The sequence below is a fragment of the Saimiri boliviensis genome, chromosome 2 (genome assembly GCF_048565385.1).
Source record: "Saimiri boliviensis isolate mSaiBol1 chromosome 2, mSaiBol1.pri, whole genome shotgun sequence".
Lineage (NCBI taxonomy): Eukaryota > Metazoa > Chordata > Mammalia > Primates > Cebidae > Saimiri > Saimiri boliviensis.
Genome location: NC_133450.1, coordinates 140,432,932 through 140,569,943, shown reverse-complemented (window position 1 = coordinate 140,569,943; position 137,012 = coordinate 140,432,932). Strand labels below are relative to the sequence as shown.

Sequence of the window (137,012 nt, the reverse complement as noted above, 5' to 3'; positions counted from 1 at the left end):
ACTGGGATGGGCGGTGCCTTCCCCGCCTGCCCCGGCCCCTAAGCCTGGCACTGTGCGCCTGGAGCCCGGTTGGACAAAGCCGGCAGGAGGAGGGTGCGCGGGGGCTAGAGGCAGGGCGGCCATTCCCTGCCCTGGAGTCTCCTTGAGGACCTGGTCTGTGGCGTCCTGGGGTGCTGGACCTTAATTCCAAACTGCCCCCTCTCCTGCCTGCCCCAGGAGGGCCCCCCAGCAGTCAACAGGCCACATATGGGCCTAGGGGTTCTGAGCAGCCTTAGTGTGGGCGTGGCAGAGGACACCCCCAAGCCCAGCGCTTTCCCTGGCTGAGAGGTGGACTGACACGCAGCACCCCCAAATGAGCCTTGGTTCTTTTTGGATGCAGCTGATCCCTTATTTAAGCTGTAATGTGCTCCTCGTCCCCTTCGGCTGCTCTTTCCCCATTGACCCAATTATTCACATCTTCTGTGTTGATGACACAGACATCATTATCCCTATTTTATAGATCAAGAAACTAAGGAGTGGGGATTGAACAGCCGGTGAAAGGCTGAGCCGGCATCCCAGCCCCCAGCTCCCCAGAGGGGCAGCATGGAGGATTCGCCACACTCTCGACGTCCAGAGCCTCCAGCCTCCCTGGCCCCAGTGCTTCTGCTGTGTAGTGCCAGGGGCAAGTAGGCCTCCCTGACCCTTGGCCTCTTGGAGTCTTTGGCAGTGGCATGTGACTCCAACCCTCATGGGGAGACTGAGGCTGGGAGGGACGGAGGACCTGCCCACCACACCTTTGTGTATCAGGACAACGGGGCTTGAAATGGCGGCTCACATGTCTGGGCCGACCCTGTCTCTTGCTCCAGGAAAGAAACTACTTCTGAAAATCCAAAGGGCTGTCCGCCAAGGGTTCAATTCACACATGAAATCACATCCAAATGGAAACGCAGGGATTGATGTTTCCCTTAACAAGAGTGTTCTTCCTCGTGTCTGTAGACGGTTTTCCCTTCCTGGAGTGTAGGGTAGCTCTGCTCACAGGAGCTGAAAGACGGGAGCAGCCCCAATGTCCACCACCGATGAACGGATCACGGATGGATGGCAGGTGGAATATTACTCAGCCATGAAAAGTCATCACATGGATGGACTCTGTAAACTTACGCTCCGTAAGAGAAACCAGATACAACAGCCTGCACGCTATATGACCCTATAATATGAAGTGTCCAGAACAGGCAAATCTCTGGAGACAGGAGACGATTTCTTCTGGGGATGGATGGTGAACACTTTCTGGAATTTGATAGTGGTGGTGGCTCTGTAACTCCCTGACTACACTCTAAAAGCCACCTGCTTGGTCACCTGAAAATGGTGGACTTTATGGCATGGAAATGATTATCTCGATGCTTTTAGGAAGCCATAAAGGGGATGTGATGGTTAATTTTATGCCAACTCAATGAGGCTAAAGGGTGCCTAGCTGGCAAAACATTATCTCTGGGCATGTCCGTGAGGGTGTTTTCGGAAGAGATTAGTGTTTGAATCAGCAAACAGCGTAAAGGAAATCCACCTTCACCAATGTGGCATCGTCTAATCCACTGAGGACCTGAACAGAACCAGAGGGCGGGGGAAAGGTGGGTTCTTTTCTCCTTGTCTTGAACTGGGACATCATCTCCTCCCACCCTGGGACGTCAGCTCTCCTGGTTCGTGGGCTTTTGGACTTAGACTGGGTCCTGTACCCCTGCTTCTCCTGGTTCTCTGACATTGGAACTGAGACCACACCACCAGCTTCTGGGACCTCCAGCTGACAGACGGCTGATCACACAACTTCTCAGCTTCCGTCACTATGTGAGCTGAGTCCCGTAATAACCCTCTTTCTACCTCTCTATACATCTATCCTGTTCATTTTGTTCTCCAGAGGGCCCTGATTAATGCAGGGGAGCTGTGTTGGTCAGGCTGGTCTCGAACCCCTGACCTCAGGTGATCCGCCAGGGCAACATTCTGTTCTCTGGTGCTTTTGAAATTGGGGTGCAGGTGGAGCCCTGCCTCAGCCCGTGGAGGGGAGCTGGTGTCAGGGGTGGGCAGGACTCTTGGTTGATGACCTTGGAATCTTAGAAGCTCACAGCTGGAACAGGCCTTCTAAGCTCAACTCCTTAATTTTACAGACGGAAGACTGAGGCCCTGAAAGAGATGGAGACTCCACGGAGGGTTTTGAATTCCCAACCGTCAGTCCTGAGCGCTTTTCCCAAAGATGGTGGTGGAAGCTGTATTGGCGTGTGTTCTAATGGGTTCGTCTGGATACCTAGATTTCAAATGTAACATAGGTTTGCATTTGAGCATATACAAGTTACCTATTGATGAATAAGACGTTATCCCCCAACACGTAGTAGATATAATAAAATCAACAATCACCATTTATTATCTTCCACAGTTTCTTTAGGTCAGGAATTGGGAAGCAGCTTGGCTGGGCAGTTCTGGCTTGGAGTTTCTCCAGAGGTTGCCACCAGCATATTGGCTGGGCTGACAGGACTTGATGGAACTGAAGATCCACTTCCAGGGGGCTCACCTGCCTCTCTAGCAGACTCGTGCTGGTGTTGGCAGGAGGCACCAGTCCGTCCCCATGTGGACCTCTCCACAGAGCTGCTTGAGTGTCCTCACAACCTGGCAGCCAGCTTCCCCCAGATCACATGACCCGAGAGAGGACCTAGCAGTCTTTTAGGACCTAGCTTCAGAAGTCACACACGGCATTTCCACAACACGCTATTGGTTACGCAGGTTGCAGAGGCCGTACAAGGACATGAACACCAGGAGGTGGTGGCCATTGGTGGCTATCTTGTCATCTGCCTGCTACAAGCATGAACGTACTAAGCTGACATTTAAAGCCAAACTCTTTTTTTTTTTTTTTTTTTTTTTTGAGACAGAGTTTCGCTCTTGTTACCCAGGCTGGAGTGCAATGGTGCGATCTCCGCTCACCGCAACCTCCGCCTCCTGGGTTCAGGCAATTCTCCTACCTCAGCCTCCTGAGTAGCTGGGATTACAGGCACGCGCCACCATGCCCAGCTAATTTTTTTTATTTTTAGTAGAGACGGGGTTTCACCATGTTGACTGGGATGGTCTTGATCTCTTGACCTCGTGATCCACCCGCCTTGGCCTCCCAAAGCGCTGGGATTACAGGCGTGAGCCACCGCGCCCGGCCTAAAGCCAAACTCTTTCTGGAGCTGGAGAGTGCAATCTCTCAAGCCTTTGCTGCTGCCGTTTTTAGTCCTTTCAAATAATTGACAATAATTCCCCGTGATTGCCCGCGCCGCACCGTGTCTCGTGTGCATTTTTCTGCCTGAGGCGGTATTTTGAAAGCTGCCTAATGCTCTCTCTTTAGCGGGTGGGAAAGCTGACAAACCTGGGTACCGAAGGCAACAATGTCCCCACGCACATCCTGTCCTGCCCACGACGGCTCACATAGGACAATAAAGATGGAAGCAGACTGTGGCTCTGGTGCTTGTAGGATGGTCAACGCCGTGATAATCCACAGTGCTCATAAATCAGTAAGAAAGGCCAGGTGCAGTGGCTCACACCTAGAATCCCAGCACTTTGGGAGGCTGAGGTGGGAGGATAGCTTGAGGCCAGGAGTTCAAGACCAGCCTGGGCAACAATGTGAGACCCTGTCTCTAAAAAATTAGCCAGACGTGGTGGTGTGTGCTTGTATTCTCAGCTACTTGGGAGGCTGATGTTGGAGAATCCCTTGAGCCCAGGAGGTCCCGTGGCAGTGAGCTGTGACTGCATCATGGCACTCCCACAAGGGCAACAGAGTGAGACCGAAAGAAAGAAAAGAAAAAGCCAGACACGGTGGCTCACCTCTGTAATCCCAGCACTTTGGGAGGCCAAGGCAGACGAATCACAAAGTCAGGAATTTGAGACCAGCCTGGCCAACATGATGAAACCCCGTCTCTACTAAAAATACAAAAAAATTGTTGGGCATGGTGTTGGGCGTCTGTAATCTCAGCTACTCAGGAGGCTGAGGCAGGAGGATTGCTTGAACCCGGGAGGTGGAGGTTGCAGTGAGCCGAGATTGTACCACTGCACTGTAGCCTGGGCGACAGAGTGAGACTCTGTCTCAAAAAAAATAAAAGAAAGAGAGAAAGGAAAAAAGGAAGAAAGGAAAGAGAGAAAGAAAGAGAGGAAGGGAGGGAGGTAGAAAGCGAAAAAAGAAGGAAAAAGGAAGGAAGGAAGAAGGGAGGGAGGGAGGGAGGAGAGGGGAGGAGAGAGGAAGAAGAAAGAGAAAAGGAAGGAAGGAAAAGCAGAGAGAGAAAGAGAGAAAAGAGAAAGAATGAAAGAGAAGCGGAGTGTGCGGCAGGTCACCCTTCGCCTCCTGGGACCCTCTTCCCTAACCTCCACGTGGCTCCGTGGCCTTGGGGGCTGACCCTCAGGGATTGAATGAAGGGCTCAGCCCTCCAGCTCGGAGAGGCGTGTCAGGTGTGGTCGGGGTATTGATTTCTCCAGCTCTCTCTCTGAGAGGTCACCTCGGGTGAGCTGCATCCCATCCCCTGCCGGGGCCTCCTCCCCCGCCCGCGTCTCTGCGCTCAGGTCGCTGCCTCCTCCCCCTCCCGGGGCAAGCCCATGGGGATAGTCCCTCCGTTGTATAGCAGCTTTGGGCGGGCTCAGGCCTTGCAGTTTCCACAAACCCTTCGCCTACGCTCCCTTTCACGAGCACTCCTCCAGTCCCTGTGTGTCAGGGTGCCGGAGGTTGGGGATCCCCGCTGATATACATCTCAGGGGGAACATGGGCACGGGACAGTGGACAAATGGACCCTGTGCAGATGAATTCTGTGTCTCTGCAGGGGATGCCTGGTTCCGATCGGTTTTGCGGAGGGTGAGAACATGAAAAAAGGTTCACATGCCTGAGTCATAAAAGATCTGAAAAACCGATCTGCAAGAAAACACCAAAATACAGCTCTCGAGAATACGGCAACAGTGGCGGCCAGGCCTTTCAGGAGCTCACCAGGCTGCAGGGAGGCAGTGAACACACCTCCCACCTGCAGTTCCCCAGCCAGGGAGTGATGCTAAGAAAACCACCCAGGACGCAGAGGGACGGACGGATGAGGGCGTTCTTCAGCCTGAGTCGTCCTGGGGAAGAGTCGGGTTAATTGCTATAAATCTGTCTGCCCGATCCCGTTGCAACTGTTACCAGTGAGCGCTTACGGGTATTTAATGAGACAATAAAATGTGCCTAATTGAAAGTTAATTGAAAAATAGTTATTACATTGATAATGTGATGGAAAATGTACGTTCATAATTAATAATTAAATAATCAAATTAAGTGAATAATTTAGTTGAAAAACGGTATAAAGTGGTAAATATAGTACGACCTGAATTATGTAAAAAATTATGAATTTATTCATGATAAAAAAGGCTAACAGGAAATGAAACAAAACACAAATAATGGTTATTTCTTCATGATGGGATTATTGGTATTTTTCTTTTGTCTCTTTTACTTATTTTGTGTGTTTCTTATCCTTTATTTTTTAAAAAAATTTCTAGGCTTTCTCAAATGAATTTCTTTTTTCGTTTAAAGAGGAAAGGACTTTAAAGTTCATACCTCCTGGGACCACACACACAGAAAGGCCCACCTCAGACGGACGACCTGATATGGACAGTACCTCGTGCACCTGTGCCTTGCACCCTAAGGTCTACCAATGCCTGGCCTTGCAGAGTGTAAGGGAACAGTCCAGACAGAGGCTCCGGAGAGGTGGTGACAGGTTGCCAAGAGCTGCATCAGAACCAAGAAAGCAGGACTGGACCACGAGGGATGGATGGGGCAGCTGAGGTTATCTCCAGGCAGATAAAGCCCCATGAGCATGGTGACGAGGGTGACCGCCTGGACCGTAAATGAAAGGCTTTAGGGGAGCTTTGGGGGACATGAGTGTGTGATGGATGGGGCTTTGCTGTGAAGGTGACGGAGCTGGACCCTCTCCACCCTCACTCTCAGGGCCTTCCTGCAAGGCTGTAGACCTGATTTTAGATTCCTAACCTGGTATTCTTTTTTCTTTTTTTAAGATGGAGTTTTGCTTTTGTCGCCTAGGCCGTAGTGCAATGGTGCAATCTCGGCTCACTGCGAAATTCACCTCTGGGTTCAAGTGATTCTCTTGTCTCAGCCTCCTGAGTAGCTGGGATTACAGGCGTCTGCCACCACACCTGGCTAATTTTTGTATTTTTAGTAGAGATGAGGTTTCACCATGTTAGCCAGGCTGGTCTTGAACTCCTGACCTCAGGCGATTCGCCCGCCTCAGCCTCACTCAGCCAGGATTCATTTTCTTGGAGGCCTGCAGACTGAACATGCTTTCTGCCTCTCCTAAATCTAGACCTGCCCTGACATAAGCACATCTGAGCTCCCGGTGCAGAATCCCTGGCTTAGGTGAGGCGGGTCCTGGGCACCATCCCTGCCAGCCCCCCTGCCCCCCATCTCCGTCCTCACCCCCCTCCCTGTGGCAGGACTTCCTGGTGCCTGGGCCATTCCTCTCCCCTCCAAACCCCCTTCTGGATCTGGCCTTCAACCATGTGGCTCCTTCAGCTGGAAACTCGCTTCCCTTCTTTTTGCCTGGTTGCTCTTACGCCACACCCCTTCCTCAGGAGGCCTCCTCCCTTCCCAGCCAGAAAGAGGCATCGCCTCTGCCAGCTCGCCTCTATCCCCAGCCCAAGTTCACGACCTATCCCTGTAATTGTCAAACCGTCAGCCCCAAGGCAGAGGCAGCTGCTGCCTGTTCACTACGGCGTCCGCTGCGTCTGGCACTAGTCCTGGCATATAAGGGGTGCTCAATGTTTTCCCTAAATAGACAGCAGGGCAAAGGAATGGGTAAAACCAGACCTCTCCCAATCCACGTAGCCCAAATGTGCAGGATGCCTGGAAAGCCGTGTGCCGCTTGCTACGGATGCCCCGGTCCTGATCTAGCCTGCACTCCATACCCCCACAGGGGTGAACTCTTTGAGAAGCCCATGTCTAGCTTCTTCTTCCTGTTCCTCTGGTCTCGCAGCTGGACCCCTCTCTGAGCATTTGGGGGCACTGAGTTGGGCTCACTCTGGCCGCCAGCCACCCTGGGCTTGGTTGGCAGAAGGGGCGTCTGGTGTCCTGAGTGTTGTCCTCTCCTCACTGTCCCCTACTACACCTGGCCCCTGGCCCCTGCGATCACGCCCCCCATCCCAGCTGAGCCCCACGGTCAGGTGGGTCCTGCTGTTTCACTTCCGACGCCTCATTGTCGATAATACCCTATTAAAAGTTGAAAATACATTTTCCTCCTGCCGATCTCTTTCCTTTTCATTTAGCGAACATTGATTTTTTCCCCCCTCCTGCAGATGGAATAGAAATGAAATCACACACGTCTCTTTGGGGTGATTTAGTTGTCAGAGCTGGAGGCAGTGGGCAGATGCGGGCTGCTCTTGTCACCTCATCCACGGGTCGCTTCGTGACCTCCGACAGTCATTGGCCTCACTCCTCTGCCGCATCTCCCCACCTCCAGCTAGAGAAAGAGACCCCGGTGCCCCTGGCTGGGCGGGCAGGAGGCCCCGTTCACCAGCCAGAGGAGCCTCCTGGAGAGGTTCCGATAAAATCCTCTATTAAAAAGCCAAGCTCAAGGTTGTGTCAACACCAAACACCACCAAGTGGCAATTATCCAATTACCTTGATTAGTGTAGACAGCACCGCCAGCGTCTGCTTTGCACAGCCCATCCTGTCTGTCCCCTGAGCTTAGACGGCTGTGCAGGACCCAAGTACTGGACGCAAGAGGCTTGGTCTCCAGACACACCCAGGCTCACCCTCTCTGGGCCCTGATGTCTTCACTTCTCATCTGAAATAATAAAGCCTCCCTCACAGTCCGTGGTCAGGATTCATGGACTGGCCTCAGTGCAGCCTCTGGGAGACAAGGGGAGCAGGTGCTTTAATGGTGACCATTTGGCCAGTGATGTGGTATAGACCAATTTATACCCGGGTCCCAGTGCTTCTCTCAGGGTCAGCGTGGGCAAGCCACGTTGTGTCCCGGTTTCTTCATGGGTTCCAGAGGGATTCGAACAGCACAGGCCTCAGAGGAGCATAGGCACAGGGTTAGTGCACCCCAGTGAGGGCAGTATGATGGCGATGACCATGGTGGTGATGATGGTGATGGTAAGGAAGATGGTGGCAATGTTGGTGATGGTGGTGTGGTGGTGATTGCTGGTAATGATGATGATAGAGAAGCTGATGATGATGGTGGTGATGGTGATGATGGTGATGATAATGGTGGCAATGTTCTTGATGGTGGTGATGATGGTGATTGTTGGTAGTGATCACGGTGGTAAAGAATCTGATGATGATGGTGATGATGTGAATGGTGGTGGTGGTGATGATGATGATGGTGATGATGATGGTGGTGATGATGATGGTGATGTTGATGGTGGTGATGATGATGATGGTGGTGATGATGATATTGACGGTGATGATGGTGGTGGTGATGTTGATGGTGGTGATGATGGTGGTGGTGATGTTGGTGGTGATGTTGATGGTGGTGATGGTGGTGGTGATGTTGATGGTGGTGATGATGGTGGTGGTGATGTTGGTGGTGATGTTGGTGGTGGTGATGTTGATGGTGGTGATGATGGTGGTGGTGATGTTGATGGTGGTGATGTTGGTGGTGGTGATGATGGTGGTGATGTTGATGGTGGTGATGTTGATGGTGGTGATGATGGTGGTGGTGATGTTGATGGTGGTGATGATGGTGGTGGTGATGTTGATGGTGGTGATGTTGGTGGTGGTGGTAATGGTGGTGATGTTGATGGTGGTGATGTTGATGGCGGTGATGATGATGGTGGTGATGATGATATTGATGGTGATGATGGTGGTGGTGATGTTGATGGTGGTGATGATGGTGGTGGTGATGTTGATGGTGGTGATGTTGATGGTGGCGATGATGGTGGTGGTGATATTGATGGTGGTGATGGTGGTGGTGATGTTGATGGTGATGATGTTGATGGTGGTGGTGATGGTGGTGATGTTGATGGTGGTGATGTTGATGGTGGTGATGATGATATTGATGGTGATGATGGTGGTGGTAATGATATTGATGGCGATGATATGATGATCATGGTGATGACGGTGGTGACATGATGATGATATTCATGGTGATGATGGTGGTGATAAGGATGTTGATGGGGGTGATGATGATAATGTTTATGTTGATGATAAAACCCCTTTCTCATGGGCTCACTGTACAGTCAGCCATGGAAACAGACTTGCCAGAGAAGCCTACCAGCGCAATCCCTTTCCTATTGAGAGGTGGGATCTAATTCCTCGGCCTGTGAATCTGGGCTGGCTCTGCAGCTTGCTTAACCAATAGCATACAATGGAAATGACGTCACATGATTTTTAAGCCTGGCCAGAAGAAGGCTTACAGCTCCCCCTCTGAGCCTCTGGAACATTCTGGGAGCCCTGAACTGTGACACAGAAGCCTGTCTACTCCAAGAACACCACGCGGGACAGGCATGTGCAGGAATTCCGGGTGACAGTCCCAGCTGAGCCCAGCCTTCCAGTCATGCTGCCAACGAGTCAGATTTGTGCAGAAAGCCCTGGTAGAGCCTCCAGACCAGCTGACTGCCGGCAAACACCACCCATGAGCCTCGTTCACACCCCACGGAGCAGAAGCAGCTGGCTGGACCCCATGGGATTCCTGACCTACGCAATTGTGAAATGTAATGAAATGGCTGCCGGGAGCTACTAAATCTGGGGGCAAAGTGTTCCATGACAATCAGCACTAGAACAGCGGGTCTTAGCCACCTCCTGGACATGTGCTGTGGCCACCTGGCTGAGTGTCATAGGCTTGAGCCCCCACCTGGCTTTTGTCCTGCTATGGGGTCCATTGGAAACTGTGGTTGTTCCTTTAGACAAAGAGCCATTCAGACCTTTGACTTCTCAGTGTGGGGAGGGTGGGCATGTTTTGAGGCTGGCACTTGTGGGGCTGTACCAAGCCATGGAAGAAAGGCCGTGAAGGCTGTGAAGGCCATGTGTGGCCCCAGCACAAAGTGAGCCAGAGCTGCCCTGAGGCCCTGGTGGGGCATGGTCATTCCCGAGCAGGGTGTGAGGCAGACTGGAAGGGGCCACCCAGCAGCCCTGGGGGTCCCCATGCTACCTACAGCTGGGCACTTTCTCCTGCCAGGCCTGCCAGTGGGGAGTCACCACAGGGCCCTGCCTGCCCGGGGGCTGCCCCAAGGGGAAGAGGGGCGTGGGCACTGGAGAGGGGTCTGTGTGGGAACAGGGAAGCCTGCCTGCCCCAGAACCGGCCTGGGGGAGGAGAACTTCCTCTCCCACCCATTTCATTTACAGGTGAGAATTGGGGGGTTTGGAGTTTTGGGGACTGGACTGGAGTCGCACTGCCGGGACTGGAAGTTGAACCTAGGTCTGCCTGATCTGCAAGCCCTTGCTCCCTGCCTCTTCCCAGGGTCACCCATGAGAAACTGCGGGGTTTCTCGTTACAAGAGAGGGTGCCTTCTGAAGCTCTTCTCTTCAGTTTGGTCATGGCATGGAGCGAAGCCCATTGATCTTGGAATCCCGCCCCCTTCAGTGATTAACTCCCCGCACCCACCAGGTGTGAAGTTCAAAGTCTTCTCTGATCAGACACACCCAGTACAAATAGCTCACTGTATTTTAGGTGGGCGTGGGGAGCAGTCTTGGAAAGAAAATTCAGCCAAATGTGGGATGGCTTAGATTCGGGGCCAGGGATCCTGGCTCAGCCCACTGCCTGCTGTTTCCCGGGGGACAGGAACATCTTTTAAAGACCTACAGGAGCTGCTTGTGCACCAGATGTTCTGGGCCCCCGATACAGAGCCAGACGTCAAGCAGGTGGGGACAGTGGAGGCACATTGATGCTGTGACCCAGGATCCTGGTGATTTTGAGACAATGCCCTCCCTTTGCCCAGTGACTTTCCCCAGCCTCCAAATCACATACTACTAGGTATGGGTGCTCCTGCCTCTCATTCCAGCTGTGCCTAGCACTGACAGCTCTAGGTTCTGCCAGAATTCCCTCCAGGGTTCTGGTTCTGAGCCCCGGAGCGCAGGACCAGTCCCTCCTACACCAGAGACTCTCTTCTTAGGCACGCTGAAGCTGTCCATGTCTGTATGGTTGCCCTGATTCTTGGCTCTGCTTATGCACTCTCTTCCTGCCTTCACCTAACACCTGCACCGTGGACACCTGCACCGTGGACACCTGCACCGTGGACACCTGCACCATCCATAGACACCTGCACTACAGGGACATATACCATGGGAGCAGACACCATGGGAGCAGACACCACGAGTGCAGACACCACGGGTGCAGATACCACGGGTGCAGATACCACAGAAGCACACACCACAGTCTCCCAAAGTGCTGGGATTATAGGCGTGAGCCACCACACCCAGTCATATAACATTCGAAAACCAGTCAATATCCTCCTCTGGGCTGGCACTTGGCAATCACTGGGGCAGCACAACCCGTGATGCTGCGGTCTCCTCCTCACTCTGGCCCTTGTGGAGACTTTTTATTATTTTATTTTACTTTTTGAGATGGAATCTTGCTCTGTTGCCAGGCCAGAGTGTGGTGGCACAATCCGGCTTGCAGCAACCTCCGCCTCCTGAGTTCAAGCGATTCTCCTGCCTCAGCTTCTCAAGTAGCTAGGACTACAGGTGCATGCCACCACGCCCAGCTAATTTTTGTAATTTTTAGTAGGGATGGGGTTTCACCACGTTGGCCAGGATGGTCTTGGTCTCTTGACTTTGTGATCCACCGGCCTCTGCCTCCCAAAGTGCTGCGATTACAGGCGTGAGTCACTGTGTCCGGCCCCTTGCAGCAACTTTATTGTTCCATTATACAGCTGTGGAAAGAAGGTGTGGAGGTGCTGAGAGCCTTGCCCAGGCTCATCGGCACATGACTCATCTACGGAAGAGTGGTAAGTGCAGGGCAGGTCTCACTGCTGCCAGGAGCTGTGGCTTCCCCGTGGCCGGGGCAGCTCTTGGGAAGCATCTAGCATGTTGGCTCACGGCTACCGTGGAAGTGGCGCTGGTGTCTGTTCTTGCTGGAGCTGCTGGCTGGGCACAGGGTTGGGCCCTCTGCTGTCAGGAGTGCCTTTTCCTCAAGAGGCCCTGGCAAAGGTGCAGACCGGGGAGGTGGGCTCAGGGGTCCGGGACACATGGCTTCACAAAGAAGAGTTGGTCCCCTTCCTTGGCGACATAGATGAACTCTGGGGAGAGTCTAGGGGTTCTCGTCCCCTCTTCCCACAGTCAAATTCTAATTTTCTTAAAGCAAAAATCCATGATTTGCTGTGGGTGTGCACTGTGCCCTGCTTTTTGGCCCTACGACTCCCCAGGGGATGTGATTACTGGTGTTCATTTTACAGGCGAGGAAGCTGAGACGAAGAGTGGCGACTTGTCCCAGGACACAGCCAGGAGGTGGTGGAGCCCAGATCTGGCCACTCCCACAGGCCAAACCCCAATTCCCTTATCACATGGGGCTCCGACCCACCTTAGCACACTCTGGAGAATGCTGGTACCTGAGGCATGCAGGCCTTGCCCTCTGGGGAGGGCAAAGTTACCCAGGGCCCATGGGGACCAGTCTCGGTCCCCTCAGAGGTAGCCACAGTGTGGACATTTTCCCAGGACATCCCGGCAGTCCCAGACGAAGGCCTGAAGGTTAGGGCTAGGGTTAGGGTTAGGGTTAGGGCTGGGGTTTCTGCTGTGGGCACCCCAGGATGTCGAGGAGAGGGTCCACCTGAAAGGGGTATCAGGCTTGTTCCAAGTCGGCAGCACCCTCTGAGGGCTTTGTTCAGCCAAGATAGGATGTTTGGCAGGGACAGGGGACACTTGACCTGCCTCCCGACGCCGACACAGCCTTCGCAGAACACCCTGCCGTCGGCTCCGGAGTGGAGGGAGGGAGGGTGCTGCCGCACTGCTCACTTTGGGCCTCGTGGATGTGGATTTCAGCTGACGTGCTTAGCAGACCCCACTTGTTCTGCACCCCAGCACGGCCCCCAGCAGGGCAGGGAGGGCTGCCTGGCCCTGAGAGCTGGCCGTCTGTGCAACACCTTTGCCTGCTGGACTGAAATCCAGCTTAGCTAGGAGCGAGGCTGACTTACAAGGAAAAGCCATTCAGAGCAGCTCGGGCTGGTGGTCCGGGCCCGGGGAGAGCACCTGTACCAATTCCTCTTCAGACGCTGAAGCGGGTCATCGCGAGCGCGGCAGGGCAGAGAAATCCTGTTAGCCCTTTGCTCCCCTGGGCTCCTGTCAAGTGGCTCCCGACAAAGCAGCTCCAGGGCTTCCTGAGGACAGCGGGCTTGGGCAGGCGGTGCGGACCCCCGACAGGCACTAATCCCTGCTCCAAAGTGGAGTCAAGGGCTGGGTGGCAGCCTCCCTGGCCTCTAGAGACTGCTGGAAGCTTCTGAGGCTTCTGGGGCTTGGAAGGGCTGCAGGGCCCAGCACATGGGATGGCAGCGGGAAGCCCCTCCCTTCTGAGGTCTCAGAGTTCCCATGTGCAAAATTGGGGGGGGGGTCAGCGGAAGAGAAGGCCTCCAAGGCAGTTAGGGTGGTCTTGGGCATCTGCGTCTTGCCCGGGGTGAGGGCTCTGTGTTGCTCTCAGGGCCTCTGGAAGGCAGTTGGCAGGGCGAGGCCCTTGGCTCTTCTTGGGGTACAGGGCACCGCGGCCCCTGCAGCTAAACTGGCCTGGGGGTGTTGGGGTGGGCATGCGCGGCAGCTCCCCAGCTCCTCCCAAGCCAGCCCCAGCTGCCTCCCAGGCAGGCCCCAGTGGGAAGCAAGTCACCTCCTCCTCAGCAAAATGGAGCCAATAATTGCACTTCTCTGGGGGAGAATGAAGCACCTCGCGATCACACTGGGACGTGTCCCCCAAGTGCAGGCCCCTCTGGGCCCAGAACCTCTATCGGCAGCCCCTCAGCCTGGGGATCAAGGCCCTTCCAGACCTGGGCCACCCCAACCGTGGAGTGGCTCTCCACTGAGCACTCGAAGCACCTGTGGCCCCACACCCTGCAGGTGCCCTCCCCCCGCCCACCTGGCCCCCTGCCTGCCCCACACCCTGCAGGTGCCCTCCCCCCACCCACCTGGCCCCCTGCCTGCCCCACACCCTGCAGGTGCCCTCCCCCCGCCCACCTGGCCCTCTGCCTGCCCTTCTCCCCGTGGACCTGCCGCCCTGCCGCCTGGACAGAAGGCAGCTCTGGTTCCTCATCCCCTTCTCTCCTTGGCCTTGTGCTTCAGGCCCCTGAGTCCTGTCCCCTCCTTGCTCTGAGTGTCTGGTCACTGTGGCAGCCACAGGCTGGCACCCAGAGTCTGTGTTGGACACCGGTATGTCACCTAGGGATAGAGACCGGGGAAGCACCAGGCCTGCGTTCCCCTCCTCTGCCCTCCATCCCTGGCCCACAGGAGGGGCTGCAGAGCCCGCATGGTGTCGGCGGGGTGCCGGGGTCTGGAGGAGCCCAGCCAGTCGGCTGTGTTGGCAGGAGGCGGCCTGAACAAGAGCCAAGCGGCTTCTGCGTCAGCCTTTAAAACCACCGAAATGAGCTCACTTGTCATGCTGTGGTCCAAATATTTTGGCCATTTGGATGCAACCTTCTGTGCCTGTGAAATTAGGTGTATTATTAATCTCATCCAGCCCAGTGACAGGGTGGGCAGCGCAGACAGGGACCTTGCAGCAGGCTGGGGAAGCGTGAGTGCAGAGCTGACGCCGGGTATTTCCAGAATGACACTGATGGAGTACAGCCTGCTGGGGCGGGGTGGCTGGGAGCCCGGCAGTGAGGAGGGCATGGGCACAGGGGCTGCTCAGGGAGGAGAGCAGGGGGCTCGCAGACGTGGCTGTGGGCTTCCAGGCTGTCACATGGGTTGACATGCGGTGGGGCCTGCTGAGATAGGGCGATGGGGCCAGCTGGGGTTGGCTGCAGGCTCCAGGAGTTAGGTTCCAGATGGATTTCAGACGGGACTTTCTTGTTAGCCCTACTTTTCTTTTGACTGTAAAAGTAATGAAGACTCCTTGTAGGGAAGGAGGTGAAGCCCCCACCGCTCCAGGAGGGCAGCCAGTGGGGGCAGTGGGAGGTGTTTCCTTCCAGATTTCTGTGTATACATTTATAATTGGCGTTCTTTGGCGTGCAATGTTAACTGCCTTTTGTGTTCACTAAGCATGTATTATCTTGAGCACCGTGTGTGTGAGGAGACTGAGTTTGCGGGGTGGACAGCCTGCACTGTGGTCAGTCCTCCGACAACGCGGGGATCCCGGCACCTCGCTGGCTCTGAAGCCCATGAAGTGACCCCTCCCAGGACGTCAGAGTTAATAGTGTGCCTGCTTGGCTAATGTTTCCCTGAACCCGGAGAGCGGAGAGGACCCATGGCTGGGCTGCTGTGTGTCGGAGGCTCTTGAGGCCAGCCCGATGACCAGCTCCTTGGCACTGCCAGTTGCAGGGGCCAACCACCTTGTGGGGGACATCCCGCTTCTCCCAGGATCTCTCCACTCCTCCTTTCTGCCGAATTGTGGCAAGGTGTGGGCTCGGCAAGGTGAGAGGTCTGCTCCCTGCCCATGTCCATGTGGACCCTCCGTGACAGCAGGAATCCATGCCCTCCCCAGCCATCTTGGAACGGGCCTGGGGCCCTGTTGGGAGGCGCCTCCGTTCCCCTCTTGCCTTTCCAAGTGTAGAACTTCTTAAGAGCTGAGATCCAGGGGTCAATGCAGCCAGGTCCAGCGCATGCGGGGGAGCCCTTCAGGCAGCTCTGTGCCCACGGGCTCAGGAGGTTCCGACCCACCATCCCATCCACGGATGGACTTGTTACAACAGCCCTGAACCCACCGAGAACATCAAGGACAAGTCTATCTACACTAGGTCAGTCGGAAGTTTTTGGCCACGCAGCTTCAATTAGTTAAGGCTGGGGCCTGGCCACAGGCAAGTCTGCCTTTTGCACAACTGCTGGGCTTCCTGCTGAGCACCACCACGGGCCGCCGGGCTGAGAGGTTCCCCGACAGAACGCACTGTGGAGAGCGGAGAGCCTCGCCCCGGCCGGCCTGATGATCCCATTCACGAGCTGGCCTGGGCTGGTGGCTGTATAGACAGCTCATTCGATTCACACGAGGGTGCTGCAGGGTCAGCCCTGTCAGAGGGAGAAACTGAGGCCTGGGGCCTCTTCCCTTGGCCCAGCGGGAAATCAGGATCAGATAGCTCTGACCCCTGGGCCTCTCAAAGTCCAGGATGCCCTCTGCCACTGCCCAGCCAGGATTTGCCATCTCCCACCTCCTGGCCGGGTCCACCATCTCCCACCTCCCGGCCGGGTCCACCATCTCCCACCTGCCGGCTGGGGTCTGCCATGGATACACAGGCACGATTAACCTGGAAAACACCACGTTTTTTCCCTCAAACTTATTTTTTCTAAATATCCCCAACCACGACAGCAAAACTTCAAACAGCAACCCTGCCATGAAAGCCAAATGAAGATAGCTGACCCCTGGGGTACGGAAATCAGATGGAGGCCAGTCCCTCCCTTCACTGCTGGCTGGGCAGAGGTGGCCTGGGGGACACTGGCTTCGTTTCACAGGCACGTGCAGCCCTCAGCTGTCCCCAAAGCCCTGAGCTTCAGCATTGCAGGGCAGAGACACGGGGTTGGGGCCCTGGGGTTCCTTCCAGGGTTAGGTGGTCTGTGACTCTGGGGAATCTAGTGGGTGCCTCAGGGCGGTGGCCTAGTGGGCAGGCTCTGGGACCCCCAAGTGGCTTCAACCAGGGCATGGCACCCCCGTCTGACACCCAATTTCCATGTTCAGGGCATTTGGGGAAAGGGCCTGATAATTGAACCCTTTTAAAGCCCACTGACCCTAGACAGTCATCCAGGTGTGGGTCCTCAGGCCTCCTGGCCCCATCTCCCTTTGCCTTTCCTGGGTCTCTGTCACCCCTGGGCAGGAGGGGACAGTGATGATGGGAAGGAGGTGAGGACAGGGTGGGGTCAGTCAGCCCACTCTGATACATCCATTGCATGCAGGGGTCCAGCAGGCTCTGTGGGGGAAGAGGGGAGCCTGCTGCCCAAGGGAGCCCCAGCAGGGGGACAGCAAGGCCTTCGAGTCTTGGGTGGGAGGTGAAGGGTCTGTGAGAGCCCACACGTGGCTGCTTCAGTGGCCCAGCCCTGTAAATGAAGCAGGAGGCGGGGAACATGGCGGGCAGGGGCCTGGGAGGAGGTGCCAGGCCTGCAGCTTAGAAAGCAGCGCGGTCGCCTCTTTCGGCTCCTCAGAGACGCTCTTCCGGTCCTGCCAACGGCCTGCCTGTGACCATTGTGCTCCTGCCCCAAGGAGCAGCGCGCTGAGGCCGGGCTGCAGACCCCTGTCACTGGAGGGCTGCGGGTGGCTGGCCCGGCCTCCTGCTGGCTGATCTCATTTCCAGGGCAGCCCCTCCCCTCTCTGCATCTCAGCTCAAGCAGCTCCTTCCTTGGGGACCCTCGTTAGTGGGAGAAACACCGGGAGCTGGCGATTCATCATCCTCCGGGCTGGGCTCCCCTTCAGGGAGTGAGGTGGCCGTGTGCTGGGGGCTTGGGGCTGGGGGCTGGCAGGGCAGGGTGTGGTGGGGCAGGGATACGGTTGGGGTTAAGAGTCTCCCCCCATTGTAATCTTTGGGGGAAAATATTTTAAAAGTACCCCCCGTCCCAGAGATTTTCTCTGTGTTGTCTTTGGTGCTTTCCACAGCAAACCCTAACAGGCTCCCTTGTGGGTAAATGTCCCTTAGTCTTCAGGGGACCTCCATCCCTGGCGCCGCAGACTCACTTAATGACAGGTAAACCGAGGCCTTGGGAGGGAAGATCATTTTTTCTAAGTATAGAAGGTCTGAGTTGTAAGCAGGGATCCTGGGAGCCCACTGGGGCTTAGAGAGAAACCACTGACACGTGGCAGAGCTGGTCCCCTTGAAAACGGTGTCACCCTCTCAGTCCGTCAGCATTTTCACCCCGCAGCTGTGTCCGGGGAGGGGGAAGGTGGAGACTGGGGTTCCCTGTTCCTGCTCTCAGCAACCTCTGACTGTGGGAAGACATGACCAGCCGAGGGATAGAGGAACATGCAGGTTGCTGTGGGGTGCAGAGAAGCTAGCCCAGCCAGTGCATGCATGCGCGTGTGTGTGTGTGTGTGTGTGTGTGTGTGTGTGTGTGCTGTGGGGTGCAGAGAACCCAAGCCAACCAGTGTGTGCATACGTGTGTGTGTGTGTGTGTGTGTGTGTTGTGGGGTGCAAAGAACCCAGGCCAACCAGTGTGTGCATGCATGCATGTGTGTGTGTGTGTGTGTGTGTGTGTCTGCGTGTGTGCTGTGGGGTGCAGAGAACCCAAGCCAACCAGTGTGTGCATACGTGTGTGTGTGTGTGTGTGTGTGTGTGTGTGTGTTGTGGGGTACAAAGAACCCAGGCCAACCAGTGTGTGCATGCATGCGTGTGTGTGTGTGTGTGTCTGTGTGTGTGCTGTGGGGTGCAGAGAACCCAAGCCAACCAGTGTGTGCGTGTGTGTGTGTGTGTGTGTGTGTGTTGTGGGGTACAGAGAACCCAGGCCAACCAGTGTGTGCATGCATGCGTGTGTGTGTGCTTGTGTGTCTGCGTGTGTGTTGTGGGGTGCAGAGAACCCAGGCCAACCAGTGTGTGCATGCATGCGTGTGTGTGTGCTTGTGTGTCTGCGTGTGTGTTGTGGGGTGCAGAGAACCCAGGCCAACCAGTGTGTGCATGCATGCGTGTGTGTGTGTGTCTGTGTGTGTCTGTGTGTGTGTGTTGTGGGGTGCAGAGAACCCAGGCCAACCAGTGTGTGCATGCATGCGTGTGTGTGTGTGCTTGTGTGTCTGTGTGTGTGTTGTGGGGTGCAGAGAACCCAGGTCAACCAGTGTGTGCACGCATGCTTGTGTGTGTCTGTGTGTGTTGTGGGGTACAGAGAAGACAGGCCAGCCAGTGCTTGCTTGTGTGTGTGTGTCTGTGTGTGTTGTGGGGTTCAGAGAAGGCAGCCCAGATAGTGCTTACATGCGTGTGTGTGTGTGTGTGTGTGTGTTGTGGGGTGCAGAGAAGTCAGCCAGCCAGTGCTTACATGCGTGTGTGTGTGTGTGTGTTGTGGGGTGCAGAGAAGCCAGCCTAGCCAGTGCGCGTGAGCGTGCTTGTGTGTGTGTGTGTGTTTTGGGGGCTGGGAGCGGAGATGGCCAAGCTGCTGAGGGCTACATTGGAGCTTAGCCAGCACGTGGAACGTGGAGCGGCCAGGTGTGGACGGCCTGGGACAGTGGTGCCTCTTGCGCTAGCCTGGGGGGCTCCTGTGGGAAGAGCTGGGTGCAGGCCGGAGGGAGATGACGCAGGGAAGGGAGGGAGGAAGGGCCTGCTGAGTTCTGCTCAGGAGTTTGGACTTTATCCCAAGGGCAGTGGGCAGCCTGAAAGAGTTTTTAAGCTGGGAGTGTCAGGGTTGGGGCAGGGGGTGCTGCCTGGTTAGGCTAGGCGAGGCTGGGAACGTGCTGACCGGGAGGGGGTGGGGCTGGGCCTTCAGGATCCTAGCCACACGTGGCTGTCCTGAGGCCTCCTCTTCGAGGATAGCAACCTCATCGGACCCTGAGTTGCAGCCTGGAGCCACGCCAGGCCCTCCACAAGCCAACGAGCGGAACAGTGTGTGCCGGGCTGCGTGTGCACCCCCACTTGCTGGCAGTGTGGGGGTGGAGGGAGCCGCATTTTTAAGTACAATTTCTCCTCATGCAAGCACCAAGGAGCATTAGGCGAACTTGCGGGCGCCGTTCCCCATCCTTCAGTGCAAAACCACTCTTCTTTACGGCCCCGTCAATAACCAGTACCATCTCCCCGCCGCAGAGGCCACATACATCATATTTAAACCACATTGGTGGATGACAGAGACGTACGGATATTTTTAATCCCAACAGACTATTACAGTTCATATCATGTCTGTCAAATAAATATTATGAATCATTTCCCGTTATCTTTATGGGGGCTGCCTGACTACATCAGGGGACGGGGCTCGGGGCCTCCCCTACACATCCATCTGCCTGGTATGTACACGTGTGTGCAGGGGGAGAGGTATGCAGAAAGCAGCGATAATAGATGCCCTCGATAAAACAAATTATCTCCTTGCCTGATGGGCGTCTGGGGGTGCATGGTGGAGTGGAGTGTGGGGGGGGGGCGTGCCACCTTCAGAGCCACGGAGGCTGGGAGTCTCGGCCTCAGCCCGTCTCCTTAGCTCCTGTGACACAAGCTGTCCTCTACTTCCCCGTAGTCATATTCTCATTTCTGTGGTTAGCTGGTTCTTTTCTCCTGTTTTATAGAAGAGACCGATATCCAGAGAGGATCCTTGTCCAAGGGCCACGTAAGTGTTGGTGGCAAAGCCAGGCTGTGGCCTCCTCCTCCTGGTACCTTCCCCAGTACCCCGTTTTCCAAGTCTGTTACCTGTGTCCCTTCTCTCTGGACTTTGGTCTGACCTGGCACCTGCTGCCCTGGCTGGCCTACCCACACCATGAGGATCGGAGAGGCGGAGTAGCTCATTGGAGGCTGGGGGTGCAAGGTTGGTGATTGTCTGTGGGCTTTCCTGGGGTTTCTGACCACTGACCTCAGCCCTGGGTCTGGGGACTGTGGTGCCGGAGTCACCGCATGGTCCGGAGTCAGCCACTGCTGCTCGTGGCCTCAGTGTTTCGGTCTGGGAAACGGGGAAACTGGTGTCTCGGTCAGCGAGGGTGGGGTTAGAGGAGTTGGTACCCCGCAGTGTGCAGCAGATGACGGGCACCTTGGAGGCAGCCTGGAAACCTCAGGTTCCTCCTCTCTGGACTCTTGGCACTGTCGCTGCCCTTCTTGGGTATCTGTGGCTCCCTGCAGCTGGCGCTGGGCTTCAGTGGGCTCTTTGGTGGCCCCTGGAGGGAACCCACTGGCTCTCACCTGGAGCTGTCCTGAAATCCTGGTTCTTCTTTGCAAACCAGTTCCTGCTCCCTTAAGCTTCACTTACCTGAAGTCTTGGGCTCAAGCTACCACTCAGCTCCCCAGAGTTCTGGAAGCGAAACCCTGGCTGATAATGGAGGTGGCAGCTGGCCTTCAGAGGACCTCACTTTTCTCTTCTCCTGTGCTGGTTTGGGTTTGGGGTGTGGAGGGCCAGCCAGCTCACTGCCACGAGGGCAGATGCTGTCAATGGTGGCTGCCCTGCTGGTCTGCAAACACGTTACCAGAGGGCCAGGCCTGGGACCAGGGGCATCCCCTTCTCTTTCTCCTCCTCCCCTCCTGTCCTCTCCTCACCCTTCCCTCCTAACGTTTCTCTTTCCCTCCACTCAGCAGAACAGACTGGAGCCCAGGTGTGGACAAGAGGCTTGCCTGTTTCCCTCTCGCTTGATGGAGAGACTGGCTCTGACTAAGAAAGGGGGTGGGCGCTGGGACCCTCGGTCCCGTCCCAGTTCCATCTGGCCTTGCCAGGTGTTTCGGGCCAGCCCCTTGCCTCTCTGAGCCTTCAGCCCTACTTCCCAGCTTGAGTCATCATCGGTCACCACGGACAAAAGGTGTTGTCCCCAAGGAGCCACAGGGGAGGTGAGAGAGGACCCCTTTAGGCCAAGGTGCTTGGGGACAGATCGGGCCACCTTGTCCAGGAGTGCCCAAGCCCGTGGCCTGCCTCGTTGGAGGCCGACATCCCCCTGCCCCTGTGAGGTCCCGCTAGTGACCAGCTCTGGGCTGGAAACAGCTCAGCATCCCGTTGGTGTCCTGGGAACTTTTGGGAGCAGATGCCAGCTTCCATAGGCTCAGCCAGCACAGACATCGCCTTTAAAAATATTATTCGACAAGCAATTCCCGGGACTGTTTACAAGACTGAGTCGAGACAGGCATAGGAAATAGGCCAGAGTACCTTAAAAAGCATCCTTCAGGGGGAAAAAAAAAAAAAAAAAAAAAAAAAGGCCAAACAAAAAAACAAAAAACAAAACCCTCTTAGATCACAGGTTGTAAATAAATGGATATTACTATAAAAATATTTTTGGCTGTAGCAGCACATGGTGGGAAGGCTGGGGCGTTTTTTTCCATGACTGGCTCGGGCCTGGCCATCTCATTCAGCCAGCCACCATCCCGGGAGGTTTCCTGTAGAATCATTTGCACCAAAAAGCTCCAAACTGAGGGGGGTGGGGGATAAAAAACAGTGGCCGCAGAAGTAACAAGGGTTGTCGTCATTTTCCATCAAGGACCTGGCGTGCTTTCGGTGGGGCCTCCCCGAGCACCCAGGCCCCTGCTCCACAGACGAGGAAGGTGAGGCTGACAGCCATTCACCGTCTGTGGGCACCAAGGCTGGACGGGAGCCCAGATCTGCAGGACTCCGGACTCTGTGAGCTTTCCACGTGGTCTGCAGAGCAGGGCATGATGCCTTCCAGCGTTTCTTAGGAACGGAGGCCCTTCTGGAACCTTCAGCCTTCCTGGGAGGAAGCCACATGGAAATCTGCCTGCCTATGCCTCCCTGACTCCAGGCACCAATGGCTCCTGAGTCCTGATTTTTCGGGGGCAAGGAGTGAGATGGGGCGTGCCACGACACCCACTGTCGGGAGGTGACCTCAGACACTTCAGGCCAGCCTTCCCACCATTGCTCGGCATGTCCTGACCTGCTGGCCGAGGCCTAATGCTCCTTCTCTCTGCAGGCCACTGCTCCGCTGGCCCTGCTGCCTGGGCGGTCACTGCCTGACTGAACCTCCCTCCTCCGAAACCTGACACAAGAACCAGTGATCCCAGAAGCTGCCCGAGCCCTCCGGCTGGACAGGGCCTTGCTCTCCCGGTACTGACCATGCACGAAGGGCCTGCCTAGCTCAGCGTCATTTCATCATCATCGTCATCACAGTGACCGTCACACCGAGCTCCTCCTCCTGGGGCCAGACTCTCCATATTATCTCATTTAGTCATCTCAGTGACTCAGTGAGGAGGGAGTGGTTGTTCCCAGTTATAGATGAGGAAACTGAGACACGAGGAGGGAAGTGACCCCACCAGGCCACTTGGTTGGTAGGAGGTGGACCTGAGATCTGGCCCAGGCCTTGTCCCTCTGGGACCCTGCCTCCACCTGAGTATGGTCAGCACGGGCCGAAGCAGTGACAGAGGCAGGCCGGGAACAGGGCAGGCATTGGCACTTCTGCAGTTTATGCGGTGCTCACGGGGCTCCTCCTCTGTCCTTGTCCTGTGTTTGCCGCCCCTCTCCCTGGCAGGACGAAATCAGTTTTAGAAGGGCAGTGCGTCGGGCCGGCTTGCCTTGAGCAGTGGGGAAGTGGGTTTGCTGTGGCCGTGACCACCAGTGGGTGATGACCAGGTGTCCACAGTGGCCCTCATCCCACAGGGAGGGGGCAGCTGCCTGTTGGACAGGGTGTGTGAATAGGGGGGCAGGGTGGCCTTTGGTAGGGGGCCCAGGGGCCAGCAAAGAGGGGGAGGGTGAGAGGGCTGCCTTGGCCTCTGGCTGTGCTGGGGGCGGGCTGCCCAACCAGGGCTCACCCTTGCAGCCCCCACCAACGCGCTCTTGTCCCAAGTGGAAGCAAGACCTCCCACCATGACAGGCCACAGGGATCCTCGTGGGACCCAGCTCCGGGTGGCTCAGCTTTAGGGCATGCAGGCCGCAGGACACCTCTCTGGTCTTGGGCTGTTATCTCTGGGCTATGTCATGGCTGTCCACACACGGTCATCACCTCCTCACCTCCCTCTCCATCAGCATCCCCTGACCCGGGCCACCACGTGCAGCCTGTGTGACTGGTCAGCCCCTGCGCCGCGCAGGGCCGGTCTCCAGCCCGGGCCCTTAGGTCCAGGCGGGCGGCGAGCTCGCGGTGGGGGCGCGGAGGGAAGGCGCGGCTGGGCGCCTGGGCGCCTGCTCAGGAAGGCTGGGCTTGGCGGTGCGCAGGTAGCTCACACCCAAACCCGAATTCCAGCTGCCCAAGACGGCGGGCCGGGCGGGCGGCGCGCGGCGCGGAGGAGGCCCGGGCTGTCCCGGGGCAGGAGTGCTTCCTTTCGTTTTCAAACAGATCGTGAATTTAAAAGTCAGGCGGAGAACTGCCCAGGGTGTAAAAATAGCCAGCGGCCACAAAGTCTGTCCAACTCCGGGCAGCTCCCGCCCAGCCCGGTGCTCCGAGGAGGCGTCCCAAGAGTGCGGGTCGGTGTGGAGCGAAGCCCCCTCCCCCGCCCGGTGGGCCCGGGAGCCCCTCCGCGGGGGTAGGGCGTGAAAGGGGTGGGGGTGGGCCGGCGGGAGCGTCCGGAAGATGAAACCTTCCCCGGACCGGGAGACCGTCCTCCGGCGTTGGAGGCTCATCGCCACTCCCGGGCCTCAGTTTCCCCATGTGTCTGCCGGGGGTGGGGGAACGGCGCGAGGGATGGGTGCCGCGGCCATCCCGCCCCGTTCTGCTCCCGCCGGGCCCGGGCCGGGGTCCCCGTGCGGCCACCGCCCGGCCGCTTTGTGTGGCCGCGCAGACAATGGCCTGGCCGCTGGGCTCCCGGCCCGGCTCTCCGCCTCCTCCGGGCCCCAAGCGTGCGAGTGTGTGTGTGTGTGCGCGAGTGTGCGGCGGGCCCGGGAGGGAGTTCTGCCCCGCCCCCGCCCCGCTCCCGCCGCGCTCCGCCCCCTCCCACGCCGCCGCCTCGTCGCTCCCGGGAACCCCTGGCGGAGGCGAACTCGCAAGTTTGCAGGGCGTTCGCAACTCGGCTGCCGGGCGGGCGGCGATCGCGGGGCGGCGGCGGCGGCCGAGGGGGGCGCGCTCCGGGCGGGGCCTGGCGGGAGGGGCGCGGGCCGAGCGGCGGCGGCGGCGGCGGCGGCGGCGCTGCGCCGAGTCCGCGCCCGTCGCGGGCCCCCCGCCACCCCCCCGCCGGCGCCGCAGCGCCGCGGTCGGAGCGGGGCGCGGGCGCGCGGCGGCGGCGGCGGGGGCGCGGGCCGGGCGCGCGCGGCGGCGGCGGCGCGCAGACACAAGTAGTTTACATTGTTGGGCGACTTTTGCAACAACTCGCCGCGCCGCGGCCTCCGCGCGCCGCCGCCGCCGCCGCCGCCGCCGCAGCCGCCGGCTCCCCGCCGCCCGGGCCCGGGCCGGCCGCGCCGGGGGCGCCGCGCCCGCCGCCCGCTGCCCGCGCCGCCGGCCGGGCATGAGTTAGTGGCAGACATGGACACCAAACATTTCCTGCCGCTCGGTGAGTGCTCGCGGGGCCGGGCGGGGACGGGGCCGGGGCCGGGCGGGGGCCCGGGCGCGTGGGCGGCGCGCGCGGGGTCGCCGGCCCGGGTCCCGCTCGGACCCCGCGCCGACCTTGGCGAGAGTTCGCGCGCCGGGCCAGGAGGGGTCGACCCGGGGCAACTTTTCCCGGGGCCCGCGCGGGGAGGGGCGAGGGCGGCGGCGGCCCCCGGCCCGCGCGGGGCGGCTCACTCGGCCGGGGAGCGGGGCTGGGCGGCGGGGCCGGGGAGCGGGCGGCAGGTTCGCCCGGGACGAGGAGGGGTCTCCCGGTCACCGGCGGCCGCCTGCGCCCCCGGCCCCGCGCAGCCCCGGCGCCCAGCTGCAGCCGGGCCGCGCAGGAACCCGGCCGGGGCGGGAGGAGCAACTTCTGCGCTCCGCGGCTCCGGCCTCCCCGGCCTGGGCACCCGGACGGCGCGCTGGGCCCGGAGCGGCCTCTGCGCCGCCCGCCCGCGGGTTTGCCGCTTCCATCAGGCCGCTGGCTCTTGGGCGTGCGTGCGCCGAGGAAACAGACTGGGACCCTTTTACCCCAAAGCAGCCCACGCGCGGGTGGGCAGGGTCCCCCGGGGGCTGCGTGAAAGGAACGTCAGACCTGGGAAGGCCCCATCCCAGAAAGGGGCCCGCTCACTCTGGCACCCCCTCGTGTTCTCCCAGGCTGGCTCTCCGTTTGTGAGCCGGACAGCCCAGAGGCTCGGAGGCTCAGTTTTCCCCCTCCTGCTGCCGTCCCCCCGCCCGGTGGCTTCCTATCCCAGACTGCCCGCCAACTCCAGGCCCAGACCTACCGAGGAGGAGGAGAGGGCACGGCTCGGGCCCCCACCCATTGCTCTCCCAAGGGTTTGGAAGCTAGTGAGAAAGGGGAGACTTTATAAATGAGCTCCGGGAAGGATATTAATTTGGTGGTGGGACGGCAGCCAGGCTGTCAGGCTGGGTGAAGGATTTGTGCTGAATGGAAATTAAAACAGCTGATTATGAATGAAGCCTCGCCATCCACGGCCCCTCCTGCTCACCGTCCCTGCAGCCCGGGGGGCAGCTTGGCCACCCCAGGAGGTACTCAGAAGCCAGAGTAGCTGCAGGGATGTTTAGTGGGATGGGGTATGAAGGGGAGCCAGCCTGGACCTGACCCGTCCTGGCTGTGGGGGGAGGGTCTGAGTACCCCTGGCACTAACAGGCAGGGGTGCTGACCCGGGACCCGGGGCGGGGGTGGGTTCCAGGTTTGTCAGACTCCTTGACTGTCATGGCGGAGTGGCAGGCTCGAGGCCTTGAATGAACTCCAGGGCTCAGCCTCCCGGGGTGGGCACTCATGCCCATTTTGCAGATGAGAAAACTGGCTGGGAGAGGCTGAGCCCCAGGATACAAAGTGGGGAGTTTGGAATTGGCACCCCCCGCTCGTAGAACTGCTGAGTGTGAGCGGCAGGGAGACTGACCGCCTGCGCCGTCGTGGGGCCTACGGTGGCCGTCTCCCCGTTAAAGCTTTGCACTCACACGTGTGCACACGCACAGAGCTCGGCTCTCCCAGACGATTCCTCGGGAACAAGGAATCCCTCAGCTCAGTCTCTGTCCCCTGGGCCTGGCAGGGGCCTGGCTGGCGGCACTTCAGCTGAGTACTGAGAACCTAACAAGTCCGTGTTTCCAATGCCCTGGGCGGGACAGTCCACGGAGTTGGTGAATGTTGGGTGAGGGAGCAAGGGTGCCCCGTCCCCAGGGTGGCTTGCTGGAGTCCCTGTGAGGAGGAGAGGCCGTGCCTCTGAGCCGCTGCCCCAGGGACCTCCCTGGGCACTTCCCTGCCACAAGAAAGCTGGGAGTCCTCTGTCCTCGGAGGCACACGGCCTCCCAGGCAGCCCACGCCCCAGGGCTGAGCAGAGAGTCCTGGGCTCTGATTACATTTTATTTTTTTCTAAGCTTGTGACCAGCTCTGAAGTCCAGAGCAGTCGAAGGTCCATTTAAGCTGCTACTCGTCTAAGCCCTTTTGTCAACACAGCCTAATCCCTCCTGGGGGTGAGTGGCGGACGGCTTGGCTTGTCCCGGCCCGGCTAGCCGCCCGGTCAGACCTGAGCTGCTGGGGAGGCTGGCCAGACACTTTTGGGCTCTGGGGTAGAGAGGGCTTCCTCCCCCCAGCATGCGCTGCCGCTGGGCTCCGGGGGCCAGAGGAGGGTCCCAGTTGGCACCCACTGGGCCACTCCGTGAGAGCAGGGATGAGTCCAGCGCCCAGCGCTGGAAGGAAAGCAAGGCTGAGGGACTTGCCGGAGGCAGTCCCGGTTTCCTGGCCCTGCCGCCCGGGGCTGGCCGTGCTCCCGTGGCTGCCAGGAGAAGGCTCTGGCTGGCCTCGTCTTGAATGGTGGGACACAGGCGGAGTCCACAGAGTCCAAAGGTCTCAGACCACGCCAGACCCCGTGCGCCCGTGGAGAGACCGGTGGCAGAGCCGTGGGCCCGCTGACTGCTCTTGGAGTCGGGGCGCTCAGGGACCTGGGTGAGCTTGCAGTCTGGGTGAGGGGCTTCTGGTAACATCAGAGCCCTTGGGACCCAAAATAGAGCGCATTCCGGGGCCTCCCGAAATAACAGGGTCACGTGACTCTCAGGAGGCTGGGCTTGGAGTCCCGCTGAGGCCTGGCGAGGGCGTCTCGGCGCGGGCACTGCTGACTGCGGGCGTTTGTTTTGGTAAACTCTGGAGGAGCCCTGTTTGTTGACTGAGGAGGTGTCAGGGTGAGAAAAATGGCTCAGTCCAATGGTGGCCCTGGCCTTGCCAGCCTCCATCCTTGCCTAGGGCTGGCTGCTGGGCCTGGACCCGAGCATGCAGCTGTGACCCTCTGCCCAGATGTGGGTGGGACAAGTTGGGCCCCTAGGAACGGCCTGTGGAGGGCGGGTGCTCTGAGTCCCTTGGGGTGTGGGGTGCAGGTTGAGCTGGCAGCCCTGGTCACACGGGCAGCTGCTCTGACTGGCTCCCATCTCTGCCAGCACCTGGTGGTTCTTCCAGCTGTGCCTGTCCTTCAGGGCCTGTGGGGGGCTCGCTTCCACCATGAGGCCCCTCTAACTGCTGTCTCGGCCCCTGCCCCACCCCCCTGTGGCTAGGTGGGAGGTCGCTGCTGGTGGGCTTTTGTTTCCTCCCCCGGGAAAGGGTATCTGGAGGGTTTGCTGTGGAATTACTGTGGGCACAGGGGGTACTTCGGGGTGTGCCCCTCTGCCCCTGGGGGCTGGCCTCATATGTACAGGGGATCTGGCCTCAGGAGAGGGACAGACCTCAGCTGCACGGAAGGTGGTGTGGGGGTGGGGCGAAAGTCTTAAATGCCCACCCAGCACCAGCGGAGGCTGCTTGAGTTTCATTTCTTGGGCTATGTTGGGTTTTGCCATGGGTCAAATGCTTCAGGGCTGAGGCCTTGAGTGGTGAGCAAGGGCCTGTCCTCTGGAGAAGAGGGCACAGCTGTCCCAGCAAACACAGGGCAGAGGCCCTCCCCAGCCTGCAGCTGGCGCAGGGCTGGGGCACTGCCATTGGGACCTCCTTCCCTTCTCTGCTGGGCTCGCATTTGTAGTTTTTAGCTGGCTTTGGTGGCCAGGGCCTCAGGGTGGCCCGTTAACTGGTGTTTTCTCATGGGAATTGGCTGTTAGCTGGGCTAGGGATGAGGCTGGGGTCTGGGGCTCAAAGGACTGGGGGGCTGGCGTGTAGCTGTTGGGGGCTAGAGTCCTTTTGGGGGTCACCTTCCAGACCTTTGTCCTGAGGCTCTGAAGTGGATTGGTTTCGGGATACTGTGGTGGACTAGGGGTCCCCCCGCAACCTTGCCCCCCTGCCCCAATGTTTCCATTTCCTAGGGTGCAGCTCGTCTTCCATCCTCTGGTCTGCCCCTCCCATTCAGGGCCTTTGTCACCTGGACGATGAAGGAGGTGGTTTTGCAGGGATTCCAGGAAGCGGCTCTGACAGGCGATGTCCCATTGCTGGGCGGGTGGCCGGCCACCTGGGGTTGGGCCTTCTGTCCTTGCTGCCTGCCTGGTCTGCTCTTTGGCCTCTTGGGGCCTCGGCTGTCCGTCAGGAAAATGGACACACTTGGCTCTTCCGGCTGCTGGAGAAGGCAGCCTAGTTTGTCGTGGGCTGGCTGGGAGTTCGGGGAGTCTTGTCTGTGGGATGTTTTCCCTCCTTCTGAAGGGGAGACCCATGGCTAGGTCCTCCCTGGGCCTCCTGCGTGGCTCAGGGTGGGGCCAGGTTTCCAGCATTGGACCGTAACAGGACATGGTGGTTGCAGGGCTGTGCGGTGTGGAGGAGCAGACTCAGGAACGGAGGGCGTGGGGACACTGAGGTCGCCCTTTCTGTGGACACAGACCAGCCACAGGAGAGCTCTCGCGGCGGCTCGGTCCCCAGGACCAGCTCCTACCCCGCCGCTGGGATCGTCCTCAGAGGCCTGAGGAGGCGGGTGGGGCCAGGGACCTCGGCTCGCACACCCACCCCAGCCTGGTGCGCGATGTTCTGAGCAGTTGTGCCCCAGCGCCTCACAGACAGGGAAATTGCACCCTAGAGTTACAAAGCAATTGTCTAGCTCAGCAGCTGAATGAGCGTGAAATGGAGCAGAAAGCAGCTAAGGAAAATTGGCCCGGCCGCCGTGGGGAGAGCGGGTGCGGACCGCGTGCAGGGCCTGGGTGTGTGCACGCTCACCGTCGCGCACACACGGAGTCACCGGAGTCACAGGCGCTTACCTGGCGCTGCTGGCTGCCGGCCTGGGTCCCGGTGTGCCCGAGAGTGAGCCAGGCCCCGTGGGGTCCCCGGAGGAGCACGGTGGTCCCTGCTGGGGTTGTTGGCCTCCTCTTTTCTGAATCTCCGCAGCCCGTCCAGGATCTCCCTGCCCCCGTGAAGGCTCAGATGGCTGTGCCAGGGACTTTGTTTTTGGGACCTTGTGGAGGTGTCGTGTCACAGAGTCAAGCCCACTTAGCAGATGGGGGCACTGAACCCTGCGTGAGGTCTGCGGGCCAGCCCTTGTGTCCTGCTGTGAGGCCTGCTTTATCTCTGGCACTTGCCTGGCAGAGGCCGCCTTGAGCTCCAGCTGGGAGGACCTGCCCCAGGGCAGGAGCTGTGCTGCCCCAGGTTCCCCTGCCCCTCAGCATCCTCGGAGGCTGCTCACCGGCCAGGCTGGGTCTGTGCCCCGTGTTGGGGCCCCATTGCTGGTCTTGGCCCAAGTGACGAGGTGTTTCTTCTGGGGAGTGCTGGAGGACGGAGGTCTCACTGGGCCAGCTCTGTGCTTGGGGACTGGGCATTTCAGCCCCTTATGTTGGTCGAAGGCCCTTTAAGGAGTGGCAGTCCCTTGATCCTCACTCCAGGGTTGTCCTTGGCTTGGGGTGGTGGCTGGGAGAGGTCCCCATGCCCACCTGGAAAGCTGTAGCTGGGCGAGCAGCAGAGGTCCAACCCGGGAGCTGCGGCCTGCCCACCTCCTCATGCTGCCAGGGCAGTGCTGTGTGCAGCCAATTCACTAGGGACCTAGGGGTGAGGTCGGCCACCCTGGGTCTCAGGGTAAGGCGGGGGCGTGGTTTTCTCTGAGGTCCTCACCTGGCACACATGGTCTACCCCATGCATGCAAGTGTCGGTCCCGGCCTCCCCAGGGTGACCTGGCAGAGCCTTGATAGCCGTGGCTGGGGAGGCCAGGCCTGCTGGTGGGCTTGTCCACACGTGCCTTAGGGAGCGCCTGCTGGGTGCTGGCCTGGTCCTGCTGCCTGTGGAGGAGGGGTGGGGGAGGGATGCCCAGAGGCAGGGACAGCAAGGTCTGGCCTGGAGGGGGTGACGGGGGTGAGGACGCAAGGGGAAGGTTGCAGGGCTGCAGCCAGGAGGGGTTCGCGTGTGAGGCTGTGTAGGGCCTGTGTGCCAGGTGCAGGTGCGTGGGTGCCCAGAGACCGGGGAATCCTGGCATGGTGCTCAGGGCTGGAATCAGGCCTCTAGCGCTGTGCAGAGGCTGGCTTGGAGGCAGCCAGGCGAGGCCTGGAAGGCAGAGGTGACTCTCTCCAGCTGGCTAGCTGGTTTCAGGTGGGCCTTGGGGCCCCTATGATGGCCAGGCACCCTTGCCGTGGCTGGGCCCCTCAGTGTGGCAGCCTGGGAACGGGGTGGAGGATTCCTGGCATCTCCCTGGGGCTTAGGCTAGGTCCCTGGACTGGCGTGGGGGTGGCCTTTCCTGAGTATGGGGATGGGGGAGGCGCCTTTTCCCTGGCCCTGGCTCTGGGCACCCCTGCCCCAACCCCTTTGGCTGGGCGGGAGGTCGCTGCACTCCCCGGGCACTGGATGAAGTCAGGGGCAGCTGTCCAGGAGGAACAGAGCAGCCAGGCCTCCTGGGGCCAGGTCAGGGATGCTGAGGCTGTGGAGGGGACCCGACTTTGGGGCTGGGAATAGGACACTGAGGGGGCTTGAGGGGATTAGAGCCTCTCAGGGTCTCCATGTGAGGAGTGGCCACGGGGTCCGCTTGGCCAGCCCACAGCTGTCTTTCATGATCAGTCTCAGCCCCAGTGCCTCCTCCAGGCGCTGCCTGCTGGGGCGAGGGTTGCTGGGAAGCCCTTGGTGACAGACCTGCTTCTCCCAGAGGCCGCCCCTGGCCTCCTTGCCCCTTTGTTGGCCGCCTGAGCCAAAGCAGTTTCCATCTGGGCCTTGGTTTCCCCGGCTGGACCCGGGGCCAGGGTTGGGGGTGATGGTTGTCAGCACAGACTGCTGCTGTATGTGCGGGATCTGGAGCCTCTGGCACCTAGGGGAGGGGAGGCTGAGCTGGGCCTGGGCCAGGCCGTGTGTAAATCCTCCAGCCGCCACGGATAAACCCTCGGAGTTCAAAGCCAGCCCCGGGTGCGGCCGCCGGCTGTAATGAGGTTACTGATTCAACAGGCTTCCTGGTGCTGCCGCCCAGAATGTAGCGAGGCTGGGAAGCCCCGGGGAGGGATCTAAGTATCCCGTAATTGACCAATTTAGCTTAAGTGTCCACACTGGCCCTGGGCAGAGGTCAGGCGGTGACAGCACAGGTGGCTGGAGTCGCTGGGGTGGGCTCCCAACAGCTGCTGTGTCCGAGCCCCTCTGCTGGGGGGGCCCCCAGCCTGGGCCGCCCTGTGCCTCTGCTGGGACGGCCTCCACATGCTCTGCCCTCTCCACCCGTGCGGGCTCAGGCTGCCTCTCCAGCCAGAGCCCACCTGCCGCCCTTGATGCTCAGCAGCCCCCTTGCTGTGCGCTGTGCCGGGCTTGAGGCGGGGCCGCAGCTTTGGACCTGGTGCCCAGCGCCTGCCTTCAGCTCCCGCTGGCAAGCATGCCGGGTCTGTGCCTGGCCACTGCTCAGTTTCCTCCCTCCTGAGGGCCTTGGGGTGATCCCAGGCCTGTGTTTGGCGTTGAGGCTGCTGCTGGTGCAGGTGCCTGGGGGGGCGGGAGCTCTCCACGTGCCAGCCTCCCATCCTGCCTCCTCTTGTTTCCCAGGCTCCCTGAGGGCAGGGCCCTTTCGAGGCATGGGCACCCCTGCGGCACCCAGCACAGGTGTGCAGGAAGTGCTTGATGGACTCACAGAGTGGGAGCAGAAGCACCTCTCCTGCCTGCCAGCGGTGGCTTCATTGCCTGTGCTTGGGGAGGATGCGCCTGGTGCCTTGGAGAGAGGCTGGCAGACCAGCCTCCAGCCCCTGGTTTCTGGTCAACCCAGGCCTGCTGTCCAGAGGACCACCTTGGTGGCCGTTTGCTCCTCAGAAATAGGACCGGGCGTTGGGCACAGTGTCAGTGACCGCCGCAGTGATAGCATGGACTGCGGCAGTGGCAGTGTGTGCTGAGCTGCTCCTCGAACTCAGCTCTCTGCATGGTGGGGGCTGCTCTCCGACCCCGCTGCTGTGTGGCCCCAGGCAGGTCCCGTCCCTCGCTTTGGTTCCAGTTTCCCCGGGGCCCTCTGCCGTGCCTTCCCAGCACCCTGGCTGTGTTCTGATGGGCCATCGGACGTTGGTCAGGGTGGCCAACTGGGGACGAGCTCCCTGGGAAATAGCTCGGTGCGCTCCCCTGCCGAGGGGAACAGGACCTGAGCTGGGGTGGGGGCTGGGTTGCTGGGGTCTGGAAAGCCCTGGGCTCTGAGCCAGCCAGGGTGGGCCTGGCTCTGGATGTGGACTGGGCGTGTTGCGGAAAAGCGCTTATGGCGTGTGCAGCATGTAATGGTGAGATGGTGGCCCGGGGGAGTGGCAGAGGAGAGACAGCAGGGGCCACAGCTGGGTGGGGCCAGTCCCCATGATGGTATCACTCAAGGCCAGGCTCTTCCCCTCTCCTTGGGCACTGACCTCCCCTGCCTGGAACCTTCTGTGGCTGCCCATTGTCCCCAGCATGGAGACCAGGACTCTACCTAGTGACATGGGGCTCTGTAGCCTCTCCCACCTCATTAAGCACCTCTCACTGATTTTCTCATGTCTAAAACTTGTTGATGAGGTAGGCCGCCCATGCGCTGAGTGAGCACCCCTCTGACTCACGGGCTTTGTGGCCCTGGGCTAGCAAATTTACTTCACTAGGCCTCAGTTGTCTCACCCGCAGACTGGCTGAGGGAGGTCAGGGAAGCTTCACAGAGGAGGCGATGTACTTGGGTTTTGAGGGATGAGTAGGAGTTAGTTGGGTGGGAAGTGGGGAACGAATCAGGCAGAGAGAACTGGTGGACTCTGTCCAGGGGAGTCTGGTTCCAGTCAAGGGTATGGGGAAGGGGTGCCTGTGCGGGCATAAGTGGGGGGCTTTCCTGGAGCGTTTCCGAAGGCTCTGACTCTGTGACCAGCCGCCTCTGGCCTGGCCCTTGCTGGCTGGCTTCCAGCTCTGTGCTGGTGGGGACCCTTTGAGCATGGGGCTATGGTCAGCTGGTCTGGGAATAATTCACCCTGTGGGGCTCAGGCTAGGGGGGGGCCTTGCTGTAGCCTGGTGGCCCCCAGCTGACCTGATGTCCCCTCTGCTTCCTGCCCAGGCCTGGAGTGTGGACCCCCATTGGTGCCCCCCTGGTGTGGTACCCCAGCTTGGGGCTCTGGCCTCCAGGGCATGTCTGCCGCTGGGAGGAGCAGCTGGGGCCCTTCCCCGCTGCCTGTCCCCATGCCCCTTGGTTCGTTCCTCTAGTGCCCTGTGGTCCTGCCTCGGTCCCTGCCTCTCCCTGTGGGCAGCCTAGGCGCCGTGTGCCCAAGAGCCCCCTGTGTGAGTGCCAAGCTATTGGATGGCTTCTTGGCCTCTCCCCACCCAGAGGGAGGAAAACAGCTCTTTCCGTGAGCAGAGTCCACGGGAGGTGGTAGAGCTGTCCCTACCCCACCCCTACGTGGACTTTCTGCCCAGGATCAAGGTCGAGGCATAGGACGGGGAGGCGGAGCCTTCATCGGGGTGCTGGGCCGCTGTGGGCACAGGCAGTGGTGAGGCGGGCCTGGCAGGCACTACTACCCACACCGTCCCGGGTCCCAGTGGAGGGGTGAGGACAGGACGGGCTGCGGGGCCTTCCTCTTCCCTCCCCTCAGTCTCCTGGGCATCACGTCAGAGCCACCCACCCCTCTGTGCTGTGTGGCCCACCTCCCGAGGCTGGGGCCACAGGGGGCGTCACCCCTCAGTGGCCACGTGGAGCTGGTCTCTTGCCCCTGCAGACAGCGGGCCGGGGCGGTGGCATGCTCATGGCCTGGGTCTTCTCTGCCACATGGACTTTGTGACTTGGAGCACGTTCCTTCCTCCCTCTTCGTCTTGGTTTCCTCGTTTGGAAAATGGAGGGAGGGGTGCCAGGCAGAGTCCGAGGCGGCAAGTGCGCACCGCTGTGCCGCTGTGGCTGCCAGAGCCTCGGCCGACGTCACCAAGTGGGCGCTGCTCCTCTTCCCATGGGGCCGTCGGACCTCAGAGTCTTTCTCAACACAGGGCTGGCTCCGGGCACCCCTCTTGTGGCTCGGAGTTGGCTCTAGATGTTTGCGGCTGCTGAGCCCACAGTACCAGGTGCTGTACAAGCCTCGTGAAGTTTGTAGCATGAATTCACGCGGTCAGCCGACTGACCCCTCAGCCCCTCAGGTTCAGAAGTATTGCGATGGATGAGCCCGTTCCTTGCGAAGTTACTTCATAGGACTTGAATCTCCCTCCTTCTGGGGGCCGGTCCAATTTCCAGGGAAGGGAAGTCCTGCTGTGTGTCTAGCTCAGTGTCGGTTTCTGGAGCGGGAGTGGATGGGAGGGTCTGGGACTGTATTTGAGGACTTCTTGGGCCAGCTGGAACCAACCCCTGGGGGCCCGGGTGGGAGCCAAGGCTGAGGCTCAGGCTGGGGGGTGCTCCACCAGTGCTCAGTGTGGTTGAGACATACCTGCCTGGGCATCCCTAGACTCAGATTCCCAGATTGGGGGGAGGTGCTCAGCCCCAGATGCCTACCCCTGTTGGGGACCTGGCTTCTTCCACTGCTGCCAGGCACGTCTTGTTGGAACTTGTGGCACGGTGAGGGGTCAAGGCCAGCCAGAGGGAAGGAGCATGCCTCCCACCTGCCTGCTGTCTGTCCGCTCAGCCGTCTGTCCGTCCGTCCACATCCATCAGGGAGGCACAGAGGAGCCAGGCTTAGCCCTCACCTGGGCAGTGGTGGTCCCTGGGGTCAGATGGCCTGGGATGGACCACAGTGCTGCCGCCTGACGGTGTGTGACCGTGGACCAGATGCTTTAGCCCTCTTTAGGCCTTAATTTTCTTACCTGTTAGGAATCCCTGGCCCCTGTCTGGGGTGGAGATGGGAGGAGGGTGGACTCGAGGCAGGAGGGACACGGAGGAGGCAGCCGCGGCTCACCCTGGCGTGCAGAGGGTTGGGGCTTTTGAATTAGGTCATGAAGGATGCGTAGGAGTTGGCCTGGGAGAAGCCAGTGTCTCGTCCTTATACCATGTGTCCGCCTTGTGCCATCAGAGGCCTCCTGGGCAGAGCTTGTTGACTCTGCCATCCCTTGCATCAGACACTGATGTGCCTCCCCCCGGGGGTCACCCAGAGACTCCTGGATGTCCTCGGAGCTGACGCAGAATGCAAAACTTGAATCTCTCCAAAGAGAAACGGGACAGGTGCGTTTCGTTTGGCTCAGGCGGCCGCATGCCAGCCCTGAGAGGTGCAGGCGAGAGGTGGGTCACTGCGCCCCCAGTGCTCACGGAGGGCTCCTCTGTCCAGAGTTGCTCCGAGGACATGACAGGCAGGACCCTGCCCTCGTGGGCTGCCAGGCCAGCGGGGGAGATGGTGGTCAGTGGCAGCCAAAGATGATGTAGGGCATGGAGGGAAATGCTGGGCAGTGGCCACAGAGAGTGGCGGCGGCGTCAGGGGCCCTGGCAGCAGACAGGTGCGTTGTCCTGCTGTGTTGTCCCGGGTCCTCCCTGGGCCTCCCTCTGGCCGGCAGGATGGGCAGGTGTGTGGGGTCCGGCCATCGCCAGGCACTCCAGCCTGCTGGCTCATTCCTGGATCCCTGTGGCTGGTGTGGGCCGTGGTTTACGGAGAACACATGTCAGCCGTGATGCTGAAAGGGCCTCCTCCTGTTAGGGTCCCCCTGGCTGCAGCCCACAGGCCATTTCTGGTCCCAGATTGAGGTGCCTCCAGGCCAAGTGGCACCTGGGTCTCTCTAACCTGGGCTGGCATCCCCTAGGACATGGGGTTGCAGGGGAGGTCACCGCCATCTTCGCCGGCTGGGAGAGGCGCGTTCTCACGTGTTTCTGGCTGCAGTCAGTGGCCAGGACCTGCCTGCGTGTGGACAGTTAGGCCTCCTGCCTGGGAAGCAGCGATGTTGGCCGGCGGCTGGCGGGATGGAGGAGGGGCTGGCTGTCGGAGCCCACGAGGCCTGGACGTGGCTGATAAGCTGCAAACTCGTTATCGGAGGGGGCAGCTGCTGCCCCCACCCCCAGCCGGCTCCTATGCCTTGCCCTAGGGCCAGACCCCTGCACTCTGCCCAGGCCTGAGAGTGAGGCTGTGGGAGTGAACAGGCCTCTGTGGGGACTTGGGAGTCTCCGGGGTCCACCAGGGCCCGGAGATCCTCCCTCCAGGGCTCCGGAGACAGCCACCGTGCCGCCCTCCCCGCTGACCCTTCCCCTCCCTCAGGTCTGCCTGGCCGCCTTTCTGAGAACAAGGAGCTGATTGTTGTCACCACTGCCGTCTGCCTCCTGCTGTGGATGCCTTGCCTGGCACTGGCAGTGCCCACACCAGCTGGGCCTGGGCCACCACCCGTGTGCCTGGCATTGGGGTGAGGCTGGTGGTCACCCACCCGGGGTTAGCCCCATGGGCTCAGGGCCCTGCCTGTCTGCGCCTGTCTGTGGGGACCCTCTCATGCTCTCTAGCCAGCTCAGAGGCCCTGCAGCCTGGAGGGCTCTTGGCAGAAAGGCCAGGACTGAGGTGGCTGGTGTATAGCCCTCTGCACTCTGCCCTCCTCTCTCCCTGGCCCTCAGGGCCCTGGTGTCCTCCCCAGACCCTTCTCTGGGCATCTGGAGCCAAAACAGCATGGAGCAAAGGGACAGGCAGGTTCATGTATGTGGTCAGGGTTCCCACCAGGGTGTGTGCGTGTGAGCCTCTGTGTGTGAGCCTGTGTGTATGAATATGTGTCTGTGTGTATGAGTGTGTCTGTGTGTGAGCCTGTGTGTGTCTGTGTGCCTATGTGTGTGTGTGTGTGAGCCTGTGTGTGTGTCTGTGTGTGAGCCTGTGTATGTCTTTGAGCCTGTGTGTGAGCCTGTATGACTGTGTGTGTGTGAGCCTGTGTGTATGTCTGTGCCTGTGCATGAGTGTGTGTGTAAGCCTGCGTGTGTGTGTGCCTGTGTATGAGTATGTGTGTGAGCCTGTGTGTGCGTCTGTGTGTATGAGTGTGAGAGCCTGTGTGTGTCTTTGTGAGCCTGTGTATGAGTGTGTCCGCGTGTGAGCGTGTGTCTGAGTGTGTCTGTGCGTGAGCCTGTGTATGCCTGTGTCTGTGTGAGCCTGTGTGTGTGTGTGAGCCTGTGTTATGTGTGCCTGTGTGAGCCTGTATCAGCGTGTCTGTGAGCCTGTGTGAGCCTGAGCCTGTGTATGTGTATGTGTGGGCCTGTGTGTATGAGTGTGTCTGTGTGTGAGCCTGCGTGTGTGTATGAGCGTGTGTCTATGAGCCTGTGTGTGAGCCTGTGTGTATGAGCGTGTGTCTGTGTGTGAGCCTGAGCCTCTGTACGTGTGCCTGTGTGTGAGCTTGTGTGTATGAATGTCTGTGAGTGAGCCTGTGTGAGCCTGAGCGTGTGTGTGAGCCTGTGTATGTGTGTGTGAGCCTGTGTGCATGAGTGTATATGAGTGTGCACAGCTGCGTCCATGTCTGAGCCAGTGTGTGTGCAGCCGCATCCGTGTCCCACTGTCCCCTGCCCCATGTGAGCATGTGTCTATGTACACCTGCGTTCTGGTGTGTGCGCCTGTGTGTGAGCGTGTGTCCATGTACCCCTGTGTCCTTGTGTGTGCCTGCGTGTGAGCGTGTGTCCGTGTACCCATGTCCTGGTGTGTGTGCCTGCGTGTGAGCACATGTCTGTGTACCCATGGCCTGGTGTGTGTGCCCGCGTGTGAGCGTGTGTCCATGTACCCATGTCCTGGTGTGTCAGCCTGTGTGTGAGCACATGTCCATGTACCCGTCCTGGTGTGTGTGCCTGCATGTGAGCGTGTGTGCGTGTACCTGTGTCCTGGTGTGTGAGCCTGCGTGTGAGCATGTGTGTGTGCCCGTGTCCTTGTGTGTGTGCCTGCGTGTGTGCATGTGTCTGTGTATCCTTGTGTCCCCGTATGTGTGCCTGCGTGTGAGCATGTGTGTGTGTACCCATGTTCTCGTGTGCGCACGTGCGTGCATGTGTCTGTGTACCCTTGTGTCCTCATGTGTGTGCCTGCATGTGAGCGTGTGTATACCCGTGTCCTTGTGTGTGTGCCTGCATGTGTGCGTGTCCGTGTACCATTGTGTCCTTGCGTGTGCGCCTGCGTGCGTGCATGTCTGTGTACCTGTGTCTTCGTGTGTGCGCCTGCATGCGTGCGTGTGCCTGTGTACCCTTGTGTCCTCATGTGTGTACCTGCGTGTGAGCATGTGTGCGTGTACCCATGTCCTCGTGTGTGCACCTGCGTGTGAGCGTGTGTCCGTGCACCCCCGTGTCCTCGTGTGTGTGCCTGTGCCGTGCTTTGTGGCATGTGTGCCTGCATGCGCTGCACTGTGCCCTGTGCCCACAGCTCCTGACGGCCCGCGCCTGCGGGTCCAGCTTTGAGATTGGCCACCGCCCTTGCTGCCTGGCTCCCTCCTTAGCTAAAGGGTCCTGAGGGCCGGGGATCCCAGACAGGAGAATGGCGGGCCGTGGGGGACTGTGGGCAGATAAATGTTCTAGAAAGACCTTGGCCATTGTGGGGATGGTGTTTTGGGGCAGACCAGTGATGTCACCCCCTGACCTTTCAGCCAGTTCAAGTGGCACAGGTGATAATTGTCAAGCCAGGGGGCTTTGGGAAGTGCCAGGGAGCACTCTGAAGCCGTCTGCTTTGGTCCAGTGGGGCTCACGTGGCACCGGCTCGCTGCCTGCCCTCCGGCCTGCGGCGTGGCAGGCATCACAGAGCATCTGAAGCGCTCCGATCCCTTTCTGCAGGCACCCTCGGCAGACGGTCTCGGTGCGGGAGCCTCGACCCACGCCTAGGCCCGCAGCTGTCTTACCGAGCGGTGCCGGCAGTGCAGAAGCCTCACGCTGTCCAGGTCGGACGGGCGGACTGGATGTGTGAGCTGCAGCCCAGGCAGGGCTCCCTGGCTCTCTAGCTGGGCTGTCTGAGCTCCAGAAGCCAGGAGCCTGTCTTCTGTGGAATTCCGTGCCCTGGGAGAAGGAGCTGAGCCCATCCCGAAGCCAGGGTCAGTCACGCACACTTTAGTGTGAATGAGCCTCATGTGAACCCTGGAAAGGCCTCACAGGAAAGGAGAGGAAGGAAGGCTTCCTCTAATTGTGTGGACGAGGAAATTGAGGTCTGAGAGCGGCACGGCCAGCTAGCGGGGCGAGCTGACGGCCAGGCTGTCTCCTGACCCTGGCCTCGTGCCCTCGCCTCCTGACGGCCCACCTTGGCACGGAGTGAGCACACAGATGGGAGGGCCCTGGTGGGGGGCGGGCGGGGAGAGGCGGGTGGCCGGAGCTGTGACCTCAGGTCCCGCCGTGGGGTGGTACCTGGAGCATGTGCCCAGCACAGCGCGGCCGGCCCCCTCCTTCTCTGTCCCCCAGGACAAATGGGGAGGCTGCACCACCACAGGGCTCAGCCCCCTGCCCTGTGTCAAGGCCGCTTAATGGGAGAGCCGGGATTCAAACCCAGCTTCTTGGGACTCCTCTTAGACCCACCTCCAGCCTGGGGTTCTGGCGCGTGCTTGGGAGTCCTGGGGGGCTGCGAGGGTGGGGGACATTCCTCCTCTGGGAGGGAGCTGGAGCTGAGCCCTCCCTGCTGGCTGGGGAGGGGCCTTGCTTCCTACACAAACAACCAGGCCTGGCTGGAGCCATTTTATTTTTATTTCCTATTTTTACTTCCCCGTTGGCCCTTTTTAGCAACTCTGGGTTAGATAGGCCCCCGCCCTCCAGTCTCCACCCGGCTTCCTGGCCCAGGCTGGGACCTCTTGGAGGAGGCGTGGGTGTGTGTGGCCTGGGGTTGGGCTGGCAGCTTGGCCCCACACACCTGGTGGCCGAGCTGCGCTCCTGCTGGGAGCGCTTGCTGGTGGCCGGCTTCCTGCCGCCCTCGGGAGCACCGTGGGGCGTGCGTGGTGGCAGGGGCACATCTCCGTGTGTGACTGTGTGTGGCCACCCCTGCTCTGGGTCTTGGCCGGAGGTTGGGGTTTGGGAGGTGGAGGCACTTGGCGGTGTGCCTGTGGAGCCGTGAGTGACAGGCAGCGTCGTTGACTGAGGCCTGGCCGGGCACAGCTGGGCTGGAGTTGCTTCAGGCCCCGCCTACTGCTGGCTCAGCCCCACCCGCTCTGGGGTCTGTGAAGCCCACCATGAGGGTAGGGGTGGTCAGAGCATCTGGCCAGTTGGAGCTGGCTTGTGGTGGGTGTCGCTGGCTTGGGGGACACGAAGACCCCGAATGGGGAGCCGTTTCCCTGAAGGCTCTCTGCTGGGCCGGAGGCAGGGGCCCTCGTGCTGGCATCTGGTGGGTAGCGGGTTCTGAACTGTGAGATCAGTCTAGAGAAAGCCCTAGGCCCACTGGGGTTCCCAGGCCAGAGTGAGGGCAGGGGTGGGGTCCGGGTCAAGGACTAGCAAGCCACGGTGCACCAAGTGCCCCAGTGCCAGCCTATGCCAGGCCTGCTGCCCTCCCAGAACCTTGGGGGAGGGAGTCGCCCCCATTTACAGAGGAGGCCTGGGCTTGGAGAGGCTGAGCCGATCTTCAAGCCCACGCAGCTGGTGGGCATGGAGGGCCGATCCTTGCCCTTTCCCAGCCTGGAAGCTGAGGCACGGAGGGCAGGGGTCCCCCAGGTGGTCAGGCCCCACAGGCGACGCTCGGGATGGCGTGCCATGCAGCCTCTTCCTGCCGTCAGTGGAGGCAGCGGGACGCTTCAGGCAGAGTGGCAGCAGCGAGGTGGAGGCAGGGGACTGCTTGGGAGCCGCTGTGAGGCCCGGCAGGTGGTGGGGCTGCAGGGCTGGGAGAAGAGGCCCCTGTGGGTCCCTCAGCGCCATACGTGGCCTCCAGAGCCGAGGCGGCTGGTGTGGGCGGCCCTGATCTGGTGGGTTTGGGGGATCCTGGCCCCATAAGAGAGTGGGGAGCGCTGGGGAGGAGGCGGCCTACCTGCCTTCCAGGCCCTGCCTGCTCTGGCCGGATCAGCGGCCGTGGCCCTGCCATTGGCACAGTGACCTCCCTTCGGGCGTGGGCGTGAGGGTGGCATGGCTGTGGAGGCGACTGGCAGTGTGGGCACGTGGGGGTGCCGGGGATTGTTGGGTAATCCTTTGATTAGAGGCCAGGAAACCCAATCCTGCGGCCCAGGTGTAGGGGGGCACCTCTTTCTAGAGAGGCCCCTGCAGATGATGGGATTTCCACCTGCCCCGCCCTGGGAGGTGTCTTGGGCGGAGAGCATTTGGCCTTGGGAGGTGGGGAGGGGCTTCCTGCCGCGCAGCCTGGGAAGCTGTCTGCGGCCCTCACCTGCTGTGTGACCCAGGCAGCGCGTCTCCTTCTCTGTCTCGACTTTCTCATCTGTGAAGTGGGGTGAGGGAGCTTGCTTTGGGGGGTGGTTGTGAGGGCAACTGACGTCAGGCCCCCTCCTTCAGTTCTTGCCTGGGAGCAGGGAAGCCACTGGCTGGGGTCCTCTCTGGACTTCAGTGTCTTTGTCTGAGGGCTGGGAAGAGGAGTTTCTTATGGGCTCTGGGGCTCACGCAGGACTGCTCGCAGCACCCCGTAAGCCCTGGAATAGGACGCTCAGTGTGGGGCTGAGGAACGTCAGGAGGGCATGAGTGTTCCGCCTCACGGGAAGAAGCATTTTCTTGGGAGGAGTGGTTTCAGGGGCAGCTAGTTCTGGAACCATCCTAGGACCTAGAGATTGCTTAGGGCCAGGAAGCAAGGCCAGTCACTGGGTGTAGCCTCGACCTGGACTTGAGGGGTCAAGACCCTGTCCTATCCCCATCTCGCTCAGTGGCCAGAGGAGAGATGTGTGCGCTGGGTGTGCTGTCACGGCCTGCGGGCCTTGGGACCAGCCCTCCGTCCGCGCGTCCCCAGCCGGCTGCAGTGCTGAGCTGAGGGAAGCGTGCATTCTTCTTTAAGCAAAGAGGATCTTCCTGCACTGTGGGAAGGAGTGTTTCCTCCTGGAAGGCGGGGCGGGCTGGCTGGGTCAGCAGATGGGCCCCTCTGGCGCCTTCTCACCCTCTGGCCAGCCGTTGCCCTCGTGGCCCTGCCACGATGGGGGGGGGGCGTGTCCCCTCGGCCCTGGCAGAGGACACAGCCCTTCCTCATGGGGCCTGGTCCTGCTCAGGTCCCTGGAGGCTGTGCCCCATGCGGCCCCACCTCCGTGCCGTCTCTCGTGCTGCTCCCTCTGCCTGGCGTGCCCGCCTGTTCTGCCCTTCTCCTTCCATCCTTGTCGTCCTGAGTCCAGCGTCCCATGCTCTTGAAGCTGGCCCCAGGGACCTGGGAGGCCGGGGCCCATGCAGCACAAATGCAGACAGGTCTTCCCCCGCCTGCCCCGGGCCTCCCTGTCCCAGGGCCTCTCTTTCCCAGCGCCCTCGGGCACTGACTTGTGCGGAGGCTGTGGTGTGGCTCCTCCCTGGGTAGGGGAGTGGGTAGGGGGCTGGCTCTGCAGCTTGGGGTCTGGCCTGGCATCTGGAGAGACTTGTGGGGTACAGCTTCCTGCCCTCACCACTGGAATGGGCTGAGATTGGGGTCCCACCCCTTTGCTCGTGACTCAGCAGCTGCAGGATGGGGGAACCGGAGGTTTCTTGACAAAAACCCCAACCCTGGGCACCCGCCCAAGGCTTAGATTCCCCTTACGAAGGTGGCAGGGGAGCCCTTGGTTCCTTCCTCTGGGGGCTCCCAATGGGACGGGGGGACGGGGCCTCTCCTCCCCACCTCCCGGGCCTCCGAGGTCTCTGCTTCTCTGCTGCTCGGCACCTGCTGCGGCTCCCCAGGGTGAAGCTCTCATTGTCCCCTGGCCACGGACGCCCCTCCATCCTGGGGAGTCAGCTCGTTCTGCCTCTAGTCCCACCAGCACACCCCTTAGCAGCTGCTTCCCGCTCCTCCTGCAGGAGGCTCTCTGGGCCTCGGTCCCCTCGACGCGCTGTGGGCACTGGGCTTCCCGTCTCACCCAGCACGTGGGTGGTAGTGATGGACGCAGCCTCCATGTGGGCCTCGCGCCTAGTGTGGAGCCAGCAGAGCTGTGCAGCGGATATGGAGTTGGGGAGGAGGGGAGCAGTGACAGCCACTCAGAGTGGGCTCTGGGGACAGCTGGCTGGAGTCACGAGGCCCGGAGCTTGAGCTGCAGTGTGGAGGGTGGGCCCCAGCCCGCTCCAGCTCAGCGAGCGTGGCAGCCCGCGTTCTGCTGGGACCACTGCCAGTGGCCGAGACAATGGAAGTGGACGTGCCCTGGAGGGTGTCACTGGTTGCCCTGACAATGTTTGGGCTTCAGTGTCCCCGGCGGGTGAGCGGGGATAACGTAGCCCCGTCTAGCTGCATTTGCCTGGCCCGAGGGTGTGCCGGCTCTGTGGAGTGCCGGGTGCCGGGTGTAAGCGCAGCTGCCGGGAAGGGGGTTTAGTTTGGGCCAAAGCCCTGCTGGGTGTTTGCAGGACCCTGGGTGGTCAGCAGTGGGGCTGCCTGGTGGCTTCACGGCGCTTTGGGCCTCACCCTGGGACTGGCATGGATCCTTGTGGAGGGATCTGGAGTTTGGGATGGGAGAAGCCTCAGCCCTGGCATCGTGCATCTGACCTGGCTGTGCCCGGCAGGTCTGAATCCGGGAGCTGATGGCAGCCCCAGCAGCCTGTCCCACCAGCTGCCTGCCTCGGTCCTCCTAAGGGACTTGTGAAACCTGGAACCAAGAAGGAGCCAAGGCAGGAGACAGCAATTGAAGTTGAAATTAACTTAGGTCTCCTCAGCCCCAGGCCTGCCAGTGTCAGTGCAAAATGCGTGACAAGGAAACTGAAAATCATCAGTCCTAACTCTCTGGCCTGGTTCATTCACGACTGAATATGTGTCAGTTCCCAGCACAGATGAACGTGGAACGGGTGCCACCAGGTGGGACTGTGGCTGCTGTTGTGTCCAGATGTCCCCTCCTCCAGGAAGCCCTCCATGATTTCCCATTCAGGAGGTCCTCTTCTGTGCCCTTGTTTCCTGATACGTGTGTGTCTTACAGTGTCCCTGTAGGGACAGTTGAGAGTCGGGGCAGCAGCCTGGGCCACTTCTTGGGGTGGGGTTCAGGTAGGGCGTGGTCAGCAGTCCAGAGGGATGCTGTGGTGGAGACCGTGCAGGGGCCCTCGGCTCTGCCAGTGCTGGCCCATTCTAAGCGCTGCATCGGGGTCATGCCGCCCTCTTCAGTTCCTCTCATTCTGCCGTGGTCCTAGGGGTAGAGTCCTGGCCTGGGGCCTGGCGTTCATCCTGGCCCGGCCCTCCCTGCCCTCCCGTGGCTTGCTGGGGACCAGCTGTGCTGACTGATGTGAGGTCTTCAGCCGTCACCGTTTCGTACGTGCCGTCCTGTCGCCCCAGTGCCCTTCTGCTGCTGCCCCTTCGGGTCTCCCTCAGCTGTCAGCTCATTGAGAGGCCTCCCTGAACCCCAGGCTGCCGTGGCCTCACCCCCACGGTCCCCATGGCCAGTCCCGCCCGCCCCTCCCGGGCCCCCGTGGCCGGTCCCGCCTGCCCCTCCCGGGCCCCCGTGGCCGGTTCCGCTCGTTCCTCCTGAGTGCCGTGCAGGTCCCGCCAGTGGCCGACGTTCCCGGGTGTGCTCGGGGCTCTCGTTCGTCTTCCTGATCAGGACCTGGGCTCTGGGGACTTGGTGTGCCCAGGCACTGCAGGACCTGCCCTGTGTCCTGGCGCTGCCCAGCTTCACATTATTGGCTGAAAGACACGTGTCTGGGTGCTGTGGGTGGACACCCCCCAGGGTGGAGCCCCCACTTTTGGGGTGTGCTGTGCCTTCACCCCACTGCTGATACTCCTGAGCAGCTGGCGTCTGAAGCCCAGGGTGGGAAAGGAGCTGCCTTTGAGGGAGGGTCCTCCTGGAGGCCCCAGGGGCTTGGGGAGCCCGAGGTGGGACAGTGTGGGTTGGAGAAGGTGACAGGTGGACTGGCTGGGGTCCCACCAGTGCCTCACTGCTTCCATCTTACGGAGGGGAAAGGCGAGGCTGGCGGGGGGCAGCTTGGGAGGCGCTGTCTCCAGGTACCACGTCCTGGGCCTGACCCTTGGGGAGAAGGCCCAGTTGTCACTGTGGAGGTGGCAGGCAGGTGGGAGTAGGGTGGTGACCTGTATGTCACTGTGGAGGTGACACATGGGTGGGAGTGGGATGGTGGCCTCTGTGTCACTATGGAGGTGGCAGGCAGGTGGGAGTTGGGTGGTGGCCTCTCCGTCACTGTGGAGGTGGCAGGCAGGCAGGAGTGGGTGGCCTCTCTGTCACCGTGGAGGTGATGGGTGGGCAGGGTGTAGGCGGGGGTGGGTGGTGGCCTCTCTGTCACGGTGGAGGTGAAGGGCAGGGGCAGTGGATGGTGGCCTCTCGATGACTGTGGAGGTGACGGGCCGGGGTGGGATGCAGGCCTTGCCATCACTGTGGGGGTGGCAGGCAGGTGGGGGTGGGGTGGGGGGACCTTTCGGTCATCTGTGGGCCGGCTGGGGCGGCTGCAAGGAGCGCAGGTAGAGAAAGGGTTAAAGGGCCGAGGGAAGTAATGATGTTTCTAATTTTCCTATGTAATTTAATAAAAATGTAAATTGCCGGGCGGCCGACGCGCCTGCCGCGGTGTTGACCGAGATTAATTGCGGGCGCTCGTGGTCAGCCTGCCTTTGTCTCTGCGCCCCGAGCACAGCCCGGCCCCTCCGCCCGCCCGGGAGGCAGACACCGTGCCGTCCGCCCTGATGGGGGCCGCCGCGCCTGGGCTTCTGCTGAGCAGGAGCGGGGCCTGGGCGGTCAGAGCCAGCCCCTGCCGTGACCCCACACCCCTCTCGTCTGGAGGAGCACGGGGCTGGGCGAGGATGGCCAGGGGCCTGTGCTGACAGGCAGTTCCCAGGTATGCGGAGGATCACCGGCCGGCGTGGCTGGGGGAGGCCCTCTGGGGGGATGCTGCAGCCGGGCTTGTGGATGGGAATGAGCAGCCGGCGGGGGGTGGAGGAGGACCTCTCAGGCCAGGGGAACAGCGTGTGCAAAGGCCCTGGGATGGGGCTCACTGGCTGGGGGTGGGGTGGTCAGTTCAGAGGTATGGGCCTGTCCTGACAGTGGGGAGCCCCATTCAGAGGTCGTGAGTGCTGAGCGAGGGTCCTGGCGGCTAGTGAGGATGGACCCCAGGGGTAGGAGGGGAGTCCTGAGTCCTGAGGAGGCGGAGGCGCTGTGGCCACGGGGACGGAGGAGCTCGGGGTAACCAGGGCGTGCACAGTGGTGCCGTTTCTGGGGACACGAGGCACCGAGGGGCGTCGAGGGTGCCAGGTGCACCAGTTGTGATTGAGGCCACACAGGGCCACGTGCAGATGAGAAGGGCAGTGTGCGCTGATGCCAGAGCTCTGGGGGAGACCTGGAAGCCTCCCAGGAGGCGGAACCTCCAGGTCTGTGGTTGGAGCTTGGAACATTTTGGCGGCAGAGCCAGGGGTTTGAGAGGGAGGGTGGAGCTGGGTTTGAGAGTGGAGGCAGGCATTGTGGCGCAGCGGGCTTCAGGGCAGCGAGGGCCAGGTGCAGTGCCCGTGAGCTCAGGCTGACCCGGGAGGGTCGCTGCAGCCCCGTTCTGTCCCAGGGTGCCCCAGGGCCCATGCTGCCTGCTTGTCCCCTGCTGCAGATGGAGGCCAGTCATGGGCAGTATGTTGATCTGGTCCCGGGGGACGCAGGTGGCTGACACGTGGGCTGAGTCTTGGCTGAGATCGACCTGGCTTACACGGCCGGGCCAGCCCCTGCCCACTGCTGCCTGCCCTGCACATGCCCTGTCCTCGGGGTCCCAGGCTGCATGGCGCCTGTGCATTATCCACTGTCAGAGGCATCACTGGGTGCTGCCTTGGGCCGGATGCAGGGATCAGTGGTCAGGAGACTCCACGTGCCTCCTCGGGACGCTGGATGCCAAGGTGGGGGAAACCGGGCCTGGGGTTGCGGTCTTGAGGGAGAGCACAATTTGTGTGCATGGCTTTGAAACACCCAGACCTCCCAGACCTTGGCGGTGCCTCCCTTCAGACACCAGCTCTGTGCCATGTGTGTGCCAACCATGAACTTGCACCAGGTGGGCCCCGAGGCTCGCAAGGGGCTGGTGTATCTGAGACCCAGTTCCGTCACTTGCAGTGAAAGGCTGGTTCCTGCTGAGAAGGCTGGTGATGTGTGGCGGGTACGCCGCTTCCCAGGAGGGACCGTGCTGCCCCTGAACTCACCGAGGGCGGGGAGGGGTCCCGAGCACCGCCCGCCTTGTGGGAGCCCGCACGGAGGCTCTTACAAGAGAGGGGCGTGGCTGGGCTGCAGACCCCAATCCCTGCCCCAGCCTGGCCCCAAGTTGCCGCCACCTCATGGTGGGCACGTGGCAGCCCTGCTGACCCCTGCTCTGCACCTGGATGGCCGGGTGTCGTTGCTGGGCCTGCTGAGGGTAGCTCTGGGCAGGAGCACCTCGGCCTGGTGGAGGGCATGGCTGAGCTTGGTGGCAGGGAGGAAGGCCTCTCCTCGGGGAGCAGGAAGGAGGACAGGGACGGGCTGGTGGGTGGGGGAAGAGGAGAGGCTGGCTCAGGTGGACTGAGTCCTTGGCTGCCACAGCTGGCAGCGGTGGTGAGGGGCGGCTCGGCCCTGAAGCTCGTGGTGGGCAGGAGTGTGCATGGACAGGGACCCAGCAACTTGAGGAGCATAGGCCAGACAGGCAGGGTTCACAGGTGGCCCCATGCACGTGTGACGTAGATCCCGCGTTGGGCTAGGATACCTGTGTGCCTGCTGACCTGTCTCATGAGGTTTGGGGGCTTTTGCTCCACCCAAATGCCTGTGTGCCCGGAAGTGCAGGCCGGTGCACAGAATTCCGCAGGGCTGGGCCTGCCGGGCGGTGTCCACCCGGGAAGGCTGCTTGGAGGAGGGGCAGAGCTGGGCTATCTGTGGTGACAGCGCGCATGATCTTGTCCTGCCTGTTACACCTTCCTCTCCTCCTGGTGGGGTCAGCTCCTGGCTGCAGCTGGTGTCTGGAGGTCCCCAGGCACTTCTGGGACCCCGTCCCCAAGCCCGGGACCCCTGATTCATGCCTCTTTCCGGAGCACTTGCCGGCCTGTGGGCAGGAAGAGCGGACCCACCAGATGGCTGTGTGTCGGGGGCGGGGGGTGCAGCTGCCCAGAGATACCAGGAGCTGTTATGCGGATCACATGCTTTGATTAAACGGCCTGTCTGGGGCCGAGTGGGCAGCTGGTCAGTGTCAGGCTCCCAGGGCAGGATGCATGCAAACCACCAGGGGAGGGAAGAACTGGCCCCAGAGAGCCCGTGGGGCTGGAGCCGAAGAGCGGCCTGAACACAGTGCCTGGTATCACCCCTGGCCCCCACCTCGCCAGCTGCAGTCTTGGAAGGCCCTTTGTCCCTTCATGCCTCAGTTTCCTTTTCTGTGAGGGGGTGGTGGCTCAGAGCTGGACACGCTGTGTGGCAGCCACATGGGTGCTGTGCTGGTGGCTGGGGTCCCCAGGGGCTTCCCGTGGGCAGTCACGTCCACTCGGAGGCCTGTGCTTTCTGGCTAGTGTCTGTCTTCCTCCAGGCATAGCAGGCCCCAGCCGATGCCACGTGAGGACTGTGCTGGCCCCTGTGCTGTGCCCTGGCTGTGCTCACCCACATGGGGAGCCCGAGGCAACGCCTGATGGGGTCTCTACACACACCCTTCCTGCGGAGAAGCCAGCCAGCTCCTGGGAGCAGCCCCAGCAGGGGTGTTCTCATGCCTTCTTCTGAGGCGGGTGGGGATCGGGGGGGGGGCAGTGGCTCTGTTTTCCTGGCTGCCTGTCCCCGCTGCACGAGGCGATGTATTTGAGGGGCTGAGCGGCTGAGCCTGGGCCCGGCCTGGCCTGGGTGGTGCCTCCCCTGCCGCTGCGTCCTCATCTGTCCCCAGGACCGACGTCAGCCCCTCGTCTGTGTGACGGCGTGGACGCTGCCTGTTTTGCACCCACAAGAAGCCCTGTGCCTCAGCAAGGGGGCGGGCGTCCCTTGCTGTAACATGGGGCACTAGCCTCAGACTTCACAGGAGGCGCATGGCTTCGAGGTGCAGACACCCCACTGTGGTAGAATGCTGGCCGCGGGGGCTGAGCCCTCTGAGTCTTTGCTTAGGAAATCGGAACGCTGGGCCCCCTTCTCCTGCACGGCCAGGCTTGGGGCTGCCAGAGTCTGAAGAGGCGGCAGGACTGGGTTAGGATGCCCGGTGGGAAGTCATGGGAGGCCTTGGCCACTGCCTGGCCCTCTGGGCCCCAGTGTTCCCCTCAGAGAAGGGGCAGTCGGGGGGCACTCTCGAGGGGCCCTGTGCCAGCAGCGGGCTGAGGGGAGGGCAAAGCAGTGGCCCTGGGCCCGTCAGGCTTGTCTCTAGCATGGCTCTGTTCCTCCCGACGGCCCTGACCCCAGCACCCCAAACTCTGCGTCTTCCCAGGTGGGGAGCCCCAACAGGGCAGGGATCCTTCACCTCAGGAAACGTAATCCCTTCCCTGGTCTGTGAATATTTCATCAGCAGATTAAAAATTGAAGCTGAACCGTCCTTGCTCCTCCAGGAGGCTGGAGGAGGGGTGCCAGCTCCGTTTCAGGCCGGTTTGAGTATTTTTCTTGATAACGGAGCTGCGTCAATGAGAAAATGACATTGTTGGTTAAAATGCCATCCTGCCGCCCTCTTTAATTAAGGCCTGAGATGTAATAGCCAATCCGCTGCTGTGAACGCATTTTTAACTATCAGAACTCCAGGTGAATGACAGCTGGGTTGGTCAGAGGGGGCGTGCAAGCCTCGGGGAGGTTGATGGAGGCCATGCAGCAGCTGAGTGCCAGTGGCCAGTGTGTGTTGGGTCGGGTGGGCACTCTCTTCTGTGTGCATGTGTGCCTTGGGACCAGGAGGGCCTGGGGGCTGAGGTTGAGAGTCCTGCCGAGTTTGCCTATGTGGGTCATGGTGCTGGAGCCAGAGGGACCTCCGGGTAGCCTGGGGAGGGAGCGAGGCTGCACAGGCCGTAGGAGTCGGGGCTGTCGAAGGCGGAGTCGGGCTGGGGTGCAGCAAGGTGAGGGTTCTGGGCATGGGATGAGGACAGCAGCGAGGCCCTGGAGCCGCCGTGGGTTTGGTGGTGCCTGGTGAGATGAGGGAAGCGGCAGATTGCCTCTGTGCCTCCTGGGGCCCTTGGAAAACCCTGGGGAGGTGCATAGGGGGGCGAGGGAGGGGAGCAGGGAGGTGGTATCTGGCCAGCCCCTGAGGGGTCTGAAGGGTGAGCACAGGGAGGGCTGCCTCGGGGGCCCTGGGTGAGTGCAGGGCATGAGGAAGGCTGAGGGGCTGTAATCCTTCCCTGCTGCTGAGCAGGGGCTCTGCTCTAGGCCCCCGGTGGGCAGCACAGGGCCTGGTGGTGCTGCCTTGCCCTCCATGCCCTCCTTGCCTCACCCCTGCACCCCTGCTCTCCCTGCTTCACCCCTGCCCCCTGCTCTCCCTGCCTCACCCCTGCCCCTCTGCCCCCCCCGCCTCACCCCTGTACCCCCTGCCCCCCTGCTCTCCCTGCCTCACCCCTGCCCAGTGGTGGGCACAGTGGCTGCCTAGCTGTGTGCAGACCATGCAGGAAGCAGCGTCTGTCCGGACCACTGGGCCTCCCGCTGGGGCCTGTTTTCCTTTGACAGGGCTGGAGGTTCGCCCGGGGTGAGTCCTGCAGCTCCCAGGTGCCGGCTTGATGCAGGGGGCCAGCTGCCCCAGGGAAACAAAGTCAGGGCTTGCCTGGGACTGTCTGGGAGGGGTTGTGGGGGCAGCATGGGGCGGGCTTCACGGCCGACGGCTCACATGCCCATCTGGGTCATGTCAGGTTTTGCTCGAGGTCGGCACAGCCTCCCTTTGGGGACATCGAGGGCTCCTGGGCCTCTCTCTGGCAGGGAGTCAGGAGCACCCCGGAGATGTGGGCGCTCTCTCCTGCCTTCCTTGGTGTGAGGAAGGACGTCCTCAGCCTGCTCCTCTCTCCTTGAGGACACTTGGCCCTGCCTCCTGGTGCCCACTTGGAAAGGTAGCTGGGGTCTGTGACATTCACCGACACCCTCCCACCGCCTGTCTGTCCTGGCTGGCCTTTGGGGGTGCGGGCCTGGGGGATGAGCAGCCCTAGGTATAGGCTCCCCTTCTGGAAGGTGGAAGAGGGGCTGGGGCTGCCGGCATGGCTGGGAGGGGCAGGCCCATAAATGGGGGGTTCTTGGGCTTGAGAAAAAAACAAACTTTTACTTTTGAAACAAGAGCACACAGCAAACTGAGCTCTCCCAGCTCGGGAGGAGGTGGGTTTGTTACCCTCAGTGGGTTTGCTGGAGTCCTGCTCAGGGGTACCTCTGCCGCCCAGAGGCGGAACCTCTGCTGACCCACAGTTGTAGGAGGCCCTGGACCAGCGTGCTGGGCCTGGACTGTGAGTACACATGTGTGCATGTGTGGGCGGGGCCCCACGCGTGTACACTGTAAACTGGGGTCCCTGCATGTGGCCCTGCCGCAGGCATCCTTCACTTTGAGCAAACCCTCACTTGCTTTCAAAGGCGTGTTCGCTGCCCAGTGGCACCCCAGCAGCTTCCACGGCCCCGCGGGTCCACACGCTCCTGTGCATCCAACAGCCTCCTCCCCGCAGCCAGGAGGGAGGGCGCTGGCGGCCTGTCTGCTTCCTCCCGCTTTCCCCAGGGTGGCAGGCAGAGATGCCCTCAGTGTGGGGGTACCAGTCCCTGGCAGGCAGGAGAGGGAACCGCTGCCTCCTCATGCTGCCTGTGGACCTGGTGGGCCTCCAGGCCTGGGATGCCCTGCTGGGGTCGAGCCTGTGGGCTGTGTTCCTGACCCCTGGCTGAGAATCTGGTGGAGCTCTGTCAGTCGCACTTGCCCACGAGCCCTGCTGGCGATGTGCTCGGACAGTCCGGTTGCATTTGGGGAACACGTTCCCAAGGCTGGTGGGGATGGGGCTGTGGGTGGTTGAGACCTCGGCCGAGGGTGCCTGGTGGCTGTTCACTGGGGACAGAAGGGGCCACAAGCTCCTGAGGAAGGGAGGCAGAGGCAAAGATGGAGCCGAGACTTCGCTGCTGCCACTGTAAAATAACACTTGAGTCCACGCCTGGGAAAGCCCAGAGGTGTGCTTCAGCCTGTGTGCCTCCTCTGACAGATCTGATGGGGTGCCTGGGACCCAGCAGGGAGGGTGGGTGGGTGGTGGATTGGTGATGTCTGCAGGGAGGGCTGTGGGTGCGTGGTGGATTGGTGATGTCTGCAGGGAGGGCTTTGGGGGCACCCCTGTGTGCCCAGTGTTCCCATCCTGGTCCTGCCGTTTCCGTGGCTGATGTCACTCTTCTGCAGGGAACTTTGGTACCATGCCTGCATGTGTTTTCACTGTGACTTCTGCAGAGTCTTCTTTCCATGCTTCCGGCTCCTCTGGGTCTCCCTCCTTGGACAGTGTTGGCGTGAGGAGGTGGTCGGTCTGTGTGGAGTGATGGACTGAGTGAACTCACCCAGGTTGGGGCCAGCCTCACGCTGCTATGGCTCAGCGGGTCTCACCTGCGCTGCCATCAGCATCATTTTAAGACGAGCTTTTAAGATTTCTGGTACCCAGGCCATACCCCATACCAATCAGATCAGCAGCTGTGGGGGTGGATGCCTGGGCACTGGGGCCCCCTGATTCTGATGTACCCCCAGGGTGAGTCTGGCCAGTAGAGATCGTCTGGGCCGGGCGTTCCTGGGGTTCCTCCCGCAGCTCTACTGGCATCTGTTGCTCGCTGGCCTTTGCCGTAAGACGGAAATCTTCAGAGGCCCTATTGTTGCTCAGAGTCTCAGATCTGGGCCAGACCTGCCTCAACTGTCTGGGGCTCTCCAGGTACCCCAGGCTGTGATTGTCCCAGTCTTGGATCTGCTGTTCCCCCTCCCATAGGCCCATGCACCCCCAGTCCTGAAGAGCAGGTAGAGCTGGCCTAGGGATGGAGGGACTGAGAGGCCACTGGGAAGCCGTGGTTGGGAGTCAGGGGGCCTGTCCTGGAATTCTGGGGTGTCTGGAGCAGACGGGCTCTGGGAGACTGCATGAGCAGGGCCTCTGCTCTGGAAGCAGTTGGGGTCGTGATTCTAGGAGGCTGTCCGTCCCTCCCGCAGGGATGGGGTGGCTCAGCGCCAGCTCTGCCCACGTCGGTCTTTGGGGTTCAAGGGGGGCCCTTTATTGTGCCCAGCTCCCTCTGCCTCACCCCTTGTGGGCACCATCCCTGGGTGTGCTGGGGAGGACCTTGGCTGGCTGTGCTTGCGTCTCTGCGTCCCTCTCTCTCCCCTGGCATCTCTCCTCACCTGTGGGAAACGCAGGCCCAGCTGTCCAGGAGCTGTGCTGTGGGTCCCAGGTGTATGAGCAGTGCCCAGTGTGCCCACTCCTGGCATGAGTATCTCTGCGTCTCTTTGAGTTCCCTGGCCAGGCCAGGCACTGTTAACTGAATAACGAACAGTAGAAACCAGCCTGACCCTTGGTCACTCATCTCGGGTCAGGGAGTAATGGACAGACTCCTTCCCAGCCTCGGATTCCTGATCTGCCAGTCTCTGAAGAGCTGGGAGGGTGAACAGAGATGAAGCCAGACCCCGCTCCCCTGCAGCTCAGCCAGCGCCAGGAACTGCTAGTTGTCAGTTTCCGTTCATCTTTTCCCACTTGGGCTTCACTTCTCAGGTGGGTTGGGAGTACAGGCACCTCCGGCCCAGAATTACGGCGGAGGGGTGGGGCAGCAGAGTCCGGCAGGGAGGGGCAGCGCTGTCCACGGACAGGTTCTGAAAGCCACTCTCGGTAGCCAGGCTGAAGACCCAGAGCCTGGGGAGCTGTGTGCACCCCTGCTGGGCGTGGGAGGTCCCAGGCCTGCTCCTCCCCAGTGTTCAGCTTGGAACGCAGCCTTGCCACACGCTGGGGGCAGGTAGGGACCTGGCCTGTTGTGCAACCTGCAGCTTTGCGGGAGAATTTCTCCCAGGGCCCTGGCTCACCTTACCCTGCAGTCTGCATTTTTCAGAAAGCTCCACGGTTACTTTCTCAGTGGGTCAAAGGCTTTGAGGTGGCTAGGGTCTGCTCCCAGGTGTCAGACAGGCCCTTGGGGGAGGGCAGCTGAGGCGGTGGGGGGCAGCTCCCTGCCCTCGGGATGGCTGCTGGACCCTGACTCCCACAGAGAGGGGCAGGGAGGTGCTTCCACGGTGCCCTCACTGTGGGATCTGGCTGGGCCTGTCCCAGGCCAAGCCTCCTTTCCCTGGTGACCTGGAAAAGCATGGACTCTGCTGGCATGCCCTTCCCTCCTGTCCCTGCCAGGTGGAACAGGGTGGGGCCTTCTGGGGAAGTTGCCCCACCCTCACCTGGCTTTCTCACTGGGCCCTGCAGGGGTGGAGAACTGTGTCAGGCTCTCGTAGGTGACACTCACTGGGGGAGCCCTGGGGCCTTGGGTAGGCCCCCTCATCAACCTCCACCTTGCTCTCATGGTCGGTAAAGAGCGGGGAAGAGAGTTTCTGCTGTGGGTTTTGGTAAGGGGAAAGCCATTGTTTCCTTCAAACCGGGAGCACACGTGGGACATGGCGATGGCTCTGGGCTGGGGATGGCATGCTGGCCGGGCGGGAGCCAGGAACTGCCACTGTGCTTCTGCAATGCCCACCAGGACTTCTGGGGCATGTAGGGTGGCACAGCCTGCGGGATGGCAGCCCGTCCTGCTGACACAGGAGGCTGGAGAGGGGCCGTGCCTTGCCCAAAAGTGTGTCTTACCACCCCCATCTCAAGAGATGGCCCCGTGCACTGAGCTCCTACTGTCTGCCGGCACTGTGGTGAGCACCTACTGTCTGCCGGTGCCGTGGTGAGTGCCTGCTGTAAGCCAGCGCCGTGGTCAGTGTGGTGGCCACCCTGCTCAGTGACTCTTGGATTAGCTGTCCTTGGCTGCCTGCAGGGGAGGATGAACGTTCTCACCATTATCCTGCTAAGGAGGGGAAAGGACGAACTGGTGGCACGTGTGCCCTCACGGTGTTGGGAAAGGGTGGTTTTCCCAGGTAGGGAAAAGCAGCCTCACCCTGCCCGAGGCCCTGCTCAGCCACCACCCTCGATGACACCTCCTCACCGCGCCTTTCTCCCAGCCTCAGCAGCCCTGGAGGTGGCCCAAGGCCCGTGCCCATGCCCTGTGCTGGTCACCCCCAAGAAGCTCAGAGGCCCCCGAGCAGAGCTGGAGAGGTGTGAAGGCATAGCCAGGGTGGAAACAAAACAAAAGAAAAAAATCCACCCCCAAACCCACCAGCCCACAGCCTGGCCCTCCTCGTCTGTGTCTTCACAGCCTGTTGCAATTGCTTGCTCTGAGTGGGTTGAGAAATTCGATGAGCAGATAGTTGCCGGGCACTGAGGCATCTGGGGCGGTCGGACAGGTTTGGTTCCTGCCCCGGGTGGAGGGCCCTTCTCTAGAACCCAGAGCAAAAACCTGGCCAGAGTTCACTTCCGAGCGGGCTGCAGCCTCCTGCATCCTCACCTGGGCTCCCTGCAGCTCCTGGGAGAAGGGGCCCCGCAGGGCCAGGCAGGGGATTGCAGGAAGCTGGTGCACACCTGGCCCCTCTGCTGGAGCCGCAGGGAGTCAGGCGCTGCCTGGACCGCAGATTTCTCACTCGCGCAGGGGCATAGAAGGCGGGGTGTGGGGTTGGTGAGGTCCGTATGTCTACAAGGACTGTCCACACCTCGAGCACAGTAGGGGAATCGTGGGTGGAGGGCGAGAGGCTCCCAGACCTGAGTCACCCGAGAGCCATGGCCCTGGGTTCGACACCAAGGTTCGGCTGTGGTTTGTGCAGACCCAGGCAGAAATGTCAGGTCTTTGCTAGGGAATGCCCTGCGTGACTAGTCAGATATGTTACCCAGAACCTTCCAGAACGCAAACATGCACCAGGGGGGAGCAGAAATGGCCACCCTTGGGGCAGCGCACCCGGGAAATTATGTGTTCTTAGAAAATTATGTATAAATCACGGTTTCTTTGTAAGTTTGTTTATTGGTTTTGCCCTGGCAACCTTTACACTATCTGATCCCAGGGTGAGACTGCGGGGTGGTTTACAGCGGACCCTGTGGGCAGGGGGAGGAGGAGGAGGAAGAGGGTAGGGTCCCACCTGGGGCCTGGGGCACCCCCGCAGAACACGGGGGCGTGGGGCAGGCATGGATGAGACGCACACCCGCCGTGTCCCCCACACCCCAGCTGCTGGCTGGCCTGAGGGCTGGCTTCTGCAGCAGCATTCCCGTGGGAGGCCGTGGGCTGCCCAGGCCACTGCCCAGGATGGAGCCAGGCATGTGCGCCCGTGCAGGACAGAGCTCAGACGCTGAGTTCTGCCTGTGCAGGCCTTGTGTCCTCGCTGGAGTGCTCTGGCTCAAGAGCCGGGAGCTGGGCACCAGGCCTGTTGGCTGCCACCAGCTGCTTTCCTCCAGCAGCAGCAGGCAGGCAGGAGCCACAGCCCAGGGTCACAGGCCTCCCCCAGCCTGGGTGGGGTGGAGCTGGAGGGATGGCTTCCTCGGGGAGGGGGCAGGTGACAGGGAATGTATGGGGAACAGCATAGGCGAGGCCCAGCGTTGAGAGCGTTCTAGGGCCGTGTGGGGAGGTCACAGCTGAGCCTGTGCAGTTCTCAGAGGCCCTGTGCGGGGTCTGGCCCTGGCCCTGTGGATGCCCCCCAGGAACAGGCAAGGTCTTGTTCCAGAGACTCCCTCAGAGGTCTGGGAGCCGCTTTCCAGGCTCCTGTTTGGATGCCGTTCCTGCACAGCAGTGCTGCCCTAGTCCCTGCCCGCCCTGCCCTGGTTGCCTGCAGGACTGGGCAGAGCCCCTGCCCCCTGCCAGAGACACGCGGTTCCCGGAACAGGCCTGGGCCCCGGATGGGGTCTCTGGGGTGCTCTGGCTTTGGGAATGTTGGCAGGTCTGAGCCTGGCCGGTGTGTGCCGCCTGCTCATGTGGGTGGTGAAGGCTGCTGCCAGGCTCAGGGGAAGGGCAGGTGGAGCCCGGGGGCCAGCAGCCCCACGTGACAAGGGATTTTCGTGAAGCCTTGCACGCCACTCCTACCCCATACCCGTTTCTGGGAGGCTCGACGGGGTCCAGGGAGCATTCATGGACCAGCTGCTGGGGGCTGCCGTGTGGGAGAAGGTGCAGGAGGGGGCCAGAGGAGGGCCAGGTGGCAGCAGGGGGGTGGAGGAAGCTTCCGGATCTGCTAATTGAGGAAGGCAGAGGTGTACTTCCTGCTTCGGGGTCTCCTGCTCACGTCTGAGGGCACAGAGAGTGAGATGTAAAGAACACTGCACTGAATAGCTGGGGAAACTGAGGCTGAGCCGGGGCCACCTGCCTTTGGAGTCCTCAGGCGCTGGCTGTGAGATGGGCCTGCTGCTGATGGTGGCGGCAGCTGTGAAGTGGGCTTGGAAGCGTTGGAGGCCCCGGTGATAATGATCTGGCAACGTGGAGCTCATTAATGGCCGCAGGTGTGGCCCGCCCCCCTCCCCGCCCTCCCTTCCCGGTGCCCACCCTCCCTCATCTTCTCCTCCCGGCACGCCCTCACCTCGGTGTGAACATGAATTCCGTAAATCATCGCATCGTTCCCCAGGCACCACCGCTTTGCCTGTTGGGAGGGTGAGGGTGCCCGCTTGGGGAGGGCCGGAGGGGCCAACCTGGCCTCCTGAGGGGTCTGACCCTCCCCCTGCAGATCGGCCTCCCGAATCGCTTTCCCTCCCTCCTTCCCTCTCTCTGCTGGATAAATAGCACGACACCGCCGTCATATTGGGTCTGGAATCCTGGCCGAGGGCAGGGGAAGTGTGGTTCCCCCGTGGGGTGGGAGGTGACACCCAGCCCCGCCCCTCCCAGCAAGGGGCTGCCGTCCTGGAAGGTCCTGGGAAGGCTCTGGCCTGCGGTCCCAGCCCGTTTCCCCAGGGGCTCTACTCTGGGACTGCCCCACCCTGCTGGACAGCCTGGTGGCTTGGGGTGGGCCTGGCCTGTGAGGGGAAGGGACTCTAGCAGCAGAGGCCTTTCCCCGCCCCTCCTGGGAGCAGGGAAGTTTCTGGACCGGGTGGGGAGTAGGGCAGTAGGTGGAGGGTGGAGGTGTGGTGGGGCCAGTGGGCCTACCCGGCACAGATGCCACCATGCTCCAGGACACTGAGGAGTCCCAGGGTCTCACCTGAGGCCCCCGTGGTGGCTCCGTCCTGCCTAGGGTGGGCCAGGATCCCTGGGCAGGGCCTGGAGGCTGCCAGCTGCCCTTGGTAGCCTCGGTGGGGGCACTGGGCCCTGGGTTGGGTGTCTCCCTCCCCTGGAGGCTGCACTGCTTGAGCTGGTGACAGGCCACACACCGGCCTGTTGGGTGGCGGGGCAGAGAGGGCAGGAAGCAGTGGTTCCTTCTCCGTTCCCACCCCGCTGGTCACGGGTGCCAGCTCTGGTGAGGCCTGGGCTTGCCCGGCCCCACAGTGCTGCCGATGCCTGGAGTCGTGCGTCCAAGCTCCGGCTCTGTGTGGCTGCAGGCAAGGCTCATCCTCCCCTGGTCCCCCCTCACACAGCCTCAGTTTCCCTTTCTGAAGGACTGGTGTCAGGAGATGATGGGAGCGGCCAGTGCCTGCTGGGCCAGCACCCTACCGGCGCGCTGTGTTCGGGTTGCTGGCAGTTACTTGCCCCTCTCTGGTCTGTGGGAGGCCCTTTGGAAACGGGTGCTCCTCGGCTGCTCGGCCTGGCGTTACATGGGGGACATGGTGGCCAAAGGGCCATGGTGCCTGGGTGGTACATCCAGGACCTGGGACCACGGAGAGAGGAGTTCTGGCTAGAATCTCTTGGAAGACAGAGCCCCTTCCACTTCTGAGGCTCCTTGGATTGTGGGGCTGCCCCCAGGCAGGCTGAAGCTCAGGGGCCCCGAGGCATGCCTGTGGGGAGTGGGGAAGCCTGCTGGGGAGGCTAGGGCCCTGGGCTCCTTGTTAGGGGGGCCTGAGCCTGATGCAGGGCGACGGGCCTGGTGACCCTCAGAAGTCCAGGTGACTTCCGTCTTTCCCCCTGTCCTGGGATTTGGGAATCCAGGAGGCCTGGAGAGCTTTTGGTGTGCCGCCCACCTTGGGGCCCAGATGTGGCAAGTGCTGCCTCGCCCCGGCCCTGCGAGGGATCTTCTCTGACGGCCAGGAGCTGGCCCTTCGCCGTCAGACCGGACTTGCCGACGTGCCTTGCTGTCTGACTCATCCAATTAATACCTTGGTCATTTTGTTAATTCCTTCAGCTGACTCCGGAACCTTTTCCGGTTGGGCACTGGGTCTCGGAGCTGGGAGGGAACCTGGAGATCCTTTTCAGTGTCCTCATTTCACTGAGAGGTAAACTGAGGCCTCCTGTGAAGCACAGCCTGGCCCACCCTGCCTCCTCCTGGTCCCTCCCGAGCCCCTGAGCGTTCAGTACTGAGGGCCTGCTGCGTGCCCGGCTCCTTGGGCATCTCCTGCGGGAGACGCGCCCGCCTGGCCTGCCTGGTGCCGGCTCTGTCATTTCTGTCTCCTGGTTGGACGGCTGGGACAGGGATGGTGGTGGCGGGAAGGTGCGGGTGACAGATGAGGCCCTGGGCGCTGAGGTGTCATCTCTGCCGAGACCAAATGCTCCAATGTGCGCCGTCCCTCCGGGCCTTCCGTGGCGCCCGTGGCCCGTACCCGTCATTTGCCGGTAATGAGCTTTTTCATGCTGTGATTTGTGTCTCCTCATTGCCAAACAAGCACCTAATGGTTCCGATTAACATCGCAGGGACTCGGAGCTTCCGGGTTTGGGAGAGGCCTATGGCTTCCCGGACTGCCTGCCACCTGCCTGTGTGACTGGGGGAGGCAGAATGTTCTAGAATGGGAGCTCAGGGCCTGAGCCCCGTGGACCTCCTTCTGGTCTGACCCAGGAGGGGTTTCAGTGCCTGTCCCTCAGGCCCCCATCTGTAGAATGGGGACAGCAGGGTGGTCATGCCCTGGGGGGCCAGGGCATGCACGTAGCCCCAGCTGTGCTGCGTTTCCCATGCCACTGGACTCAGGTCCTGCCCTCCCCATGGGCTTGGCAGGGCTGCCACTGGTGGGAGGGACCAAAGTCCGGCTGTCTTCCAGCCTGGAGCTGCCCCCTGGCTTGGCATTGCCCTCTGTGCCCTTCCTGGACTGCCTACTGGCTCTGCCCACCCTGGGCCTTCTGTGCAGGATGGGAGGGGATGGGCTCACAGGTGTGAGCAGCGCTTGTCCAGGGCCCAGTGTGTGGCCGCTGCTTATGGCAGGCTCTGCCTAGAGCCCTCAGTGGCTCCCTGTGTCTCTGGGTAGCTCCCACCAAGCGTTGGCCCTGGGTTCCCTCCCTCGGCCTGGCCGCCCCTCCTTCGAAGGCTCTGCTCATCGTGCAGGTGCCATCTCTCCCTGGGGTGGCAGGGCGTCTCTTAGCACCCACCTGGCTGGGGGCCCCTGCAGACACTCTGCAGCCCCTGTTTCCAGTGGCTTGTCCAGGTCTGGCTTCCCAGGCCCTGCTGGACGGGGAGCTTCAAGAGGGCAGAAGCCAGGCCTGTCTCATGGTCACACCTTAGTGCCGGCAGGGCACAGGCCTTTGCGAGGTCACAGAGTGAATAAACAGTGTTCCGGGGAGCAGAGCCTCCCTGGGAGCTGGGCGTGGGCTGGGCATGCGCTGACGGTGAAGTCGTGGACTCCTTCATCCCTGCAGACACGTGCTGCCGTCCTAGCCAGGGCGGCCCAGCAAGGCCCCAGCGAGTGTGCCCTGCTCTGTCCGCCCCTCATGTGGTCCCAGTCGGCTCTCGGCTGCGGTGAGCACCTGACTGGTGGTGCTCAGAGGAAGGGGCCGGATTGAACAGGGAGACCCTGCCCGTGCGCCCCCATGCCCGAGCATGTACCAGCCATACTCCCACACCGTTGTCCTCAGCCTGACCTGTCCACTGCCCGCAGCCACCTCAGCCTCATAAGGAGGCCTGAGCTCTGGGTCTCGGCGAATCCCTGCTCTTGTTAATACGGGGAAGGTGTGGACCCCTTCCTCACAGCCCGCTCCCTGACAGGCCAGGATATGAGTCCAGGGCGGTGAGTTCAGTCAGCTCACCGTCCCCGGGGGCTGTTGGGTGCCAGTTTCTCCCTGTGGGATGGGGACCTTTTGAGGGTTGTTGTCGCTGGTGATGGAGATAACCCAAGTCATGACCGTGGGTGAGGGGGTGGGGGCCTTGCTGCTCTGTCCCCTCCCAGCCCAGCATGTGGCAGGGATGTCGGGCTTCAGAGGTGCCCCTTACTCAGAGAGCCTGGCGGTGGGCCCTGCCCACGCACCCTGTTTTCCAGAGCAGGGGGAGGTACCGGCGTGCGGTTAGGGAGTCAGCTAGCTCCACACCTCTCTGGTTTCCCGTTGGAGGCCCAGCCCTCGCGGCCCCAGTGTGGTGCCATGAACCCAGGCTGCCGGGTTCCCTGCCCCTCCTCTGAGGGCAGTGTGTCTGCTTCCGTCCTGTTGCGGGGATAGGCATACCCTGTGCTCCAGGGAGGCCCCAAGGGGTCCAGGTGGGCAGGGTTGGCGATGGCAGCTTTGGACAGGACGGGCGCTCTGCCCTCTCCTGTGCCGTGCCGAGTGTAGCCTGCACGGTTCTGCCACTGTCTGCCTGAGCACTGCCCGTGCCGGCTGCACCCAGCGCATCTCCCAGGCCTTGGGCAGCCCCTGTGGGAGGCCCAGGCCGCCCTGAGCACGGGGACCCCGGGGCCATAGGAAGGCCTGGGCCTCCTCATCCTGACCTCAGCTCCCGACGTGGTCATCTCTCCCGGGTTTAGCATTTTTGGGGGAAAAGCCTCCCCTGAGAACTATACAGAAAGGAGAAGAGGCGAACGAGCGGGCGGTTGTGCCGAGAGCCTCGTGGTGCGCGTGCCTGGTCCCAGTCGGGTTTCTCCTCTCCCAGCTGCCCCTCCTCCAGCCCGTTTTCCCAGACTCCTCCAGGACGGTGTTGTTGCCCAGGCATTTCAGGTCTGTTCTTGCTGGCTGTAAACTGCCCCCCATATCTGCAGCTGAGTGAAGACACTTCCCACTCAGTGGGGTGAGGCCCACAGTGTCTCCTGTAAGGGCCAGGCACCAGGGACAAGGCGTGAAAGCCGTGGGGTGGGAGTGTGTGCTGGGGTGTGAGGGAGGTCTGGCAGATGCCTGCTGTGTGGATGCCAGGGCGCTGGCGGCTTTGGGGGGTTCCAAGCCCTGACATATTAAATGGCTCCCACGCTGGCATTGATGGGCAGCTCACCTTCAGGCACAGACCCCAGGAAGGGCCTGGGGCTGTCTTTGCCAACAATATCAACAGCAGCCTCTGCGTGGGGGGTCCAGCTGTCGTGGGCTCTTGTGTGTTTGGATGCTCCCAGCAGCTGCCAGAGGGCATCTGTGGGAAACTGAGGCCCAGACAGGTCAGGGCACGGTTCAGGTGGGGCCTCGATGGCCCTCCTGGCCTTGGCCCTGCAGACCTGCTGGGCTGCTCTCTGCCGGAGGTGTGGATGCGGTGGCTCCCAGCTCCCTGCAACCCCTAAGCTGGGCTCTCCCAGGCAGGGCCGGGGCGGCAATTCCGGGGTGTTCTGGGAGATTGGAGACCACCTGGGGGGCCGTGTTTTGCCCAGCTTGCCCCTGCTGACATTAGGGCTGTCTGGGACCCAGTTGGGCCCCTCGTGTTGGTGGCGGGGGAGAGGAGCCAGGAGCGTGGACTCTTGGCCCGTGGCTTGTGGTGCTGGCTTTGAATGTTACACAGATGAGGCCTCATGTGGGTCTCTCCCCTCCTGCCTACCCACCCTCTTCCCTATGAGGAAGCTGAGGCTGGAGAGGGTTGTGCCCTGTCTGGGTCGCCCAGCCAGGGAGGGGCAGGCCCATGGCTGGGTGGGCCGAGCGTTTTCTAAGGTGGGATCTGGTGCTGGAAGGTGGGGGCTTGGTTGAGCTGGTGACTCCGGGGCGGCCACAGAGGTGGATGTTGCTGGAGAGCTGAGAGTGCCTGCCCGGGAAAGCCCCTATCTCACAGATGGGGAGATAGAGGCTGAGGGTCACAATCCCAGCCTGCAGGCGCCTGAGCTGAAGGCCTCAGCCCTTGTGGCGGGGCAGTGGGTCCCTGGGCGAGCGACCAGGCAGCCTCGGTCTTGGCTGAGTTTGGGGAGCCAGGCCCACTTTGCCCTGCCCGGGTGGGGTTTGGCAGGTCGGGCTGCTCGTAAGAGAAGCCGCTCACGGCGTGTCCTGGTGTGAGACCCAGTGTTCTTGGCTGGTGTGTGGGTTTGCTTATTGGGTGGACCAGGGTGCTGCCCACCCCCACCCCCACCCCCACCCCCACCCCCTCTTTGGCCTTGGCCATTGCCGTGTGGGCCAGGCTGGGGCTGCACTGGGGCCTGGGTAGCGGGGGTGGGCCTGCCCGCCTGTCGAGTGGCTTCTGTGGCTTCCCTGGGGTCCTGGGCTGTCCCTCAGCAGGCCTGGGACTGGGCAGGGACGGGGCAGACCAGTTTCAGGTCTGCTCTTGGTGGCTGTAAACTCCCGGGCAGATGTAGCCCTGAGGGGCCCAGCAGAGTCTCGGGTGAGGTGCTGCAGGGGAAAGGAGCGCCCACCCAGGAGGACCCTCGACCCCCTCCAGCGCCTCGCCCACCCCCACGTTCTTGCCGCCAGGCTCAGGCCTGCCTTAGGGAAGGGTCCTGGGCTGGGGCTGGCCGTGGGGGAGCTGCTCAGAAATGCTTAGCACGGTGGTGGCTGCGTGTGGGCGGGGGTCCGGCTGAGCTGCCTGTGTGTGCAGGAGCCCTGGGGATGGTGGGACACTGTCTGGCGGCTGCCTCCACCTCGTCCTTTTTGGGAGGTGGAGCTTGGCATTTCCTCAGCATGTCTTGTTCCTCAGTAAGAAGCTGGGAGCGGTGCTGGCCCTGGGTACAGATGAGAGGCTGAGGCTCAGAGGCCCAGGATCCCAGTGGGAGGTGGCAGAGCCTCTGGGGCTGTGTGTGGCATTTCTGGGCTGTGCGTGGGGCCAGGGAGGGTGTCTGCAACACAGGTGCCCAGTGGGTGGTCTCCCATGGGTGCCCAGGAGGAGCCGCATGGCCTCTCTCTCTGCCCATCCCCCCACGCCTGCCCCCACCAGGTCCAGCCGGCCTTGGCACAGGCTCCAGAATTGCACGTGATCTCAGAGCCGTCCCAGCTTCCTCTGCAGGGCGGGGCTGCTCCGGGCTCTTCCACTGGCACATCTGCAACTCATTACGTGCGGTGTTGGTGGCAGAGTGGCCTGGCCACAGCGGGCCACGGTGGGAATGGAAGGCCCCCCGTGCTCCAGCAGCCACCTCCTCCAGGAGCAGGACTAGGCTGGCCTGGGGACAGCACTGCAGGGCCAGCCAGACTGGGCAGGGAGGAAGGGCCCCTCCACCTGTGGGCCTCGGCCTTCTCCTGAGGAGCTGGGTGGGGCCTGAGAAAGCACCTCCCGCCAGCCTGGTCTTCCTGCCACAGCAGCCGAACCTGAGGAAGGCAGGGTTGGTCAGAAAGGCTGTCAGCTCTCCACTGAAAAGGAAGTGTGCCCCTCCCCCTGCCCCGCTAGACGTAGGCCACCCTAAGGCCACAGGTGCTTGGGGACAGGGGTTCATGTGAGCAGAGACGCAGGAGTGGGCCACCCCTCCCAGTCGGAGCGTGGTGGGAAGGCGCCGAGCAGGCTGAGTCAGGACCTGTCCCTTCGGCTCCTGCTGGGAGGAGGGGCCGGTGGTTCCCGGGCTGTGCGCCGGGACCCCTGCCCTCGGTGCCACCCTCAGTCTTTGCCGAGCACCATGCTTATTCGATTGGTTAATTGTTTGAGATATGGGTCACCTTTTTAAGGTGTGCAGTTCACTGGATTTTCATCCATGTGCTCGCACAGCCACCATCGCAGCCAGCTTTAGAATTGGGGAGCATTTCCACCAACCCCGGAAAGAAGCCCCGTGCCCACCGGAGCCACTGCAGTGCCCCGTCTGACCCTGCCTGACCCCACCTGACCCTGCCGGCCACTCCCTCGCCTGCCGCCCCCCTGGGTCTGCCTGGTCCCGAGCTAGTGATTTCCCTTGATCTTCAGAGCAGTCTGGGTGCTGTGCTGGGTGGGGTCTGAGCCTTCGGGGGCTGGGGGAGGGAGGCGACTGTCCAGGGGGCCCTAGCCTCGTCCCCAGAGCCCGCCGTTCTGCTCTCTATGGGAAGAGAGGGACACTGAGTCTGCCTCGGGTTTCTCCTGCATTCCACATGCAGGGGCGACGTGCCAGTGGCTGCCGTGTGCCCTTACCTCGGCGACCCCACTTTACAGATGGGGAAACTGAGGCTCAGTGGTTGAGGAGCTGGTGTCTGGATGTGAACATCCAGGACATGAGCCCTTGGCTCGTGGCCCCTCAGCCAAGATATCGCTGCAGTGCAGTGGCCCTGGCCGGCTGGGTAGGGTGGGGTAGCTTCCCTTCATGGGGGCCTTGACTTACCTGCCTGGGCAGGGGGTGTGTGGGGCACCAGGTTCCCCAAGGGGCACAGAGCCTCATTAGCACCTGCAGCTTCCCCTCAGGTGGGGTGCCGGCTGTCTTGTGGCGCCTTCTGGGTCCTCGGGGTTTCCCTCCCACACCTGAGGGCCTGCCCAGCCTGTCTCTGGCAGCCGAAACTGGTTCCTGGGCCCCGGCTCAGCCAGCAGTTTTGTGCTGACCCTGCAGGAACTGCTAATTAAGCTAATAGTTCCCAGAGCTGCCTGACAGCAGCTGATGGTATCGGCCTTGCCGGAGATGCTCGGCTGATAAGCCGCTCCCCGCCTGCTCGGAGTAATTTGTTATTAAACAACAGCTGGCGCATGCTCTCCGCTCCGGAGGTACCAGCCTGCAGGGCCCGGAGCCTGCAGCAGTGGGCCTGGGGCTGGGGTCTCCTTGGCCCCCCTCGGGACTCTCTGCCATGCACCTGTGTTCCTGGAGAACCCTCTGCGGGGGAGGGAGGCCAGGCTGCTCACCGATGGTGGATGAATGGTCAGTGCCTGGCTCTGGCTCCCCCAGTGCCCCATGTCCCCCAAGCTCAGCTGACGGTCAGCTGGCCTGGACAGGCGTGGCCAGGTGCTTGTGAGGTGCTGTTCTGTCCAGTGGGCTTGAGGCCCCTTGGGAAGAAGGGCAGATGCTCACTCTGCCCTTGCTGCCCACTCTCCTGAGACTGGACAGTGCCTGCCGTGGGGGCCACCGGTGCTTTCCCACCCTTTGGTGTCCTGGAGATGGGCCTGCAGGATGAGAGGCTCAGGTGGCAGAAGGCTCCGGGGAGCTGGCTGGCTTCGAGTAAAAAGTCGGGTGTGCCGTTCCGTGAGGGGGGTGTGTGCGTGGGTGTATGTATGTGTGTGACTGTGTATGTGTTCTGTGCGTATAGGTATGTGTGACTGTAGATGGCTGTATGATTGTGCATGTATGTGAATGTGTGTGTGTGTGGTGTAGTGTGTGTGAGGATGTGTGAGTATATGTGAATGTGTGGATGCTGTGTGCATGTGGGTAAGTGTGCGTACTGTACGTGTGCATGTTTGTGTGACTGAGTGTAGGGGTTTGTGTTCGGGGGTTGTGTATGTGTGAGTGCAGAAGTGTGTGTGAGTGGGGTTATGTGTGAGTGTGGGGGTTGTGTGTGACGGGTTGTATGTGAGTGCGGGGGTTATGTGTGAGAGTCTGGAGGTTTGGTGTGTAAGTTCAGGGGTTGTGTGTGTCCGAGGGTTGTGCGTGTGAGTTTTCAGGGGTTAATGTGTGTGAGTGTGGGGGTTGAGTGTGATGGTTGTGTGTGAGGTCAGGGGTTGTGTGAGTGTGGGGTTGTGTGAGTGCGAGGGTTGTGTGTGTGAGTTCAGGGGCTGTGTGTGTGTGGAAGTTGTGTGTGAGTGCGGGGGTTGTATGTGTTGCAGATTGCAGCTGTTGCGCCTCTGGGTGCCTCTTGGATGCTGTCACCTGGTCCTCGTGAGCTCTCCATACCGCCACCTTTGTGTTTCTTCAGCCCTACCCAGGGCCTGCTCCCCGTGGGCTTGGGAGCCGTGGACCTGGGTTCGAGGTATGATCTGTTCCGTGGCCTCGGGCAGGCCCGGGCGTTCAGGCTCTCGGGTAGCCTGTCCCAGCGCTGCCCTGTTGCGCCCTCCCCGCAGCTTCACGTGCGGGGGCAGAGGCGTGGGAGGAGAAGCTGAATGGGGAGATCCCCTCCTTCTAGTTCCAGGCTCACTTTAACCTAAAGCGGTACAGACGCCATCTTCACACAGCCCCGTGGGTGGTGGTGCGTGAGCCCAGCGTGTGTGCTGTGTCCACACGTGGGAGCTGGCAGTGGACTCTGCCTCCGCCCGGTGGGGTGAGCAGGGTGTGTGCAGAGCCTGGGTGCACCAGGAGAGCACAGCTGGTTTCCCTGTGGGGTTTCAGGATCTTCTTGCTGGATTAGAAGTCACAGTGGGGTGCTGGGGGGCTCCCACACAGATGGGAATGGGGGGCCCACTGCCTGACTCCCTGGGCCCCAGCTGGGATCTGGTCCTTGGTCTTCTGAGGTCGGGTCGGAAGGACAACTGTGTCCCGTGGCTGTGCTTCTGAGGAGCTGGGGGGCCCTGTGGGGTGGTGTCCATCGCCTGGGCCGTGGGGGCATAGGCTCTGGGTTTGAGCGCTGGCTCCATTGCCGTTTGGCAGTGTGACCTTGGGCAGCGCTGTGCTGAGCTTGGCAGGGCTTTCTGCCCTCGCTGTGCCCACTGTTGGGAGCACCTTGGACCTCCCTGCCTGGCTGGCTCCAAGGCCTCCTGGTCCCTGTGTCCAGACTGGGCCCCTCGCCTCGGGACCCCAAATTCGTCTCTTTGTGCACCGGTGTTCTCTCTCTGCCTGTGGGGTGTCACCTCTGCGTGACACAGGCCTTTGCCTGGTAGATGAAGGGCTCACGGTGACCCCCCAATATAGTTTTATTTGGGCAGCCCAGCCATACCAGGGCCCTTCAGGGTTTCAGAGCGCTGACTGCTACATGACCTCCCTGGTCGTCCTTCCTCGCCACCTGCAAGCCGTCCGTGTGTGCCGGCTGGGCCCTGGGCTGCAGGCTGCGGCCAGGGAGGTCTGGGCAGAAGCGCCCACCCTGGGAGCCCAGGTGTGGTGGGACCCAGTGGGCCTTGTGCACAGCTGAGCTCAGCCCACAGAGGGTCTGGGTTTGGAGGCAGCGTGGACGCGAGGAGTGCCCTCGCTCCGGGAGAGAACGCTGCCGAGAGAAGGGGGTATACCCAGCGGGCCACTGCTGAGGGTGGCGGTGGAAGGTGGGTGGTCAGCAGAGGGTGCAGTGTCCCCTCCTCCACCAGGTGCCACCTGACGGAGCCGCAGGAGCCTCACTGGAGGGCTGAGTGCTGAAGACAGTGTGGGGCCTGGGCTGCAGGTGGCCACCCGCGCTTGGGGACGCACTCAAGTGCTGTGGCATGGGGTTTGCATTCTCCGTCACATTCCCACCCAGTTACAGGAGTCTCCCCTCCCACTGGCCCAGTGGGGGCTACTGGGGCTCGGCGCCGAGTGGGGTCCTTGCTGCCTGTCTCGTCTGACGTGTGGCCTTGGAAAAGTCCCCTGACCTCTCGGACCTCTGTGTCCTTCACCGTGAGGGCTCCGGGGCCAGTGTGGGCTCTCGTCTAGAGCCAGTGTGCTCTTGGGCAGCTGCCACTCTCTCTGGCGCCCTGACGTTTCTGCTTCACATCCAGGCAAGGCCTGCTGGCTGCACCCGAGGCCTGGGCAGCCCTGGCTGTGCGCCCAGGACGGTGTGGGCTTGGCGGGGCTGCTGTGTGTCCAGCGAGGGCCAGCTGTGCTGAGCTTCTCCCAAATGCTGATGGGGGCCAGGCTTCCGGGGGTACCTCCTCTTTCCATAACACGATCACCCCTAGGCCTCGCCCCTAGCAAGCTGGCAGAGAACCCTCGGCCCATTTCATGGCCATGGCACTGGGGTGTGGAGAACCGGCCTAGGGGTGACGTGTGCTTGCTTGAAGTGGTCCCCCCTTGCGTCTGCCTGTCTCGAGGACGAGGGTCATCACGTGAGGTGGGCTGCAGGGCAGCCATGGGTGTGTGAGCTCCTAGCTGGGCCCGTCTACCCCGTGCAGTGTGGCAGGCGTCTGGGCCAAGATGGCTGCAGCCCTTACTGGGCGCCACTGCGTGTTGAAACCCGTCTGTGACATGGCCAGCGGTGTTGAAATGAGTGCCTGTGCATTTCCTAACATCCTGCCAGCCTGATGCGGGACTGGGTGCCAGGCCCAGCTGGGGCCTCCCTGGTGGGCCCTACTTCCCTCCCTGGGGAGGAGAGGCCACCTCGAGGGAGTGACGTCAAGGCAGGGTGACATTTGCCAGGGCCCACGGGATCCTTGTGACTTCTCTGTTTCATGGAGGAGAAACTGAGGTGTGGGGAGGGGCGAGGATGGGGTTTGAAGCCAGTCCGTCCCGTCTCGGTGGCGCTGGCAGAGGCAGAAGGGCATGAGGAGGGAGACTGAGAGCCAGGTAGACCAAGGCGCCCAGCAGTGTGGCAGGACGCCTGCGCGCACTGGGGAGGTGGAGGGCCGTGGCCAGGGTCCTGACCGAGGGCCGCCTGGCGCTGGCTTTGCCCCTTGGGGCTGTGGCGCGGGCCCTTGGCCCCTCCTGGGCCGAGTGGGGGAGATGGTGTGGAGTGGGGGCCTCAGGCGAGCGCCCCTCTTCTTTTGGCTGGAGGAGACCTGGCCCTGGACTGCCCTGTGAGGACAGTGGTTGGGCTCACTGCAGAATTCGCTGGTTGTCACCGGGTTCCAGGCAGTCGGCTTAGAGAGTATCACAGAGGCCTCCCTGTTACCTTATGGCAGGCGTCCCCAAACTTTTTACACAGGGGGCCAGTTCACTGTCCCTCAGACCGTTGGAGGGCCGCCACATACTGTGCTCCTCTCACTGTCCACCAATGAAAGAGGTGCCCCTTCCTGAAGTGCGGCGGGGGGGCCAGATAAATGGCCTCAGGGGGCTGCATGCGGCCCGCGGGACGTAGTTTGGGGACGCCTGCCTTATGGGGTGGGCGTTCTTAGGCTTAGTTTAGAGGAGGAGACAGAGGCTCAGAGAGGCCCACTGACCCCCCTGGGGGCCCACAGCGGGCAGGGGGATTGTGTCCAGGTGCTGGACTGGGAGGCCTTGCTCTCTCCAGGACTCTTATCACCTCAGAGGGTGGCAGCAGAGGGCCTGGCAGGGCGTGTGCTCCTGTGGCACGGGTGAGTCCTGGCTCTTCCCTTGTAGGCTGTGTGACCCCAGGTGGTAGCTCAGGCTCTCTGGTCTGGCCCGGGGCACGCAGCTGCTTGAGGTCTGGAATCTGGCTCTCTAGTGAAGGGGCAGCAGGAGAGGGGCTGAGACCGCCTTCCGGGTTGGGGAGCTGCCGTAGGCCAGACCCTCTTCCTGCCTGTGGGGCGTGGCACTCCAGGAGCCTGTGACCGAGCCTGGCCCGGGCTGTGGCGTCTGCCTGGGGCTCGTCAGCAGGGGAGGGGCCCTGGAGACCAGTCCGTTATGGATGAGGAAGTGAGCGCCCAGAGAGGGTGAGGAGCTGGGCTGGGCCACACAGCCAGGCGGCCACAGAGCCGGGGCAGTCAGGAGCCATGCTTTCTGGTAAGGTGGAGGTGTCTGGGGCGAGGGTAGGAGGAAGGACGTGGGTCCCAGAGAGCAGCCTCCGCTTCGCTACCTGGGCTGGAAGTAGCAGTAACACGAAGGGCACGGCCCCCGAGCTGGGCTCAAGTGTGGGCACCTGCTGCCCACCGGGACCGTCTTCCGCAGCTGCATGCCTGCCGTGTGTGGGGCCCTGCGCTCCGCCCTTCCAGTGTGTGGTCTCCAGCCATGCATGGAGGCTGGGCTGTTCCCAGGCTGTTGGCCCATTTTTCAAGATGAGAACACTGCGGCCCAGAGAGGCAACATCGTGTGCTGGGGTCCTTGGCCAGGAGGTGGTGGGGCTGGCCTTGAACCCAGCTCTTCCTGTCTTCTGGTGCCAGAGGGCCCCATTGTCTGTCACCCTCCCTGGGCCTGTGCTGGGGGGACCACCCTCATGGTAGACACCTGTGCAGGTCTCTTCCCTCCCCCGGCCATGCACGGAGAGGCCAGGGGTTGGCATGGGGTGGGGAATGTCGGAACCCACTGGATTGTAGCTGGAGGGAGGTGAGTGGCCCGTCCCCAGGAAGCCCTCTTTGATGCCTCCCCCCTACTCCCCCACCCTTGCTGCATTACCACCAGATAGCCATTGGGCTCCTCGAAAAGGCCGTCTGTCTGACTCTGGACTGGGTGCCCCTGGGCAGGGCCTACGTTTGTTTCCTGATTTAATGTAATCAACATTTTAAAAATTAGAGACAGCGTCTTGCTATGTTGCCCAGGCTAGAGTTGAACTTCTGGGCTCAGGTGATCCTCCCGTCTGGCCTCTCCAGTAATGGGTACTTCAGGAGTGTGCCACCTTATCCGGTCCCCCAGCCTGGATTTTCTCTGCCTGTTCCTAGCCCAGGGTCCGCCGGGGAAAGCGGCCGTCTGGTGGGCAGGTGTCGTGTGAGTGCATGAAGGTGGCTGTCCAGGCGGCCGCCTGTGGTGTTAGTCCTCACGGCTTCCGGGAGCTAGTGGCGAGGGCACCATCCCCTTTCTGAGGACAAGGACACTTAGGCTCCTCAGCGAGCTTGAGTCAGATGCCCGAGGTGCTGCCCAGCTGTCAGCACTGCAGCCAGGACTCAAACCCAGATCCATTGGTGGCGGCTGCCGTGCCAGTGGAGCTTGAGTCTGGGCAGTGCTTGGCACTCACGTCCTGTGGGATGGAGGAGGACAGGCCAGCCTCGGGGTCACTGCCACCTCCCCAGTGTGGGCGGTGCCCGGCCCGAGGGTGGCTCTGGCCCCCGGCTCTCCTGAGGGGTGAATCCCAGCCCGTCCTCCTGGTGTGGGCTGTGCTGGTCGCTGGCTGCAGGGACCACGGTCCTCCACCCAGGCCCACTCCTTCCACAGGCTCTGCCTCAAGGGAGGCCCCCGGGGCAGCCTCCAGTCTTCCTCCCAGACCCACCCCGACATCCTCCACATGTTTAGCTCCCAGGACATGCTCTTCCCTCTGCTTGCCCAGAGAGTGGCCAGGCCAGCGGCTGCCTGGGGAGACTTAGACCATTTGCCTCCCGGCAGCTTCCTTCAGTTTCATCTCTGCAGAACAGGAGATAGAGGCTCGGAGAGGTTGTCTGACCTGCTTGGGGAAGCACAGCGCCGCAGTGCCTCATGTGACTGCCCGGGTCTATAGAGGCTCAGAGAGGTTTTCTGACATGATTGGAGAAGCACCGGAGGCTGTCTCTCATGTGACTGCCTGGTCTCCTTGGAACTTCGTGCCTGTCTGGCTACTTCTTAAAGGACGGTGGAGACTCCTGCAGCTGACCTGGTCCCCCCAACCCATCAGTCTGTACTTGGCACCTGCTGCGTGCCAGGCACTGGCCAGGCCCAGGCTGTCACAGTGGACCAGCCGTGGCCCTATCCTCAGTAGCCCTCAGCCTTGGCACCCTGGCTGAGGGGCTGGCTGTGCCCTGCACTGCAGGGAGTGCACTTGAGGGAGTATGTAGGAGATGAGACCCCCACCCCAACTGGGAGACTCTGGGAAGGCTTCCTGGAGGAGGTGGTGTATAAAACAGAGCCAGGCTGGAGCGAGCCAGGAAACAGGTGGAGGAGTTTCAGGCCCAGGGAACAGCGTGTTCAAGGCTAGAGGCGAGAGAGCCTGTCCTGTTCCTGGAACGACCCAAGGCTGCGGGCAGAGAGCAGGCCGGCCAGAGCACGGGCACCAGGGAAGCATCTTCCTGGCCTGGTGCCGACGGCTGCGGCTGGCTGGGCACCCTGGGAAACCTTCCTGCCTTCAGAATTGCAGCGGCTTCTGGGGTCTGGGAGAGGGGCGGTCTTCATGGAGGGCGGCTGTCCGGACAGTTGCTCCAGGCAGCGGGCGGGGGTTCCAGGCAGGTCCTGGCCCAGAGTAAACCCTGGTTCATCTGAGGGTCAGCCCAGAGACCGTGTGGATGACGGCCTGGCTGTGTGGATGACGGCCTGGCGGGAGAACTGGGAATGACGCTGGGTTGGCCGTCTAGTTTTACACCCCGGAACGCGAGCCAGAGACAGCGGGTAGCCTGGGGTGCCCAGCAGGTGGCCCGGGGGACCAGTAGCCCGGGGCCCTGTGTGGGGCTCTCAGGGCTGGAGGAGCAGCTGGAGGGCAGGGGCAGGGGTGTTTTGGAAGCAGCCACTCCCTGGTGCGGAGCTGGGCAGGCTGGCTTCCATCGCGTGCGAGAGTTTGTGTCAGTGGCTGGGGGGTTGCTGAGATTCTGTGAAACACTCCCCGAAACAGACCGTAAGCACCGTGCACCCTTTAACTCCATGGCAGAGGCCACACAGAGAAAACAAGCTGCCAGCCGCCCGCCCGCCCTCCCTCCTTCTCTCCCTCCCGCCCTCCCTACCCCCATCCCCCCCTCCTCTCAGGCCTGCGGCCTGCGGGGCTCCCTTCCCTGCACCTTGGCAGATCGTGGCAAGCCTTGCTATTTATTAATGTTTTAAAAGGAAAATGGAATTCAGATTTGTGTTTCCTATCAAAGTTGGGATCTTCCTTAGGAAGGAAGGCACCCTCCCGCAGGCCCGCTGGTTGGGGCGGAAGAAGGCGGCTTCTCTTCGGGTGCGGCCTTCTCGTGGAGGCCCGGCGGGGCACCCTCAGCCTCTGGGTCTGCCCGTGTCAGCCACCGCACCTCACGGTGCCCAGGGTTGTGAGTGTCTAGAGCTTTGGTGCCCAGCAGGGCGTGTGTGGGTGCCTGTGTGTGTGTGCCTCGTGCTCTGGCCTGTACATGTGGCTGCGTCCCCCGCCCACACTGTTCCTATCTACGCTGTCTCCATCCCCCTGCGGGGGCAGGGGTCCCTCCAGTGCCCCGACGACAGCCCCCACCGCTGCCCTCCCACTCTCTCTTCTCTTTCTTCCCCCACTCACCCCCCCCCCCCGCCGCACTCTGCTCGGGCAGCCCCAGGCTCATGACTGGCCAGCTGCGTAGCCCTGGCCAGGCGACCTTTGCGTGTCAGAGCCTTGCTGCATCCTCTGTCTGTAGAAGGTGATGCTTAGGGAGCGTCTCAGAACCAGTGAGGCCTGTGCTGGCCGGTGCATCTCGGGTGCTCAGCGCAAGGGCAGCACCGTCCCTGGCTCTGCCCATGGGGGAAGCTGGGCACTGAGCATGGAAATGCAAGTACCGGTAGGGAGGGACCTCCTGACTCCTTGCGGAGCCCCAGGGATCTGGCTGGGCCTATGGATGCCTTGGACATGGAGTCTCTGAGGAGGTTCAGGAATTGTCTCCTTACCTGTGGTGGGCAGTGCACCAGGCAGGCTGATCTCTGAGTCGCTTGTTCACTGGCTGGGCCTGAGTCTGTGTGCCCTGGCCCCATGCCTGCCTGTCACTGTCCCTGACCTGTCAGCTGGGTTTTCCTGGTAGCCTGGTGGCTGCTGGTCTAGGGACCAGGCCCTGTAAGGGGCTGGCACTGGGAGTGGGGACCTGGCCAGTCTCGCTCAGCCTTTGGAGACAGAGCCCCAAGCTCGGTGCATTTGTGCTGGGAACTCAGAGCACCTGTCCTCACCCTCTCCATGCCCCGCCTTCATTTCTGGGGCCCTCTGGCAGTGTTGGGGTTACTGATCACGGCCAGCCCCAGGGATATTTGGTCCTTGACGGCAAGCTGGCTGCCCTCCCTGCACCATGTGTTCTCCCACGTGGAAGGTGATGGTGTTGTCCCCATCACAGCCTGACCAAGGACAGGTGGCCCAGAGCATGGGAGGGGCCCTCCAGTGTCCAGCGCTGCCGTGGGGCTGGCATCTCCTTAGAACTCAGTCCTGTGTGAGCTGGCGTCACCGCCTGGGGAAGCGCGCATGTCCTTCCTGCGCGGCTGGGTGAAGTCTCCACGTGTGCCCTGCAGCCAGCGCTCCCACACCCTCACTCCCGAGACCCTCGGAGACGATCGCTTTCCCGACTTCTCTCTCTGGGAGCACTGCTGTGTCTTGTTGGCCTTTGCAAAAACGGAGGTCAGTTTGGATGTGGGGGTCAGGGAGGAGCACGCTACTCTTGCAAAGATTTAACGTTTTTATTCTGGCCTCCAGTTTCTGCCTGATTTTCACTGTGTGCGTTTTTGATCTGTCACACCCTCCTGCTGTGCAGACCAGCTTCTGTCCCCAGGAAGGCATCTCACCGCCGCCCTTACCCCCATCAGAGCCAGTGGGGGGGGGCATTACGTGAGCTGAGGGGGTGCTGAGCAGGCGCCCTCCTGCTCTGCCAGCCTTGGAGGGGCTGTGAGAATCCAGGTGTGTGTGGAGGGGCTGAGCAGGGGTGGTTGGTATGCAGCTCCGAGGCGGCTGCCCCCAGGCCTGGCCCTTGTGCTGCCTCCTGGAGTGGCAGCCTCGGGGGCAGACGATGTTGCCCTGGGTGGTGAGCAGGTTTCACGATGCGTGTGGCCGGGGATGAGGAGGCAGCTTGGCAGGAAGCTGGCAGCCACCCAGGGTTCTAGGCAGGGCCAGGGCAGAGGGCACAGGTGAGGCACAGAGCTCCGAGGGTGCCAGGCCACCCCAGCTGCTTTGGGCATGAGTTCCCAGCTGGATTCTGTCATCAAAGGCGTAGATGCAAGTTCTCTGTGGGCTGGGTCGGCATTGGGGAGCCAGGCCGGCCCCGGTGTTGCTGCCGTCACCTGAAGGTGTGTGCACCTGCCCGTGTGTGGGGTCCTCACCACTGTGCGGTTTAACCCTTGCCACCCAAGGGAGCTGTGGCCATCTGCAATCAGAACGCAGACGGCGAATAGAGGTGGCCTGGCCCCAAGGCGTCCCGTGACCTAGAGGCGAATGTGGATGCTTGTTGGTTTATTTGCTTAGAGGCAGGCTCCTGGGCGTCCAGAGAAAAGGCTCTGGTCCCTGTCACCTGTCCCCAAGGAGCAGTGCCTGGCGCAGGTATGGGAGTGGTGACCCTCTCTGCCCCTACCAGCATCAGGACTGTGGCCATTAGGCTGGGTTGGCTGCTCGTCTGGCGCTCCCAAAGACAGCCTGGAGTTGGGGTTTGGCAAGGGAGGCTGCCCTGCTCACCCCGGGCTGTGAGCTCCCCAGCCTTGCTGGGCTCACTGTCTGCAAGAGTCCAGGCAGCCTCTGAAGCAGCCTCTGGCGTGGCCTCTGGAGCCTGGCAGGGGTGGGAGCCTGGAGGGGTCAGAGCCTCTGGAGACTTGCAGGGTGGGAGTCTCTGGAGCCTGGTGGGGCGGGGGCCTGGCGGAGTGGGCTGGAGGAGCCAGGCCATCCTTGGCTGTGACTTTGTTTGGTTTCTTCACGTCGGATTATCCTGCTTCGTCCTGGGCCCGGAATAGAGCACCTGCCCCTTTCCTCGGGTGGGACACGTGTCCCTTGCCTTCCCTCCCTGTGGGTGGGCGTGGACCTCAGTTGCCACCCATTAGTCAGCCAACGCAGCTCCTGCTGGGTCTCTGGCCTGCCAGTGGAGCTCCTGGGGTCCAGCCCAGCCTGTGGGGCCCACCCGGCTCCTTCTGCCTCACAGCTCCTCCCCACCACGCCTCCTCTGCGCACAGGACCCGGAATTGTGCTGTTCCTGGTTGGACCTGCTTGTCCGTGCTTACCTGGGCCCTTCCTGAGCCCTACGGGCTCCCTGAGGGCAGGGCTTGGACCTCCCCCATTAGCAGCAGCTGTTGCCCAAGATGCAGATTCCCTGTTTGTGGGGTGGGGATGAAGGAGAGCCGGGGCTCTGTGACGGTGGTGGGAGGGGAGGCTGGCTGGCCTGTGGTCAGCTCTTCTGGGGCCCCTGAGACAGGGCTTGCCTTCATTCCTGGCCATCCATGGCATCTGTGTCTGTGTCCGGGACGTTGAGGAGGGTCCCCAGGACTGAGTCGCTGCCCATCGCTGACCCTCTGTGGCAGGCACTGCTGGTGGCCGTGGCCCAGGGTCTTGGTGGCCCTCCCTCATCATGCTCCAGGGCTTTGACGATGCTCCCATGCTCCCTGACAGCCGGAGGGTCTCACCCTCCTGCCCCAGCCCCTCTCTGGCCCCCCGCTGCAGTCCTGGGAAGTAGTGGGACAGCCCCAGTATTGACATGAGACCTTCGGCCCAGCCCAGGTGATTTGTGGGTCCAGCTCAGCCCCTCTGTGCCTGTGTTCTGCAGGGACGTTGGCCCAGCCACCTCTAAGGGTGGAGCTCAGCCTTCCCCAGCTCCAACCCCAGGGCCTTGTGTGGGAGGGGCAGTGGCCCTGGGACCTGGCCTACCAGCTGCAGCCCCCTCTCCAGTACAGCAGAGCCTGGAGGCTGCTGGTCTCTGAGTCTGAGGCTCCGTCACAGAGGACGCGACTCCCTCTGGCCTCCCAGGCTGCTTCCCTTGGAGGGCAGGAAGGCCTTGGGGCTGTTGGGGTTTCAGGATGAGGGACTCCTGCCCATCAGGGGCTGCCTTCTCTGTGCCCCCTGCCTGAGCATGACCGTCCTGGCCCCTCCCCTGCAGCCCCTCCATTGCCGTGGTCGGTCTTGCCACAGGGGCAAGTCTGGGCAGGTGTGTGTTGAGGGCGGCCGCCCGAGGTATAGGCTGGAGGTGGCGAGCCAGCCCCGTGAGTCACGCCGATCCCAGGAGAGGAGTGGGGGCGGCCGGGGCACTGCGAGCTGGCGTGCTGAGGCTGGCCTGCCCGTGGCTTGGCCTGAGGGCAGGGGTGGGGTGGGGTCCTGCCCGGGCCCTCGGTGTAATGGCTGGGGTATCTGGGAACTGGACTTGGGAAGGCTTGGTGACTTAGTGCCGTGGAGTCTGTGCTGCCTCTGTGGCCAGGCCTCGGCCCTTCTATCGCTGCCCTGAAGCCCCTGGCTGTGGGTTGTCCCAGTTCCTGGGTGGGCGGGGAGTGAAGCTGGTCCGAGCCTCATGGAGCACCCTTTGCAGCTCCCTGGCAGCCAGGTCTGGCCGAGGGTCTGAGGCCAGAGGAAAGGCCTCCTCTGGAATCCACGGCTGCCCATCCTGAGGTCAGGGGCTTTGAGCTGCAGGCAGATGCCAGTTCCCACCCGGGATGGATCCCCTGCCTGTCCACCTGCAGCAGAGACAGCAGAGCCCCGGGACCCCTCCCAGCAGCTGAGAGGGTGGAGGGTTCCGGGAGTTCCCCTCACTACACCCAGGGAAATGTGACCCCAGGGGCAGGGCCCAGGCAGGCAGAGACTGAGTCTGAACCCGGTGGAGCCTCGGCCAGCTCTGTGACCTGGACGGGAGGGTTTGCCTTCTCTGCTGTCAGAGCCCATGGTGGCGCTGACTTGAGGCAGTACAGACATGGGCTGGGAGTTGAGGGATGCCCTGGGAGGGAGATTTTGGAACTGCAGAGGCTTTGAAGAGGCTCAGGGGTGTGAGAGTGCATGGCCAGGGTGCCTGGCCTGGGCTGGGGGCTGGGTCCCGGGATGCGGTGGGCCTCACCTGCTGGTAAAGCCCTGTCCGGAGGAGCTGTGCTCAGACCTCAGTGGACCCTCCAGCACGGGGGCGGTGCTGCGAGCCGCTCTGTCAGGCTGAGCCCTGCTGGATTTTCTGTCTGAGGGGCATAGGGAAGGCTTCCTGCAGGAGGTGTCCCTGGCAGGAAGACGCAGAGGGAATGACCGTGCTTGTGGTAAGGGCCAGGCCCAGGGTGAGGGGCTGGCGAGAGATAGCGGGGGCTGGGCGGGACAGGATGCCGAGGTCTATACGGTGCCTGCTTTCTCCCTCCTCCATGGCCACGAGGCCCCTTGGGTAGGGAGGGTGGGGCTGGCCTTGAGGGACCTGACGGGCAGGTAGGCAAGTGAATGGCAGAGCCTCAGCTGGATTTGGGGTGGGGCCTCCGGGCCGTCTGCCTCAGTGGCTCTGGTTACGGCTTGGAAGGGGCTTCGCTGTGACTCAGCCTGGACCTCCCCGGGGTGCTCAGCAGGGGCGCGCCACACCTCAGGTGCTCTGTCGTGAAGTGGCTGCTGGGCGCCTTCGCTGTGTGGGCGCCACGGGACAGGTTGGATGCAGCTGTTCCGGTGGCGGTGAAAACCGTACCTGTGGGCAGGTGAAGCCACGCCTCCTCCCTGTAGCAGTCGCGGGGTCTTCCCCATGTCCCCTCCTCTCCCTCTGTCCCTGGACCCAGGAGTTTGGGAGAGGCTGGTGGGCAAGCTGGGCGCTTTGGCCTCTGTGATGAGGACCCCCCCATCCCCACCAAGATACACGTATGCCCTGCCAGGATGTGGGAGGCGGGCAGCAGGCTGAGCCGAGGTGCAACTGCTGGGGGCTCGCATTACCCGCCGCCTGGGCTGGCATCTGCCTCCCTGCCTGCCGCTGCCCCTGCCTGTGCCTGCTGCCGGCCGTGTGTGGGGAGGAAGGAAGCTGAGGTTTGGGTGGTGGTGTGTGTGTTTGCTTTTGACTGGATTCGGAGGGCTCTGGCAGGGACTCAAGCTCCGGCCTCCAGCACCTCGGCTGGGAGGAGTGAGGCCTGGGGAGGCAGTGGGGGCTGCAGTGGGGCCTCCTGGGGGCCAGGAGCTGGGTGCCGAGGAGACCAGAGCTGGGGGTTGTGGCGGGCCCAGGCAGCTGGTCGGAGATAGGCCAGGAGTCCTGCACTCACAGCCTGTCGCCCAGGAAAGCCCCTGGCTGCAGTCTTGGCTTTGCTGGACTGGCAAGGTGGACCAGAGGCGGGGGACTGGACGCCAGTGGGCCCTGTGCACTGCTGGAGCAGTAGGTCTGTGTGATTCGCAGGTGCTGGGGTATAGATTCACGAGGGAGGGGCCTTTCGGGTTACGAGTCAACCCCCACCCCAGTTTTCCAGGGTGGATGCAGAGACCTGGTGGCTGTATGACTGTGTAACAGCCAGCTTGCTCTCTCTGGGAGACCCTGGTCTGTGGCGTTGCTGTCTCTGAGCTGGGATGAGATGTGCCTGAGAGCTGGTCAGGGTGGCCTGGCCCCCGCTGGAGGAGCCCCGCCCACCTGAGGGTGCTCAGCCTGCCTCTGTGCTTGGAGCTTGCTGAATGCAGGCGCACCTTTGGGCTGTCTGGGCAGGGCCTGGTTAGCCAGACCCTGGCTGAAGGGCCCTGAAGGGGCTGCCGTGGGGCTGAAGCCGCATGGCCGATCTTCAGACGCTGGCGCTGGGCTGCCGGGATCTCATGCTGTGGGTGACTGGGCGGATGTGGCCGTGTGTGTGCGCAGAGGTGGGGCAGACGGGTGGGCGCACCGAAGCCCGGGTCCTGCCAGGGGCTTCGCCAGTGTCAGCACACACAGGTGGGCCCTGCAGCTGGTCAGCTGGGCTTGCTCTGGGGATCTCTCACTCATGAACTGGGTCAGAGTGGGGCAAGATGGAGGTGGCGCTGTTGTGTTGGGGTGGGGGGCTGGGAGCCAGCTGCAGGTCAGGTGTGTCCAGGGCCCGGCACCGTGCCCTGCTGAGGTGGGAAGTCAGTCTGTGCTGGCTCTCGGAGGGGCCATGCAGTCTTGGACTTGCCTGTCCCTTCTGGAGCTGAGGTCAGCCCTGGGGCTGCATGGGACGGGGCCATTGACCCACAGTCTGAGTCTCGTGAGACCATGCCACTTAGCTGCCAGAGAGGCTTGTGGGGCATAAATGAAGCACGTCAAGGGGGTGAGGGCTAGAGGATCCCACGGGTGCCTGGCACCCCCCCCCCCCAACTCGGGTAACCAGGCCCTCAGAGGGTCTGGGAGACACGGCTGACCAGCAGCCACAGTGGAGTTGGCAGTTGGCGTGGTGGCGTGGTGGCTCTTGGGAATAAAGCTTCGACCTGAGTACAGTGGGTGGGCTGTGATTCCTGCTCCAGGCAGAACGTCCCTTGCCCTCGTCCTGGTGAGCTTATCTAGGTGTGGTCCCTGGCCATGAACCAGATGAGCCTCGAGCTGGCACGTTCGGAGGAGGGACTGAGGGATCCGGGCCAACACCCGAGGCCGAGGGAGCGTCTGGCTGGGTCTTGATGGAACCAGGCCTCCGGGCTCCTTTGTGTTGTTATGATGAGACTGACATGGGCCTGCGGTACAAACCCCCACTCAACAAAAGCCTTATCTTCTCTTCATTAGAGCTGGGAGTCCCGGACAGACCTCTCCACACTGTCACTGCGTGGTGGGGCGAGTCCCAGACCCTCCATACTGTCACCCCGGGGGGATGTCCCGAACTGTCTACACTGTCACCCCCAGTGTGGGGGGAGTCCTGGACCCTCTACAATGTCACCCCAGGGGGTGAGTCCCGGAAGCTCCGCACCGTTACCCCAGGGACACCTCCACACTGTCACCTTGGGGGGAGAGTCCCAGACCCTCCACACTGTTACCCCAGGAGGGATTCCCGGATCCCTGTACACTGTCACCTTGAGAGGAGAGTCCTGGACACTTCTATGCTGTCACCCCGGGGAATGTCCTGAACTGTTTACACTGTCACCCCCAGTGTGGGGGGAGTCCTGGACCCTCTACAGTGTCACTGCAGGGGTTGAGTCCTGGACCCTCCACAGTTTCACCCCGGGACCTCCCTCATCGTCTTTGAACCCCAAGCTGGGCAGACATTGGTGGGTACCTATTGGATGTGGCTGGGCCTGTGGGGCAGAGGACAGTGAGCTGTGCTGGGGTCCCTAGCGACTGAGGGTGGAGTCAGAGGATGTGGCAGCAGTGGAGACACCCTGAAGTTGGCGGAGACGTGGGAGTTTAGTGGGTTCTGCAGAACGTGGGCTTTTGTGGTGGGTGCGGCCCAGGAGGGGAGGGACTGGCCTGGGGCCCTCAGCCGGCAGAGCCTGAGTGCAGGGTGGCCAGCGGCGTGGACCCATGCAGGGCATGCTGAGGGACATGGCCAGGGCTGGAGGTAGAGACTGCGGTGGGCTGTGCTGGGCCGTCACCCAGTCAGCCTGGGGACGAGGGTTCTCCAGCCCTTTTCTGTCTGGCAGGAGGAAAGAGCCTCCATATCCCACCTGCCGCCTGGACACTGGTGCCCTGGGCGGCTGTGGGCAGTGGGTTTCCCTGTGCTCAGTGGGGCAGTGCCCTGCTGTGGTTCAGGCCAACCTGGCCTCCCACCCTGAGCACCGCCTGCAGAAGGGTTTTCAGATGGGTGTGAGCCTGTGGGGTGCCACCACGGGTGGCTTCTGGTTCCTCTCCAGCCCTGCGTGATGTCTTGGTGGCCTGTCCCCAGCACTGGTGGGGCAGGCAGGAAGGCCCTAGCCTGGGATGGCCATAGACCAGGGTATCAGCCATGAGTCCCTGCTGCTCAGAGCTACCCCTGGGCAGCCCTCCTTGAGACCTTGTTCTCAGGCAGTGGCCTCTGCAAGCCTGGGCAGGGCAGCCTGTTGTGGACAGAGCTGGTTGCGTCTCGGGCCTCCTGGGTGGGTGGGGACTGAAGACCCCCGCTAGCATGCCAGGGGCTGGCAGGGCTGAAAGCTGCATCCTTACACTCCCACGCTTACTACCAGCCCTGGGCTTGGCCATTGGCTGATGGGCCACAAAAGGCGTTCTGGGCCCTGGAAGATGACGTCATTGTGTGGCTGGAGGGAGGCGAGAGCCGTGAAGGTCCCGTTCTGTGTGCTTCCTCAAGCCCCCCGAGGGGGATTCCATCCAGGGCTGCTCGGGCCCTGCCTCCCCAGTATCTAAGGCTCTGTTCAGTCCCTGCCCTGGTGACACTCTGCCTGTTTCCTTGACTCAGGCCTCTGTGTCCCCCATGCCCCTGCAGGACTCCCCCAGGACCCGTGTGCTGGCCGCAAGCTCTCCGGGGCTCCCTGCTCAGTGCGGCCCTTGCTAGGAGCAGGTGGGGATAGCGTGGTGGGGACGTGAGGGCGTAGGCCAGCAGTGGCGGGCCCCTGAACACTGCGTGGGCTTTTTCCAGGCTACCCCTCCAGGCCAGGACAAGGACAGGAACGCTGCGTCCGGTTATCCAGCACTCCTGCATGCTGGCTGGCACCGTGTCGGGGCAGCTGTTCCCATCGTCCCCCAGCACGCAGATGGGGAACGGGCTTAGCCAGGTCACCTGATCTGCCCGCAGTTGGCAGCTGGCCACAGTGGAGCCGGATTTGAACTTGGGGCTGCCTGACATCCGGGCCTTGCCCTTGTCCTCTGCCCAGGCCCCTGCTGGGTGGCGGACCATCTGCTGCAGCAGCTGCGGGCGTGACGGTCGTGTCTCAGATTGAGGAAATGAGGCCGGGGTCCTTGTCCTCTTCCAAGAAGCTCTTGGCTTTGGCCAATGGCAGCCGCCTGTGGTCACAGGTGTCTGGTTGAGGGTGGGGGACCGGGCGGCTCTGGGAAAGGGGAACTGGGCTGCCAGGCTGGCATGAGCACCATTCGCTCACAACCAGCTCCAGGCCATCTGGAAGACTCCAGCTCTGCTCAGCCTCTTCCCCCAGGCCCCTTCCTGTCCGCTTAGCCGCCACACTGCATCGCCCGAGGCTGTGGGACCCTGAGCCGGCCGGCCGGCGGCCAATGGGGCCACCCCTGTGGTGGGACCTCTCACCTGCCCTCGCCATGAGGCTGCATCTCCTTGCCTCTCTCTCGGGTGGTGGCCTGGCCTGGCGGGCAGGGGACCGCAGGTGGCTGGCAGGTGAGGGGCAGGTTTGGTGGCTACTCCGTGTGGCCTGGGAGGGTGCCTGTGCCTTGCCTATGGGGTGTGGGACTCATGGCAGGTCTGCTGGGGTCGTGGGGGAGAGGATCTGGAGACCCCAGGTAGGGAGAGGCTGGGGAGGTGTGGGGGCCAGGTCTGGGTCACCCCGCTCCGTGGAGCATGCCTGTGGCCTGGTTACGCCTGCTTTGTCTGTGGCTGTGCTGAGGGTATCTTGGGAGCGTTCCGATTCTCCGAGGCTGCAGATGGGCAAACTGAGGTTGGCTGTGGGTCTGCCAGAAGCCAAGACCACTGGGCTCTCTGGTCTCCCCTGGATGCCTGGGCCTGAGGGCTCTTTTCAGGCCACTTTGTTCCAGAGGGAAGACATGGGCTCTGTACAAGGGTGGGGCGTGGCTGGTTCTCCTCTCTCTCCTTGCCTTGAGGCTCTGTGGAGGACCCCTGGGGTCTGCTTCACTCCCGTTTCAAAGATGAGGAAACTGAGGCTGGGTGGGGGCAGGGACTTGTGTGGCCAGAGGGGTGCAGTGGACCTGACCCCCTTTTCCTGGGCCCAGTGTTGGGACACTGTGAGAGAGAGTGGCAGGGGGCTTAAGCTGCCAGCGGCCAGACTGGGGGTGGGTGGTCAGCCTCCACCTGCCCTGGACCGCTGCCCTGGCTGCGGTGTGGTGGGGTGAGAGGGGAGACTGGTAGGGGCAACCCTTCTGCAGGGAGTGAGGGTCCCCACACCCATCCTGCTGGTACAGGCCAGAGCCGGCTCCCAGCTGCCTGGCCCTGGCTCACGTCCTGTTTCCTTTCTTTTTCATGGCCGGGAGTGCCCTTAATTGGCCTGCGCTGAGTGCCAGGGCCCGTGTGGGGTCCTCATGCGTCTTCACGGACATGCCTAGAAGGACACGCCTATGGTGCAGGAAAATAGGCTCAGTGTTGTGGAGTAACTTTCCCAAGACCGCGGGGAGCCTCAGGGAGGACCTCAAACCAGATGGGTCTGGCCAGGGCGTGGGCTTGGACCATCTCGATTTTCCCAGGCCTTTTAAAAGTCTTTTTGCAGTTTGTAAATATTTAGCCCAGCCTTCCTCAGCACGGCATGGGCAGTGGCGGGTGCCAAGCAGTCTCTGGGAGCCACTTGGGTTTGGAGCTGACACCTGGAATAGAACGCGGTGCACCTGGGCGCCACGCAGTCCTTGAGCAGGGCCTGCCTTACAGAGCTGCCACGAGCGTTTCCGCGTTCTGCGCTGTCCGTGAGCGCCGGCCCTGACTTGCTGCTGACCATGAGCCTGTCCCGGGCCTCTCTGGACTCAGCTTCTCCCCTTTTCCCCCAAACCCCTACCTCACTTGGGCCGTCTGGGGTGATGCTGTTCCCAGCCTGAGACAGTAAGCCCGACGTTTCTTGAAAACCCCTCAGTCTTGCAGCAAAGAACTCTGATTTCTGTTTCGGAGGTGACACGGGGGGTTTGAATTCGTGTCCCTTCGGCAGTATAGGGCTCCTGTCTCCGCACCCCATGGAGAGGCCTCTTCAGCTCTTGGCTTTGATTTACTCATCTGTAAAGTGGGTCTACGGTTTTCCAGGTCAGCTTGGCTCTTGATGTGACAGGAGGTTTGATTTGTGTAAAGTTACTTTTGCATAGAAAATGTCCTAGGCTGTTAGACTAAATCAGATTTGGGGAATGTTTTTGGGGTTCTCAGCTAGAAGCTGTGTGTGTGTGCGCGCGCGCGTGTGTGCGTGTGTGTATGTGTGCGTGTGTGTGCGCGCCTATTTGCACACCTGCATTCTTGTGCACTTGCACACATGTTGGGGCCATTATAGGCATCTGGTGGGTTCATTACGGGCATCCGGTGGCCAGGCCAGTCTCTCTAAATGTTTCCCGAAGCACACTGTCTCTTCTGGGGCTGACTGGGGAATGTCCGGTCACACGTGGGAGTGGAGCCCAGGGTCTGTTGTATTGCTGGCTGCTGGACTTTGATTTGTACACCTTTCCCGTGGTGCCCCGGAGGTGAGTGTCCTTTCTCCCACGGTGACCTCTGTCTGACTGCTTATCCTCTGGGAAGTCATCCAAAGCCTCTGGGCAGTGTTGTGTGTGAAGCTGATGCAAAGGCCCTGAGCAGGAGCTTCTCCCATGAGTCAGGCGCATGGAGGTTTTAGCTTCTGGAGTTGGTCCTGCCATCCTGGGTGGATTGGGCTTTCTCGGCCCTTTTTCCTGGTCTTCCTGCACCTTCGTGGGGAAGAGAGGCGTCCTTCACTGTCCTTCCTCTGCCCCATTCTCCTCCCGAGTCAGGTGGCAGCTGGGTGCCCTGCGCAGAGGCTGAGGGTCTCCGGGTGTCTGGAGTTCTCTGGAGGGACGGAGCCCCTTCCTGCTTGGCGGGGGCCGCTGCTTGATGGACTATGTGTGGGTCGGAAGCCCTGGAAGGCCCATTTCTGGCCCCCTCCTCCCTGCCGGATGCCCCAGAGGGCTGAGACCTGGTGACCTGCTTCCTGTGACTACTCTACCCCAGCCCCTGAGCTGGACCCTGTCGCCTCCCTGCCAGGCACCGGTCTCGAAGGAGGAGTCTCCTGGGTCCTCCTCAGAGTCATGTCCATCACCTGGCCAGTCCTGTCATGACCACCCTCAGCTCACTGCTGTCGCTGCCCCTGCCCCTCTGGGTGGCACAGAGCGCACATGGTTCACGTTTCACAGAACCCATCTTCCCGGATTTTTGAGGAGGGAAGAAGATGGTGGAAATGCAGGTCTGTTGGTTTCCTTGCACACGTGGGCACTGGCTTTGGCCACTCCCCAGGGGTTGCTTGTGGGATCCAGAGAGGTGGACATTGGTGAGACCAAGCAGGCTGGGAAGGGTGCTGGACAGAGACAGCAGGGGGCCAGGGGCTAGGGCTTGGGTGCCTCTGCCCTGGGCTGGGAGCTTTGGATTTTGCGGTGTAATGGGGGGCCCTGGGAAGTTCTGGCAGTGACAGAGTGGACATCCTGCCAAGTGGCCCGTGGAGGGGGCAGTGGTGGAGAGGGTGTGCTGAGCTGGCCTTAGCCTGGCCTGGCTAGGTCTGGACTTGGCTGTGTCTGGCTCTGCGTTTACAGAGGGGCTGGTGGGCATTCCTGCTGGAGCCACTCTGTGGACAGCGTCACCCGGAGTCTGGAGAGAGTCTCCATAGCTACCTCTGGCCTGTCCATCCCTCCCTTTCCTTCCAGGGCCCCCGGCAGCTGCTGGCTGGGCCGGGAGTCTCGGGCGTGCTAGCTGCCGCCCCCTCTTGGGTTCTTGGGGCCGGGCACGGAGGAGCAGGGACACCTGTTCACCCTCACATCTGCAGGCCAGCGACTCTTCCCTGCCTGCTGCCGCAGTACGCTGATGCGTGCCGATTGGTGGGATTGGGAGGGGCACGGTGAGGGTCTGGATCAGAGGTTGATGAGGATGGGGGTGGCTGTGCTGGGGGCAGCGGGCCGGGCCTGTGCTTGCCCGGGTTTCCTGAAGGGTTTCCTCTTGGCCTCCTGGGTCTTCGTCTCGTTGGTGCAGGCGGGGCCCACTCCCCTCTCCCTGGGCTGGCTGGGAGCAGGGGGATGGGAGGGGGAGTCTGACAGACAGTGGCTCGGGGGCCCTGGATACCCCAGAAGTGGCCAAGTTGAGACCTAGCCAGACCAGGCAAAAGCCAGCTCAGCACACCCCTTCACTGCCATCCGTCCATGGGCGACTCGGCCAGATGACCACTCTGTCGCCGCTGGAACTTACTGGGCTCCCCATTACACCCCCAAAGCCCACAGCCCTAGCCTGGGGCAGCGGGTGGGGGGCCAGGCCCCACACAGCAGGCACGGCAGCCAGGAGGGAGGTGTCTGAGGCTCAGCCCATGGGGCCTGTGGTGCCCATGGCCTTGGGGTGGTTTGTTTCGCTCAGAGCTGTGACAAGCCTGACATCGGCCCTCAGCGAGTTTCTGTGGGGCAGGAGGGATGCGTGGAGGCTGAGCTTGAAGAGGCAGCTCTGGTGCAGGTGAGCCTCTGTGCCGGTGCGGGTGAGCTCTGCCATAGCCCTGCCCCCGGGAGGGGCGGGCAGGGCGGGCACCCAGACTGGGGCGCTGATGGGGGAAGTCCTGCTCAGCGGGCTGACGCCCCGTTCTCGGTCTGTCTCATGGGTGAGGCCCGTCTGCCGTCTGTAGACGCTCTGCCAGTCAGGCCCCCGCACGTGACAGGCACCCGGCTCGGGCGTGTGGGTGGCGAGCATCTTCTGTGGGGATGGTGCTGTGTGCTCGGATGGGCCTGGGCTTATGGCGAGGGTGTGGAGGGGGTTCTCGGAAAGCTGGGACCAGCTGGAGGTGGCCCCTACTGTGCCAGCCTTGGGTGCTGAGCGGGTGCTCTGGCCTTCAGTGACTCCATGCCCAGCCTCTATCCACTGCACGCCCCTGGCGGCCGTGCCCTGCCTGTTCTGAGCACCTGTGCCCACATCTGCAGATAGTGCTGCTCAGCGGGCTGTGGGAGGACTGGGGACGTCCCCCAGAGAGGCCGGTCCCATGCCAGGCTCCAGGCCCTGCCTCGGGGAGCGCCCTCTGCCCTGATCATTCCAGGGCCCCCCACTGAACTATCCTTGGGGTCTCCGGCGCGGAGCTGGCCACGCCCCACCGCAGGTGGGACCTGAGGATCTGCAGGTCTGTTCCAGAGCTGGCTAGGCGTGCACATGAAGGTGGAGAGGAGAGCCGGCCTGAGGGTGGGAACCGGCTGTTCCACGACAGAGCTGCTGCTGGGGGGTGGGGGCGGCCGTGGCGGCAAGGCCTCTGAGCCACCAAGAGCAACATGGCTCAAAGTGAAACAAGAATCATTTCTTTTCCTGTTGAAGGGAAACTACCCCCAAGAGCCCGCAGGCTGGGGGCCCCCTTGCCGCACAGGCGGGCTGGGGGCAGGCGGGGTTTCTCCAGGAATTCCCCTGCTTCCCACTCACCCTCCTCGAAGGTCTGGCTCCGTGGAGGTGCCAGAGTCAGTTCAGTGGTACGGTCTGGAAGGGAGGCTGCAGTGTCCAGGAGCCCCTGCCTGGCCCTGGAGAGGTGAGGTCCTGCCGGGCCCCCGGGCTGGTGCCCATCCTCCAAGGTGGGCGGCATTGCCAGAACGCTCAGGGTGCATGGGTGTCTGCTGTGTCTGGCCACCCTGGTGGTTGAGGGCTGGTCCAGGGCTGGCCAAGGGCGGAGCGAGGCTTCAGAAAGCTGGGACCCCAGGCCTTGCCTGGCAGCTCTTGTTCTGGGCTTGGAAGCTTCTTGCCTCCTGAGCCCCGGTTCCTCCCTGGCAGGATGGGAGTGGGAGTGGCTCCCCCTTGTCGCGACACTTCCGTGAGCGCATGTGATGAAGCGTGGGCCTGGCGTGCACCTGCAGTAGGTGTCTGAGCTGTGGTAGCTGCTGCCTGCGGCATGTCTTTTATCACATGGTGAAGTTGGTGTGTTTGCAGGGGGCCGGGACGGTCACCTGGCTGGGTGCACTGCGCAGGGCGGGCCCCGGTGTCAGAGCCTCCATTTTATGGAGGGGGAGGGAGGGAAGGACGTCACACACAGGCCATCGGGGCTCCCAGCTTCCTGGTGGCCCCACACCTTTGGTCATGCCCTTTCTGTGACTCTGCTTCCTCCCTCGGGGACGCTGGCAGGCCTGGGGCGTGACTCCCACCCTCCTAGCCTTTGCCCTGGTGAGCAGCTGGGTGGTCTGCTCACCATGCCCCTGGGGGAACGGCCATACAGGGGCATAGGTCAGCTTGCTGAGTGTCTCCAGCCATGGAGCTGGAGAGCAGCTTCAGGACTCGGGGCTCCTTGGCCTCTTTCTAGGTGGGCGGCCCTGAGCCGCCTCCTCCCTGTACCCCGCCGTCAGGAGGTCCTTTTTGGGAACCAGTGGAGCGAGCGTGGCTGGACAGGCCTCGCCCCGGAGCTGGGTGGTTTCCATTCACTGCGCTCTCCTGGCTTCCTCCTTGGCGCTGGCTGGGCCAAGCCCTCCTGACTTCTGGGTCCCTGGGATGGTTGGGTGACCCCCTCCGTGAGGCTACCTGAATTCTCGCTTACCCAGCTGTCTCTAGCTGGGGGAATATGGTGCCTTCCTGGTAAAATCAAATGCCCTGTAGCTCTCCTGAAAGGGCCAGCCTCAGATTTGGGGTCCCTGGTCCTGGTCCCTGGGCTCAGGACTTCATTCTGGCTGTGTGGGCTGCACCCTGGGGATGGACATCCTTTGAGGTTTGTGCTGTTGGGTGGGTAGAGGAGTGGCAGCTGCACTGGGAGCCTGGCGGCGGGTGGGCATTCGGGATGCGGCTACAGGTCCCGCAGCCACTGGCCTGTCACTGCAGCCCCTTAGCCCTCTGGGGACAGACCCTGCCTGCTCATCTTGTTAGGGACGAGCTCTGCAGGTGGTCACTTGGCTTCTCCTAAAAAAAATCCTGCCTGCCCTGGGAAGCCCTGGAATCATGGGGAAGCGGAAGGTGACAGTAAGGAGCTGGCATTTCGTGAGCCAGTGTTGGGGGCATCTGCACCCAGTGCAGGGGGAGCCAGGCGGGGAGGTGGGCAGCCGGCTTGCTGTCAGCTGAAGCCATGAGTGGCCTGGGCACTCTTCTCCGTGTAACTTGGGGCACACACAGGGTGGTGAAGCGGGCATGGCACAACCAGGAAGCTGGGTCACGGAGGGCTGGGGGACTGGCAAGAGTTCGGCCTGCACCTTCCAGCTGCCTGGCCTGGCTGGGTTGTGTCCTCGTTGTCCCCATCTGCCTCTAAGCTGTGAAGCATCGGGGAGCGGACGCAGCTCTGGAGCTGTTTCCTCCTCTGAACTGTGGTGGTTCAGGCAGCCCGGACCTAGGTTAAGTGTGTGCCTCTGCGGCTGGGGCATCCCTGGGCAGTGGCCACCATGGGCATCTGGCCGCCCTGCCAGCCTGCTGAGTGACAGCACAACTGCCATAAGAATCGCGGGAAGGTGGTGTGTGCGTGTTTGGTTGAATGTGGCTAGGCCTGGTGTGAGCCACTGTGGCCGCGGCTCCCGTGGGCTGTGGGCTTATCAGGGAAGTTGGCATGGCAGGGGTGTTCCTGCAAAGACCCTAGTCCTCATGCCCCAGGTAGTGGGTGTCCTCACCCCTCAGCTCTGTCTTGAATGCTTCCTGGGTGCGGGTGCTAACTGCTCACGGGGAGCCCCCTCCTGACCACTGTCTTCCTCCTGGGTGTGCTTCCCACTTCACTCACTGTGGCTGGGCTGCCGTGGGCTGCAGTGGCTGAGCCTGCCACCACTGGGTCTAATCCCAGTGCCCCTGGGCTGTATGAGTGGGCTGTGCAAGGGTGGCACCACTTCCTGTTCTTCCTCCTGCTCCTGGCTGGTCCTCAGCTTGCTCGGTATGGCCAAGAGGACTGAAAACACCATCCCCTTGCTACTTGTGCCAAAACTTGTCAACCTGTCTTGGTTTCAGCGTCTGGTCTGCATAGTGGAGCAGGGCAAGGGTTTGCTCAGTTGGTGATGATGGTGGTGATGATGTAATGATGGTGTTGATGAGGTTGGTGATGGTGGTGGTGGTGATTATGGTGGTGATGTTGATGGTAGATGGTGGTAGTGGTGATGGTGATGATGGTGGTGATATTGGTAATGATGGTTGGTAATAGTGATGGTGATGGTGTTGGTGGTGGTGATGGTGATGGTGGTGATGAAGGAAATGTTAAGGATGGTCATTGTAGTGATGATGGTGATTGTAGTGATGATGGTGATAATGATGGTGTTAATATTGATGGTGGTGGTGATAAAGGTGTGTTAATGATGGTGATTGTAGTGGTGATGGTGGTGATGATGATGGTGATGGTGGTGATGGTGATGATGGTGGTGATGAAGGAAATGTTAATGATGGTGATTGTAGTGATGGTGGTGGTGATGATGGTGATTGTAGTGATGATTGTGATAATGATGGTGTTGATATTGATGATGGTGATGATGGTGGTGATGCTGGTGATGAAGGTGTGTTAATGATGGTGATTGTAGTGGTGATGGTGGTGATGATAATGGTGATGGTGATTGTAGTGATGATGGTGATGGTGTTGATATTGATGATGGTGATGATGGTGGTGATGAAGGTGTGTTAATGATGGTGATTGTAGCAGTTATGGTGTTGGTGTTGGCAGTGATGACGGTGGTGATGTTGATGGTGATGTTGATGACAGTGACGTGCAGATATGTCATTGTGCGCATGCTGGGTTCCTTCACAGACATCACCCTAAGCTGAGTTCTATAATCAAATGTGGTTTTCCTGCCAAGGCCCTTTCCTGTCTCCATGAGGGGCCACTGCCTATGCCCCAGGAGTTTGAGGTCAGTCAAGACTGAAAAGTGCTAGGTTGGTGTCTCCTGACTGAGGCTTGGGGAAGGTCAAGGTGTGGGGGTCTGGCAGGGTCTTGTAGGTCTGGTTGCAGATCTGCCTTTGGCTCTGTCTCCCCTGTGACTGAGCTGCCTGGCCAGCTGTACTTGAATGCCACGTGCCTCAGGGGCCAGAAGCCTCAGGCAGCACCCCTGGGCCCTTCGTCTTGATGTCACACCCCCTCACTTCCCTGCATCTCCCAGTCTCCCCCAGGGAAGTGCCAGCCCCTGATCTTGCACTGGGGAAGCTGGACGGGGTCCCGCCATGGCAGTCTCCTGGGCTAGGGGGGCAGAGGGGTGGGAGGAGCTTAAGGAGGGAGAGGCCAGTGCTTGGCTCCTGCTGGATTCAAGACCTGCTTTCTCCAGATTTGTGCAGGCGTCCGTGATCATAAAGGTGGGTTTGGCATTCAGAGTCCTTGAGGGTCTCTTGGTCACGTGGAACCTGAGGGACCAAACTCGCAGAGGCAGAGGCCGGACAGGAGTCCGGAGCCTGACCAGACCCGCCCTGGCCGGGCTCTGTCCTGAGGTACCTTGGGCTCTTAGGGAAGCATCCGTCCCCTCTGATTCCTGGCAGGAACCCGTCCATGCTGGCTCTGTAACCCCTGTCACTCCCACCTCCCACATGTCCATGGCTGTGGCATTGTGTCTGGCGCAGAACCAGATCTCTGCCCCTCCCTTGGCAGAGTCCTTCCTGTGTCCATGGCTCCTTCCGTCTCACTCCTCCCCTCCTGGCCCAGTGGCCAGCCCTGGGGCTGATCATGGAAGGACCCGTCTCACTGAGCACTTGGGGCACCCTGTGTGTCGCGGAAGGTTGAGTAGGGCAGGGCTAGGGAGCAGGCCAGCCCGGGTCTGTGTGGGGCCCGCAGCCATGGGGGCCATCTCCTGGGGGTCTTGTGGGCAGGTGCAGGCTAGAGTGAAGGAGACGGATGCCTAGGTATGCCAGCCCCGTCCTCCTCTCTCCTCCAGGGTCTGGGTGGTTCTGGGCCACCCCTGGCTCAGAGCAGGGGCTTGAGTGTCCTGGTTCCCTCAGGGAGGTGGCTCATAGGCCTGGCTGAGGGAGGGGCTGGGGCCTCCCCCTGGGGCCCCCGACATTGCCTTCTGGGAGCTCCCCATCAGACCCTGCTTTGGGGCCCACAGGCTCCTGTGGAGGGAGGCCTGGGTCTCTCCTGACCGTTCAGGAGGGCCAGGCTGGCCTGTTTTCAGATGGGGCCGAGATTTGGAGCCAGGGTGTTAGTTGGGGAAAGGGCAGGGTAACCTCAGAAGAGCTGAAATTCCAGCCTGGGCCATCTGAGCTGTAAGCCGACACCTGGCCCAGAGGTGGAGAGTGGGCCATGCTCCTGGGGCTGGAGGTGACAGGTGAGTCTCTGCCTGCCCCTGCGGGGAGGTGGGGGACAGACAGGCAGCAGGTGCTGAGCACCCACCGTGCCGAGGGCCTGTAGGGCCCATTCTCCAACAGCCTCTGCTGTTGGCATGCCCATTTTACATAAGGGGAAACTGAGGCTCCTGGAGGTTAAGGGTTGCCTGGAGTCTCCCCGTCAGGGAGTGGTGTGTCCTGTGGTCCCAGGGGTGAGTAGGAGCCTGCTTCCACCACGGCCGGCACGGCCTGTGCTGGGCACGGCTGCCCACCCCACCCTGGTTCCTCAGGGCCCCTCACCCTCTGGGACTTGCGGACACTTCCTTCCTCTTCCTCCCACACTAACCACCCTCAGCTTCCCCCAAACCTTGACGCGCCGTGGTCCCTGCCACGTCCCCATCCCAGTTCCCGCCAGGGCTGCCCTTCTCCCTCCCCTGGGCAGCCAGGGGAGGCAGCACTTCTGGAGGTGGGGGCTGCTGCTGGGCGGCCCAGGAAGCTCCAAGGGCCTGCTAGCTGCGTGCCACGGGGTTTCAGTTCCGGGGGGATCCCCAGGCAGGCGGCATAGGGTTGCAGGGACCGTGCAGGCACACGGAGCAGGCAGGCCCAGGGCCAGCGCTCATCTGGGTGCTGGTTCACGCGGTGGGCTTCTTCACCACAGGCCGAGCTCCTGCCCTCTCCCGGGAACCCTGCCCTCTCTCTGCGCCACCCTGGCTGCCCCACTGTGGAGCCCGTGGGACCCCACCCACACTCCGTCATTTGGAGCGCCGTCCTCTCCACTGGGCTTCCTGTCCAGTTGCCTGGGGCCCCGGATTGGGCGGCCTGGGTGTCCTCTGCTGTCCGTGCAGACAGGTGGCCTGATCACTTTGCCCCAGCCTGTGGCCTGTTCAGACCTGCCACGATTGGCCCCGCAGCTTCCAAAGGGATGTGGAGGAGACTCGACTTCCCCTCTCCAGTAGCCGGGGGTTCCCTGGCTGCCCAGGACGGGGTTGGAGTCCTGATCGCTTGCCCCTGCCCCAGCCACAGTTGGGCTGGCATTTCCTGCCACCTCCTCTGACACCCTCGCCTGCCAGACAGAGGCCGGAAGAGAGTTGGTGGGGGTTCCCCCGGCTTCCTGCTCTGGGGTCCAGGCAGCAGAAGCATCCTGGCGCTAGAGAGCGTTCTGCAGCGAACTGCGCAGCTTGGGAACTTGGGTCAACAGGGGCATCCCTTCCCACTTCCAGCAGACTCTCGGGGGTGCGAGTGTCCCTAGGGTCTTGGTGGGAGCTCACCCCCTCAGGGAGCAGCCTGTGCCATCGCTGGGCTGCGGCCAGGACGAGAACGTTCCTTATTTCAGTGTTACCAAGCGTGCCGCTTAGCCCCTGACACTCGGGATCTGCCGTCTGGGGCCCAGGGAGCCGCTCCGTGCCTGCCTGCCGCTGGGTGTTCCGGGCATCCGTCTCCGCTGCATGGCTTTTGTTCCTGGCCTCGTGGTATCTGTATTTCAGAGTCACTTCTGTGCCAAGGGAGCCGTCCCTCCGCTACCTCTTCCGTGCAGTCTTCCTGGATAGAAATCTAGTAGCCGTGTGAGGCGCCTTGGCGCATGTGGGGACCACTGGCATTCCTCTCTTCTGTTTAGCCCTGGAGGTCCCCATGGGCTTTGTGAACTCCTCCTCCCCTGGGGTTCTGAGTCACACTGATTGCCTGCGGTCCCTAAGGGGGCACGGTGGCTGTAAGGCGTGTGAGGCTGTGGGATTGTGGGGCCCTGTGTGGCTCAGGTTCTGAGGTTCCCAGATCCCGTGATTCAGTTTTGGCCACTCAGGCCCCCTCTGCCACTCCCTTGCTCAGGGAGGGCTGTGCATCTGCTGGCTTGTGGGTTGGGTCTGGGTGTCTGAGGCTGTCCCTGCGGCATGAGGGAGGGTGAATCTAGAGGGTTAGGGAAGCCAGTGGAGACCAGATGGTGACAAGTGCCCCTGCAAGACCAAAGTAGAATTTTTTTTTTTTTTTCTGACAGAGTTTTACTCTTGTCGCCTAGGCTGGAGTACAATAGTGACATCTTGGCTCACTGCAACCTCCACCTCCCAGGTTCAAGCGATTCTCCTGCCTCAGCCTCCTGAGTAGCTGAGATGACAGGCATGCACCACCACACCCGGCTAATTTTTGTGTTTTTAGTATAGATGGGGGTTTTGCCATGTTGGCCAGGCTGGCCTCGAATTCCTGACCTCAGGTGATCCGCCCACCTTGGCCTCTCAAAGTGTTGGTATTACAGGCATGAGTCACCGCGCCCAGCCCCAAAGGAGGATGTTTTAAGAATAACACCTTATGGGAGCCACCGTGTACCGGGGTGGGGACAAATAAATGGCATGGAAAAGACAGAGCCTGCACGCATGTGGCCAGGGCCTTTTGCTGTGAGCAGAGGATGTCCCGGCATTTTTTTGCCTTTTCTTTTTTAATATTCTCTTCCTGGCCAAAAAGCATCTCTCTCTAGAGGATTGCAGAAAACACACCCAGCCTATTGTCACCCAGACTCTGGGAAGGTGTCTGCCGTGGATGGAGTCTGTGTAAACAGGAAGGGTTGGGAGCAGGGCCTGGAGCAGCTAGATTAAGGAATTCAGCTCCTGAGGTGGTCTGGCAGGCTGTCCCAGAAACCCTCCAGTCCCCTCCTCCAATTCAGAGTCCCCCTGACTCCTCAGTCTTCCCAGATTACACCTGCAGTAGGGGGTGGGGTGGAGAAGCTGAAAGAATCCAGGAGTGACTTCTCCCATGGCTTCACCATTCCCGTCTTCTTCCCAGAGGCCATGAAGAAAGGTGGGCGGCCTCCCCAGGGGTGCCTGGAGCCTCACGTTGGGCCACGCCAAGGCCCAGCTTCTGAACACGGTGCTGAGGTTTGGGCTCCCTGCGTGGCCTGGCCTCCTCCCAGGTGCCCCCAGGGCTGCCTGGTGGACGTGCCTGCAAAGCCGATTTGTGCACATCTGCTCTTTCTTGTCCCTTCTGCCTTCAAGTTGGCATGGTCCTTCCCTGGATTGGCTTGGATAACGAGGGCCCAGCCCAGGTCCAGGCTCAGCCTGTGTGGGCTTGGCACCGAGCAGAACTCACTGCTGAGTAGGTGTGCCTGTCTGCATTTCACAGATGAGGAAACTGAGGCTTGGAAAGGGAAGAAGCCGGCTCAGGTTTCCTCCTCCAGGGGTCAGCTGAAGGTGGGCGAGGTGGGGCTGTGATGGGGCAGCCCCCTGGCATTCTCAGGGTCCCCACAGTGGCCTGGTGGGCATGGCAGTGGTTGCCTGGCCTAGGGGCAGCTGCAGGTTTCTAAGAGTGTGCCTTTGGGACAGTTCTCATCTCACACCTTCTCCATTCCTCAGTTTCCCTGTCTGGCACAGGCTGGCAGTGGTAGCTTCTCTGAGAGTTGTGGGGATCGGTAACATCGGGATATACAGGTATTTCACAGACTCCCGTGAGCAGCCCAAGTTTGTATGTCTGTCTTAGACGCACTCTTTTGCCTGCCTTCTCTGGTCAGCCCCTAGCTATTCCCTCCCTGGCCTTCTGCACTGGGGATTCTGCCTGGACGTGGAGACCTGTGGGCCGCATGTGTTTGACATTGACGTGTGGTTCCTGCTTGTCCTCCTCCCGGGAGTTTAATGACTAATAGGGCTGGTTTGTAGTACCTATCTTTGCCAATAGGTGCCACCAACATCTGGTTCTGGAATTCCTTAAGTCTACATTTTTCAGTTCAATGAAGAGGCTTATTTCCAATGTTATGAATGATGATGGTTTCCAGTGGGTCAGACAAGGGTCGTTTGCTGGTGGGGCCTGTATCCCTAGTGCAGTGGGGCTCTAGTGGCAGCCAGGCCCACCTGCCATGCTGTGGACCTGCCCCTGGGGCAGTGCTGGCTGAAGCTGGCACCCAGGCCTCCTCCCTGTACCTTCCTCCCTGGGAGGGGAAGCAGGAGGGGGTGTGTGGAACAGGCCTGAGGCTGCTGGAGCAGGGGTGGGCACAGGGTGGCAGAGCTTCCGTGTTCCTGCTGCCTTCTCAGGACAGCTGCCTGGGGCAGCAGAGCTGTGTGAGATGGGAAGAGTGCCGGCTTTGGACAGGGTCAGGTCTGGCCCCAGTCCCGCCGCTGCTGGGCGGTGCCGGCATCTAGAACTCATGCTGTGTCTCCCTGAGATGCGGGGTGCATGGGCAGATGCTGGTGAGAGGCCTGGCCCAGGGCTTCTTCCTCTCCAGCCTGGTACCCAGTCAGTGAGCCAGTGCCCTGGACGTGGCCGCTGTGAGGCTTGGGAGGTGAAGTCTTCCCTGGGCTGTGGAGGGGTGCAGCCAGGGGTGTCCTCCTACCTGGGGCGTGTGGGCTTAGTCACAGCCACTCCGTTCACAGTCCTGCTCGATTCCCCAGAGTGCCTGTGATTGCCAGGGTGAGGCATGGAGGGCCTGAGAGACCATTCTGCAGATGGGAAGGCTGAGGCCCAGAGAGGGAGAGGTACTTGTCCTGTGTGCCCAGCCTGTTGGAGGCAGGGTGGGGCAGGCAGGTGGTGCCTACGGCTCCCGGCACATGCTGCTGTCTCTGCTGCCTTGGGTGGGCTCTGACATTTTCCAGTGATCACTCAGGCCCACGGGCAGTGGATTCGCCACCTGGGAGCCTCCCTCCCGCTGTGCCAGCCTTCAGGGTGCAGGCACCTCCTGAAGCGTGTTCTGGGCTTTGAAATCCCTGAGATGAAAGGCGGGAGTGTGGGAGGTCCCAGCTTCTCCTGAGGTATCTGTGGGCTGCCCTCTCACTCCTGGCACACACCCAGGCCTGGCACAAAGCCACCCAGCAGTGCCCAGCCTACTGCCCACATGGGAAGTACCCCATCCCACCCCTCTGCTCCCCTCAGATAGACCTCAGACCATGGAGCCAGGGGCCCGAGCGTGTGGTGCCTGGGTTACTGCTGCTGTGGCACCTGAGCAGGCCAGGTCGTGTGGCCTGAGTGTGGCCTGCTGCTGAGGGCCACAGACATGGGAGTGGGTCAGCAGGCAGTGCGAGTCCTGGCTTGGCCACAGGCAGCTATGGGACTCAGGGCCTGGCTTCCTGCGTCTGTGAAATGGGAGGATCCCGGTGCTCACTGCGGACGTCCCAATTCCACGAACTCACCCACGCCCAGAACCGGCCAGGTCCTGGCACACGGGAGGTGCTCGGAGACCCCAGCCTTTGTGCCTTTCACCGTCATTCCCAGACTTTCACCTCGAGCCCCTGTGGAGTGGGCAGAGGGGCTGTCTCGTCCCGGCCACCAGCCACTCCTCCCTCTGCCTTCCTGGGGGCTGAGCCTGGAGCGATGAGGGTTGGTGTGGCCCAGGCAGGCATCTTGGGGCACACAGTGGGCTCTTCCTGCATCTGCTGCAGGCCCAGCCTAAAGCTGGGGTCTGTCACAGGGCAGTGCCTTGGAGGGGCGCTGCGGGACACCTGGCCCCTCGTGAGTGTGCATTTGCATCGGTGAGCTGTCAAGACCGATGGGGCCACCTCGGGGGTGCCGTGGTCCTCCCGTGGGTATGCCCGTGGCTGGGGGCAGCAGGCACGTGGTGGGTCCCGGCGTGGCCTGCGCTGACCGCCCTCCTGTGGCTTCTTGTCTTGCAGATTTCTCCACCCAGGTGAACTCGTCCCTCACCTCCCCGACAGGCCGAGGCTCCATGGCCGCCCCCTCGCTGCACCCGTCCCTGGGGCCTGGCATCGGCTCCCCAGGGCAGCTGCACTCCCCCATCAGCACCCTGAGCTCCCCCATCAATGGCATGGGCCCACCCTTCTCCGTCATCAGTTCCCCCATGGGCCCGCACTCCATGTCGGTGCCCGCCACACCCACCCTGGGCTTCAGCACTGGCAGCCCCCAGGTGAGTGTGGGGCTGGGGCAGGGGCAGGGGTGGGGTGGGCCTGGGGTGGGGCCTGGGGCAGGGCTGTGGCTTCCTCCTCAGGATGTCGCCTCATCTTGAGGCCTCTCGGAGGTGGGTGCTGAGGTCTCCTCGCTTGATTCGGGAAACAGCCTTGGGGAGCTGCGGGCTGCAGGGGTCTGAGCCTGGGCGTAGCTGACTGCCGAGCTGTGCCTTTGGATCATCAGCGGAGGTGCCTTGTACCGGGTCCTCTGCCAGCGTGGCCCCTCCCATGCCGGAGGGCTGGGGGACTCCCTGTTTCCGTGCCTCGGGGGCTCAGCAGGGAGAGGCCTTGGCCTGCTTTCCCGGACGCCTGTGGCCGCAGAGCCTGGGTCCTCCCCTGAAGTCTGCTCACACTCAAGCCAAAGGGCCCCCAGGGAAGGCGTGTTCAGGTGCAGGGCAGCTGTGTCCCCCGCCAAGGACACCGGGCCTTGGACCTGCAGTGGCTGGTGTGGCAACGGTGCCCTGTGGGGCTTGGATCCCCGTGGCTCTGTGGGTGCCTGGCCATCTGCGGGGCTTGGGGACCTTTTCCACAGTTGGGGTTTGCTCAGTTGCTTCTCCAGCTCAGCCTGGCCCTTTGGGCTGTTTCTGGATCAGGAAAGGCTGGTGCTGGCAGAGCCTGGCACAGTCTAGGTCTTGTCTTGTGGAACTTGGGGACCCCTCCTCCCTCGGGGAAGATACCCCAAGTGTCTCTCGTGGAGTCGTCCCTAGCCCCGGGATCTCCTATCTGTGAGGATGGAGGGCGAGGCTGGGCCTCCTGCCCTGGCCCCCAGTGGTTGCTTGTGTATTTCCACCAGGCCCTCCCTCTCCAGGGGCTCCATCTGCCCTGCCCCAAATGGACAGGGGTGCTCCTTCCACTCTGGATTTCTATGTTTGGGTTTAGCCCTTTGTCTAGCAGCTGAAGGTTCCATGGCAGAGTTTCGGTGCCATCTCAGGACAGCCCACCAGTGTGGGACTCGCCCTAGCAGCTTCTCTGCCCACAGTCACACAGCTGACAGCGCCAGATATGTCCTGTGGACTCCCAAACCCCCTGCTGCCCTGCCTCAGTTTACCTAGGTCAGGCACTAGGCCCAAGGGCTTGCACATGAGGGCACCAGGAGGCAGCAGGTGGACACCTAGGTCCAAGCACCCATGCCACCTCCTGGACAGCCGAGGACTGTGCCTGGTCCAGGCCTGCTGTGGTTGGGGTCTGGAGCCGGCCCACTGCCCATCCACCTGGCCCGTTTAGAGCTGGCCGTGGCCTCCCGAGCCCCTTTCCCCTGGAGAATCTTGCTGGCTTTCTGGGCCAACGCTATCAAAGCCCCCTCTGCTGTGTGGGACGTATGTAGGAGAGCTGGGGCCCCTGCTTCGTGTCCCCCTCACCTCACCTGACCTTCCAAAAGCAGCCAGGAGGCCCAAGGTGCTGGCACAAGGGAGGCCTGGTTATGTCATTTTTAGCACACCAGCCCTGCCCCTGTGGCGAGAGGGCGATGAAGACTCGGCTTCCACCTGTCCCTTGGCTCGCTGGCCGGCACCTACGGGGTCCTCCCAGGCCTGTTGCCTGCCCCAGACACCCAGGAGTCTAGTGCACAGTTGGTGTCCCCAGAAACGCAGGGTGCCTGGTGTCCTCAGCACTGTTTGGCCCTTCTGGGGGAAGGGATGGGCTGCTCTCTGTTTTCTCCTCTGTAGCCAGGCCTCTGGCACGCAGCAGGGGCTTGTTGAAGCTGAGCTGCTCGGAAGCACTTGCTGCAGACCCCTTGACACTGGCGAGGGCCCCAGTAGGGGGGCGGGTGAGGAGCTGACATGGGCTGCCCCAGACGCCCCTGCCTGGCCGCTGCTGGCGTCCGTCTGCTGGTCTCACCTGAAGTCGGTTTCCCTCGGTCTGAGGCCCATGCTTGACTTGGCACTGGCTCCCCAGAACCCATAGCTCCTTCCTTGGGGGTTGAGTCCAGCTTCAGGACCTCGGCAGTTTGTCTTGGAAACCTGGGGTTCCTTGTACTTATGGGCGTGAGTAGGGTTTCGGGGGGATGTGCCCCCACTCCCGGCCCCAGAACCACAACCACAGAGTCAGAGTTGCCGGAGCCACAGAGGTGCTCTGACTTCTGCCGCTGTTGAGGAGGGCCAGGCACTCTGCCAGGCGCGGCCTTCTGCCTGCTCTAGTCCATGGCCAGGAAGGGCCTTTCACGTGGCCGGGTCCAGGCCACTTGACCCCTCCTGGCACGGGAATTAGCGTCTGGGGGTGCTCGGGTAGAGCCGGGCCAGACTGCAGCTGCCTGGCCCCTGAGCCGTCCCAAGTCCCCTCCGTGCTTTGGGGGGGACATTTCCCACAGTGGCCCAGAGCCTGCCTGGCTGCAGCTGGCTCACTTGCACATGTCACAGGTACTGGGGGAGTGAGTTGGTGCCAGTTTCTACATAGAGCACTTCCGAGCACCCAGTGTGGAGCTGGACTTGGTGTCAAGGCCTCTGAGCTCCAGCAAAGCCTCCTGGCGGGAGGGCCTGCACGGGGCCTGTGGGGCTGTGATGTGTGCACAGAGGTTGAGTGGGCTTCATGGTGTTGGAAGCAGGGTGGCACTGGCGCTGGGCACCTTCCCGCCAGGGACTGAGGTCAGAGGGGAGCATGGAGAGGAGCTGGTTTGCTCCTGCCTTGATGGACGAATGAGCCCCAGCAGGGCCGAGGGGTCTGCTCCTGTCACAGAGTGGGCCTTCCCAGGTCGGGGTTGGGGAGGGACTCTGCAGGGGCTCAGGAAGGAAGGGTGTGGTGGGTGTGGGGAGAGAGCCGAGACACGGGCAGGAGACCTGGGTGGGGCATCGAGGCAGCGGGAACTGAAATGAGAGCCAAGGATCTGAAAGGGGAAATGGGGCAGCCTGCACCCTGGCCACGTACGGGGTCCTGATGCTCCGGCAAAGCACCGATGGCCGCTTGGCTTTCTCGGAGCTGGAGCAGAGAGTGCGGGAGGATACCCTGGATAGCTGTGGGGCTGTTGAGCCCACTGTGGGAGGGACAGAGCAAGGTAGGCCCTGGGGCGGCCCTGTGCTGTGCTCCCAGGGCTGTGAGCCAGCCTGAGGCCCAGCAGCCGGGGCTGGAAGGGGCCTGGCGGAAGAAGGCGCGCCTGGCCTCCCTGTCCCGGCACAGCCTCACTTCTGCAGCCTGGACCATCCTCTGGGTGAGCCCAGAGAAGCAAAGTGGGTATCCCCAGGGCCTGCAGCGAAATGGGCACCCCAGCCCAGCCTCCGCTCCACTCCAGACGTACAGGGGCTCCCGGGTCCTGGGCTCACTGGGCTGGCCAGAGCCTGTGATCTGACTGAGGTCGGGGCAGCCTGGGAGCTGGCCTGGCCACAACACTGAGAGGGAGGGTGACCGTCTGCCATTCCATGCTGCCCGGAGCCCTTTCCCGGCCAGGGATGCTCTGGCGCTCCCTCAGTTTACCCAGGGCAGGTGCGAGGCCCAAGGGACTGCATGTGGGGCACGGGAGGCAGCAGGTGGACCCCTATGTACCCGGGGTGGCTTGGGGCAGCCTGGAAAGAGGCCATGCGTGAGTTCCTCTCCCTGGGCCTGCAGAGCCATGGCCTGTGCTCTCCCGCCTCTGGCCCGGGACCTCCTGCTCACACGCCTCGGCGCCTCTCCAGTGCGAGGGTGCAAAGCGAGGTGTCCGACACTTCCTGCTTGTGGGCATTTTTGCTGCCCCTGTTTGGACCTGACCCTCGCCCCTGGCTGTTCCAAATTCTTCCCTTTTTTCAAACAAGCCATTTGCTTCCCTAGTTCTGAACACTGGCCTGGGAGGCCCGCTGCCTGGGACACCTCTTTCTTCCTCCCAGGCCCTGGCCTGTCTCCTCCACTGCAGCCGCCGGCCACCCTGTAAGGCAGCAAGTTGTCTGCGAACTCTGCCCTGAGCAACTCAGTTACCCTCGCATCGGTTCTGAGAGGCCCTGGCCGGGCGCGGTGGCTCACGCCTGTAATCCCAGGACTTTAGGAGGCCGAGGCGGGAGGACTGCTTGAGCCCAGGAGTTGGAGACAAGCCTGGGCAACATAGTGAGATCCCATCACTACAGACAGGCGAACACAAATTAGCTGAGTGTGGTGGCATGAACCTGTAATCCCAGCTACTCAAGAGGCTGAAGCAGGAGGGTGCATTGGGTACAGAATTTCGAGGCTGCGGTGACGATAATTGTGCCACTACTCCAGCCTGGGCAGCAGATTGAGACCCTGTTTTAGGGAAAAAAAGAAAAAAAGGAGGCACTAACATCGTTCCAGTGTTGCAGATGAGGAAGCAGGTCACAGTGATGAAATAATTTTCCCAAAGTCACACGAGAACGGAGGAGGCAGAATCTGGAGCCAGGGGTCTGTGTCAGGGGGCCTCAGAGCCTTCAGCGAGGCAGTGACTAGACCAGTGAGCCTTGGAGGGCTGGGCGGGGCCTTGCCTCCTGGTGCGTCTCGGAGCCCAGCACGGGGCAGGGCCGGCTGGGCACTGAGTCTGGGCAAGCTCCGTCTCTCTTGGGGTTTCACTTGCCCCTTCTGCAGCGTGTGGGGACCATGTGTGACCTGGGCCAGCCCCTGACTTCCCTGAGCCACAGCCTCCGCATCTGGGGCCCCTGGGGTTTTCCATGCAGGGAGTTGCGAGTGTGTGTCCAAAGCTCGGGCACCGTGGCACTCAGCAAACGCTGGGGGCGTTCTTTTGCCCTTCAGTTCCCTCCCTTCTCTGAGAAGTGCACCTGGCGCCCGCGAACGTGAGCACTGGGCATTTGGCCAGTCACAGTGGCCACCTGGTTCTCCACGCACCTTCTGGCACCCCCACCGTGCTGCATTGTCACGGAGGGCCTCCTGGCCTCCTTCAGCCCACCTGAGGCCCACAAGGACCAAGCATCCTTGCAAAGCCTTGCAGCCCACCTGGTCAGACTGAAGAAGGACCTAGAAGCCAGAACAGGCTGGGGCTGGAAGAATCATTGCAGGCGCCGGGGACCCTGTGAAAGGCGGCTTTGGGGTGGGTTCTGCTTTGCTTGCATTGAGCTTCAAACTCTTCCTGTCCCGTGAGAAGGGGGGATGGGATTTGGAGGCCTGAGGAAGGAAGGAGGGGAGCTTCCTGCGCACAGGCAGCGGCAGCAGTTTGCAGAAGTGGAGGCTGGGGGCTGGGGGCCGCCTGGCCGAGCGCTCGCCGCCCTGCACAGCGGGCTGGCGAGCAGGATGCGTCGGGAAGCGCCTGTGGGTCCCCTGCACTGACTGCAGAGCTGGGTGGAGGCAGCGGAAGCAAAACTGCTGTGTCACTGCACGCGGCAGCTGTTGCCAGGGTGACCGGGTGAGTTTCCCACGCTTGCCCGGGCAGCAGCGTGCGGGCCGATGGGTGGGGCGGAGGGATGTGCGGAGAGGCCAGCGGTGTCGCGCCACCCGATGCCCGGGGGTGTGGCGTGATTCCCTCTCGTGTCATGTGACCAGAGCCCCCTCCCTGTGGTGTTGTAGGGTACATGTGTGGTTCTGGGGGTTCCCCAACCCTCCTCCATCCTGGGGACGGGGCCTCAGCGTCCTCATCTGTGGGTTGGGACCCCCCAGAGCGCCTGCCTCGTGGAGCATCTCGGAGCACCCAGCAGGGCTGAGCACTGCCAGGAGCTCAATCATGAGACGCGGCTCTCATTTAGGAGGGCAGCGGGCAGGGGGTGCTAGTAGGCAGCGCCTGTGTGTTGTGGAGGTGCCGAGGGGTCCTTTTCCACAGAGGCCTGGGGTCTGCTGTGGGCAAGTCCTGAGGTTGCCACAGCCTCTGCTGGCCTGGCCGAGCACGCACAGCAGCCCTGTTGCTCCTGGGCAGTGTGGCGGGTGGGGGCATAGCCCCCTCTAGCCTCGGTGCCTGTGTGAAGTGGGGGTGTGCTGCGCCGTCCTTGCTGCAGGGCTGTGGGGGACGTGGGAGGAACCTGGTGTGTACCCTGCTGACCGCTGTGGCTCCCCCCCAGCTCAGCTCACCCATGAACCCCGTCAGCAGCAGCGAGGACATCAAGCCTCCCCTGGGCCTCAATGGCGTCCTCAAGGTCCCCGCCCATCCCTCAGGAAACATGGCATCCTTCACCAAGCACATCTGCGCCATCTGCGGGGACCGCTCCTCAGGTACGGCTGCTTTGGGGGCTGGGGGCCCGTGGGACAGGGCTGTCAGGCCATTGCAGAGTCTGGAGGCCTCCCCAACTCGCCGTCCTGTGGGCCAGGCAGGAGCCCCAGGCCAGGGTACAGGGAGGCAGGTGCTTGGGCCATGCCCCAGTCACCCCACTGAGCTCCCTTCCAAGGTTCTCACATCTGTGGGACAGGTGGGTCGGGTGGGGCACAGGGCAGACCGAGGCTTCCAGAGAGGAGGCTGCTGCTGACGGCAAGGGCAGCATGGGGGCAGGCGGTGCTGCGCCTCCTCCCCTGGCTGGGTCTGGGCAAGGGGCTTATGCTGTGCCACTGACCCCCAGCAGCCTGAGAGGGAAGCAGGATACCCTCTTCCTGGCCACACAGTGCAGACACAGAGCAGCAGACTTGCCGGGGGCCTTGTCCCTGGGGGGCTGGGATTTGTCCCTGCCCCACTCCCGAGTTGTCCTTGGAGGAGCAGAGAGGGCAAGGCTGGGGCCCAGTCTGAGCCCAAGTAGGGGTCTGGAGACCAGCAGGGCCCTTCCCGAGGCCTGGCCAGCCAGCCGGCAGTGGCGGGGTGGGTTCCCCGCGGCTTGGTGGCTGCTCCCCAGCCCCGCCCCCCCCCACCCCACGCAGGCAAGCACTACGGCGTGTATAGCTGTGAGGGCTGCAAGGGCTTCTTCAAGCGGACGGTGCGCAAGGACCTGACCTACACCTGCCGGGACAACAAGGACTGCCTGATTGACAAGCGGCAGCGGAACCGGTGCCAGTACTGCCGCTACCAGAAGTGCCTGGCCATGGGCATGAAGCGGGAAGGTAGGCTGCGGTGGGGCACAGGCGGGTGTTGGGCAAAGGGGGGCCCGGGCTCCCCGCCTGGACACCCAAGATGGACACCAGGGAGTGAGCATCCAGGCAGAAGCTCAGCAAGGCCGAGGGAGGAGTGTGGGCAGGGCCCTGGGTCCTGGTTTGCATGCACGTTTGGGGGTGTGCCTCAGTTCCTCCCATGAGGTCCTGTGTCCTGGGCCTCATGGGGTGGGAGGTCCTGTCTTGGGTGAAGGTCTCCTGGCCTGTTCCTGTCCTCCCGGCTCGGCAGGACATTCTCCCTCTGCGCTCTGCCGTGCTGCTCCCATGGCCCCACACGTGTGTGGCCGATGGTCTTCCTTCCTTCCCGCCAGCCCCCGGTGGGGTCCTCAGGCAGGGCCCAAGCCACTGTCTCACACCAGGGATGTCCCGAGCAGGGGCCGGGTGCTGCCGTTTCATTTCTTGTATGGCCGTCTCAGCCTTGGTGGTCCTCGTCGAGAAGCCACAGCTTCTGCTGAGCCCCGTGTCCCCGTAGGGCTTCCTTCCCGGGCCTCGGGTTGAGAGTGGCATCCGGGCTGGCGTTGGGTCCTTGTGTGCGCAGCAGAGCTGCCTTCTGTGGCTGGCATGACCATGCCCAGGGTTGCCAGTTGGGCCTTTCTGGTGGGGAGGATGTTTAATGGAGTGCTGGCATTTGCTCAGGCCCACTCTTAGCTGTGCAGGTTGGGAAACCAAGGCAGAGGGTTCCGGCCTTGCTCAGGGTCACATGCCATCCAGACCTTGTTGCTTTTGCCAGAGGGCAGAGGAGCGTGTGCTTATCCTGGAGAGGTGTGGGCCCAGCGCGGTTCTGGCAATGGAGGGCACGGCTGTGGGCTGCATGGATGAGGCATGGCAGTAGCTCTGGGAAAAGCTCTGGGGCCAGATTGGCCAACCCTAGGTGCCGGTGGCCCAAAGTGTGCGTACAAGCTGTGTGCTTTCCCCCAGATCCCTTCCCTCCTGCAGGATGGGTGCTGTCGGCTCGGGGGGTTGAGCCCTCCTAAGCATCAGGCCCCTGGCAGGCTGCCACACTGACTGGCCTTGAAGCCACGTGGCCCCTTGGCCTGGTTTGTGATCACACCCCTAGAAACTTAGGCTGGTGCTGAGGTGTCGGGTCCCATTGCAGTGCTGCGAGGGAGTCGCCTGGGGTGGGTCCCGGGGCTGGCTGAAAGCAGGATGGTCCAGGTATCTCTTGCAGTGACTCTGCCCCCGGCAAGGGCCCACTGTGGCTCTGGGGCAGGTGGGATCCCTACCCCTATGCTGAGGATGCCACAGGCTGATAGCATCTCGGGTTGGGCAGTGGGGCCTGCATTTGCAGGCAGCCGCCAGGAGGGACTTGTTCCGCTGCATTCCCTGACCAGGGGTGGGCAGAGGCTGGGGGACTAATGTGATGGGTGTTGGCCTGCTGCCAAGCTGAGCTGGGCCTGTTTGCTGAAGCCGGGGGTGGCAGGGCTTCAGGGCCTGCAGGCGCATGTGGTCTGATGGGGGAAGGCAGGCTTTACCCTTGGGGGTTGCCAGTCTGATGGGAGAGGCCCGGCTTCCACTCGGAGGGGGGAACACTGGCCCAGATTAGAGGGGATGGTGCCTGCCCCCCACTCTGCTTCCTCTTCCCCCAGGAAGGCTGCTCCCCATTTCCTTCCTGCCTGCCTTTGCTTCCTGTGCCCACCCTCCAGCTCGGAAGGACAGGGTGCGGAAACAGCAGTGTCTGGCATGTGCATGTGTGTGCACATGTGTGTGGAGTGCATGTGTGTGTGTGCACATGTGAGTGCACTGCAGGGACACAGCTGACCCACATGTCTCTGGTAGGGAGGGAGCCCCGGCTGTGTGCGTGTGTGTGAGTGCATGTGTGTGCACGTGTATGTGTGGTGGATGTGTGCGCATCTAGTGCATACATGTGCAAATGTGTGCAAATGAGTGCATGGTATGCACATGTGAGTGCATATGTGCACATGTGAGCGCGTGAGTGCATTCACATGTGTAAGTGCAAGTGTGCATGTGGTGCATGTTTGCACGAGATGCGTTTGTGCACATGTGAGTGCATGTGCATGGTGCATGAGTGCACGTGTGTGTGCATGTAAGTGCGTGTGCACAAATGCACGTGGTGCATGTGAGTTTGTGTGTGAGTGCATGTGTGCCAGTGTGAGTGCATGTGTGCACGTGTGTGAGTGCACTGCAGTGACATGGCTGACCCATGTCTCCGGTGGGGAGAGAGCCCTGGCTGGGTGTGCACATGTGAGTGCATTGCAGGGACATGGCTGACCCACGTGTGTGTGCACGTGTGCGAGTGTAGGGACATGGCTGACCCCACGTGTGTGCACATTTGGGTGAGTGCAGTGCAGCGACACAGCTGACCCATGTGTGTGTGCACATGTACAAGTGAACTGCAGGGACATGGCTGACTCCACATGTGTGCACGTGTGCGAGTGCAGTGCAGGGACACGGCTGACTCTACATGTGTGTACATGTGTGGGAGTGCACTGTAGGGACACGGCTGACTACATGTGTGTACATATGTGTGGGAGTGCACTGCAGGGACACGGCTGACTACATATGTGTACATATGTGTGGGAGTGCACTGTAGGGACATGACTGACTCTACATGTGTGTACATACTTGTGGGAGTGCATTGTAGGGACACGGCTGACTACATGTGTGTGTACATGTGTGGGGTGCACTGCAGTGACATGGCTGACCCACATATCTCTGTGGTGGGGAGGGAACCCCGGCTGGGTTCAGGTGTGGCCCTCTTGCCATCTGGCCTGACACTTGGCAAGTGACCTTGCCTCATTGGGTCCTCAGGTTCCTCATCTGTGACAGGCTGGGGGCATCAGGAAGACCCCTGTGAGCTTGGGGGCCGAGTATGGCAGATGAGAGCACTGTGGATGGGTGGTGATGGGGTTGGAGAGCAGCAGCCGTGTGTAATTGTGTGTGTGTGTGTGTGTGTGTGTGTGTGGTGTATGGGTGTGTGTGGTACGTGTGTGGTGTGTGTCTGTGGTGTGGCATATCTGTGTGTGTGGTGTGGAGTGTGTGTGTGTGGTGTGTCTTCGCGGTGTGGCATGTCTGTGTGTGTGTGTCTGCATAGTTTGTATGCACGTGTGTGTGCATGGTTCCCATGTTCCGATGCCTCGCTCTAGGCTGAAGCCTTGAGGGAAGGTACGCCACTCCCTTTACAGACTCTAGCTGGCTGCGTGGCCTCTGGCACCGCTCTCTGGGGCTCCGTCACCGCACCCTTAAGGGGAGGCTAGAGTGGTTCGGTGGTGTTCAGTCCTGCCTGTCTTGAGCCCAGCTCTGGGCCATGGGAAGGACAGAGGAAGGGCTCAGCAGTTGCCACTACCTGAGTCAGAGGAGCCTGCGGGCCTGGGGATGCCCTTGGAGCTGCCTGCCTTCCCCCAGACCCCTTCCCTCCTGCTTGGCCCATAGGGGCTGTGGCGGGTCACAGATGTCCCTTGCTTCTGAGGGGCTGCTGTACCCCGAGTCCTGGGCCAGCATGTCTCCTGATGCTGGGACCGACCGCAGTGAAGCCGGGGGCAGGGGTGCCTGGGCAGGGATCCAGCGTGGCAGTGCGGGGGTCTCGGGTCTTCCTGGGAGGACTAGGCTGTGGCGTATGAGCCCCCTCTGCCTCTGAACAGCGCTCACTCAGGCTGGAGGGCGAAGAGGCCCTGTGTTTACAGACGCCTCCCGCCCGGCCTGCGGCGCCAGAGGAACATGAGTCAAGCGTGACTTCGTCTAGAAGGTGATTGTGCTGGCAAAGCATCAATCCTGGCCCCTCCTGCCCCCAGCCTATAAATAAAGCGATCATATTTATAATGATGCTGGGCAGAGCTGCAGGGCCCTTCACAGCTTCAAAGTGCTTCACAAAACACTTGCTAATTAATTCTCGGCTGTCCTGGCAGAGGAGGCAGGTGCCAAGGAGCCCAGTTCCAGGAGCCCGGGGAGAACTGGCAGGAAGGCCCCTCGATCAGGGCCACCCTCGTCTGGGGCTCCCTGTGCCCTGGGGCTACCTCTGAGCAGGAGAAAATCCCTGGCACTGGGCCGGGCTGGCGCGTGGGGTGGGAGGCTCTGGTGACAGCTCTGGGCACCTCCAGGCCTCCTGTGTGCTGGCGCTTCCCCTTGGAGCTGTCCTGGGGGTGGGCGCAGTCATTCTCCTTTTACGGATGAGGAAGCCAAGGCACCGAGAGGTCGGGGACTTGCCAGGGGCCACACGGCTGTTTGGCTGTGGCAGGCTCTGGGCTCCAGGACGGCAGCTTCAGGCTGCCCACTGTCTCGAGGGCTCAGCCTCGCCCCTTTGGTGCTGAGAGCCTCAGTGTCCCCACTGGGGCGACAGCAGTGCCAGCTGTGTCTTGGCACTGAGACTTCAGAATTCTGTCATCGGTGCCCATCCTTAGGGTCTCAGGGACCTGGGCCAGTGGAGGTCCCTGTCCCTGTCCCTGTCAGCTCAGATGCTGGCTGAGACCCACCTGCGTGGGTGCCTCCTGCTGGGGGTTGGGGTCGACTCTATTGGCTCAGGATTCTGTACAGAGGGTCTTGTGAGTAGCGACCCCACCCCAGACAAGTGCCGCCCACTGGAGTGCTCACGAAGTTCCATGTGGGGGCTGCCAGACCCTCACCGTCTGCCCGCCAGCTGTGCCCCCCACCCTGCACCCACCCACTGTCAGGTTTCCAGTAGGACCAGGCCTGTGTGCTGACTGCGGGGGCCCCAGCTGGCTCCTCGTGCATCTTGAAGCTGGGGCTGGGCCTCCCGGCCCTGAGTCTCTCTGTGTGGGCAGAAGTCCCCCGCTCAGGCAGCGGGCCGTGCAGGAAACTGTTGGCACAGGGTGGCTGAGAGGCATCCACGTGGGGCTGTTACAGAGCTCTGGCTGGCGTGAAGGGAACCACGCAGGGCTGGGGACCCCGGGCCTGGGGGTGTGAAGTGGGGAGGGGCTCGCAGAGCCTGGAGGGTGCTGCTCAGCAGGAGCTGTGGCTTTAGGAGGAAGTGGCGGCTGACACCATGGCAGGTAGGGGCAGGGAGGGTGCCAGAGGCGCAGATACGCTCTCCCGCCCTTGTTCCTCCTGCTGTCCCTCGTGTTGGCCAAAACCATCTGGAAGCCAGAGGGTGGGAGGGTGGGACGGGGCATAGTCAGTCCATGGTGCTTAGTGCCTGGGAGAGCTCCAGGCTACCAGGTTTGTGTTCTGCCCACCACCAAGATGGCCTGGAGGGGCTGGGAGGGGCTGGGAGGGGCCCCACCCAAGGCTCAGAAAGGTGGCAGCTCTAGGAACCCTCCTGCCAGGCCATACCCTCGGGCCCTTAGAAAGGCCGTGTCCTAGGCCTCAGAATAGGAGGAGAAGGGGCCTGGATCAGGGACTGCCCAGCCCAGCACCCTGGCAGGAGGGCACGAGGGAGGGAGGAATTGGCCCCAGGTCCGTGTCTGGGCTGGGAGGAGATACGGCAAGAGGGGCATTTTCAGGGCGGGAGTGGAGGGTTGACTGGAGGAGGGCGTGAGCTGTGCCTGACAGAACCGGCCTTGCGGCCCGGGTCCCATTGCTCTTCTGTTTCTGCTGTTGACTCACTTGGACAAGTCACTTTATCTCCATGAGCCACAGTCTTCTCATTAGTACAGTGGGGTAATGCGGGTGCCCGCCAGTGAGGCTGTTGGGTGGCGGACGGAACAGAAGAGGGAGGAGGTGGTGGGTTTGGGACCGGAGCCCGGCTTAGGCCTTGCAGGGAAGCGGGCGTGTCTTTGGGGAACGACCCATGAGCCAAGTGGACGCTTCTGTCCGAGCTCCGTCTGGGTCCCGGCCTGCCCCCTGGCCCTTCTAGTAGGGGATGCCCAGATAGGCGGCAGAGGGGCTGAGGTGGCTTCCTCAGGGCCCAGAGTGGACAGTCCAGGAAGGCAAATCCAGGTAGCGGGAAGCGTGGGGCGGGAGGAGCCTCCTGCGCCTGGGCAGCAGGGTTCATGCCTCAGGCCTTTCACTGAGCTCACCCCCAGGGCTGATCAGAGTCGGCTGACTGGAGCCCACGCCTGAGCAGGGAGCTCGGCCAGGGATGCAGGTTCTGCTGCCTGCAAGCATCGCTGTGTTTTATCCTAACGCTCGGCCTCTGGTGCCCCACGAGTGGCTGCTCCTGGGGCAGATCGAAAGGCATCTCTGTGCCGCTGCTTGGGGCGTGGCTCGTGGAGCTGGGGGGGGCTGTCTCTGTGTGGCCAGGGTGGGGCCTGGTGGGTGCCTGCCCTCCATTTCTGGCAGGGCCCGGTGTTGGGACGCTTGTGGGGTCTACGGGTGCACAGTTTCCTCCGTGCCTCGGTGGCTTTGAGCCTGTCACCCCTGGATGTGCCCCTCAGCCCAGGCCCTCAGCCAGCATGGGTGCCCCTCGTGAGCATGTCCTGCTCTGCTTCTGGGCCTTTGCAGGGTCTGTGTCTCCTACCTGAGCCATTATTCCTCTGCACCTGCCTCCAGTCACCTTGTCACCTCTTCCAGGAAGGCTTCCTGGTTCTCCCTGAGTCCGTAGACCATCAGGGCCTTTGTCGCTGCATGTTGAGGTTCCTGCTGCACGGTCTCCTGCCGGGCCCCAGGCAGGCTCCTGTTGTGAAAATTCACTGGAGTTAATGAGAGCTGGTCTCTGTTCTCAGAGCACACAGCCACACGGACGCCAGGCCTGGGGCAGAGATGGGGTCTCTAGCACCCAGCCCTGATGGGGATGCTGGTGTTGTGGGTGCATTGGCTGGGAGCTGGCACCACCCGGCCCCGACAGCCTTCCCTGGGAGCCACTGGCCGGGCTGAGTGTGGGGCCGACCCCGCCTCCCGGGTTGTAGCCGTGCAGGAGGAGCGGCAGCGAGGCAAGGACCGGAACGAGAACGAGGTGGAGTCGACCAGCAGTGCCAACGAGGACATGCCCGTGGAGAGGATCCTGGAGGCCGAGCTGGCTGTGGAGCCCAAGACCGAGACCTACGTGGAGGCCAACGTGGGGCTGAACCCCAGCTCGGTGAGTTGCAGCCTGTGCAGGGGAGGGCAGCTTGCCTGCCTCAGTTTCCCTTACTCACCCACCTGAGCTGCTGCTGAGCCAGAGAGGTCCGTCCTGGGGGCTGCCCTGGGCTCTGTGGCCGCCTCAGCTTGGTCTCTTACCCGTGGTGACCCTGTGGGCCCCTCACCCCAGCTAGGCGCCACCGTCCTCTCCTGGCCCACGCAGGGGTGGCGCTCACGCAGGGGACAGGGGCCCTGTGGCTGTATCCTCCTCCTCCTCAGCCATCTCTGCTGGGGCCTCAGCTGCCGTGTCTCCTTGGGGTTTGACCTCCCTGGTGCCCCCTGGAAAAGGTGTGGGAGGAGGCTGAGCCTCCGGCGAGAGTTCTGCACGTTGGTTCCGGAGCTGTCTTTGCCAGCAGCTGTATGGCCCTGGGCAGGTACCCAGCAGTCGTGGTGGGTGCTGTGGAATCAAAACGGCTCTGCAGTCCCCCAGCTTGTGACCCCCATGCTATCCCTCCTGCCTGTTCCCACCCTGGACTGGCAGCCTCAAGGGGAGGAGGATGGGTGGGCCGCAGCCCGTGGGTGGGTCCCAGGCTTTTCTCCTGGGTTGGCTCAGCCGGCTGCGGAGTGTTGGATTCAGACCCCCTGGCCTCGCCCTTCCTGCCTTGGACCCTTCCTCGCCGCTGGCTCCCTCCCTGTGGCATCTTGACTTACTGCTGTCAGCAGCCTTGCTAGGGAGGGCGTCACAGGTGCGTTCTCAGCCCTTTTTACCCTAAGGCCCAGGGACATGCATGTTCTGGGAACCGTTGCTCCCTGGTGGGCTGGTCTGGCTGGCAGACCCCGCTTGTCCCGGGCTCCACGGAGGGGCTGGCTGCAGCTGTGCCCACGGTAGGGCGGGTGAGCTCCTGGCTGCCTGAGTCAAGGCTCAGGACTTTGCACGAAGCTTCCTGCTGTTTTCAGGGACTGTGGTATCCAGACTTCATCTGTGTCTCTGTGGGTTTGGGGCTGGGACCAGAGCCCCGTGGTCACCGATGACCTTGTCCAGGCTGACCATGAGGTGACCCTGACCTCTGTGGGCCCAGGCACAGCGGGCTGCCCTCCCTCAGTGCTGGGCGTGCTCTGCAGATCACTGTTGCTGACCCACCAGGGCCTTCCTGCTTGCTGCTCCCATGGCCTGGAGCCGGGCCCTCTGGCTCTTCCTCAGGCTTTGGTCTCAGCTAAGGTACCTCTGGCTTGTATCTGTGCCCCCACCAGGGTAGGGACAGCCCCTGTGGCGTGGGCTGAGAGTGCCTGCTCTTTCTTCTGTGGCCCCTAGCACGAGCCATCACAGGGTGACGTGTGAGCGCGGGGTAAGGTGTGCGGTGGGTTAATGTCTGCTGCCCCCACGAGACTGCCGGGGATGGCTGGGCTGTTCCTCGCCGCCAGCTTCGGTCAGCGATAGCCACTCTGCCCCTGCTCCTTGGCCCTCACATAGGGCCCACACCCCCACTGCCTCTGCCTGTCTGAGGGTGAGGGTCTGCTCTTGCCTGAAGCCCCGTGGCTGGCTTGGGGCCACCCTGCTCCCCTGCTCTTTCTGGATAGGACAGCCCGGTGCCTTACGCACGTCCTGGCTCTCCTCAGACCTCTACTCTGGCCGGGGGCTGAGGCTGCTGGGGAGAAGGCACACGGGACCCCGACAGTAGGCCCCTTCTTTCCAGAGAAACCCTCCCCGTGAGTGACTGGAGCAGGCCCACCCCAGCTGGGACACTGCACAGTCCTGTCTGGTCTGCACACCTGCCCTGCCCCGTGCCCACCTGTCCAGTCCTGCGGAGGGCAGGGGAGGCTGGGGGATGGAGGGGAGGAGTCGGGGAGGGAGGGAGGGAGGCCCTGAGGGTTTCATGAGCTGGCAGAAAATCCAGAAGCAAGGTCGGCGTGTGCACCAAGGGCCTCCAGGTTCCATTCTGTGGAGTAAGGACGTTATTTGGGAGAAAAGTCTGCCATCTGCTCTCTCTCTCTCATTGCGTAAAAGTTCAGGGAGTTCAGAACCGCAGAGACAGGCAGGACTTTCAGGGGTACAGGACGCGTCTCCGCAGGGATGGGGCTCTCCGTGCCCGCTCCTCTGTTTCATCTCACACTGAACACTCCTCTGTGGACTGGTCTGGGTCCAACTTCCAGACCGCTCACTGGGTGCCTTCCCTCAGATGGGCAGACTGAGGTCAGAGAGGAGGCAACCTGCCGAGTGTCACGGTCCTGGTGCCCGGTTTCTCCCCAGCATGGGGCAGGGCCAGGGCTTTGGCCTGGGCGGGTCCTATGGACACTTGCAGGCAGGAGTGGAGCCCGTCACACGCCTTCCATTACACGAGGCACTTTGGGTCTCCAGGCGAGAATGGGAGGCTCACAGAGGTTAAGCCTTTCCCGAGCCACACAGGGAGGTGGAGTTGGGCGGAGCCGGGAACCTGCATGGTCCCTCCCTTCCTGGGGGACCCCTCCAGGCCCGGCCCTGCTGTCATGGGAGCCAGAGCCTCATACCTGCTGGGCGTGTGCCTCCTTCGCTCCAGCCTGCTGGCTTTTCAGCCGCCACACCCTTCTCCCTGTCCTGGCTGTGCCTGCTGCAGGCACATGACAGATGATGACCCTGCATCCTCTCCTGCAGAGGCCCCATCAGTGGAGGAGGACTCGAGGCTCTTCTTCCCACCCATGGCAACTGCCTGTCACCTGGGCCTGCTCTGGGCCCCGTGTTGGCTTCCGAGAGTGGCCCGCCAGCAGCTGGGGGGTTCCCGGGTACGAGGCTCCCATGCAGAGCCATGTGCTGCAGACACAGTGCTCAGGGTGTTTTCCCCACGTCCCCCTCCCCCGCCAGGCTGCGTGACCCTTTCTCAGGGATGCCCTGCGGCAAATGGGCAGGCAAGAAGGACCTGCCCCGTTCAGCCCCCAGCGAGACGGAAGGGGAGGCTGAGGCTGCGAAGCTGGGCCTGGCTGTGGTGGGCCTGGGGGGTGCTGGGCATAGAGGCCGGAGCCTGTGGGTGCCGGGGCTGTGGACGTGCTGCTCATGGAAGGTTTGCGGAGGAGTGAGTGAGTCTGAGACCTGTGTAGACCGTGGCGGGCCCCTCTCAGCTGACGAATCCTGCCCCTCTGTTCGCCCCTTCAGGCTCGGGGCCCCAAGGGCTGTCCTGGCCTCTTCTGAGGGTCCTGGCCTCCATACCATTCATCCGGGGCCTTCCCACTCAGCCTTTAGAGGCTCTTTCCACCGGGCACTGCATTGAGGCAGCGCGGCTCTGACGAGCGTGCGGTTTCTGTCAGTGGGCGCTCTTCAAAGAGAGGCATTTTCTCCTTGGCAAATGCCCTGGAGTAAGAGGTCCCCAGATCCCATTCACAGTCATTATTCCTGCAGCTGCACAACCAAGGGGGCCGTCGTCTGAGTCCCCATTGCTCAGAACATAGAAGGTCCATGACCCAAGCCCCACTTGCCGGGAGCTGGGGAGGGGCCTCCCGTCCTGCCCTGCTTCACGGCCACCTGGGTCTCCTCATCTGTGAGACTGAATTGCCCTCTTCTGGCTAGGACTTGCCAAAGGAGCTGGGAAGGCCGCTCGCTCCCTGTGCCTGGGGCCTGGTGTCTCAGCCCAGGTGCCTGCCCTCCTGAGTGCCCACCTCCATGTCAGCCCCATCCCCGGGGCGGGACACTGTGGCCATCAGAGATGAAGGGGTCGGTCCCACCCAGCTCCGCCGCCGCCCCATATCTGGTTTCTCCAGCTCCCTGCACCTGCCTCCCAGAGCGGTGGGAGAGACGCGTGTCCTGCTGTCACCTAGCGGCTGGAAACGACACACGTTTTATTATCTGACCGTCCTGAGGTCAGAGAGCCATCTCAGTCTGGCTGGGCTGAAGTTGAGGTGTCTGTGGGCTGGCTCCTGGAGGCTGCGGTGTGGAGGCTGCGACGGGGAGGCTGTGACAGGAAGGCTGCCCCTGCGTTTGCCAGCTTCCGGTTCCCCCACATCCCTTGGCTCATGGCCTCTTCCTCCTCCTTCAAAGCCAGCAGCGTCTCCCTCAGGCCCCAGCGCTTGTGATCACGTCTCCTCCTCTGCCCCTGCTGCCTCCCTCTCCTGGGCCCCTTGCAATGACTCTTGGCAAGAGCAGCCGACAAGCAGCCCTTCACCCTGGCAGAGTGGGCCCACAGTGCAGGCTCCTGCTGCCGCCGCTACACATTAGGGCCCCAGTGCAGGCCCAGCTCCCAGTCTAAGGCCACACCTAATGCCTCTCAAAGCCCTGTTTGCCGTGCAAGGTCGCACGTTCCCAGGTTCCGGGGATTAGGGCATGGGCATCTTTGGGGGCCGTATTCAGTGCTCCCCATGGGCCCGGCATGTGGGTGGGGCCTGGGCTGGGCTGTGTTCCATCAGTACGTCGACTTCTGGGACCGAACGTGCTGCTCGTCTTCCTCCCCTGCAGCCGAACGACCCCGTCACCAACATCTGCCAGGCAGCCGACAAGCAGCTGTTCACCCTGGTGGAGTGGGCCAAGCGCATCCCGCATTTCTCAGAGCTGCCCCTGGACGACCAGGTCATCCTGCTGCGGGCAGGTGAGTGGCCGGCCCGGGCGGGGGTGGGGCAGGTGTGAGGACGGGATGCGTCTCGGAACATTCCCACCTCCTGGGACCAGCTGTGGACAATGTGGGACTGTGGGGGAAGGGCCTAGGGCCTCAGTTTCCCTCCTGCCCCCATACGGAGGGGTGCCATGCGGGTCTCTCTGTGTGGCCTTCAGAGAGGTGAAGGGCTGTCAGTGGAGGATGGGAAGCTCTGGAGAGGGAGGCTGGGTGTGTCTCAGGGGCTGCCCGGGAGGGCCATGTGCTCTCTGCCCTCTCCTCCCACTCCAAGGCCCTGTTTCCATGCGGGAATGGTGATGCACCCAGCCTCGGCACAGAAATGTCTGCCCCACGCTCAGCACATGCCCTGCGACGCCAGACAGGGGCTGGGAGCTCAGCTTTGGGGTTTGGGGGTCAGGTTGGCAGTGGGAGCCTGGGCGGGGTGGTGCCCTCTGAGCTGGTCCCCCACCTGGAAAGTGGGTGTGAGGGGCATCCCTCATGGGCTGGTGTTCACCAAGTCACGGAGTAGCTGAGACCAGGCCCTTACTGCAGGTTCCCGCTGGGGCCCAGGTCTGCCCTCAGTGTCCTCCCAGCAGCGACGATGGTGCTGGCTGCTGTCCCATGTGCCCCTAGGCCCAACAGGCCAAGCTCCCTTAGGGCCGGGTGTCGCAGCTGCCTGGAGTTCCACAGCTGCACTGCGGGCCCCGTCCTCAGCCTGACCAGGGAGCCTCGGCCCATACAAGGCGACTCCCAACACTAAATGGAGAATAGGACACACCAAGCAGAGATGGGGCTCCCTGTGAAGCAGGGAACGTTCTGGAAGCTGCTTGGGTCAGGGCTGGGACCACACGGGCTGTGTGTGGAGGGCCTGGCGCCGCTGCCTCCTCCTGTAAGGACTCTTACGGCCTTATTGGGGCCCCCCTGGATCAGCCCGGATAATCTCCCATCTCAAAGCCCTTGACTTAATCCTGCTGGCCTGGTGTCTGGTGGGTCGGGTCCTTGCCCCCCTGGGCCTTAGGCATGTGGGTGTCTGCTGTTGTGGGCTCAGACTTCTTTCAGGGTGTGGCCTCGTTTGCAGGGGCTCCCCCAGAGCCCTCGGTTCAGAGCCCCTGGCTTTGCCAGCTGCCCGCCTGCCTGACCCCAGTGGTCTTTGTAGAGATACCCCAGGCCTTTGCAGAGAGAGGACGGTGCCCCCATTCCCAACCCACCCGTTAGACCCAGAGAATGGCTGGCCACACGCAGCTCTTTTCCTGGGGGTCCCCCGGTGGTTGTGCGCTGGGGCCGGGTAGAGGTCCGAGTCGGGTCAGGCGGCTGTGTCCGTCACAGTATCTGTGTGGCACCTGGCCCTGCAGTCCCATGCAGGCGGCTTCTGGCTCCAACCTTGGCCTGACTGGGGTGATCATAGCGGATTGTAGTCGGGTGGGGGCTCCCCACGAAGCCCAGAGCCCTGGTGCTCTGAATCCCTGGTCCCTTCTAGGATGCCTGGGAAGCCACCCTGTGCCATCCCTTCAAGGGTGGCCTCTGCTCCTGCCCAGTGGCTTTTCCCGGGACATCTTTACTGCTGCTTGTCTCTGGGTGGGTCCTCCCAGCCTGGCCTCCCCCGGCTCCCACTGAGGTCCTTGCTGACCTGTCTCCAGCGTGCCCTGCTCCTGTGTGTCTGGAGCTGCACTTCCGACATGCGTCCTGCCCCGCTGCCTGTGAGTGCTGACCTTGACCAAGTCATTTACTGTCTGCGCCTCAGTGTCCTGTGTGTTCTGTCTGCTGGGGTTGGGAGCTCACCCACTAGGTGGTCTTCCCAAGTCCCGTAAGGTCCACTGAGGGACACATCCAGCCCAGATGTGGAGCATGGGAGTTTGAAGCCTGCACTGGCCCAGTGGCTGGAGAGGACCTCGGTCAGCCCCAAGGATACGCCGTGCCTAGCTGGTGTTGGCTGGAGGGCTCTGTCCCCTCCAGGGGACTGGGGTCAGGGTCCGTGGCTATAGCCTGGCTGGGGGCTGGGGCAGCCCTGCTGGGTTTTCCTCTGTGCAGGAGGCAGTGGCAGAGGTGAGCCCCACCCAGCCCTGGCAGGGGCAGGGGTGCACTGGCTGCTCCCCCATTATGTCCCTCCTGCTGGGCCCTCCCACTGCGTTCCCAGTGCTGGTGGGGAGGTGGCTTCCGCTGGGCAGTAGCAGCAGTGGGAACGGGTGCCCATGCCTGGGGTTCCCACCATCCTGAGAGCCATTGGCCATCCAGGTTCAAGGCCCAGGGTCTCTGCTCACCCTGGGAGTGTCCACCTGTGTCTCTTGGTGTCATTGAGCGGGGGCAGTGGCCACAGCCCTGCAGGGGCCCGGAAACTGGTGGAGGATTCCAGCTGGGCTGTGGGCAGCTGGCGTCACATGCGTTTGCTCCTGTGGGGTGGGCCCCTTCCCTTGGGGTGGGTTCCTGCCCCACCTGTCCAGGCGGCCTTCAGAAGTAAAGAATCCAAATGATAGCTTTGGCTTGTTCACGGAAGTTCCAAGTCATACCCTGGCCCTTGAGTTTGTCAGATGAGGAAACCAGGCAGGGCCAGGTCACCCACAGCTTTCAGGTTCCTCTGTCCAGCCCCTTCCTCCCACCTGCCCCCTCATCCCAGGCTCTTGGTTCTGAGACCCCATTGGTTCTAACGGGGTTTTCTGAGGGCCTGGGCTACACAGGCACCTCATGCTGCTGGGGGAAGGGAGGGACGGGAGGGGCGGGGCCAGGCCTTGCTGGGCCGGGAGGGAGGGAGGGGCCAGGCTAATGTAGCAGCCCGAGGTCCCCTGTGGGGACAGCACACCACTTTACTCCTCTGGTCTTGTTAATACTGCCCACATCTCCTGCCTGGGGACACAGGGGAAGCCAGGCTGGGTTATTCTGGTCACGGCCACCCTGGGAGGGGGTCCCCATCACGAGCCCCATGGGCACGGCAGCTGTGACCCTGAGGGGCTCTGCCCTGCCTCATGGGTGTGGACTCATTTAACTCTCCAGACGATCAGGCATAGTGGTTCTCACTGCCCCCTATGCCAAGGAAGTGGTGGCTCAGAGGTGAGACGGGAACCCGGTGAGCCAGCCCGAGGCCCCGGCTTCCACACCTGACCCTCAACTCTGTGCGCTTCCTACTGGAGGTGCTGTCTGGCTCTGGGAGCCGTGGGAGGCGGGGTCCAGAGAGTCTGTGCCCTTGAGTGGGGTTCCAGGCGTCCTGCACCCCAACAGAGGCGACTGTTCTGATTGGGAGGCCCTGGGCGTGTGGGCAGGGCTGCGAGGGGTCTGCAGGCGTTGGCTCCTCAGGCAGGGCCAGCCTCTTGAGGTGGAGGACATAGTGACCAAGCGAGCAGCCCCAGGCCAGACTCCTTGTTTGTCCTGAGCTCGGAGCCTGGAGTAAGACCTGGTGTCCCTCGCGTCACTGAGGTCCACCTGAAAGGCCAGCACACCCTGAGCTGTTGAGAGCTGTGGCCGATCCGGGCCCTCACATCGCCGGTTCCGAGCTGTCCTTCGGACCGCGATGGCGCGCTAGGGAAGGTGAACACGCACCCCAAAGGCTCCTGTAAAGTGAGTTCCTCTCGGTCTCCCCTTACATCTGAGACGGAGGAGGGCCGCTTACAGAGGTGTGTGGGGCAGGAGAGGAGAGATCCCGAGTGAGGACATCGGGTGGAGGGACGGTGATGGGGGAGCCGGAGGGTGCGGGGAGAGACTCCCGGGGTTCTGTCCGAGTGTCTGGGGCCCCAACCTATATCCCGTGCTGAGAGCCCCACCGTGGCTCAGGAGCACCTTCTGAGCCCAGCTGCGCACCAGGCCCCTCCTGGACAACAGGAGGCGAGTCCACCTCCTCCCCGCTGGGGCCTCACCGGGCTCTCGGGGCAGTGGGAGGGAGGCGGCCACTGTCAAGTAAACCCCCAGGGCTGGAGGATTCAAGGGAGAGAGGCAGGCTCAAGAGGGTGGGACTGGCCAGGGATGGTAGGTTTGGGGCCAGTTCTGCCCCAGCACAGCTCTCGTCTTCAGCCCCCTGGATCCCTGCCCTTGGCCGCAGGCTCTGTCCACACTGGGCCTGGTATGGGACCGGAGGGAGAACCCTTTTCCTCTCGGGGCCACAGATTCCTCACATGTCAGAGTTCTCCCAAATGTGGTGCTACATGTGTTTCATGGGGAAAAAAGGATTCTATGGTTAGGAAAACGTGTCTGTGCAGAGTGGAAGCTCCTTGGCTGCCGGCGTGGCTGAGCCCAGATACCACGGTGCGCTGCAGCCTTGGTGCAGAGGCTGGGTGTGTTTCCCAAGCCCCTGCGCCAGGGCACCCCACTCTTCCTACCCCCCAATGCAACAGGCTGCCTGCTGCCGCCTAGCAGGGAGAGGGGATGTGTGACAGGTGGGGAGGTGCCAGTCCTGTGTCTGTGACGGTATTTCCGTCAGACTGCCCGTGGTGCCATCTGCATCCCCCCATGGTGATGGGCAGAGAACCCACCATTCTGCCCTTGTTTTGCTGGCACAGCCTGGGGCTGGTTGGGCACCATTGCTGCCCAGTGTGTGTCAGCACACCTGGGCTAGGTGGTTTTGGGGGTGGGACCTCCCTCCTGGGGTCCTTGGATGACCCAGTTGTGAACTGGGGAGAATGGGGATGGTGACATCTGCCCTCGGGATCCCCATGACGGGGTGGGCATGTGTCAGGAGGCCGGGTGGACTGAGCCGGTGCTGGCATGGTGCTCCCCACCAGCTTCTTGCTGACATTTACTGTCGTGCCTCAGTTTCCGCCCTGTAAAACAGGGTTAATGCTAGCTTCCAGGATTACAGTTGGGATTAGGTGGGAAATTCACGACAGTGTCGGCCACAGAGCCTGGAGCCTCTGGAGCGCCCTAGGGGTGTGGAAGGTGCTAAAGGTGACTCTGGGACTGCGGGTGATACCGTGTCACCCTGTCTGCAGGAGCCACGAAAGCCGTGACGTGTGTGTGCAAGGGTCCCTGTTGGCGGCTCTCTTCCTCCCTGATGCCTGCTCTGGTTTGTCTGCACTGGAGCCTTGTGTTGAGGGGCTGTTCTCTAGCCGGCCTCCCGGGGAACTCCCCAAAAGAGGCTGGGCTCTCGAGCACCCTCCTGCAGGTGGGCGAGCTGCTGTTCCGTGGCACTCCAGTGCTCGTGGACCTCCCAGAGTGTGCTCCTGGAGCCTGCTGGCAGCTGTGGGAACATCCCTGGGTGCTCTCCCACATGCCCTGTGGCAGGCGTGTCCTGTATGCACAGGAGGAAGCTTCGGTGGGCACATGGGTTTGTGGGCTCCTGGGTTCCGCAAAGCTCCAGGAACTTCGTATGGGACTTCTCAGTGCCTTTCCTGCGCCGGCGTGTACGGTGGAAGAGGCATTCTCAGGAAGCTCTTTTCTGTTGACACGCCATGGGATTGGGGCTCCGAAGCCTGTCAGGAGGGGTCTGTGCCATGCTGCCTCTGTGGAGGGAGTCCCAGCGGGGCCTGGGAAGTGGGGAGGCCCATGGCCTGGAGACAGCAGAGTGACTGTGTGCCTCCTCCCCAGGCTGGAACGAGCTGCTCATCGCCTCCTTCTCCCACCGCTCCATCGCCGTGAAGGACGGGATCCTCCTGGCCACCGGGCTGCACGTCCACCGGAACAGCGCCCACAGCGCAGGGGTGGGCGCCATCTTTGACAGGTGGGGGTGGTCCCAGGAGGGGCGATGGCGCTTCGGTCACCTCCACCGCCCGCCAGGCCAGCAGAGTCCGGCCACCTCAGCCCTGTGCACCATCTGCCTAGTATTATTCCAGGGCATGGAGGGTGCCCACGTGGAAAACAGAAAGCACGAGGAGGTGGCTGGGAGCCCTGCGCCAGCCCAGCCCTGGGCGTCTAGACCACAGGGCGCGCTTCGCCTGTTTCCCTCCAGCTCTTCTTTTCCACGATCCCGTGGGTTTATCCGTGGGAAGGAAGCTTGCTTTCTTACTGGAGCGATTAGATCGTAGATGCAGTTTTGTAGAACTGTCGATTGCGGTTGGCACATTGCAGGCTGTTTGGGGCTGGCACGGTCCTGCTGGGGCAGCCCGGAAGGGCATGGTGGGCTCCAGTGCCTATCCCCGTGCAGGCAGGGCTGTGGGGCCACCGCGCTTCACACCTCCCAGCGGAGCACTGGTCATACCTCACCCACTTCTCAGGGACACCCTGGAGGGGTGGCGTTGCCCGGAGGGCCCACCCTTGTCCCGGCCTGGTGGTCTGTGTCCATTCACGGTGCTCTCCTGGAGCGCTGGCCCATGACGGTCCTCTGGGCGAGGTGGACAGGAGCTTCCTTGTCCCTGTCTCTGCACAGTCTTTCTCCACGGCTCAGGGAGCCCACCCAGACTGGGCCTCCCGGGGACTGGATGTCAGCTCAGCCAGCTGGGGCAGGAACGCTGGCGAGGGGCGCTGCAGGCTCCCTTGGGCAGGGGTCTACAGCACAGGGGCAGTGAGAGGGGAGGAGCAGGCCGCCTGGAGAAGGTGGCCTCTGAGCATGAGAGCCCTGACGTTAGAGGTGGGCAGAGGCCAGGCTCCAGCACTCACAGGGGAATGCATGCACCAACAGCAGTGCCCCGTGGGGTAGTTCCGGTCCCCAAGTCCTGCGGGTGTGCAAAAGTGTTTGTGGCCGCAGACGGTGGGGAAATGCTAGTTTAAATTGTGTGCTAGAGGGGCTTGCTGCAGGACTTGTCAGGGCCTTTAGGAAAGCATACAGGAGAGTCCTCTCGGGGGCTGAAGGGTGCCACGTTTATTGCCCACAGGAGCTTCTTTAGAGGGGTACTGGGGATGCGGCTTAGGGAAGTGAAGCCCCAGCCACCGCCCAGCTGACAGCTCCTTTGTTTGGCTGGTGGAGCTGACAGAGGCCTGGGGCTTACATTCTCTGGGGCCCCAGAGCAGTGACAACAGATCCCTGCGTTTCCTTGCCTTTTGTGCAAGTGGAATGCAAAGTCTTTGCCCTCGGTGGCCCAGAGCTTTTCTGTGCCCGCTGCAGTGTATGCCCCTGCCTCAGAGCAGACATCGGGGTCTCTCCCAGCTCCTGTTCTGTCCCCTTCTATCCTCCAGGCTCCCTCAGATCTCCGAGGAACCAGCCAGGGCACTCCCCCTTCTATAGACCCTCACGGCCCCCCTTGGCCCACAGGGTAGCGCCCAGACTCCTTAGGCGGCCCTCTAGGCCCCACCTGGCCATCTCCCTCTCCCCGCTGTGGCCCACCCTCACTTCCTGGTCAGCAGTCCAGCTTTGGGGTTGGTGGGCAGGCTGCTGAGGCTAGGGGGCCCAGGACACTGCAGAGAGGCCAGCGGGATTCGGAGTCTAGCTGCAGGGGCAGGCAGCTGAGTCCCATCCGAGAATGTCCCCAGCGGCTCTGGGGAGGGGGCTGGTGGGTTTTTTCTTCTGGTCACAAGAAGTGGAAATGCTTCCCTCTGGCAGCCCCCACCCAGGGAGACCAGGTGCTGGGGAAAGCTCGCTCTCTAGAGTGAAGGGAGCGCTGGGGCTGGGCCGCCGGCCGAGGCTTTGCCCCAGGCGGTGCTGGGCCCGAAGCCGAGGAGGGACAGTGATGGGTCTCGCTGGGCTCAGGAGTGGACTCTGCCCCGAGTGCCTCCCCGGCTTACCTTGGCTTAGCTGTCACGAGGCCCCTCCTTAGCATCTAGGTTCCCAGAATAAAGCTCCACAGGCAGACCCTAGAGGGAGAGGAGAGAAGCCCACCCTCCGGGCAGGGCTGGGCAGGCCTGGCAGAGGTGGCACTTGGGCCTGGGTTCCTGCCCACTCCCGCTCCGGCCGCCTGGCAGGTCTTGCCTTGGCTCGGCCCGTCTCAGCCACCGTTGGCCACACTGGGCTCCCAGAGGCCTTGGGTGTCCGGGGCGGGGCCCTGGTGAGGCCCGCGGCCTAACGGGGACGGGGTGTCTGCCCTCCACCGCAGGGTGCTGACGGAGCTCGTGTCCAAGATGCGGGACATGCAGATGGACAAGACGGAGCTGGGCTGCCTGCGTGCCATCGTCCTCTTCAACCCCGGTACGGCCTTCCCGCCTCGCGGCTCCTGGCCCCGTCCTCTGGGGGGCGGGGGCACCCGGGCCTTCTCCCGTTTGTGCCTCATGCTGTGGCTGCACGTGGGGCCTCCCGCCCTCCCTGAGCCCAGTGGGCTCCCCTCCCAGCCAGTGTGGCCGCTCTTCTGGGGCTGCTCTGCCTTCTGCTCACGGGGGCCCAGCAAGGTGCTGGTCTTCAGGGGCTCGGTGGTGCCTCTGGGCTCTGCCTTGGCAGCGTCCACCATTGTGCGTGGGAATCCAGACTCCGCAGGGGCCGGCTGTGGCGTGACCTTCCCGCCGGTGCTCAAGTGCAGGAGCCCCGGCCCTGCAGGCTGGCGATGGGGATGGGTCAGGTCTGCTGGGTGTTCTGCAGAGGACCAGCCTCGTCCCCGAGCCTCGGGCCCAAGGTGTTGCCGGGGTTGAGGACAGCAGGGCTCGGGACTCGGGGCTGGGGGGCTGGCGTGGGCGCAGGCCTTCTGGCCGACAGTGCTGCCCTTCTCCAGACTCGGTTCTCTGCTCTAAAAGCCTCCTAGGTGTTACTCCTTCACCCAGCAAGTGTTAACACATGCCCGTGTGCCTGGCACCCTGCCATGCATGGGAGGGCTCCTTCAGGCTGCTGGGTAGGGCCCGCCCGCCCAGAGCTCCAGGTTCAGAGAGTCACGCCCACCAGCAGGCGCCACCGGCACATAATCCTGTCAGCACGGAGGCTGAGTCACGCCTGGCCCGAGGAGTCCCCACTCAGGTCCCGTGTGGCCTGGTTGCCAGGGCTGAGGCACCAGCAGGACCTAGGCCTGGGCTTGCAGGGAGGGCGAGGAGACGTGAGCATTGGCTGGCATGAGCAGGGTCTGGGCACAGGCTTGCAGGGAGGGTGAGGAGACTGGCTGGAGCTCAGGCAGCCGGGGGAGCCAGACACGTTGCCAAGGAGCCCCAGGCCCCGGGCCACAGTGGCACTCACGGGGGTCCCTGGGCCTTGGAGGTGTTGGTGGCTGCAATCCCAGACTGTTCGCTCTAGGCTCTTGACCCCGGGGCCTGAGCTCGGCACTGTCCAGCATACTGAGGGTGGGTTTCCGGGGGCTCCGGGTGCTCCTGGGGTGGCACTGGGAGCTCCCATCCGAATTACGGGGCTGGGACCCAAGGGCAGCAGAGGCGTCCATTGTCCGTCCCTGTGGCAGCTGGAAGGCAGCAGGTTCCGGACACGAGTTTCTGGAGGGCGAATGATTGACCCAAGGTCGCATGGCTGGCAAGTGGCAGAGCCGGGCTTGGGCCCAGAGCAGCCTGGCCTGGCCTCAGGTTCCACAGTCGCCCCCCCCTGCCGATGGGCTCTGGGGTCATGTCCTGCGGCATCCTTCACACCACCTGCTCTGCCTATATCGGGGCAGCCTGGGAGACCCCACAGAGGCCTGGATCCCAGGGACAGGTGGCCGGGACACGCCCCAGCTGAGGGTTCTGACCTGCGGCCTCTCCTCCTTTCAGACTCCAAGGGGCTCTCGAACCCGGCCGAGGTGGAGGCGCTGAGGGAGAAGGTCTATGCGTCCCTGGAGGCCTACTGCAAGCAGAAGTACCCAGAGCAGCCGGGAAGGTGGGCCCCGCCCCCACAGACCCCAGACCCGGGCTCTTGTCTCCAGAGCCCCCACCCTCTGCAAGGCTGTTTTCTGTGAACGAGAAGGTGGCAGCCTCCCCGGGCCCAGCCCTGGGCAGTAGGTCCTGAGCAGGCTGTCCGGGTCAGTGGGCCGTGGCGGGTGTGACCCACAGGTTCACGCCCTATGTAGCCCCGCTGGAAGGATTACTTCGGACCTGGCGCATAGTAGGTCTTTCTCGAGTAGGTAGATGAAGGCTGTGCTTCACCCCCACCCACTCCCCTGCCAAGCAGAACCACCAGAGGCCAGGTGACACCAGCACACAGTAGGTACTTCACAAGCATGTGTAGCCTAGCTGGCCTGATGCCCACACATAATCAACGTTCTCTACGAGTGTGTAAAGAATAGGTGGCCACAGCCCCCTCGAGGAGCCCATTTGCCCCCCACGCAACAGAGGGCCCCAGAAGGGCTGGGAGCCTCTCATCTCCGAGTCCATGTTGCTGGGCGCGCGGTAGGTGTCCAGGAAGAGAAACTTGTGGATTCCTGGGATCCAGAGTCAGCTCTCCACATTCTGCCCCTTCTCTCTAAAGAGGCTTCTCCTGGCCTCTTGATCCTCAAACTGTGGGCAAGGGGTGGGGTGAGGGGGGGCCCCCAGACCCATAGGACACCCAGGCCCTGGCACCACCGGCACATACACGGTTAACTGTGTCCCCGCTGCCTGCTCGGCCCTCATCTGGCTTGGTTTAAAGGGAAACTTCCCGGAGGACGAGGACGAGGGGGTGGCAGGCGGCTTGTTTTTCCTGGCTTTCTGCCCTGGCCCATCTCGCCAGCTCAGCAGAAAACAGCTTGTTCTCTGGCCCCACTCCAGCCTCTGCGCTGTTTTTGCCTTTAAAACAAGAACTGTGAGGCAGCCAACCACAGAGCTTTTCCCTGAAATAAAGACTTCGTTAATAATTAATGAGGTTCTGCGGCCCCTGGTGGGGCTGTGTGGGGAGACCCTGGCGGTGCACAGGGGCCCTGGGGCAGACGTGGGCAGCCGGGAGGGACACCTGGCCCCGTCACCACAGCACCCTGTCCTCTGTGGCAGCTGCTGCCCTCGTGCCTGGCCCTCTGCACCTCTTCCCAGAGCCCCAGCCTTCTCCCCTGCCTCCGCATTGCTCCCTGCCCCAGGAAACTTCCCAGGGGTGGGCCGGGCCCTAGCGACCCCTGGTCCCTCCCTCCCTGCCAGCCTTCTCTGACCATGCTGTGCCCAACGCTGGCAGAGCTACTTCTGCTGAAGCCGTGGCCCTTGCTCGGTCTGGGGCCCACAGCACTGCGTGAGGTGTGGTGGAGGCCCTCATGGGGTGCTGACGCTTTCTGGGAAGGGGCTTGCCTGGCACGCGGCTCCCAGGTCAGGCCTGGCTCCCCCTGCAGTGGGGGCGCAGCCTGAATACCACCCCCCATGCCCTTTGCCTTCGTGGTTGCCCATCCAGTGCCTTGCCCATTCCTGCCACTCACCAGTGTGCGCAGCACCCCGTTCCCTCAAGGGCCCCGCTGTCTCTGGCTGGGACGGCTGCAGCAGCGGGAGGTGTCGCTGGCATGTTCACTCCTGCAGCTCTCCCCTGCTGCAAATCCCGCTGACGGTCCCCGTGGCCCACAGTTTTTCGTTTTTTAGGGCACAGTCTTGCTCTGTCGCCCAGGCTGGAGGGCAGCGGTGTGGTGGTTGCTCACTGCAGCCTCCACCGGGGCTCTCAAGCCGGCCTCCCTGCAGGCGCGCACCACCACACCCAGCTACTTTTTTTCTCTTTTTGTTGTGTACAGACATGGTCTCACTGTGTCGTCCAGGCTGGCCTTGAACTCCTGGGCTCAAGCTGTCCTCCCACCTTGGCCTCTCAAAGTACTGAGATGACAAGTGCCAGCTCCCCAGCCACCCACAGTGTTTAACTCCTTTACTGAAGCTCACCCACCGCTGTCTGGCCCCGCCCCTCCCCTCCTTCCTTCTGGGGGCTTGGCACAGGCAGGCCCTGGGCTACAGACCAGCTTCAGGGGGGTTGGGCTGTCAGACACAGCCCCATCCCCAGGGAGGCCTCCAGGTGCCACGCAGGACTGCCCGCGCCCCTCGCCCGGCCCTCACTGGACCCCTTCCCTGCAGGTTCGCCAAGCTCCTGCTCCGCCTGCCGGCTCTGCGCTCCATTGGGCTCAAGTGCCTGGAACATCTCTTCTTCTTCAAGCTCATCGGAGACACGCCCATTGACACCTTCCTCATGGAGATGCTGGAGGCCCCACACCAAATGACTTAGGCCCTCGGGCCCACCCTTCGCGCCCACCCGGTCCGGCCACCCCGCCTGGACGCCGCCGCTCTTCTCAGCCTGAGCCCTGTCCCTGCCCTTCTCTGCCTGGCCTGTTTGGACTTTGGGGCGCAGCCTGTCACTGCTCTGCCTAAGAGATGTGTTGTCACCTCCTCCTTTCTGTTACTACTTGTCTGTGGCCCAGGGCAGTGGCTTTCCTGAGGTGGCAGCCTGAGTGGCAAGAACTAGTGAGCCCGGCCAGGCGCCTCCCCATGGGCTCTCGGGACGCCCTGCCACACCCCATGGGGCTTGGGTGGCTCACAGGGGTCTCCCGGCTCTGGGCCCTGGAGCTGCAGGAGTTGGGAACAGGGCCTCGGTTCCATTGCTGTTGATGGATGCTGGTTTTCAGAATTCCCGTGTGGCCATCCTGTCTGGAGTGACGTCTTCGCCTGCTCTGAGTACCGGTGCCCCGCCTGCCCATGACAGCTCCCCCTAATCAGGAGGAGGGGACAGCTAGGGGCACAGGCTGGCGTGTGATCAGCCAAGACCTCAGCTGCCTCGGGGATGAGAGGGCCCAGCAGGCTGCCCTGTGCTGTGAGTGAAGGGAGAGTAGCGTCTTTTTCCAAAGATAACTCGAGGTGTTGCCCTCCGGCCAACGAGAATATGAGCCGACCTCTGTGCTGGGTTTCGGGGCCACCTCCAGGCTGCAGGGACGGGTGTCGCCCACCCCCTCGGTTTTCTCTCTGCCTTGGTGTCCTGGCTTCAGACTCCCCCTTCCAGTGGAGACCGGAGTGCCTCGGTCCCTCCCCAGCCTGGGTCTTCTCCTGGCCCTGCCGGCTGGGCTGAGGCCTGTCCTTGGTTCCTGCAGGGTGGGGCGTCACCATGTCCCTGGCCTTGCTGGAAGCACAGGGCTGTGCTGACCTGCAACCATCTGTGAGGCCCGCGTGGGTGGGAGGGGAGGGGGCAGGTGGCCTGGAGAGGGGGGCTCAGGAACTGGGACCTCGTGGCCTGGCGCGGCTCTGCAGGGGCATCGGTGGGACCCTCACTCAGGCCTTCTCTCCGCTACCAGTGTGTCTAAAAGACTTGGAACCTGAGAACCCTGAGTCGCAGTGCCCTTGGTCCCGGGCCATACGCAGGCCCTGGTGGGACCACCCAGCCCGGTGGTATCCAGAGACAGCGTGCTCACCCAGAGCCTTACTTGGGAGCCTCACTGAACGCCCGCTCTGGTTGACGGTGCGGGGCTGAGGGCCTCCCCGGCTCAGCCCCGTGTGGCCCGGCGCGCCTCCCGCAGGCTGTCCCCCGTCCAGTGGTGCAGGGCTCTCTCAGGTTGAACTCGCCTCGTTTGCACTGGAAGGCCCTTCCTTTGGCCTGAGAACTTTTCCTGTTCACGCCTCAGTCCCGTGGACCCAGCCTTTGTCAGTAGCAGGTGCCTGAACAGCAGCCGGGTGGGGGATGCAGGAGGGGCCTCGTCTTCCCAGCAGCGGTCTAGCAATGGAGCGGGGAGTAGGCGTCTTCTCCAAAGGCTTTCCCCACCTGGAGCAGGGGAGTGTGGGCTGCCCCAGCAGGGGCTCCTCGGTGGGGAGGGGAGCTGCCTGGGGGGTTGGGCTGGGAGGCAGCGGCTCAGAGGGGCAGCGTTCCAGCCTTTGTGGGGAAGAAAGTGTCCATTCTTTGCCTTCCTGGAGCTTCTAGCCAGAGCTGAGCTGAGGGACTGGGTGGAGGCTGCAGCTGAGTCTGCTCGAGACAGAGACTGGCGGAGGTTCCAGAAGCCTCTCATTCCCGCTCCCCTCCACCCCTGCCTTTTAGCAGTGTGGATCCCCAGAGGTGTCCTCTGTCCAGCCACCATCCTGAGGCAGAGTGGTGAGCCTCACACCTGTAACAGGCCCCTGGTTCCTCCCAGGCACTGCCGGGTGCTCTGGGGCCCAGTGGTGGGAGCGTGAGAGACCCCACACCAACACCCGGTGCCTTCTGCGGCCAGTGCCCGTCCGTGTGCGCCCAGACACTCGGGAATGCCCGCAGCTCCAGAGGAAGAAGCCCAGGGCCGGGGCCTCGTTTTCGGGGGCTCGGCTTCTTCTTGGCAGCCCTGCCATTTCCAGCTCTGGCTGGCTGGCTGTAAAGCTCTGAGCGCCCCCCCCCCCCCCGCCCCGCCGGACTGCCAACCTCTGAAAGCAGAACCCTGGCTTCCCCAGCCCCTGCAGCCTTCCCCACCAGCCTTCCTGCCCCTCCTCATCGGCTTTGGGGTTGTACAGCCTGTGCTGTCGGTTCGAAAAGGTGACGCGTGAGGAGTGTGGCTCATTACTCAGTGGAGAGGCAGAGTTTCTATTTTACCAGACCTGCAGTAGTATTACCAATCTGGTTCAGTTAAGGTGATTTTTTTGTAATTATTACTTTGGTGGGACAATCTTTAATTTTCTAAAGATAGCACTAACATCAGCTCATCAGCCACCTGTGCCTGTCCCTGGCTCGGCCCGGCTGGATGAATCGGCTTCCCCGCAGGCCCCCCTTTGCAGTGGCTGCTTCCTGGGCCACCAGGGCACCCTGACGCCTTCAGGCGAGTTCCTCAGCTGGTCACCTCCTTGCTTTGCCTTCTGATGGGGCTCCTGAGGCTGAGGAGTGAAGATGCCGCAGGGCTGGGCCACCCTAGGCTTTGTCAGGTGTGTTTTGGAAGCTGGCCTGCTGGGACCCTCCACCCTAGGGCCTGTGTCAGCTACCGGCCCTCTGCACCCTGGAAGCACACGGGCTCTGGGAAAGACAGCCCTGATCTTCGGTGTTCCAAGTCACGGTGTTCCCCAAGAATTCTGGGCTGGTGGCTTGATGGCCGTGCTGGAGAAGACCCTGAGCCTTTCCCCGTGGGTCACCCAGGAGGGCCTGGCCAGCATGTGCAGCCTGTGGGTGGCCGGCTGACGTCCCCGCCGTGGTCAGGGTGCGTGACCTGGTGCCCATCCACGCAGGTGTGTGGCGTAAACATGGATGTGCTGTACAGACGTGTGTGGAGAGAGCCGCACACCAGGGCCGCAGAGAGGCGGAGCAGTTACCAATGTTTCGTGTTTATTTTTAATCAAGACGTTTCCCGTTTTCCTATAAATTTGCTTAGTGTAAGCAAGTACATAAGGACCCTCCTTTGGTGAAATCCGGGTTCGAATGAATATCTCAAGGCAGGAGATGCATCTATTTTAAGATGCTTTGGAGCAGACAGCTTTAGCCGTCCCCAATCCTTAGCAATGCCTTAGCTGGGACGCATAGCTAATACTTTAGAGAGGCTGACGGATACATAAGAAAGTAACGATAAGAGAAAATGTCTAAAGCATCTGGAAAGGTAAAAAAAAAAAAATCTATTTTTGTACAAATGTAATTTTATCCCTCATGTATACTTGGATATGGCGGGGGGAGGGCTGGGACTGTTTTGTTTCTGCTTCTAGAGATTGATGTGAAAGCTTCCTCCGAGAGACGCCAGGGCAGGCGATGGCAGAGGAGAGGGCCCCTGTGACAGCGGCCAGGCTTGGGAGGAAACCGCCGCCGGGGACATCTTCCTTGGGGACAGGAGGGTGGGCCTGAGGCTTTCAAGGGTTTTCTTCCCCTTTTGAGTGATTTTTAAAGCCTTGCTCTGTTGTGTCCTGTGGCCGGCCTTCCTGTGACTGTGACTGAAACGGCTTCCCCATACGATCGTCTGAAACGTGGCGGCCGCAGGTGCCGGGGTCTGATGGACAGTGGCATAGAATTGTGGAAAAAAAAAAAACACGCAAAGGGAGACATGTGAGAGAAGAAACAAAATATGAGTGTTTAAAATACATCGCCATTCAGTTCTTGTTCGTTCTGCCTGAGGACTTTTCTGTTTGGAGTGGGAGGGCCTGCGGTCAACCCCCACCAGCCCGCCCTCCTCCCCACCAGGTCCCGTGGGCCACGCTCTGAGAGTTCTGTCCCTGTTCGCTGGGCTCTGCTGCTCCTCCCAGGGGCCGGGAACTGGGGCCTCTGTGAGCGCGCCTGTCAGCAGCCACGAGCACCGGGCCTGTGGGCGCCTGCACAGCCTGAGTATTCCCACCTGTCCGCCCCGGGCTGCCAGGGACCCACACTTCTGCAGCTATGCTGGCCCAGGTCAGCAGGAGGTGCACCCGGAGGGCGAGGGAACACATGATGTCACCCAACGGCCTCAGTAATAACAGGTTAATGCCACCCCATCTGCACGTCTCCTGTGATAAGTGCCCTCGGTCTCCATGCTGTCTGGGGCTGGTCCTGAGCCCTCTCATGCACCTGTGTCCAGCCGGGCACCCTCCCCGGGAGGCACCAGACACACTGAAGATGGGGAGTGGGGCCTTGAGGGTCCAGGTCCTGCCCTGTGGTATTGGGCAGAGGGCAGTGTGGCCTGTGTCCAGAGCAGGGATGACTCCCGGGTGAGACTCAAGATGGAACGGCCTGCTGCCTGAAGGACACACACGCATTCACACACTTGCATACTCACACAGGCAGACATGCTCACGTGCACCCTCAAACCCATTCATACCCATGGACACATACATTCACACGCTATGACACGCTTTGGCATGCACGACCATGCTCAACCCGCATGCATATCCATACACACTCCCCTGCACACACCCATACACATATGCACACATCCTTGCACACACACCCATACATGCTCATGTGCACTCACCCTTGCACACCCATACATGCTCATGTGCACACACACTCGCACACACCCATACACGCTCATTTGTACACCCTCGCACACACACCCATACACTCCTGTACACACCCTTGCACACACACCCATACACGCTCATGCGCACACACACCCTTGCACACACCCATACACGCTCATGTGCACACATACACCCTTGTACACACACCCATACACAGTCCCGTGCACACACTGACTCATACGAACATCACACTTGTGCTCAGCCCTGGAGGGGTCTGCAGAGCATCGGGGGTTGGGGGGGCAGGGCTGAGTCAGCCTCCCTTGCTGGAGTCAAGACGCCACACCCACGTTCCCCCTCTTCCTGGGAGCAGCAGCTGTGCCCTGAAACTCAGCCCCTCCCTAAGCCCCAGCTGTGAATGGTTGGTGCCATGGGAGGCTGGACTCACTTTGCCACCTTAGGAGCGGCTGCAGGTCCCAGCTGCAGGTCCAGAGGAGCCTCCCCAGGTGTTGCATGCCCTCCACTGCCAGGGCCTTGGCTCTGCCCACCAAGACCAGCCTGGGCTTCTCCAGAGGGCCCCAAATGAGAATGGACCCTGAGGGAGGGCAGAGTCCTGGAAGTACCCACCCGCTTCCTCTGTGCCCCGCAGCCCTCTGCTGATCTGGCCTGGGGGGCCTGGCCCGCCCAGGCTCCCTGTAGATAATCTTGCACACATAAAGCACGCGGGACCCTTCTGTGGTCTGGAAAGGGTGTTGGCCCTGGGGTCTTGGGAACTGGGATGTGGGCTCTGTGTTGCAGGGCCTCCCGCCCTGCTGTGGGCGTGGCCACATGGCTGAGCGCTGCTGTGTGAGACAGCAACACAGGTTGGAAGCTGGCTCTGTGCCCTGGTGGCCCCCTGGATGCTGGGCACAGTCTCTGGACACCTGTCTTCAGGGTGAGGGAGCCCTCAGAGTTCTTAGACCAGGGTGCAGGGACAAAAGGGGAAAGTTCAGGTGTGTGGGTGCAGGAGACAGACCCCTTGAGGCTCCAGGAGAACCCCAGGAAGGGGAAGCTTCCTCATGGGTTCTCAGGGCCTTGGTGCTGGTTTTAATGGGGCAGGGAACTACATGGGACTTCCTGGGGTGAGCGTGGTGGGGGAGTTTGGTGTCCCTCCAGGGACATGAATGCCACCCTGTGCTCCCACCAGCCAGGCAGAAGCTCCAGGCTGCCGGCCGGCATAGCATCGCAGGACACCCCAGCCTTGGGCCTCCCTGCGGCATCTGGTTGCCATGGTGACTCCTGGCCAGGGAAGTCCCTCGGGACCAGAGATGCTGGACCAGATAAGTTCATCACCAGCACACTCAGGCGGTGACAGCCAGTGTGGGCCGGGGGCTGTGAACTGAGAGGCACGTGAGGGCGGGGCTCAGGCACCTGTGGTGGGGGCAGGGACACATGGCTCTTGGATGGTGTGACTGAGCTCCCCGTGCTGATGTCTCTGCCATCGGCCAGCAGACAGCGTGATGGGAGGAAGGGCATGCATGGGAAATGGGGCGCATCCTGGGAGAACAGAGCAGCCCCTCACAGAGACCCCGGTACAGGCAGTGCACACTCAGGGTGGAGGAGGGGGCCATTGCTGTGCCCGAGGACATCCGCACCTGGGTGGCTAGAGGAGGTCAGGGAAGCCTTGGGGGCCTCAGGAGGGAGGGGCTGGGGCGTGGAGACCTCAGGAAGGGCCAGGTAGTGCCTGCGTCCCAGGCCCCGGATTCTCCGAGGGGCACATCTGCCCCCACAGCAGGGACTCAGACAGCATCGGGGCAGGCTGGCCATCGAATGTGGCTTTTCCCACCTGCCCTTCTGCCCTCTGCACAGATGCCCCCAGGGAACCCGCAGCCCCCAGAGCCGCGTCCTCGCCCTCGAAGAGACCCTGGGAGGAAGGAGTCTGCCCAAAGGGAGCCCGAGGCAGGACCAGGTCCCATCCCACCCCCTCGGTTATAACCCAAGGCCGTCAGGGTGTGCTGGCCCCCAAGGACAGATGCACCGTGCTCGCGGCCGCGCCCGTGGCGTGAGGCAGCCCTGCCCCCTGCTGGTGATGCTGGGACAGCACGGTGCCCCTGTCCCTTCTGGCTCCTCCAGGCCCTTGGGGGCCACAGTGGCTTCAGCAGGGCAGCGGGGCTGATTCCTGGGTTAGAATCACCCGGGCACTCCCCTGCCGAGCCACACCCCTGCTCCCTGCAACAGGCAGTCTAGGCAGGAGCCGGCTTCATCCGAGTTTCACCCAGATGCCTGGCGGTCAGCTGTGTGGGAAGCTGGGCACACAGCGCTATACTGGGTGGCAGGTGGGCTTGGCCTGCAGCAGGGGCGGGCGGGGAAGGTGAGAGCGGAGTGGCGGGGAGGGAGGGGGTGGGTCCTGCCCTCTCTGAGTCTCAGTTCTCCATCTCCACAATGAG

General features: G+C 62.1%; 1 protein-coding gene and 1 pseudogene across 3 annotated transcripts; both read left to right on the top strand.

Annotated features, from left to right (window-relative positions):
- The first annotated feature begins 24,949 nt into the window (after positions 1 to 24,949).
- On the top strand, positions 24,950 to 133,759 carry RXRA (retinoid X receptor alpha). Of its 3 annotated transcripts, XM_039461287.2 has the most exons (10): positions 24,987 to 25,089; positions 99,449 to 99,699; positions 105,652 to 105,802; positions 106,436 to 106,615; positions 113,422 to 113,591; positions 117,990 to 118,119; positions 123,628 to 123,760; positions 126,006 to 126,097; positions 127,582 to 127,687; positions 129,817 to 133,759. In XM_039461287.2, the coding sequence occupies exons 1-10, from the start codon at positions 25,062 to 25,064 to the stop codon at positions 129,962 to 129,964; spliced, it is 1,389 nt and encodes a 462-aa protein (XP_039317221.1). In that variant the 5' UTR covers positions 24,987 to 25,061; the 3' UTR covers positions 129,965 to 133,759. The 3 variants fall into 3 exon arrangements, with proteins under 3 accessions (XP_074250636.1, XP_039317221.1, XP_074250637.1); XM_074394535.1 differs by lacking the exon at positions 99,449 to 99,699 and having other exon boundaries at positions 24,950 to 25,089; XM_074394536.1 differs by lacking the exons at positions 24,987 to 25,089; positions 99,449 to 99,699 and adding an exon at positions 104,827 to 105,005.
- LOC120360685 (uncharacterized) lies at positions 130,517 to 133,759 on the top strand (annotated as a pseudogene).
- Positions 133,760 to 137,012: the final 3,253 nt, after the last annotated feature.

What these genes read in the sequence shown, in the direction of transcription:
- RXRA (XM_039461287.2), top strand. Translation starts at nt 25,062, where the DNA reads ATGGACACCAAACATTTCCTGCCGCTCG. An exon ending in CTGCGGGGACCGCTCCTCAG is followed by an intron (nt 105,803 to 106,435) that starts GTACGGCTGCTT and finishes CACCCCACGCAG; the next exon opens with GCAAGCACTACGGCGTGTAT. An exon ending in GTGGGCGCCATCTTTGACAG is followed by an intron (nt 123,761 to 126,005) that starts GTGGGGGTGGTC and finishes CCTCCACCGCAG; the next exon opens with GGTGCTGACGGAGCTCGTGT.